General features: G+C 40.8%; 5 protein-coding genes across 5 annotated transcripts; 2 read left to right on the plus strand and 3 right to left on the minus strand.

Moving 5' to 3' along the window:
- The first annotated feature begins 3,256 nt into the window (after positions 1-3,256).
- hspb1 (heat shock protein, alpha-crystallin-related, 1) lies at positions 3,257-7,212 on the plus strand. The gene is made up of 3 exons (XM_054626041.1): positions 3,257-3,753; positions 5,781-5,844; positions 6,508-7,212. The coding sequence occupies exons 1-3, from the start codon at positions 3,348-3,350 to the stop codon at positions 6,662-6,664; spliced, it is 627 nt and encodes a 208-aa protein (XP_054482016.1). The 5' UTR covers positions 3,257-3,347; the 3' UTR covers positions 6,665-7,212.
- Positions 7,213-16,764: 9,552 nt separating this feature from the next.
- Positions 16,765-27,848, minus strand: ywhag1 (3-monooxygenase/tryptophan 5-monooxygenase activation protein, gamma polypeptide 1). The gene is made up of 2 exons (XM_054625598.1): positions 27,762-27,848; positions 16,765-17,421 (listed from the first exon to the last, which is right to left on the minus strand). Exons 1-2 carry the CDS (start codon positions 27,846-27,848, stop codon positions 16,765-16,767), a joined length of 744 nt encoding a protein of 247 aa, XP_054481573.1.
- A 4,843-nt stretch (positions 27,849-32,691) lies between these two features.
- Positions 32,692-42,214, minus strand: LOC129113094 (scavenger receptor cysteine-rich domain-containing group B protein). Its single transcript, XM_054625233.1, is given in 11 exon segments — positions 32,692-33,094; positions 33,192-33,278; positions 33,803-34,117; positions 34,252-34,320; positions 34,652-34,720; positions 35,650-35,964; positions 38,225-38,617; positions 39,106-39,144; positions 40,890-40,922; positions 41,678-41,817; positions 42,162-42,214. Coding segments are annotated over 10 exon segments (1,773 nt in total). The 5' UTR covers positions 41,814-41,817; positions 42,162-42,214; the 3' UTR covers positions 32,692-32,777.
- A 10,538-nt stretch (positions 42,215-52,752) lies between these two features.
- On the plus strand, positions 52,753-114,667 carry LOC129113357 (peripheral-type benzodiazepine receptor-associated protein 1). Its single transcript, XM_054625594.1, is given in 34 exon segments — positions 52,753-52,891; positions 54,236-55,265; positions 77,290-77,397; positions 77,757-77,885; positions 79,631-79,807; positions 80,606-80,797; positions 83,990-83,995; positions 87,642-87,809; positions 90,451-90,534; positions 90,688-90,777; positions 90,988-91,110; positions 91,214-91,318; positions 91,590-91,640; positions 92,341-92,373; positions 94,986-95,166; positions 95,756-95,845; positions 96,244-96,449; positions 97,926-98,032; positions 98,116-98,225; positions 98,312-98,566; positions 98,569-99,186; positions 100,986-101,137; positions 101,284-101,760; positions 102,342-102,722; positions 104,292-104,447; positions 106,163-106,250; positions 107,743-107,885; positions 108,138-108,306; positions 109,178-109,246; positions 110,259-110,306; positions 111,601-111,719; positions 111,815-111,886; positions 112,904-113,023; positions 113,581-114,667. Coding segments are annotated over 33 exon segments (6,093 nt in total). The 5' UTR covers positions 52,753-52,891; positions 54,236-54,350; the 3' UTR covers positions 113,932-114,667.
- A 12,316-nt stretch (positions 114,668-126,983) lies between these two features.
- On the minus strand, positions 126,984-129,069 carry supt4h1 (SPT4 homolog, DSIF elongation factor subunit). The gene is made up of 5 exons (XM_054626249.1): positions 128,881-129,069; positions 127,827-127,933; positions 127,668-127,723; positions 127,406-127,459; positions 126,984-127,284 (listed from the first exon to the last, which is right to left on the minus strand). Exons 1-5 carry the CDS (start codon positions 128,947-128,949, stop codon positions 127,217-127,219), a joined length of 354 nt encoding a protein of 117 aa, XP_054482224.1. The 5' UTR covers positions 128,950-129,069; the 3' UTR covers positions 126,984-127,216.
- Between the last annotated feature and the right edge of the window lie 4,375 nt (positions 129,070-133,444).

Here is a 133,444-nt window from a genome sequence, read left to right on the forward strand (position 1 = left end):
GTCCATTATTCTACTCTACTGTACGTCTCCTGCCACCACATATTCTAATCCCTTGTATAATGGGCCGCAAAATGGTAATGTCCCCTGGTGACCAGCTTCAGGAGGGAGATATATGTGATGTAACCTAGCATAGAAGAGACACCTGCAGGCTCTGTAATGCCTCCTCTGTCTACAGCTTCAGTAGTGCGGTAAACTAACTGGTTATACAATCAGGGATCACCCTAAGTCTTCCTTTCCATTCGTCTGGCCTCATGTCACTCACACATTGCATTCCCAGTGTAACCAGACTTAACCCAACTATGATACTCTTCAAACCTCTTAATTTATTCCAAGTATAGCATTTGCCCCTTTGGTTCCACAAGTAATTTCTTTGTAATGTAAAAGTTATTATACCTGACAATAAACGGAAACAAAGGGGGAAGTAATTATACTTTCAAGTTGTTCTTTTTCTTTCTAACGTCAGGTGCTGTGGTATGATGTCATGTAGACGTTGTGCGTATGTTTCCCTACAGATGGCGCTGGTGAGAAGCTTCTAGTACTTGATACTCATGACTGACGACATGAAACGTCAATATGGGCCAGAATGTTCTCCAGCTTTACCGAACTCATACCAGTATTCAGGGAGGGCGTGGTGTATTTTGGGGACTGTGCACATATCAACACCATGATGACATCTGCACAGTATATCACTGCAGAAGTATGTGGTGTTGACACCACGTACTTCTGCAGTGATACAGTATAGGCTCCTGTAACCATATGGGATCATAATCTACTGTGGAAGCTTACCCGCTGACATGGGTGATGCAGGAGGTACCACACTGATGAACCCCAGTCCCTCTGTGCTGTCCGCATTTATAAATACTTGTATACATGCCGTAAAGTAAGGTAAATGGCTGTTGTTGTGGTTACACGTCTTCTATTATTTATTACAGAGATAGGACGATTAATAGAGTTAGCGTTACACGGTTGGACTTACTGGCCAAAAACTGTAGCTGCAAGGCCCATAGACTTTATGGCCCAACCCCTAAGGCCAGACCAGAACCGTCACAGACCTAATTAACGTCACCTGTTAAGTATTTGAGTGTTTGGTTAGGTTTACGTGTGAGGCAGACGACGCAAAAAAACATGCTACGTTCAATGGCGTACTTTTTATATTACTTTGTTTACTTTCTTCACTGCAAAGCACTTCAGGGACTGACTACCTGAAAACATATTAAGGAGGAACAATAGTTGTGGCTATGAGACCTTGGTCAGCTGTGCGTTTATACTTTATTTATGTTGAGTTAAACTGACCATTGGGCCCATCATTGAGCCGGGCCTAACTGGAGAAGAGCACGAGGAAAACATCAGGGTCTGTCAGCATCGAGAGGTGAGAAATATAATGTCCTTTTCTGCCACGAAAGTATAAAAGCAAGAGAATATGTTTGCACTGCGAAGATAACACCACTGTAACTTCTTAATACAAAAACAATGAGTGCATTACAACCCAGGAAAGCCACACAGAGTGCAATGTTAACGTTTTACAGGGCACATATAGATTCATTGCAAAAAAACAGAGAAGGATCCAATTTCATGCTAACATTTAACATCAGGCAGCTAATATGATAAAGATTAGCTAATGTTGTCTTTGTTTATTATGCAAATGAACCGTTAGCTAAATCTTGAACCTGAGCAAGGAGGAGTTAGAAATACTGCAAAATATGTAGGTTTTTTTATGTAGCCTAAAGTTCAGACATAATTCACTAATATCTAACACTGCCACAGCAGAGGAGATGTTTATGTATTTAGTTAGATTTTAGAGGTTACATTATAATTATTTTATAATTTATAACTAGATAAAGTGAGCTGCACTTTAAGTAATAGCTAGGTTGTGTTTTTTTAAGGTGATTTAGCATATTTCTTTCAAACATAATACACAATAAGAAAGAATAAAAACATGACAAAAGACATTAAATAACTATTATTGCTATTCAAAGTAAAACCTGTATTTAATGTACACAATAAAAAAATAAAAACATGTATTTAAATAACTATTATTGCTGTATACAGTACCTGTCAAAAGTTTGGACACACCTTCTCATTCAATGTTTTTTCTTTATTTTATTTTTTATTTTTTTCTACATTGTAGATTAATATTGAGGCCATCCAAACTATGAAGGAACACATATGGAATTATGTGGTAAACAAACAAATGCTCAACACACCAGAATATGTTTTATATTTTAGATTCTTCAAAGTAGTTGAATGAGAAGGTGATTCCAAACTTTTGACTGGTACTGTAGTTTCAATGTTTGTTTTGCTTTTGGAGTATTTTTTAATTTTTGTTTTGATTTCTTCTGAAATTTTGTTCAATATGACAGAAATTTTACACTGACCGAGGACTGTGAACCCTCAGACACGCATCATGGCTAGATCCTATAAGCCCATGGTGACAGGGTTTCTATGCAGGGGCGGTTCCCAAAAGCAGAACATCTCATGAGAGTGCCAGTGTGTCGCTGGTATAGGAACACATCTGTGACATACAATCATGCCACGTAGCAGCGATAAATGGGCTGTCAGCGGCTTTGACAAACAAGTGCTTATTAAGTTTATGACATTAATAACACGAGGGGTTGCCGCAAAAGGTCACAGACACTTAACTGACAAAAGCCAATTGTGGAACTGAAATTGAGCTGAATACATGTAGACCAAATAGTCTCCTTAGTTCCTACACTGCATCCTCCCTTCCTTAGTGTCGTTATATATCAGGATGAATCTGGAATCTTGGTGAAGTAATAACACACCAAAATTGTTTGGCTTTTAAACCTTTTAATGGTGTGTTTTTGTGTGTTTCTGTGTGTGTGCAGTGTTCACTTTCACCCATGTCACACACTGACATTCCACTGTGTATTTAATACGAGGCTGATAATAGCATGGCACTGCCTGTACACATCATGGCCTATAAAGAGACATGTTGGACATAGCATGTTAACTAATCTAAGGGGTTGTATTTGTTCAGCAGGCCCAGTTGTCTCCCACAGAAAGGGGGGGATTATTCACAGCAGGTTCAACAGTGCACTGGGCGGCTGTTACTGGGGCGGGCCTTCCTGTTGGATTCCAATGCAGTGCAACGTCTGCCACAAATAGACATTCTAGTGCTTTCCTAAAAATGTGTAGGGGGTGTGAGCTGGGGGGGCTTGAGTCAGAAGGGAGGGGTCTTTTGGGGCGGTGTCAAGCGGGTGTATAAATGCTCTCAGCTGAGCATGTTGGGAAAACATTCTCAGAGAGGCCAAAGTGGTTCTTCATTTGCAGCCAGCAGCTCTCCTTTACAGCAACACTCCTCTGCCGCCATAGAAACGACAGCAGCCATGACCGAGAGACGTATTCCGTTCACCCTGCTCCGCACCCCCAGCTGGGACCCATTCCGCGACTGGCAGCACAGCCGCATCTTCGATCAGACCTTCGGCATGCCGGCCCTGGCCGAGGATTTCGCCACATTCCCCAGCACCCACTGGCCGGGGTACATGCGGCCCTCCGTCATGGCCGCGGACATGGGCGCCATGATGCCACACGCCCCCATGATGCCACACGCCCCCATGATGTACCCGGCCCCCGTGATGGCCCAGCAGGCTCGTGCCCTGTCCCGCCAGATGAGCACCGGCATGTCAGAGATCAAGCAGACCCAAGACAGCTGGAAGGTGTCCCTGGATGTCAACCACTTCTCACCTGAGGAGTTGGTGGTGAAGACCAAGGACGGCGTGGTGGAAATCACTGGTGAGCACTCCCCCCCCATCACTGATCAGCTGTTTGTACTGTCACCTAGTGCATACTGATTCAAGTAGCCCAGTATATTTATAACCTCATAGACTTAAAACCCGAGGTGTTGGAGGTAATTTCCTGTCAGGGAAGGCCAGTCTTTAATTGGACCGCTCAATCTAACAGCAAAGTTAACATCTAAAGCTCTGCTTGTATACAGGACAGATGCGTAGATACAGAATGCCTCACTTGGTGGATTTAGGTGTGTCTCTTTCCTGTATAGGAGAAGTACAGTTCTGGGGAGTAAGACTCAAGATAAAAGGCAGGTCAAGCACAAGGCAGATGCTTTGCTGCAGAGTTACATAATACTTTGAAACAATATACTGAGTTCCAGCACACTGGAGGGCGGGGGGCTTTTGGCTGCACACCTACTAGATGCATAACAACAAACAATTCAACATGTGGGAGTCGACTTCTACAGCAGCTCTCAGATGAACACTGTGCTATTATTAAATAGCTGCTTTCACTTCTTTCCATGGAACCTTTCCATTGTCCGTCTTTGCTTTCGAAGGACCAAAGCTAAACGTGCAAAACGGAGGAAATGTGTGGTGAATGGATCGTATACTGTTATAGCTCATAGCTCTCTGAGGCCTTGAGCTCCTCTTTTCTCTTAGACGGTCTCAGCCTCTCTGTCTGCCATTTCACTAAGAATTATGCTCTTACAGTTGGGGATTTAGCCGTGACTCACCCAGTGTGTCTGCTACTTTAAAAGGGCTGCTGGATCTCGTCCAGGTCCAGGGTCCTAGGCCAGACTATGGCCAATACCTCACTGCTGAGAGAATGGGCACTGTCAGGAACAGATAAACAAAGCAGAGGATCTAGTCCAAGTGGAATTTGCCACCTCATGTTTCTCATATATCGCCTGAGAACAAGGATGTCTCCGATGTTTAAAGACGATATAACCGGCTTTAGTGAAGCGTTTTGTGTACAAACCAAAGTGCAACCTGTAGTTGAAAAAAACAGACTTGGCCCAGCCACACTCACACTAGCCGTGTCGTCCTGTTGAAAGGGGGACAGCTCCCTGAGGACGGCAACCTTTATCGGCCCGTTGTCATAACAAACATATTAATATGTTCAGAGCCAGAATGAAGGGCCATGTTTCATTGTCCTGGTGAAGATGGGTATGGTTGTGACTACATGGGGGATGATAAAAATACCACCACAGATTCTCCACAAACTAAAAATAGCAAAGTAATTGTACTGTTTGCGTGTGTCACTAATACACACACAGTATAGTGGTAGATAAATTAGCAAGTCATGATATTTTGAGATATATTCTTATTCACTTTATTAGTGAGAAGATTGATACTGCTCGTGTGCAGTAAATAAGAAGCTAGCATGCCGCCAGGAGACAGTAAGCTTAACTTGGCAAAAAGACTAGAGGGGCCTGACTAGTTCTTGGCAAGGCACTGTGACTTCCTGGAGTCATCGTGAGGTTGCCTTACATGTCTTAAGAGAAGAAATTGTCTGGTACAAAACCCCACATAAGATACAAAATAATAATAGATATTAAACTAGAGTCAGCAGCTGGGTTAGCTTCGCATAAAGGCTGGAGACCAGGGAAAACAGCTAGCTTGGCTCTGTCCAATGCTAACAAAATCTGCCTACTAGCACCACTATTTGTAGTTTTTACAATTCACTTCAAACAAAATATAACGTGTCAGTTAATAACTTACTAACTAAAATACAAGACAAATACGATACATCAAAAGCACAGCTGTAATCAATCATTAATTATATTTGTGTGTACCAGTACTGGGGTCCTGGTAATGTACATGCTGACTGTATGGATGTCTGGCTTTTTGTGACATACTTGAATTGAGCCATAATTGATGATATTAATTTTATAGAAAGTTATAGAAAGTCAATAGTAATTGTACAAGATGTCTTATTACAGAATTGCTCCACCATAATATATTATTTTAGGTATAACTCCTTAAAGTGAATGTATCTTTCAGATAAACATATGTAGTCTGTGTCCTTAGGCAAGCATGAAGAGAGGAAGGACGAGCACGGTTTTGTGTCCAGGACCTTCACCAGGAAATACACGTAAGTAGCTCAGTGTTTTAAAGATCATGATCAAAGAATATGCCAGTAGAATAATGTTAAATTAAAATGTCACCCAATTAGTTATCTTTCTGATCACTTTTTACACATTTGTAGTCCAGTTGATGAAAGGAAGCTGCTGACCATGCAATATGTCAACAGCTCTCCTCAAAAGCGACAGATTTCTTATTAAAAAGGGTTTGTTGTGGCTGTTTGGTGGCGGCTTTGGATTTAATTTTCATGGAGGAAATGCATTTCTCAGGCTGGATTCAGATCCCTGTGATTCTCTCATTGTAGTTTTGCTGCGGTGAGTCTCTTTAGTTTTGGTCAAGCCTGTAGAGGGCTGGCTGCTGCTGATAGCTAAATTTCATGCTCTGAAAAGCAGCAGCAGCAGCAGCAGCAGCCTCCACCTCCCCTAGTGTTCATCCCTCGTCTGGCTGGAGGTTTTTTATTAGCTTCATAGGGCTCTGCTGCCATCCAGGGGCCACAACGCACACTGAGCTGGTCTTTGGATCAGATTTTACCCAATGGTGACTCAGGCATTAATGTTTCAGTCAGTCTGTGTTTAAGTGGTGGCTTTTTTCCCCTAAGACTGGGGCACTTTGTAGTTTTTCAAAGTGATTTCTTAGACTTAAAAACTAACTGTGTTCTTTTGCTCCCCTCCAGCCTGCCCTCCTCAGCTAACGTTGAGAAGGTGTCCTCCTCCCTGTCTCCCGAGGGGTTGCTGACCGTGGAGGCTCCTCTGATCCGACCGGCCATCGAGTGCTCAGAGACCACCATACCTGTCAACGTGGAAAACAAAGGTGGCGTGGTGAAGAAGTAGAATCAGCGTGTCTTCCCACTCACATATTCAAATACTCGCTTTACGACTACAAACTGCTTCTGGAAAGGTGAAGAAGCGGCTTAGCCCTCCTCCAAAAGCACTCTTTCACATGCCAGAGAGAAAAGCAAGGGATTACCTTTACTCTTCTCTCTCTCTCTCCTCCGTCTCTGGTAATGAGCCAACCTCATCTGAGTGCAGCGTGTAAAACACATCTGCAGAAGCGCCATATGCCTGCTCTTTCTGCCGTAATTACACTCTTCATTTGAATGTAGAAAACCTTGGCTAAGCCCCCCTCAAAGCTTTGTCTCTCCCTCATTTGCACACCTTTCTCATTTCTATGGAGTTCATGCTGCCCCCACAGACACACTTAAAGACAGTCAAGCGCATTGTAATAGCAGTGATCATGTGAATTAAAGAACCAAGGTCCCAGGAGAGAATGCACACAACCACTTTGAGTTTAGAACAATACCTGTTCGTGTACACGATGTGGGACTTTACTGGAAATACACTGGTTTTATCTTGAAACTATTCAGGCATGCAAACACAGAATAAAGGAAAAAACTGAATTTTTTACGTCTCGTCTTTTTTTTAAGTTGCGAACTGTTTATGTGCACGCTGGAGACATGACATCATGGAAGTGGATCCGAGCTGTGTGTGTTCTGTAGTCTGGAAAAAGGAAGATAATATGTAACTAAATGGAAATGCTTGGCTTTTCAATGTCGTGGTATCTTATGCTAAATTATTCATCTGATGGTCGGCCATGCAAAAGAGAGCAAGGGAAACATGTCAGCCCCCAAGAGTGATGCAGGCAGCCCAAGACAAATAAGATTCAGCATCACTTGCAACTGTTGTAGGTTGATATTTTAGAGTGTAGCGCCCCCATCAATCCATGTGACCCCTACACAGGGCCATAATGAACAAACTCTCATTCAAATTAGCAACAGTGTTTGAGCCATGACTTAAACATTCTGACCTTTTATTGTAATAACAACGCCATGGTCAGGCCAATCACTTAAAATGAGCACTTACATTACATATATATTCAGGATCTGTCTTTTAACTCTTATATAAAACAGATCTCAAGGATAGCCTTTTTTCATTTACGTAACATTGCGAAAATCAGGCAAATCCTGTCTCAAAGCGATGCAGAAAAACTAGTTCATGCATTTGTTACCTCTAGACTAGATTACTGTAACTCCTTATTATCAGGCTGCTCTAATAGGTCTCTTAGATCTTTACAGTTGATCCAGAATGCTGCAGCACGTGTTCTAACAAAAACTAAGAAAAGAGATCATATTACTCCAGTATTAGCTTCTCTGCACTGGCTCCCTGTTAAATCAAGAATAGAATTTAAAATTATTTTACTTACCTACAAAGCTCTAACTGGTCAGGCACCGTCTTATCTTAAGGAACTTATAGTTCCATATTACCCAACTAGAGAGCTGCGCTCCATCAATGCAGGGTTACTTGTGGTTCCTAGAGTATATAAAAGTAGGATGGGAGCCAGAGCCTTCAGTTATCAGGCTCCTCTTCTGTGGAACCAGGTTCCAGTTTCAGTCCGGGGGGCAGACACACTCACCACTTTCAAGAGCAGGCTTAAGACCTTCCTTTTTGATAGCGCTTATAGTTAGGGCTGGTTCAGGTTGGCCTTGGTCCAGCCCCTAGATATGCTGCTATATGCCTAGACAGCCGGGGGACTACCTAGCGGGGTTATATTTGGACTGTCATCGTGCCACCTACTGAGGCCCTGCTGACACCCACTACTACTACCACTATCATTATTAGTCACATTACTATTATTATTGCCTGTACTATTACGCTTATTGACTTGCTTGTACCCTGGAGTCTTTGTGCTTTCTCGCTGCGCAGGCTTCTATAAATCGTGGCTGTACCTGGACCGTGGTCGTGCATCCTGCTACGGCCCTGCTGACACCGACTGCTACCACCATTATTATTACTAGTCACATTACTATTACTATTACCTGTACCATTAAGCATTTTAGCTTTACTTCCACCCTGAAGCCCTTTTGCTTTCTCGTTCTGCAGGTTTCCATGAATCGTTGTGGTACCTGGACCGTAGTCGTGCCTCCTGCTGTGAGCCGACTGACACCCACTGCTACTTCCATTATTATTATTAATCACATTACTATCCCTATTTTCATAATTATAATTCTACTGTAATAATTGCTGCTGTTATTATAAGTAGTCTTATTATATGAATCATTTATGTCATATACATTGAATGTGTTGTATCTCTGTTATGCTGCTCATTCTGTACACATGACATCTATTGCATTCTGTCCATCCTGGGAGAAGGATCCCTCCTCTGTCGTTCTCCCAGAGGTTTCTTCCTTTTTTCTCCCTGTTAAAGGGGTTTTTAGGGGAGTTTTTCCTGTGCCGATGTGAGGGAAGGACAGAGGATGTGAGGGTGTGAGGGAAGGACAGAGGATGTGAGGGAAGGACAGAGGATGTGAGGGTGTAAGGACAGAGGATGTGAGGGTGTAAGGACAGAGGATGTCGCATGTGTACAGATTGTAAAGCCCTCTGAGGCAAATTTGTAATTTGTGATTCTGGGCTATACAAAATAAACTGAATTCAATTGAATTGAATATACTAAAATATTATATGAAATTCAGCAGACTTGGAATCCTGTGCAAAAAGGGATGTGCAGTAAGTTCATCCTGACACTGACGGGATCCCTTATCTGTGGACTACTAGGGCGGGTCTCTTCTTTCTGAAGCAGTTGCTATTGTAGATGGGTGTCATATGTACAGAGATATAGGGGCCATTGCTGCTGCGCATCTGTACCTAAATGTGTCTGAACGGCCAAAATTGCATAATTCCATCATACAGAATGTCTCCTGATGAATTATTCATGCCCATACAGATGCATAATTGATGGGGATTTGCTCTCTACTCTTGACTGAGCAAGGTCATTTAAAACAATTACAGCAGGAATGGATGTTAGAGGAGGAATGAAAATACAAAAGAGTCTGGTTGAGCCAAAACGTGTGTGTATGATACGTGTATGAATTATTTTGTTACTGGTTAATCTTTTGATACTTTTAGCCATACTATCTGCTCTATTATAAGTCAGTCTATCGGTCCATCACTTTGGTCCAGACTTAAATATCTCAGTAATTGTAGGATGGACTGACATTTTGTACAGACATTTATGACCCCCAGAGGTTGAATCCTACTGACTTTGGTAATCCCCTCATTTTTCCTCTTGTGCCACCATTGACATTGGTGCTATTATGTTTTAACAGCGATTAGATGGATTTTTTAGACTCTCGAAAAACCGATTTGTAATTTGTGTGATAATCTGAACTGTGCAGGTATCGAAAGGTTATATTGTGTTATTAAAGGTGACACACTCAAGACTAGGACATATATATGTAGGTAGAAAAGTGCACAATTATTTTTTTTTTAATTAACGCTTATCTCCCTGCAGTTCAACATCGAGCCAATGCAGGATGGAATGAAAGCAACACAACTGGTGTAGTTCTGAATGGCTGGTGGTTTCCATCACCTCTTTCTCTTCCTCCCTGTCAACTTCCAGTCATTTATGTTGCGTGCCATCCCACTAATGCACATACTAACTCCACTCTTGACTCCCAAGCTTCAGGGCAGATCTATTTATAGAGCGCTTTGCTATGCACAGAGCCTCCAGCATGTTGTATAGCTACCCAGGGTAGATAGCAGACATGAACTGGTCTTTTTTCCACCCTGTCAATGGACCCAGACCTGTCGTGACTAATAGGCTGCTTAATAAGCTAAAATTAGATTTAATACAGTAAGAGTTTTACACATCTGCCATTACAAACGTCCATTACCTGAACATTTTACTCAAAATATATGCATTTATACTGTATGTACTGTATGCATTGTTATATGTATGATACACCATGAGCTCAGTGGAAGCCATTCATGGCAGACACTGCCTTGAGAAGAGGCAGCACTCTCTAAACCACTCAGCATTTCAACTTTTCCTCTTCCATGAGTCACTGTTTCCGTCCAGTTTAATGCAGGCCTAAATTATTCATGCCAGTCCCCATCAATCCAGGAGCCAGCCAGTCCTTTAAACCGGGGAAGTGCCTGGCGTGGAGCGCCGTTAGCTACCGGGCTGCTGATTGGACACCCCTCAGATGTCGACAATCCTCCCTGCACTCAGACTGAAGAGGGCAAGATTTTCTCAAAGAGGTTCTCAAGTGATCTTGAAGTGTAAGCGGGGACGGGTCATTACAGAGAAAAAAATCAACAAATGTGAAAATGAATGAATAAACTCAGTTCAATGTGGTTGAGAGTAAAATTAATGCAGGTGGGTATGTGTGGAATATGTGTGTGTGCTCGTGTCCTCTAATGTATGTGGTGAGTAAGGGGTATTGAAAAAAAAAAAGAAATCATATTCATACATGCATACACATTCACACAAATACCTTAAAAATGGGGCGAGAGACTAGAGGGGAAGCAAGAAGAGAGAGAGAAAAAAATAAAATAAAAAAGGGTTAGAATAAATTAATTCCAATTAAAGTACACATAAATATAAGATAATTAATAACCAAAATAAACAAGAGAATTAAAACATTTAAATTAATAAATTAAAATGTAAAAAAACATTTAATGCCTATTATCATGTATAAGCTTGTGTGTGTTGTCATTTTGGTGGCGTAACTATGCATTCAATTCAGTAGGAGATGATCATCTAAGGTTGCTTCTTTTGAACAGGCATATGCATTTTTCCCAGCGGACATTTTGACTTGCCGTATTAGGACCAGCACAGGTGTTCCTAATAACATTAACCATTTGTCACAGTGAGTTGGGATGCACGATACCAGGGCCCTGAAACCAAAGCAGACACCATTAAAGGTAGTATTTACACATATGCCTCTCCCACTATGACATCGTAAACTGTCCTGTGAAGAAGTGGACATCCCCTTTAACGACAAAACTCTTACAGTCTTAAAGAGATTATATGATATGGCCATATTACAACAGTTTCCATAGCTTTAATAATGATGGCAACTTCAATGCTTGACTATGACTTCTAATACTACTAAATAGGGACATCCTCGTGTATTCAGCTCATCCTGTTTGTACTTAGGTGGAATTTTTTTGTTTGTTTGTGAGTCAGCTCTGTTGACATAAATTATCATGTAAAATCTGTGAGGTTCAGGTTGGGCAAATGTTCTAGTCCTTTTACCGCCAAAACAAACAAACTGCAAGCTTTGACAGATATAAAGAATATTAGGTAAATTTATGTTAAAGCTTAATTCTGGGATTACACAAAGAGCCCCACTGTTAGAACAGCATCACTGCTGGCTTTGTTTATATGAATGTGATTTATTGGCCTGATATCTCAATCTGTCAACTGTAAATCTAAACAAAGAGGAAGCCTGGTCAACACTGATGTTGATTACTGGTAGTGATGGCAGTTTAATAAAAGACAAGTAAGAGAGGTATTTTGACAAAGTTATACTCTTGTTTGTAAGCTAAATACTTTTTTATTAATGGTAAAAAACTAAATCATGTTCTCATCAACTACACCACTGATTTTGCTACATATACTGTGTTTATTAATAAGGCCTGCTGCTATGATGTCACCACAGTACGGATATGGAGCAAAGTCCAACACTGATATAAGGGAAACAACAGTAACAGGCGTGGATCAGAGCGGGTTACTCTCTGAGGTGTGGCAGCAATAAATCATCCTCACAGATATGAATTTCAACATTAGCACAACACAAATCAGTCTAACCAATGACTGAAGGGCATTAACAAGGCTTTTAACTAAAACACACACACACACACACACACATATACACACACACACACACACATATATATATATATATATATATATATATATATATATATATATATATATATTAAAACTTAAAATTTTACTAGCTGTAAAAGCATCGATTACATATGTAATCAGCATACACAAAAGGAATGATATCTGCAGTAAACGTGTGGACTGAAGACCTCTGAGCAGAGCAGTTGGTGTGCTTCTTTCTCCTTAGCAACAGCTCAGGATTGGCTGGTGGCAACACCTTAGACATGGGGTGTCGTCCAATCATATGCCAGAGCGTTGATTGCCCTGCAGCCAATTAGCATTCCCCAGCTGTTCACTAATTCGTTTTCCCTCAGTGATTTAAGAGGTTCATTAGTCCAATTGTAGCTCTTGATTGACATCAATTTCCAGCATTTCAGCAAAGTCATTCCTGGTTTAATGAAATGTATTCTTTGTGCACAAAGACGGCATTAGTTTCATTACTTAAGTTGACTTACCTGCATGGAAAGGTTTATGATTGAGGCCAAAATGGGCTGACAATGTTGAGAACAGTATAACTGTGGTCACCTGTTCTTGGTGCAGATTGATGGTCGTAAGGATGACCTAACGCTACCTGCTAGCGTTGTGTTTATGTCAAAATGTTACCGTTAGCAAATGTTAGCATGCTAACACACGAAACCGAGATGTTGAACATGTTGACCTCTTATCACTTAGTGAACAGGACATAACATGAACGACAAATTAAACAAATAAAGTTCCACCTCATTACTGAACGTGGTAAGGGTTATCAGTATTGTGTCTTTGCAGAGTTAAAAAAGGTCGCATTTACCTTAATGTTCACTAATTGAACCCACCCGGCGAACACACACAGTGACCCAAATCAAACACACCCACGTCGCTCTGTGCCGAGTTTCTATTGTTCACACAGCCCCGCCTCGTCTGCCTTGGTGATATGTTATTCTGCTGTTGATTCTTGAAGAAGTGTAATGTTATTTCATTTATCAGGCTTGTTGCTTGTCACTTTTGTTTAATTGTCTGAATTGTGTCTTTTTTGGTTAATATTTGTGAAAAGGTTGTATGAACAGGATGCAGTGCAGTGCTATAAAATGGAAATACTTGTTGGTTTGGACATGAGGCTGTTGCTGATGTTGTACCACTATGTAGCTTATACGTTGACATTTGCTGCCATTTTATTTTTTCTTTCATTTTAAATGAGCATCACATTTTCACCTAGTACTCATTCCACCTCTGCTAATTACAGTCTACAGCATGTTTGTTGACTATAAATGTATATTGTAGACTAAAAACATAAATAAGGGCAGTATATTTTGAAATAATATATTTGGGACCACAACCCTGCTTCTGTTATGCACCCCACAAAATAGCGATTGTGTTTTAGATATCAATTTTCTCTGGAGAAATAATCAGGATGTGGAAGGCAAGAGAAGGGCGGACAGATATCAAATCAGCTGTATTGAATATTTCAGTTATATTGATGAACCAACAATATCCTTTGCACCTGACTTGCATGTCACATTAATGCAAAATAATGTGAGCAACACAAAATGTGACCTAATTTTGCAAAATATTTTTGCAATACCACTTTTCTGTGTATTTCTAGGTCACAGTTGTGTCTTATAAAATGCATTATTTTTTTTATGTATTACACTTCAACCACGTCTAGTCATATCATCTCTCGCTCTTAAAAGAGAGCAATAGTTCTCTCAGGCTTCTACTTGCAGGTTCTATTTTTCTTTTAAGGAACTCCTGAACTTCCAGCTGTTATCTGCTGTTTTAAGAGTCATTAGCTGGAGCCGGGTGACTCTTGAATGCACTTGTCCTCGAGGGGTTAATGAGCTACAAATGCTTCCTTACAGTGTTGGAAGGATTGTCCTACGAGTGCATGCTGTTACTTTGGGATAGCATTAGCTAAGTGGTGCTTTTGGAACCAAGTTGACCAGCATCAGTGATTGAAACTAAGTAGCCTACTGTATATACGTACAATCCAGAGGTACTTGTAGTTTACATCAATTTTTTTCCAAATTTGGAAAACATTTTTAACAATACCTGTAAGACACCATGGAGCCTTGAACTACCCAAAGGTTCACATAAAACAAATTCACAATTTATTGTTTAGATTTTTTAACTTAATGATAATGGTTAAACTATTTTATAGACAGGATAAAAAGTGTAATTGTTTCCTTCTGAGAGGGGTCGTTCTGCATAATGAAAAGCCTACTTTTACTTTTGATACTTGCTATACATTTAGCCAATAACACTTCAGTGCATCTACTTAAGGAGACATTTTAATGCTGGACTTATAACAGACTGTTTTTGACATTGTTGTATTTCTACCTTTTACTAGAGCAAAGGATTAGTACTCACTAGTGGACGTGTTTTGTTTAAATTCAGTTGAATTAATGACAGCACGTTAAAGAGGAGTACCATCTCGCAGACATACCTTACATATAGCTTAATATAAAATATGACATGAAAATATATGTTCATATATATATATATATATATATATATGGCTGTAGTCTAAAAACTTGGGCAATCATGATTGTCCCCAGAGACTGTATTTCACTAACTTTGATGTGCATCGACTGTAGGGAAGAGACTGTTGCAGTGTTTTACTATTTGATTGGATCTACAGTATTTTAATTACCATTGTTGCGTTACTGTCAATGGACTAAAGGTCAACTGTGAACACACTCACTACCGCTGTGAAATATAATAAGCCAATATGATGTTCTATACTATTTGCCACCCTTACCAAGAATTGCATGGGACCATAGCGATGTCCGTAACAGATCAATTTATTGTCAACAATCACTGTTTTGGTATAGCGTACTTCAGCAAATGGAGTAAAGAAAACACAGATTAAAGTAAGGTCTAGCTAACAATCGCAATAAAAAGAAATAAATAGAAAATAATCCGATTAAGGTCTAGTAATTTCCATGTTCATATGAATACATAACATCTACAGTATAAGTTAATAAATTGAAGCTACTGTATAAATACATCACCAGCATGCACAATATTGTATTATGGAGAATATTGGAGCAGTTATCATCTTACACTGACGAGACAGTATAATAGGCAAGTGCATCTCTTGACCAAGAAGAAACTGAAGACAAAGTAAGTCCACAGACCTCAGATCTGCTTTTAGAGCTTCCACTTAACATTGCATGTGCTCTGTCCACAAACTGTACTGAGTTCACGAATCAAGTCCGTGGTTCCAGGGGCCGTTTCAGAGATCCTACTGGTTGTTATGAAGACCTGGAGAATAAGGGTGGACTCGTGATATTGTGGACAATCACCACATTTTTTTGTTTTTTCGATTTCCATTTATCTAATTTTGCAATCTGGATTTCTGCGAATCGAATTGTTTTTTTCTTAAAGGAGCCAATAGAAGTTGTTATAGCAACGACAATACTGACAATAAGAATTAGGTGTCCAAAAACAGTTAATTTATTTAATAAAGCACATCAGCACATGAGAGGGACAAGCTGCACTAAGTTTACTTTATGAATTTGTATTTTTAGTTACAGTATGACTGTGTGACTGAGCCGTACACATACCTGACAAGCAAAACAAAAACAATTTATTTTTATTTATTTTTTATGTCATCCTCAATAACAGAGACACCGTGCTTGTCACCCGACGACCATAGCGTGGTGCGACTAAAGGTGCCACGATGACACTCCCTATGAAAGCCCTTCTCCATCTCTGCATCCCGTCCGCTCTCTCCCTCTCGCTCACTCTCACTTAGCAAGGCCGCGACATTCAAGGTTACTCCGATTTTCTGGTCGCTCAAGCACCGAAACTCGATTTCCGAATGCTCTGCCCCTCACCAAATACAATAAGACAGCTCAGCTTCATTTGCGCGATAAGACCAGTCTCTGCCAGTGTGAAGGCGTGGTTACTCAATCGTCACACTGTGATGAATGACATACCTCTTGCTTCTAAAAGTGGTATTTTGGCAAACGCTGCAGAGGCTACCAAGGAGGGGGTTTCATTCTTTTATTATTGTAATTTTTTTAATTAATCCTAGGTTATTTCTTAAACTAAAATTGTCTCCCCTTCGTCAACTTTTTTTTTTCTTTTCACTTTTAATTTGTTGAAAAATAAAGAACAGCAGCCACGTTAGTACCATCGGCTGAATTGGCCGCCTCCCCCCACCCTCCCTCCCTCTTTTTTTTTTATTTCTAAGAACTTTTTAACTAGTATTATTAATATTTTGTCATCATTTGTGAGCGCGCGTGATGTTTTTTTTGGCAGAATGAGGTTTTGGACCCTTTTAATTGTTGGCCTCTCCTCCCTCGTCGTCCTGCTGGTCGCTCGTCCACAGCGTCAAGTTGTCTCGTAGCAGCTGCATGATCAGAGTGGAGTCTTTGTAGGAGTCCTCGTTCAGGGTGTCCAGCTCGGCGATGGCGTCGTCGAAGGCGGTCTTGGCCAGGTGGCACGCCTGCTCCGGGGCGTTCTGGATCTCGTAGTAGAAGACGGAGTAGTTGAGAGCCAGGCCCAGGCGGATGGGATGGGTGGGCTGCATGTGCTCCTTGCTGATCTCGTGGGCCTCGCTGTAGGACTTCTCGGAGGACTCTACCACGGCGGCTCTCTTCTCGCCCGTGGCCACCTCGGCCAGGTAGCGGTAGTAGTCGCCCTTCATCTTCAGGTAGAACACTTTGCTCTCGTGCTGCGTCTCGTTGCAGTTCTTGATCAGGAAGTTGTCGAGGAGGTTGAGCACGTCCTGGCAGACGGCCTCCAGCTCCTTCTCGATCTTTTCCCGGTAGGCACGCACCATCTCGATCTTCTTCTCGTTACCATCGGCCGACGTCTTCTGCTCAATGCTGGAAATGACGCGCCAGGACGAACGCCTCGCCCCGACCACGTTCTTATAGGCCACGGAGAGCAGGTTCCTCTCTTCATTGGATAGTGTTTCGTTCAGCTCTGTCACCTAGGGAGAAAGAAAAATATGCAGGTGTTAGCATGTCTTTTTGTAATCTCAGTTATCTTATCTATGCGAGGAGTTATGTAACAGTTGACAATGGGACAGTAAAACCTGTTACATGCTACAACGTATGACTAATCCTCTGTGCACATGTCAAACTAAAGTCATTCAAAGTTGTTGGACAGCATTAGCTAAAAAAATGCAAAGCTACAATTCTGAAAACTGTCCCAGAAGCCTCTAGACAAACTGTACAACTCCCAAAGCAACTGTCTCTGCAGGGTAAACCACGCCTCCATCCTCTGAGGTGACTCCTGATTGGCTGGGCGCCGCTCTGAAAGCTGGTTTTGTTTGGTTTGGACAGGCCTGTGTCTGGCTGGAGGATTTAATCCTTTATACCCCACTGGGACTGTGCAGCAGAGGCATCTTTATAGACCTTTTCCGAGTGTTAAGCCTGTTATTACTTTCTTTTTCTGTTCCATGAGCATAGCAGAGCAGGGGGCCCTGGCGGATCACGTGGAACGGCTCTTCACAATAGCCACACTGGACGCTATATCGGTCACTATCAAATTACATATAAAACTGAGGGGATTGTGCGGATGTTCCTTATGTATTTAAATAGGAAAACATATAAGCGTGCGTCATAAAAGCCCCAGAAATGAAATACAAAAATAAAAAACTGTTTGAAACAGCTAAAAGTCTTACTGTGTGTAGGGATCACTCTTATATTCATTCGGTATTTACAAATTATTTAATAGTATTTCAGTTTCTTAAATAAATTGGAGCACTGTGCCTTAACAGCAAAAAAATGCTACCGTTTTATGATTAACAAGTACTTCTTAATAGTTGTGCATTGAGAATTTTAACTTCAGCATGCTGACATGTTAATAATGACAATGTAAACTTGCTCATGTTTAGTCAGTGTAATGATTTCAATGTTCGCCGTCATTGTTCAGTGTGTAAGCATACTAACAATTGCTAATTGGCAGTTTACACAAAGACTCAGGTGTTTGGTTATAAAAGAAAGCATGGGGTAGACTGAAAGTTTGGCCTGAGAGCAATAGTCAGAAATTAATCCAAGTCATTAGGATACATCCTCTGGGAACCACGAATGTCTACTGGTCCAAATTTTTGGTGCCAATCCGTTCTGTATATTGAAATATTTCACAGGATAAGTGAACCCTTTGACTCGCTGGAGGCACTAGATGAAGTCATGGGAAAACCAAAGTTATTAGGATTCAACCTCTGGGGAACAAGAATTTCATGCTCAAAATGTAATAGCAATCCGTCTAATAGGTCTTTCTTTTGGGACCAAAGTGGACTGTCAAACAGACTGATATTAACATCCATAGAGACATGGTGGTGTGGAATTATACAATTTTCTTATTCTGTTACATTTAGGATAAATTTGTTTGCCGTTTTTGTCATTTTATGTGTCTTCTCCAAACCACCGAGGTGGGGTAGCATTCTGCTGCTGCAGTGTTAGAAAGACATTAACAGGTCCCTTGGAACTCTTTAATCACACTGTAAGACAGTTATTCCCCAGAGGTTGTGCTGCATGATAGTGTGTGTGCAGCATCCTTGACACATGGCAGAACCGTACGTTTCACTCAAGGACAGGATAGCTTAAACCTGTGACCTTTGAGGTACAGCCCAGTCACGATGAGCTAACAGCTGTGTCACTCTGCTTTGGTTAGACTCCAATAACCCACAGTAGCTGCTAATCCCTGTTCCTGTTGTTACTGCAGTCTATTAATACAAACGTATGACTACTCATCTGATTAACTAATTCTCCGCATACATAAATCCTTGTAACTACACCCATTTCAGGGATACATCAGGTAGAGATCAAAGGCACAGTTATATTCAACAGAGCTGACCATCTTTAATGAGATTACTGTAAAAGGGAGGAAGGGGAGGCCAAAGACCAATCAGTGATGAAATCTCCTGTTTCCATGGCGACGGCAAAATCTGCTTTGTTTGTGAGAGCCATTTCTATCTCTGTTGGAGACGCTGGCCACAAGCTGCTAATGACAAGGATGCTGACATGGCTGATGGTATGGAGAACGCTGTGGCTGGGGATACGTGCAAACGAGCCATTTCATATCTCACACCTTTTTTTAGCCAACTCTTACACTGGTGGACAGCTATAGCCATGTCTTTTTTTAATGGCTTCAGACAAAAATGTTTCAAAAGCTCACAGCCTGTGCATGAAACATGGGAGGTCTCCAAAAACCACAAGCAATCTTTTCACTTTAATCATGCTTTGACCGATTGGCACGGAGGGCCTGAGGATGGAAATGTAAGTCGTTTGGTGTCCCCCAAATTCATGCTGCCAAGAGGATGGACCATTTCCATTTTGAACAGTCCATGAGCTTTCCTCACCTCCATTGAACACAAAATGTCTACTCCATAGCTTAGAATATGAAAAACAGTATTGTACAGACATTCATGGTCCCCAGAGGATAAACCATATTAAGCTTGGGGGTTGCCCTGACTTTTCCTCTATCGCAACCATGAGGTTCATGTTTGTGAAATATCTTGTCATCTACCGGGTGGGTTGACCCAAGATTTGGTGCACATATTCAAGGGTAAGTTCCTTTAGCGGCACGATACATCTTATTAACTATTTCGTAAATTGCCGTTAAATTTGGAAGATATTTATGGTTCCCACAAATTACTTTGGTTATCTCTTTACCTTTCCTCTGGCACATTCGCAAGGTTTTGTTTTGAGTGAAATATCTTGACATCTTTTGAATGGATTGCCATGAAATCAACTACAGATATTTGAGGTCTCAAGAGGTGAATTTCTACTGAATCTGGCTCCATCATCAGGACAAAATTAATTAATTAGTCCAAAACTTATGTTTCATGACCAAATACCTGCAACACTACATTCAATCAGCCTTAACTTCACTTTGTGTTAGGTGCTAATTAGCTAGTAATGGCATGCTGAACAAAGATTGTGAACCTAGTCAGTATTACCTGCTAAACATCAAAGTTAGTATCGTCACTGTGAGCATAAAATGAATAAATGTTTACATTTAGCTCAAAACACATTGCCAAAGTACAACCTCTCAGAGCTTCCTGCATGGCTTTAAACTCTGGAATACTCTTAATTATGGGATTTGTTTTAAAAGCTAATATTAGGCCAAAAGTTGTACATGTACTTTTTCACTAAAAACCACGCCCTACAGCCCAAACCAAAGTTTCAACTTGGTCGAAAAGGTCACTAGAGGAATGATTACCAGGGATTCTTTTTGGTAAACTTTCATGTTCCCTACAAGAAACACCCCTTTGCATTTGGATATTCCATGACTTGTTTTATAATGTTTTCCCAACAACTAAACATACTTCTGGTTCCTTACTTTGTGTTGTAATAAACAGTGCAGCCTCTGGAGGGCCACTAGCAGTACTGTTGTCTTTTGTGCTTGCTCACTAAGGAGTGTTTCTACAGAAGACATTGTAAAAAATTTACAACTGTCATAAACAAAATGACCTCTGTACTGAACGGGTAGAACAAAGGCAAACAATGAATGGCATCCGTTGCGTAATGATCCCACTTAAAAGCACAGTAAAAGTTCACCCTGCCTCCCCTATTAGTCATTGCCTAAGCACAGCCTCTGCTTTATACCGCTCTATGCCTTAGCCCATTAAATAACAAGTAGCGTAAACGAGTATCTGACCTACAGCAAATGCAACCAGCAGAGTAGGTCAGCGCTGGAGCAATGGAGAGGTCAGAAAAACAAGGCCTAAACAACATGTCTGTAAAAACATGGATGCCTTTGTTTCAGAAGGCTGCAGGGCGAGCAGAAAGCCCTGACGGAAGCTGCAGTGCGGGCGATGACAATGGTGCTCTGTCCACCCATAAAGCTCATCAATCGCGTCGGCTCTCTCGTGACTCATCCTCGCACAAGGCAGTCAAACTTCCAAACAGCTGAGTGTTAACACGAACAATAGGGCCAGGGAAGGACAATCAATAACTTCCTCTTTGACAGATTTCTGCATGACCGTTAATAACCACAGGAGAGACGCCGTGAGAGCTGCAGGGCTGTGAGAGTAAGAGGATATGTCGGGCCTAAGTAGAGGCTGGGTTAGACCTCAACGCCAAGCGCCTTACACATCCATTTAATGGATTACAATTCCCATTATGAAGGCTTGCCACAGTCCCACAGCTCCCCGTTTCATGCTTTCCTTCTGTCTTTTCCTTGCTCATTTGCCCTCGCTCCCCTTTCTCTCCTAACCTGATGTGACAACCCCCCTCCCCGGCGACCCTCTCTTAGGCGGCAGAGCACAAAGGGTGCCGTGGACTACCTGACGTCACTGGCAGTGTGAATAGTATCGGCGCCTCGGTGCTGACAAAAAGGGGGATGCAATGCCGTACATGCATGTGTCTTCAGTCATGGATGGGTGGTGGAGAGGGAGCTCCAAGTAGTGCTTCGTTGCTACGCTACCACATATGACCGTAGCTTTTGTGTGTGTCCGATAATAAGACAGTTAAAGGGTTGATCACTGAAGAGGAACGAGGAAGATGTGCAGACCTAATAAGGTTATGAGAGAGGTCAAATACTAGTTAATGCTAGCCTAGTTAGGACTCTACTGTCATTAAAAAAGACGGAGAAACATGCCATATACAATTTGACCAAAAGGTAGCCCTATGCGTGCTGGTACATGTGTCAATAATGAATGAATAAGCAACTGCTTATTTAAAATAAAAATAAAAGACAGTAAGTTGTGTTCTGCCCACATTTTGTCCTGCTCAGAGGTCAGATGAGGGTTAAACTAACACTTCCAATTTCACATCTGTGACACCACAATAATTAGTAATGGTTACATGTTGCAAATTCACCACTAAGTCACATTAAAGAATACAAACTTCCAGATCACAGTTTAGAGGCCCTGCAGACTCATCACCTATTGACTGGTAGTGTTACCAACGATGACAGCACTGAGATCATTGTGTAATTGCATTACTAAGACTTGGTCATGGACTGGCTCAGGGGCTCAGGATGACGTTTCACACTGGTGTTTTTAGGGGCTGGTCCATCACCCAGCCATTCCCATCCTATTAAAATCATTCTTTTCGCACTTTCCTGGTCTGTAATAATCCTGTAAACTCGTTCAGGGGCATGAAATCCCAAACAAATAACCCTTATCGTGGTGGCAAAGCAATAAGGGCAACAGCTTCCAAGCATTCTACTACAAACATGAAATGTGGCGTCGAGTCACATTTCACTCCATGAACTAAGAAGAGGAAACACAAGAACTTATCCAAAATTAAAAAGGGCAGATACGTTTTAACGTTGTTTTTTATGCGAGTGAGAAAGGGCGACATATCTTGTGTTCAAAAAATGTTATTCTTAAAAGCCACTCTAAGGATGGTAAACAAAGACATCTGTGGGTACTGGATAATGGCAGTAACCGCTGGTGTTTCATCTAATCTGCAACACAACACCTTTCTTTTGTTTGAACTGTATTGCAACTGCAAGTCAGGGTAGATGTGTCAATATAATGCCTTCAGATGCCTGCAGCAATTACGTCCTTCCCTGCATTCGTCGACAGTGACTAAGCAAAAGGAAAAGAGCAGACATCATGGCAACTGAATGATGCTGAGAGGTAATAAAGTACTGCTGTGGGGAATATCGCTTGGTTCAATTCCACACCACCTGCTGCAAATTTAAGTAAGATGTTGTGAAGCGAACTTGATAATGGTGTGTGTAGGCTGGTGAGGTTGCTCTCTCTCGTAGTGCCTCTGTGACTCACCGCTGATTCAAGACTCACTTCGGGACATGTTGAAGTGTCCTGACATGACATTGGCTGCATCCATAATTGGACTGAGGTTTAGGGGAAGTAAGACGTTTGATGCTTCCTACGGCCCGCTGGACAAAACTCCAAATATGAGGATGATGAGGACGAACTGGTTAACAGAAAAATGGTGATTGAGAGGATAAATGGGGTTATAAACCCTATTTCCTAGTCCAGCACACTGCTTGTAGCAATCTGTATTCAAAATTAAGCTAATCAAAGGCTAATCAAAAACAAAAAAAAGTCTTCCAATCAAATAAGGGGTACATTTTGAGACAATAAATCTGATTTGATGTTGAAGATATCTCCCACCAGATGCATCCTCCGACTCACACCCACTCCTATTGAGATTCAGATCACTCCCACATCACGCAGCACTGTTTTCTACTAAAAATGTGTCCGCCAGCAAAAACAAGACACTGGAAGCCCGTGGAGTTTGCTTTAAGCAGTGAGGATTAAAAGCGGGTGCAAAAATATTTTGGATCAAGTCCCTGTTTCCCTTCCAGCTTATGTTGTTTCCCATAGCGACAGACGAATCAGATGCTGAAGTGTCAGACTTCGGAGTGGCAGTGATGGCGTTCAGTCTACACGGGAAACTGAAATGTAATTTGGGTTATTTCATTATTTGGTACCACACAGTTACTGCATTTACAGTATGTGGATAGTTAAGCCCAACAACAGTTATATTTTCATGTATTAAGATTTTTTGCACTCCCACTCAGTCCCACCTGCAATAGAGCAGGTATATTATGCAGCTGCAACATTCGTGTTGGGTCCCTCCCTACTGGTGCAGATACAGAGCATATGGCCTGCACTGTATCTGTAATAAATGTGTGGTAAACCCAACACTTTACCACAAAAATGTCTCAAATTAATTATTAATCTGTTTGTACAGCTTGTCTTTAAATTAATCATAATATAGCCAATCGAATAAACAGCTACTCTGTTGCACCCTGAGATTTATTTTCATCCAATGCAGTAAACACTATTTAGTCAGTACATTTTAAACATACATTCAGTGTACATCCAGCAGCTGCAGCACAATGCATCTGTTAATGTATTGCACAGACTTTCCTGAGAGAATAATGCATCTTGTTCATTAAGTGAGACGGAAGCCATGTCTCTCTGTGCCTTGCTCTTCTTAAGACGCTCTCGAACAGGATGTGTGAGAGAATGTGTGCACATGAATACGTATAACGTTACTTTGAATATCTATGTATGACCTGGCTAGTTTAATGAAGCTGAATGTTAATAAAATGAGGGGGAGAGAGAAAATTAACTTCAAACTTAAGCCCTGTTCTGTAGTTACTCGATGTCATCTCAGTCTGTCATTTGTATTGAGCTACAGTTGCAGACTTAAGTCTCTGTTAACAGTGACTCTCAGAGATTAACTTGTGAAAAGGCTCTAAAACAAATCGGGTCAAACATTTATTAAAGCACATCTTACCCAATCTGTATGGAAAGGAGTTTGAGGGTTGCGTGGCTTGCAAACATGCAGTGTTGAAAGAATGCTTGAAAGAATACTGTTACTTGATATTTAGAGATTTCTTGGTGATAGATTTAAAATTAAGAGCATTAAAATAGCAGAAAGAAACTATTAGCTATGTAAAGATATATATTAAAGTACTGTCAACCTGCTAGTGGGTGCATGCACATGCACATGCACCCACTAGCTAGCTAATGGCCGCTGCTCTGCTCTGCACTGCGGTTACAGCTGATAACACCGTCCTGACCGACGACATTGTTGCAGAACGCAGCACCAACCCTCCTGCCCCTCCCCCACGGTAAACACCGTTAGTTCTGCCAGCACTGTTGCTGTTTTTGCACTGTTAGCGCTTTTATCAGCGTTAGCTGCGAGCCACGGGCTAAGGCGTTGGTCTTTCAAGAGATACCAGTGTAAATGAAATCCCTAACACCCTAAATGCATTTATTACATTAAAACTGGTGTATTCATTTAGATGTACTGCTGTAGGCCAGACTCTGAGAATGATTCTCTACTGAATCACAGGGCTGAGGCATTGTGCACATGTGGCTACTGTGATGTGATAGCTTCATTAGCTATGCAGACTGCAATAATGACATCATTGTATATGAATATTTAACATTCACAGTCACTCTCAAAAATTACTCAAAAATATAGATTCCTCATCAGGGGTCAACTGCATGTACTTTAATAAGTGCAGGCTTTTTGTAATATATACAGTATTACTATAAAACACAGTAGCACAGTACTGCTATATACTGTACAGTACAGTACAGTTTATCAAATCATAGGGGCACAAAACACACATGAATTCCTTTGGCTTGTAACGCGCCCTTTGAGTAATTTATAGTTCATTGAACAGTTAAAAACATCGTTTTCAGCTCATGTGGCTTTTTTGTCGGGAAGTCCAGGATCCTAACTTCGTATTCTTACTCTTGGTCCAAGGCTAATAAGCTCACTAGAGACACACACCTCGCCAACTCTGTACTCTTTAGATTTAAGGATTATTCATCGAAGAACAACACTAGGTCTGACAGAAAGAGGACGAGCTAAATTTAAGGCCGCTCCTAAATCTGTGACATAGGGAGGCCCGATTTCGACTCCCTGCTGGGACATTTCTGTTGGAGATGAGAATTCAGCAAATTAAATAAGAAAACCTGTTTCTCATTTACAGCTGGTATAAAATCACAGACTCCTTTTGAAAAATCAGCGCTAACAGCAGTTCCTCGACATCATCGTTCATTTTGGTCGGGCCTGGTTCCTGATTCTACACTCGTCCAAATGATGGGTGCAGCATCGTGTTCTGCAAAGCCTGGTTACTTGGCTCCGTTGCAACCCGGGGGCGGATTGCCATGTCTGCAGTGGCAAGGGATTCCCCCCTCGAATGATGGGCGAGGCAGCAGACACACCCCGCTGCCTGGTGCTGCAGAGAGAGAGACTGGGTGAGGGGCAGCTCTCTCTGTCTCTCTCTCTGACTCGGCATAAATCTGAAATGGGTGGAGCCGTGGCCCCCTCTGGCATTAACACCACAGCCTAGTCCCAGAGAGTGGGCACGCGGCGTGGCCTTCAGACACGCCAGCAGCTTACTTTTTGACTCATGGGAGTAGAAGCTGATGTGGTTAAAAAAAAAAAGTTCCACTAATCTTGCTTCGTCTACTATTAAACACAACCACTGGCATGTACAGCTTGGGCTCACATGTGAGGCTACTGCTTGTAGGACTGGCAAAATGATACAAAAAGAATTATATGGTCATTTATGGAGGACAATTATAGAAATATGACACCAAAAGTACTAGCCTCTGATAAATAAAGTATTTTATTATCACTTATAAATCACCATCAGTAACCACAGACACAAGATGAAGTCCTGCACAGACAATACGCCCATTCTTCTAACACACCACAGCATCCCTTGCCTTTCCCTGCCAATGTGTCCCTTCCTCTGTGATCTCATTGTCCGACAGTTACTGACACACAGAGATGCAGCCTTTGTGAAGCTGCCTGTATGAATGGTGCACTGGGGTGGGCCCGTGATGCGGCACGCCTCAGTGTGGAGGAGAAGCTGCCGCAAAGCAGAGGTGGAGCAGCCCGGCACTGAGGCCCGTTTACTGCAATACGACATCCACAGACACCCACCGACACCACCGACACCACCGACACAGACACCCACCGACACCCACGTCTGTAACGGAGGAGCTTCGCAGTGTTTTTTCTTCTGTGCGCCACTTCTGCGCAAATCGATTGCGATCAACCTTCAGCCAGCACTGCTCTCCCCAATGCACCAAACACGAATACACACACACACACGGTGCTCCTCCACATCCAGCTAAATACATGTGGAACCCGACCGTCCAGCAGAGTCTACCGTGTCCTCCTCATCCTCATCCTCATCCTCCTCATCCTCATCCTCATCCTCATCCTCCTCCTCATCCATCCTCCTCCTCCTCCATCATCCTCCTCCTCCTCCTCCTCCTCATCCTCCGGGTACCACCTAGCTCGTCCTCTGCTCCCCCGGTATGCGCATCTTCCGACGGGCTGTTTTCATCCTCTTTCCCTACCAAGCCCACATTTGACCCAGACGTCTCATCCTCATTAATGTGCTTTTATTTCTTTCTTCTCTTCTTCTTCTTCTTCTTCTTCTTCTTCTTCTTCTTCTTCTTCTTCTTCTTCTTCTTCTTCTCCCAGCCTGGTGAAAGGCACCGCCCCAAGATCACACAGTCCTTTTTCTGGTCTCTAAACCTCTCAGGACCTTAATACATGTGAGCAGAGGCCTCGCTGTCCTACATGATGTTTGCAGAACATCACTACAGCAGAACAGCAGAACATCACTACAGCAGAACAGCAGAACATCACTACAGCAGAGCTTCATCCTGCTCACAGACATGTATCTCTCATAAACGCATCCTTTAATCACAACTTTCATACACCAATTAAGCCAAAGACTGTGACACAGACACACAGTCCTCTTAATGCTGGGTCAGCAGGCATTCCTCACAAAGACACATATGGATGAAGCTAGTTATATATATATATATTTATAATAAAAAGTCATTCTACTCACCGCTTTCATGGCTGCTGCCATATCATCATACCTCTCCGCCTGCTCGGCCAGCCGGGCTTTCTGCACCAGTTGCTCACGATCAACCATGTTTGTGTTTGTGGTGTGTGTGGTTCTGTCTGCTTGTCTGCTGTGTGTTCTGAGCTGGAGGTTGTGTGTGTTGGTTAGTGCAGAGCTCCAGCCGGGTGCTTCTCGCTGCAGCTGCTGCCTGCTGTCTGCGGCTGCCGGCCGGACAGCCCTCCTCACAGCTCCCCCAGGAAGGCGTGGCCTGGCAGTCCACAGCCTATTGCCTCCACACAGACCTGCAATGTACACTTTTAAATAAAATGTTAGCATATAATAATAATAATAATCAAGCCTTTATTAGTCCCACAATGGGGAAATTACAATTCTCTGCATTTAACCATCCCGGAGGAGCAGTGGGCTAAGAAGCACCCGGGGAGCAACTTGGGGTTATGTGTCTTGCTCAAGGACACATTACATTACATTACATTACATTACATTACATTATATTACATTACATTACATTACATTACATTACATTACATACATTACATTACATTACACTACATTACATTACACTACATTACATTACATTACATTACATTACATTACATTACATTACATTACATTACATTATATTACATTACAGTACATTACATTACATTACATTATATTATATTACATTATGTTACATTACATTACATTACATTACATTATATTATATTATATTATATTACATTACATTACAATACATTACATTACATTACATTATATTACATTACATTACATTACATTACATTATATTATATTATATTACATTATATTACATTACATTACATTACATTACATTATATTATATTATATTACATTACATTATATTATATTATATTACATTATATTATATTACATTACATTACACTACATTACATTACATTACATTACACTACATTACATTACACTACATTACATTACATTACATTACATTACATTACACTACATTACATTATTACATTACATTACATTACATTACATTATATTACATTACATTACATTACATTACATTATTTACATTACATTACATTATATTACATTACATTACATTACATTACATTATTATTACATTACATTACATTACATTACATTATTATTACATTACATTACATTACATTACATTACATTACAGTCATTTAGCAGACGCTTTTATCCAAAGCGACTTACAGGAAGTGTATTCAACATAGGTATTCAAGAGAACTACTAGTCACCAGAAGTCATCAGTGCATCTCCTTTCTTAAACAAGCATCTTAAAGCATAAACCAGAGCAAAAGTATAGTGCAGAGGCAAATTACTACGAAAACAATAATTGCAACAGACTAATACGAATATAATAAGTGCAACAAACTACTACGAATAGGATAAGTGCAATAAACAAATACAAATTCAATAAGTGCAGCGAACTGATACGAATACAGTAAGTGCAACAAACTAATACGAATGCAATAAGTGCTACGAGGAAGGACACCTCGGCATGTTGCCGGTAGAGGGGTTATATATTGGTTATATATTGGTTATATATTGATTATATATTGGTTATATATTGGAGTGGATTGTTCTATCACACTCACGTGCCAAGTGAGTGGATGTGGGCCACTCCAAAGGCCTGGCTATGACTTCAGGATGCCATGCGCGAGCTACAAAAGTCCCTTTGGTCGCTGAAAAGCCTCTAAAAGAACCCATATCCTAAAACTGCATCAGCATTTCACGCTGCAATAATAGTCTTTGTTCCATCAAACAACACAGAACATATTAAGTACCCAGATGCCTTGTTGTTCTCCTTAACTTCTCCACACAAAATTGTAAATGTCGTCCAGTTCGAGCCAAACAAAGGTGCCATTGGAAAGGCGTATAAGAAGGACGCTAAGATAGCCATGGAGTATTTATTTATATTATATATTATATTTATATTATCACTACTAAAGCACCAGCAAACATGCTAATGGTCCCGTCTTGAAGAGGGGCCCATGTCAAAATCTGGCCTTCTTTATTTCAGCTGGTAACAATGTTAACATAGTGGATATTTCTCGATCAATTTGAATTTCATTACATCCACACACGAGGCTTGTAATATCACAGCATTGGATTAATGGAGGGGTCAACAGGAGCCCAGTGGCTAGTTTTTACCCAGGGCCTCCCCCATGTATGCCTACCGAAATAAAAAAATAGACAATATGGCACAAGATCATATTCTCACAATATCTTGCTCCAAGGAGAAAGGAACCCAAATGTATTTTTCCTTTTTATAGAATGTGAAACTTGAAGCTCAAGCGCAAGTTGCGTAGCTTATCGTTTGGAATGTAAGTAGTAATGGGTAATATTTAAATCATGTTTGACATATATTATTTATATGACAATGATTATAGTGAATGAGACAGATTTGCTGTCCTCAGTTCTGATTGGCTGAGTCACCTTCAAAGCCTTTGTAGCTGATAAGAAAAAGACACACCCCTGACCACAGAGCAGTTATTATCTGGTGTTTGACATGACTGCAATCTTGTTGCTTGGCAGAGGAGAAGCATAACAGCGAGCCTTAATAACATTTAAAAGTAAAAGATGAAGAATTCAGTTGCACTTTTTTTATTTTTAAATCATGGAGTGTTGTTGCTGAATTTGTTTTTTATGAATATAAAATAACTTTTTTAAGCGTTTGTTGTTATGAAATATAAGCTGTTTGTGAAACCGTCTTTGTTACCATGGATATGCCATTACTGGTGATTTGTAGTGACTGTCGGTATGAAGCGAGTTCATAACGCTGACGTGCTGAGTCATTTTATCATGAGTCATCAAACACGCCCTCTTGTACAGGCCATTCTGTCTCCCTGTCCACAGAGACCATGGATGTTTCTGAAATGGATAATTTAGCTCTGACTTTGCTCTTGAGCCAGCCAGAATATAGAAAACCATTTTAGCTTTTTTATGACATTACTACATTCATACTAGGCTCACAAATATTTTTTTCAGTCAAAATTCCAACTTAAAAATGTGTATTTCTATTGTGTTTTACTCTTCAAAATACTCATTTAAGATGCTGATTTAATTTCTATAATGCAATATATTTCTGTATGTATCCTTTTTATTTATTCTATTAATTTGTCAAAACTAAAATCAAGAAAATGTTGTCTACTTACAGTATCTACAAAAGCTTGATGGGTATTTCAATTTTTATTTTTTTATTTTACAAGTTTTGACCTATCTAAAATTCTATATGATCATCCAGACTATTGTGAGTACTTAGAGATTAAATACCTACTAAACTCACAGCATAAGAAAATTAAAAATATATTAATGGCATTGCAGCAAAGTCTTCTAACTGCTTCTCAATTCTCACATGTTCTCTCAAAGATTTCCATACATTGCCACCATTAAGATGTTTTATTATAGAGCATTTACAGTTGAAAGTTTGAAATAGCATGTTCTTCCCAATTTAATTGTTGAATTTATTCTCAGTAAAACGCTTACTACAATACACTCAGTGTTGCAGCCAGCACAGTAGCGTGTAGCTACTAGGTCAGGTATGACCATAAGCTTCCTGTGGCTAATGTTAGCAAACTTTAAATTGATACTGCTGTTTAACTGACATCCCTTAGTTAGTTTGCAGACTTTATTCTTTACTTTCTTACTATTAGACTACATTTCAGCATTAATCATTGTCCTGTAATTTATCACATGTGGTCACATGGCCTACGTTAGCTACCTAGTGTGAGTATGCTATTCCCAAAATAAGGTGCTGTAGATTCGTTTTTTAAAATCTAACATAGTATGCCAATTTGTTTATTTCAATTGAGAATTTCATATAAACTAATTTGCTATTTTTCTTGGTTACATGGGTTGACTAGGCAGCCGTGTATTAGCTTAACAATTAGCATCTTTCTATTAGCTACAAATAGTTAAAGACAGGAAGGAAATGGGCTGGCTTAAAAAGTAAAAAGGTTTAAAACCTCCTTAAAGCCTTCCTCGTAGCACTTATTGTATTCGTATCAGTTCGTTGCACTTATTGTATTCGTATTAGTCTGTTGCAATTATTGTTTTCGTAGTAATTTGCCTCTGCACTGTACTTTTGCTCTGGTTTATGCTTTGAGATGCTTGTTTAAGAAAGGAGATGCACTGATGACTTCTGGTGACTAGTAGTTCTCTTGAATACCTATGTTGAATACACTTCCTGTAAGTCGCTTTGGATAAAAGCGTCTGCTAAATGACTGTAATGTAATGTAATGTAAAACACATCCAACTCTAAATTTCATACGCTCCCACTGTAAATTAAGAAATTGTGTGTTGCTGACTGTGTATTCCCAAGAATCCTCAAATGAAATGCTGGAGTCAAAATTAAAGCTTATGTTTAGGACAATGACCAATAAAGATACTGATTTAAACACAATTGTTTACTTTGTCATATGAAAATTATTATTAGTAAAATGTTATATGGTGGTTTACAGAACACAAGTAACACAGTATGTATTTGTGGATAGAGAGATGCTGTACATGCCTCTAAATATCACACGTTTTTGTGGATGTTCATGTTATCTATTATAATTTGTTTGTATGTAGTTCATTGTTTGCTTTATCATACATATTTGCAAAATTTTAGAGCTGAAGTTCACAAACTTGTCTCCTTTTATCCAAATAATTAATAACTGAGGAACTTCCTCAAGTGTTCTTTACTTAAACATTACAGAATCACATGAAATGTTTTTGGGCAAAAATTTGTGAGTCAGACAGTTAAAAGCTTTGTGTTTTTCCTTGTTTATCAAATAAAAAAAAGTGTACATTGTATTTTTATATCATATTTATTTATAAAGTGCTTAATAGGCATAGATAGTTTATAGTATGTAATCATATATTGTCACATTAGTTATTTAGCATGTTGTTGGTGGTGCAGTATTCCTTCAGCAATGTTGAAGCTGTTATGTACATAATAATATACAAGTCCCAGGTTGGTACGATGGGCGTGTGGTTCTGCTGAAATCACGACAGCGAGCAGGTGACGCCAGCATCTTCAGAGTGGTCACAGTTGTGCACATTCCAGGTTATATGGGAGCACTTCTGCAGGGAGGCCTCCGCGCCGCTGCACTTGAGATTGTCCAGCAGGATTGTCCCTGATCCGGGCCCGAAGAACGCCTCCCCCCAAGCCGCCGTGGCCTCCCCACAGCCCAGTTGGCGACATACAACCCGAGCGTCGGGGAGGTCCCAAGCGTCGTCGCAGACTGTGCCCCATCCGGAATTTGAGTACATCTCCACCCGACCCTCGCATCGGTGCTGTCCACCCACCAGTCTCACCATTCCTGCGAAAAGTGATAAAGAGTCAAGTGAGACCCAGCCCTGAGGAAATAGGTTGATTCTTTTTTTTGTTTTTGCTGGTTGGAGATGTATTTAACCTACCTTCAGAGGGTCGCGGGGTGGTGGTGGTGGCAGGTATGCTTTCTGTTACTTTGAAGTCACGTCCATTTGCAATCAAGAATTCAAAAGCTGAGGGAAGCAGAGGAAAGCAGAAAGATTCCACAATCAAAGACACACTTTGCAGCAACAGTGTTTAGCAATATCAGCATTAACTGTTTGTAAAATATGTCCCCTTTGGCAATAACTGCAAAAGACAGCTGATTAAAAATCAACTTAAAACCAAAGGATCTCAGTAAAGGGGAGTCTGTATGTGCTTTTGATTCAGCCTTGAAGAAGTGGAATTTAGCCTGCAGGCAGGCAGTGACGCTGATGTGTTTTGACTCATCCGCTGTATTTTTTATGCTCTCTGGGCCGTCTCCTCCTCAGAGTACTACAGTCATGCATTGCAACTGGACAGCTCAGCAGGGCGAGCACAGACAACCGAAAAAAGAGGAAGTATGAACTTTCACTGGGATCGATTACCTAAGATAGCGATTTGCAATGCAGACATTTCCCAACGTTCAAGGGCGGTATATGGGCTTGGTCATGAATGTTTGTCTAATGGGGCCTGCTTTGGCCCCACATGGTGATAGAGAGGTCTAGTCAGGTCTTACGTGCACAGATAACTCCAGCATCCTCATGATGGCCGCAGTTGTGCTGACCCCAGCCCAGGTTGGCGCAGTCGGACAGCTGCTGTTCAAAGCCAGTACACTCCACATTGTCCAGCAGGATCGGGCCCGACCCGTACCCGAAGTAGGCCTGGGTCTTGGCCATGATTGCTCTGCCACAGCCAAGCTGCTGGCACACCACATTGGCGTTGAAGATGTCCCAGTCATCGTCGCACACAGTCCCCCAAACATTTCTGTAGAGGACCTCTACACGACCCTGGCAGCTACTGTTACCGTTCATCACACGAATTGCTGGTTTGCCTGCACGGGAATATATAGGCAGTTATATCATCGCAGTGTCTTTTTCCCATAATTGCATAGAAGTGCTGTAATATTCCCTGTACAGTCCAATATTAAAACATACTGTACTTGTGTTTAAAGTTTAAAATTGTAACCTTTTGTCTGGGCAGTTGTTGTAACAGTTGTGGTAGTTGGTCTTGTGGTGACTGGAACGCTATCTGTTGCTGGAGGGAAGATGAGATGCATGATAAGATAACTTGGTGGCTCCATACCCTAGAGTGACGAATCTGTACTTGGTGACCATGGTGAGGTTAGTCTGTTACACACTTTCACCACCATGATTCATGGCACTGTGGCGTAACACATCTGAAGTCAATGGGGGAGAAATAGCTCTCCCTGTTGGTCATTTAGCAAAGATGCACGTTTCCTTTTTGACTGAGGGGAAGAAAAGAATCTAGCAAAAGCAAATTGGACATGCTGCTGCAAAAGGAGTAGCAATCTATGTGTGTGTGCTTGCTGACAGATAAATGTCTGGTGTGTACTATGGATGTTTACCTTGAGTCTTATATGTTACCAAGAGCCCTCTCTGGTTTTCTGTTGCCAAAGGAGGTACAGTGGTTGAACCTGAAGTGGGTAGAAATGAAAAGGAAATAGTTTTTATATGTAAACTAACTACTAAAATTACCATCTCTACTACTACTGCTTGTTACTAGCACAGACACCACTACAATAGTACTGCCATTATAAACTCCTTCATCCTCCTTATTCAATATTTCCAGATAATCAATAAATTACCATTTAAGAGTTTAGCTGATCATAATTATACCTCAACAATACTAACTGACCTATTCTCTACATGTGGTCAAGCTTATCATCTCCACCACTATTATTTACATTACCACTGGTACATCCACTGCTATAACCACAACTACTAAAAACTACTAACATTATCATCATCTGTAGTACTGAAAATAGACAGAAGAAATGTCACATTAAATAGTCAGTACAAACAAATGGTTATCATGCAGCTTTTATCCATGCTAGCAGCTATTGGATGGGTTGCCTTGGTACAGATTTATGGTCCTCAGAGGATGAATCCTACTGACTTTAGTGATCCCCTGCATTTTCCTGTAGCTCTACAATGAGGTTCACATTTGTGCTTTTTTAGTAAAATTTCTATATTTTGATACAAAAGTGTCCCCCTCAAACTTTGGTGAGGTCAAAATTTCACTTTGTCCTGTACTTAGTTTATGACCAAATACTAACGGCATTCCCATGAGCCTCAGCTGTACTTTGTGTTTAGCGTGCTAACACGCTAAACTATGATTCTGAACTTGGTAAACCATATAGGCCACCTGCTTAACATCTTCATCTTAGAATCATTCATGTGAGCATGTTAGCATGCTGACATTAGCATTTAGCTCTAAAGAGCTCCTAGCATGGCTGTAGATCCTTAGTATTGTTTGGTTACTTGTTTGAATAATGATAATGATTCCTAGTTTACATCTGCACGACTTGTGTTAATGCATATTCCATGACTGAGAGCAGTGTACCAGTGCAGGTGACCCCAGCGTCTTCATGGTGGCCACAGTTGTGTTTGCCCCAGTCCAGGCTTTTGCATTTGGACAGTTCCTGCTCAGTGCCCTGGCAGTTGACATTGTCCAGGAGAATCCGTCCGGTTCCGTAGCCAAAGAAGGAGTTGGTGTGTGCATAGACGGCACTGCCACAGCCTATCTGTTGGCACACAACCCGGGCATTGTTGAGGGCCCAGTCATCGTCACACACTGTCCCCCAGCCTCCCTGGTAGTAGATCTCTACCCGACCCTGGCAGGCGTTCTGTCCATTCACCAGACGGATGGTTCCATCTCCTAAACCAAGATTGAGAGGGAGGGTGTTAAATACAAGCTATTTAACATATTTTTTGACTTGGTTTTTATTTTAATCTATATAAATGTCAAATTCAATATGTGGATAACTGCTAGGAATGGTGTGCGTGTGTTGAATAGGGAGGAAATGACAAACAGACATAATACAGGGGAAGGAGAAGGGTGTGGATCTCTGTGGCTCCTGAAGCGGGGAAGTTAAGGTGAACATCTGATATAGCACTAAGCACAGATGTTGTCATTATGCCCCAGCCCATACAAAAACACACCTTCAAACCAAGACAATAGACATTCTCATGTGTCCATCATTTAAAAAAATTGCCACTGGAGAGTTTGCTACGTTCGTCACTTGTTAACAAAATTCTGTTCTTGTTTCTTGGGAATTAAGAGTAAAAAACAAACCCAACAAAGGCAAACTCAGCAAACAATAAGGATGGCCTGGAATTCAAGAGGCCTTTGAGGTGTATTGTACAGTTTCCCAAAAGATACTTTCCACTGAGCTGAAAAGCTTTTGATCTTGTGTAAAATATCATGACAGTTTCACAAAACTGATATAATATATCCCTCAATTCAATTTATGTTTTTTGGATGGACCTATTTTCTAAATGATTTCTGCAATTTGGACCCACACAATGACAAAATAAGCCATCATTCATTATTTAATGAAACCTGCCTTGCATTTTGTATTAACATATGGCATGCCACCTGTCTGCCAGATTTATGTGTGTGTTAGTTTCTAAATTTCATCCTAGAGCATAAAAAACATCTAAACGAACACTGAAAAACTGGTCTGAAGTTTTTTTTCCTTTGAATATTTTCTAAAAAGTCCCTATACCGTATCACATTTTTTTTAAAAGTTACATTGGAATCAGCACATGAAAAATGGTCTGATCTACTTATTTCAACAGATAATGCAACATCTGTCCTAAAACCTTCATGCAAATCAGCCTGGCGTGATTCCATTTTTAGAGGTGGGCCAGTAATTTCATCAGTCGTGTTTGCTGAAGATTAACGCCACATACAGGCGGGGTTTGTGTTTTTCAAGGTCAAATGCTTAGAGCCGACATGTAAGAAACCATTTGCCTATTTACAAATCAAGCAGACATGGAGCAACATTAGCATTCATTTTGAAGCATATATCTGGCCCCTTGATGAATGAAGTCTAATATGCTCTACATTTATTTCTGTAGTCCGGCTAGTCATTAACTTTGCCTGTCTCCCATTTGGTGATGAGGTTCAAAGATAATGTACAAGCCCCCTTTCGCGGTCTGCACAAGTAGTTATGTGAAACATTGTTATGAAAAAATACCTATTAGTGCAGCTTTAAATTCATACAGACAAAAGGTTTCAGAAGTCAAGTTTGTTATAGTAATTTCCTAGTTGTACTGTTGTTTCAATACCTGGGGTCGTAGTTAAAAACATCTTGCTTACAAGTATTCATTTTTCAAATAGACTTGTAGAGTATTACCAATTTTATCAAAATGACCATATTTGTTTATGGCTTTGTCTTTGTGCTTAATAAAAAAAAAGAATCTCATGTTTTCAGGTTGGCAGAAAACCAGCCTCATTTATATAAGAGCAGACAGCACTTACGTAAACCGATGTTCCCCGACGGCGGTGTGGTGCGATCCTCAAAACCTTTTGCCCCAACAACTGCTGGTTCTAGCAGCAAAATGAAAAGAAGGCAGGGATTTAAGTCACACTGTCCTCCTCTCTTTCCAGCGTTATAGATAAAGAGATGACTTACCACAACCTCAGCCAAGTCACATAGTCAGAGAGGCACAGTTTAAATGTTTGCCAATTCTGAGCTTATTCGTTCAGTCAGTTTGTGCTGTACATCATATGATTCAAGGGGACCTATCCTTTCTTACCTTTTCCTAAGTGAGTTACAGCCATTGATTGTAAATTCTCCTGGACCAGCCCAAGACCCAAAGGAAGAGCGCCAGGATTTAAAGTTAATTTTACATAGGGGCCATATGGTTTAATTACAATTTCCTGATCCGTCACGTAATACCATGGGGCCCAAAAATACTTTTTCCCATAGACTTACAATGGAAAAGTGACGTGACGGATAGTTTTATCTTTTTTAACGTGAATCAACTTCCCGAGCAAAAACACTTCATCTTTATCATTTCCCTAATGTCCTTTATCATTAGGTCATAAAGTTGTAAAATTAGTTATTTTCCTTTCTAGTCTTCCAACCACTCAAATTACTTCATATCACATGCCATTCATCCATTATAACTAATTTAAACACTGCTGGCAGGGGTAACCATGCAGGGGGCCACCAGCATGGATGCTACACTACTCTTTAGAAGTTGTGTAAAGACTTTACCTCTGCAAGAAACACCCACGTCCTCGTAGTGGTAACAGTTGTGGACGCCCCAGCCCAGACTGCGGCACTGGCTGAGGTCTGCTTCACTCCCTCTGCAGTCCACATTATCCAGCAGGATGAGCCCCGAGCCCTGTCCGAACTGAGAGCTGCTGCCCACCGCCGCCGCCACTCCGCAGCTCAGCTGCCGGCACACCACGTTGGCATCCACCATGTCCCAGTCGTCGTCACACACTGTGCCCCATGAGTTGTTGTAGAACACCTCCACTCTACCCTCACACCTGTTACGTCCATTCACCAGTTGAACTTTGGAGAGATAAGCGTACAGTATTTGTCAGATGCATTTTGCCAAAATCTTAGGCCTAAAAAAGCTCTATCGTCTTAGGGACAATTTAACAACACGATTCTGTTTGGGGGAAAAAAAAGATGTGAAGACAGACCAACATGGCTCTAATGTAATGATAGTTAATAGCAAAAAAGTCTAATCCTACCAAGTTAAGGCACACAATAAGCCACATGACTCCTTGGAAGAGAGTGAGGTGGATGCAGGAGAGTTGGAGGTTACATAGCCAATAAGTGGGGATTAGGGAAATTGAGAGCTGGGAAAGTGACCTTGTTTAAAAAGCCACAGGCACTGATCTACCTTCTGTACTCTCTTTCACTGACACACAGCCAGCCACTGATATGTTCTCATTTCATGGTCTGGATGTAGACATGTTTTTCCTTAACATGAGTGTCTGGATGGGTGTTGAGGTGGAGGTGGAGGTGGAGGTGGCCGTCTCGCTAATGCTTACCTTGGTACTGCGTCCTTAAGGGGGTTTGCACGCCATTGGCTGAAAAAGGAGGGAGGAGGGGATATGGAGAGAGACAGGAGGAGAGTACGGTCAAATTATTTGTTGAAAGGAGGCTCTTGGCCTTCCATAGTTACTGTACTCTATATCTACTATATCCATTTTCCTGTAACACTAGACACAGACTGAAACCACAACAGGAGGCCTGTTCAGACCACATAGGGCACCAGCCACAACAGAAATATGTAAGCCTATTCCTTTAATTTAGTTTTTTAGCCACACTAGTGGCATGGGCAGGGAGGGAAAGTTAACAACTATGGGATGGATTGGCATTCAATTGTATACAGACATTCATTGTACTCAGAGGATGCATCCTTCTAAAATTGGTGACTTTTCATCTAGCGCCACCCATAGACAGTAAATTAGAGATGGACGTAGTCATCAGGACTTCACCGATTGGTTTGTGGACTGCCATTTTGAAGTCTTGTGTTAGGCATTTTTGAAGTCGCCATCTTGGTTTTTGAAACCAGAAGCGACAGGAGAGGGTAAAGCTATGTGCAACAAAATGCTGAGTAAGGCATTGGTTGGTGACCAAAATGTTACAGTTTACATTCATGAACTGAAAACACACTTTGAAAGGGTTAAATATGCAAAACATGGACAACTCACACACAACGTTGTGGTACCAACCAATTTATCAAAAGGTAGCCATGCCCTAAAGCATACCCTGCTTTATCGTCCATTTTCCTCTAAATGGGACCATCATTTACTAAACCTGCATTATGCGGCATTGAAGGCGAAATTAAACTTGTGATTGAAACCATAAACTCATGTTTACAATGTCTACTGAGGAAATAAATCAAGTGAAAACTATGGTCATTTTCTCAGAGATTTCTATACAATCTGACTTATTTTTGCAATCAGAGGAGTCGCCCCTGATGGCCATAAGAGAACATGCAAGTTTAAGGTTCTTCATTTTTCAGACCATTCGTATTCACAGTCCACATTTGTGGAGTGAGTGAAGTTTCTCCACAATTATTGTGTTCCCCTCAGGTCAAAATTTTAATTTCTCTGTATTTTGTGCTAATTAGAAAATGTTAGCATGCTTCCAATGCTAAACTAATATGGTGAACATCTTAAACATCAACATGTTGTCATTGTTAGCATATTAGCACGTTTGAATCACCATTTGGCTACTGCCAACTCTTATTTTGAAGTGAGGGACAATTATGATAAACTCTTATCTGTGAGTATGGGGAATACAAAATCGAATCACATTGCTCTCTCTATCACAGCCCATTTATTTAATGTTTGCTTTTAATGTTAGCCAAATGAATCATTCAAAACAATCAATAGATATTTTGTAGGCAAAACACAGAGGGTCCAAGAAGATGTGTGTGTGATGTACATTTCCGATGACATGTTTGTTTAGACACGTGCAGATTTAGATTTAGAAGAGTCTCACAGGAAGAAGTTTCTTGACCTGTATAGAGGACATTTCGGCGCCTGAAGACTAATATCTCCGGTTTCAACAACTCACAATGACACCAGAGGGATTTTTCTATCCATCACACCCAATGTAGGTCAATTCACAGGCTTCTCCCATTTGTTTGTGGTATTGAAACGTGTACAATGTATGCAGTAAAATTGCCTATTTTAGCTTCAGGGTCTGGTAACACATCTGTTTTTCGCACCACATGCAGGTTACATTCTGGTTAATATTCCAGGGAGTTCTTATTCTAAGGAAGATCAGAGAAGAAAATGTTTTAAACTTAAATATTACTTACTGTTTACAGCCCGTCTGTTTATTTTCAAGTCTCCTGAAATTTGAACACACACAAAGAAATTCTTAGTAAGGCATTCATTTGGATTTCTTTTGTCTCTATCAAGAGACAAAGGCAACATGCTGGTGTCAGCACATTTAAATAAATTGCTCTCTCTTGATATGTGTTGATCCATAAAGTCCAGTGAGTGGAATTGATCTCTCAAAATACCTTCGGCTTTTAGCCAGCTATAACTGGTAAACACAGGGCAGACAGAAACTGTGGACACAAAAGCACTGCTCTACAGGGAGCTCACTTGCAGGCACACCCGGTTCCTGAGCATTATGAACGCCCAGAACTTGTGGTTTTAGAGCTGACACACAAGAAACCAACTCATGTGTCGCGTTCTGTTTTGAGTTCATGGAATAGTAACATTTTCCCTCTCAACTATTAAAATGTGAAGCATCTCAAAAGGAACTCAGGTTTAAGAGTTTAAAAATCGAGGACATTTGAGTTTGTTTACTGATGCAGTAGAATATAATAGATTTACATAAAGCTTGGGAATCAGTTTCAATCTTTATGCAACCAAACTCTGATCATGAGCCAGTTAATGAAAAATTACCCTTTAAGGAAATGATCTACTTTAATAATCCGACCCTTGCTGTTGAGAACTGGAAACAGGTGCACCAAACTTTAAGGCCTATTACTTTTCCATATTTGTTTCACATTGTTCCATTTAACAATGATATTTCACCACACTTGTAATTAAAGAGCAGTCCTTTAAAAAACATGTCACACACACACACACTCACCGAGTCGCAGCAGCACACTGACGGCCACCAAGACGAGGGTCCCCAGCAGGGACACCAGCAGCCAGACGGCCGGGTTCCAGCACCTGCACTCGCTCTCCACCACACGCTGGCCTCGCATGGCTGCCTGACTGACCATCCGCCTGCAACACACACATTCACACACTGGTCAGTGTCTCTCGCCAAGTTTCCAGAAAGTCCTGGGTTGCATGTGAACACACCCCTTAATGTAGTAGACTATTGTTTGGTAGACACGATCACTATACACTCTGTACTGGTTCAGGGTAGCCTAGTTATGGTATTGGATTGTTTTCTCTGGTGGAGCCTGCAGCTCTTGTCATCATGGTGCTGTAGTAGGTATCGATGGTTGTCTGGCTGAGGTCAGGGTTGGGAAATGTGCAGCTAAAAAATAAATTGCATCCACGTGATGCACATCGCTCCCCGCGGACATTAGGTAAATGTAAGGAAGTCGTTGTGGCACACTCACACTTATCAGAGCAAACCTGGAACACCGGCATCCCAGACATTGGGTGTGTGCCATCGAAAAGTGCCGCTGTTGCCAGTAAAACACCAGTAACAGGGAGTAGAGCTACTTGCTGTTTTGTACAGTCAGTACAAAATGGCCGCCGTGCACCTGCACTGGCAGCGGGTAACGCTACAACAGTATCGGGCAAGCTCTTGTTAGAGCTGAGGATGTTTTTTTTGTAAGCTTCCCAGCATCATCAACAGCTGGTGAGGGCTTGTGTTACAGACAGAGACAGTGTCCTGTGTCGTATATTTTGATAATCAAGGGGACTTTCCCTCAGACGGAAAATATTGGGATTCACCGTCAATCACTCAATAATCAAAGTTAGATAGCACTACGGTCAGACGCTGAATAGCTTTCATTCTTCTCAAGTGAGAAACTGGGAAGATTCATATACATGAATTCTGCAGGAGGATTTACACTTTAATAAAATGCTATGATCTGTAGTGTGAGGAAAAACGTGAAAAGTTACAGTTTAAACATTAAAAAAATACATTATTTAATGAAATGGGGTTGTTGGAATGAGTTAATTTTACGTGTACTTTTAGAGCAAATATCCCAGGGATCAATTGAAGAGTGTTATCAGGAGCATGTTGTCATTAGGAGATGCACAGTGTGTGGCTTAGCCTTGGGTTGTTTGTCTCTTCGCTCATGCAGAATTCCCCCTGACCTTACACAGGAATGCGTATTAGGGGATGATGAGGGGAGAATTTGATATTGGCCCCTCGAGATAGTGGACATTCCGGGCCCAGGGGGCACAAAAAGACATTTCTGCTTTCTGCGGTCCCCATCGTCAGGCATAAACGCTGCTTCCTGCAATCTGTCACTAGAACCCTCCAAAACGCTTAGGCACCCGATGACACTGCGGGGGCGCCTCTCGTCTCCTTGGAGAGCAGGAGATAGGGGGAGAATGGTGGGGGGGGAGGGGGGTGTTCAAATCTTTAGCTTCTTTTCTCTATATTCATAGTTATCTTCAGCTTGTGGAGGTAAATTTAACACACATGCTTTGCAGGGCCATTAGCGGCAAAAAAGCACTTGACGGCTGACACAGACACAACTATGGGCCGAGTCTTCATCCAGGTCCAGTCCTTTTTCACCGGACCGTCGTATTGTCTGGAGAGGTCTAGCACAGAAGGCCGGAGGCCCACAAGAGAGAGCATTGTGCATCCAATTGGGAGGTGGGGAGTTTAACACCAGCACAGCACCCGAGAACCACCACTGTCTCATTGGCAGACCGTACCAACAAACCACTCGAAACTCCGGGACAAATGGCTCAGTTATGAGGGATGAAAAATAATCTAGTCCCCAATGTTATGTTTTTCAATACTCCATTCATACTAGGATGTAGCGCAGATCCGCTGGGGAATAATGTTGCCTTTTGTGTCGGCTCCGCTTCCCCTCCCTTCTCACTTCACCGTGCTGAGAAATAGCTGAAAGATCTCGGGCCCCACAAAAATACCCATTAATGTCTGAGATGAACCGCAGAATAACGCTGTCAGTCTCTTTAACTGGGGGACTTTAACGACACTTAAACAGAAAATCAAAGCTTTTACCCGCAGGTGTGTCTGACTTTAGCCTTTTTTATGAGCAATATCCTTTTTTTCCCATCAAGCCTATTTAGTTTTTTCTACAATGTGACAAAAAATGACATCTTTTTTAAAATATAGAAAAGTCCTTGTCAATAATAGATACATTTGAAAGTAATAATTCATAGAATCTGAACATGTTTGACATTAAGTAATCTTAATTCAAATATCTTCTTTTCAATAACAATGTATAACATAATAATAACAACATCTTTGTCAACTATCTCTGTCCCCTCACGTTATAATGGACTTCCAGTTATAGCAAAAACAACTTGAATGACAGAAAATAGCTAGATTTAATCCATTGATATGTTACAAAACCAGGGTCAACATGTTCACAAAATACATACCTGTTGTGAAAGTAGTTATGTTGATAATAATTTAAAAAAATAGGATTCCTTCAACCCAAAAAAAAGAACTAAAAGATGTCCTCAGAGCTCAGACAGATGGCAACTTAATCCCACAGGTCACACAGAAAGTTTTTGTAGAGATGGAAGCAGTAAACTCCAGAGTATCCAGCGCAACTTGTTCAAGGTCTTTCATCTCCTTAACCCTGCTTGACTATAAGTACCTGACTCCAGTGACAGAGATTACGTAAAAAACAATAAATACCAGAGCATTGTATGATAATACTCTTAACGCCCCGTACCTGTCTATGATTAAAAGAAGCAAGGAGGAGCAAAAAAAAAAAAAAAAGGACAATGCAGTGAAAGCTAACCCTTCACTGGTACCCCTGCATCTCCAGTTTCAGGTAGCGCTCACAGAAGGTGCGGTCCTGCTCATCTCTGCACACACTCGCAGAGCCAGACGAGGCTGTGGATCAGGTCCTGTGTCTCTCACTGTGTGTGTGTGTGTGTGTGTGTGTGTGTGTGTGTGTGTGTGTGTGTGTGTGTGTGTGTGTGTGTGTGTGTGTGTGTGTGTGTGTGTGTGTGTGTGTGTGTGTGTGTGTGTGTGTGTGTGTGAATGTGAATGTGGAACTACTCCAAAGCAAGACTTTGCGATTATGAGGCAGTGAAAATCAGAAAGTTGTACTCAAGAGTTCCTCCAGAGTTTTGAAGGTTTTAAAAATCTTCCAGTCCTCATTTAGTTATGCAGAAAAAGTGATGACTGACTAATAATACTGACTCTACCACAGTGGAATGAAGTAAGCTGCGTTTGACCTTTTTATAGAGCGATACCCTGTCTTAAAGATTGGTATAATCTTCATGTGTTACCAACATGATCTCCCCCTCAGCATTCACTTCCCAAGACAGACATATTACTCCACAAACCCTTTATTTCCATGAATTCCTGCAATCCGTCTTACTTATTTGTTCTCACCAAAGTCACTCCTTTGGGCTAGAAAGAGGCTTAATGTGTCTCATTGTGGTTATATTGCACACACACACACACAAGATATTCTGTTGTCCTTTCAATTGCATGTGTCCTTACAAGGAAAAGCCAGAGGCCTCTCGGCATTGTGCAGCAATCTAATGGCAATTGCTTCCCAACACTAATCCTTCCTGAGCCGCGGAGAAACGTGCAGGCTGTCCACAGCCATTGACAGGCTTTTCATGGACCAACTCTCGGCCTGTTCCTGGGGTGTTGCCCGAATCAGTGGTTGAAAAAATATGTGGATCCTGTTCCACTGAGCTCATTTTCTGAACCTCCAGGATAGGATTGAGAAAACAAAGCCCCACGCACCCAAAGTTACAGATTAACTAACAGCCTTGTCCTGCCTTGGAAATATGTTTTGCTTTTTGTGTGTCTCCAGCTTTTTTTTTTTTACCAAAGAACGAGTGAAATTGCCAACTACTCAACGGTGAACACGCTTAGTTCTGAAGTGGGAGGCTAACAAATATGTTAAGTTTGAATAAATGTGTTGCCCAAACAAACATGAATATGTTTAGTTTGAATAAATGTGTTGCCCAAACAAACTTGGAAATGGTTAAGTATGTAGCACTGAGTACAAAGCCACACTGTAACAAGTTTCTGTAGTTTTCACAGCATTATTACTGTATACTGGACAAATGCTTACTGTAGAACCTATATACAGCATGTTGCTGTAGATCTGCAAAGCATCATGGTCAAAATTAATTCCCGGGTTAATCCTACAGTAAATTCATTCTATTGTGTATCACATTACAGTAATTTTGTGCTGGATATTTTTTCAGCAATTTAAACAATAAGCAAAAATGATAGCTTTTGTTCACGCAGACATAAGGGGACACATCATCTTTAACACGATACCCTCCGTTGCGTTACACAAATGAGTAGCGTAGACCATAAATTAATATGCTGATGGACACTTGCTTCTCTCAGCACAATTTTGTTGCAAGAGCTACAAAATTTCTGATCGGATTCCACACTTCGACTTCAGCAACCGCAAGGTAACGAAACTCATTGTTATTCCTTTGTATTTCCTTGTTGCGAGACATTTTGCACCTTTAGGTTAGCTAACCACAGTCTTCTCATGTAAAGTAATCGTTAACGTTACCTGTGTACGTGACTTTAACGTTAGTGTTACTAATATTACCAAAATAGAGTATTTGCACTTAGATTTTTTATAGAAATCATTTGGCGTCAATTGATAAATTGGAAATGAATTGGAAATGAATTGGAATTGTTGTGCCTGACGCGACACTGTTTATGTGTGTGTTGGTGCGCTGGCTAGCTTACGCTAGCTCCATTTGGATAAGTGTTGTCAATCTTTTTTTTTCTAACCGTATGTTAATAATAACCTGTAAATAATGATTACATTTAAAATAATCATGAGCCTGTCAGTGATGAAGGTCACATGTTTTTTTTATAAGAATATATATATATATATATATATATATATATATATATATTTTCTTTATTTATTTATTTTATTTATTTATTTTTTTATTTATTTTTATTGTATAATATCTTTTATTTATTATCTTAATCTGTTTACCCTGTACTTGAGCTGCTGCAACACCCGAATTTCCCCCATGGGGATCAATAAAGGAATATCTCATATTGATTGGCCTCAGTGTTGTTTATACTATACATTTAAAAGATACCAGTACCTATAGGTCATAGCCACCATTATGTCATATAGTTGTATTCATAATGTATATATATATTCTTTACAAGGCAGACAAATTTAATTTTTATTTGAATGTTTATTTGATTCTAAAGATGTTCTTTTCATTTTTAAAGATTTTGAATGTTTATTTGAGTTTTGGAAGATTTAATGATTTTCTGTTTTAGTTTATTTATTCATTTTTGGGGGGTCCTGATTTGACTACTGTTGTCCTACCTGAGCAGAACAACCAGCAGCTTCCTCCACCTTTTTGTCACTTTCACACTTCTTGTTCTTGAGCATCCAGCTCCAGAAACCCGTCTTCTTCTTCTCTGTCTTCTCCTCCTTTGCTTTTTCCGCCTTCTCCTTCTATTCTTTCTTTTTCAGCTCCTTCTTTTGGAATTTGCTTTTCATTTTCTGCAACTCTGTCTCTCTGTCAAACAAACAAGAAGCCTCTCCTCTTCTTCTTCATTTTCAGACAGAGGTCCTCCAGTTCGTTGTTCTCGTCCTTTATCTGTTTTTCTTTCGTCTCCCAGCCCTGTTCTTTCTGGGCCAGGTCCTCTGTGAACTTCTCCTCCAGAGCTTCGCATTCAGCCTGCCATGCTTTCGCTCTCTGGAAGAGTTCAGCGTCTTTACTGTTCAGCTGGTTCATGGTCTCTGTAAGCTTTTGAGAGAGACCGTCCTTCTCCTTGCAGAGATCCAGGATCTCAGTGTCCCTCTGGTGGATTTGTTCCTCCATCTGGTTCACTTTTTTCTTGTATTCAATCTGCATTGTCTTCAGGCTCTGTTCTTTCTATCGTGTGTGAACTTGTCATCCAGAGCTTTGTGTTTAGCCTGCCAGGCTTCCTCGCTCTGGAGGAGTTCAGCATCTTTGCTGAACAGCTGGCTTTTGGTGTCTGTGAGAACCTGGGAGAGACTGTCCAGCTTTGTCCTGAGATCCAAGATTCCAGTGTCCCTCTGGTGGATTAGTTCCTCATCTGGTTCACCTTCCTCTGGTACTGGTTCACCTTCCTCTGGTACTCAATGGTTGTGAGTGTGAATGGTTGTCTGTCTCTATATGTCTGCCCTGTGACAGACTGGAGACCTGTCCAGGTTGTACCCTGCCTTCGCCCATTGACAGCTGAGATCGGCTCCAGCACCCCTGCGACCCTTAACTGGATAAGCAGGTTACAGAAAATGAATGAATGAATGAATGAATTACCAGAATGAGCTCAGCTGTTTGTGCTGGTCTTTGTTACAGTTCATAGGGCGAGAAGAGGAGACAAAGCTACTGCCAACAAGAATAAGAAAAAAGGCTTGAGGGAGACCTGCCTTCTCATTTCCCAGTTGAATTCCCAAGCAGACACACACAATGTCAGCATCAGACCATTAAGAAGTTTCTGGAATACATGTCTTGTTAGTGTGTTGACAACTTTGGAGAGGTCAGCTATTGTGTATCTTCTTGGAGTCTACTTTACATTCATACATCACCTTGAGTTGTATATCATGGGTTAACTAGACACTTTTTTTCCCAAAATAAATGGGGGGCCTTGAATTTGAACTTGACACACTTTTTGCAACATGACATACTGTTACCTTTGTCTTGGACAATCACGTAAAGTCGGTCATGAAGACAGGTAGTGTTCTGTGTCGCAGGCGGGGAAAAAGACAAAATCAAAGACTTTGATTGAAGTCCTTCACTGACTGTAATTCCTACATACATTAATTAGAAATGAATGATGGCAGTGAGTTGTATGTTTATTACAATATGGGCTCAATAAATAAACTTGATCTGACATGTTTGTTTTAAAGATTTTAGTGAAAAAAATGCTGCCGCTATATTACATAACATTAAAGGTATTTTGTTTAAGGTAAGGAAATACCGGTGACATATTACAGACAGTAATACATACATGTAGATTGTCAGAAAAGATAAAGGGCCTCAAAATACACTTTAATCTTGCAGAAAGTCATATACATTTAGACGAAACTTCAGATAATAAGAAAAGAAAACATCAGAGTCCAAAATATTACAAGAACACATATGATCCAAATAGGCAAATATATTGTCTCTACATTGTCTTTACATGGCTCATCATGTTCTTCATCCAGTTGGAGAAAACGAAGTGGAACCTCAAAAGTCCGACAGAATCATTCTATAATAGGCGGCAACCATTTGTTATTTTTAGAACTTGTCAGTAACCCCATCAGATTAGAATTCATAAGATTTAAACTGTGTTTTATCTGTTACGACCACATGCCTGGACTTCTGGTAATCCTAACAGATGTCCGATCAGATGGTCAATCTATTTTATACATATATTTTTTTATCTTCATGTACTTATTTTAATTAATCTATTTCTTTTGTTTTATAAATGTATTGTCATTGCTATTATTATTTTATTAGGGAGTTAACAGTCATGGTTTTGGGGTTGCTTTATTGGACTATTATGGTTTGTCTTTCTTTGTCATCATTAAAATCCCTTGGTCGTTCCCTCTTTGCATTATACACACATGATTAAAGTGTTGAAACTAATAAAAAATTGTAGGTAGGTTATATATAAATGCCACATTATAAAATATATAGACACTCAAATGGGAGTTGTTGGTATTCACACATGCTATCAGCATACATACTGACATGTGTCCAAAACTACAGAAGCCATATGTGCCAGAACATGATGTACATGAAAATATAGATACAGAAATATGCTCACAGGACTAATGCAAGAAGTGTTCAGACAGAAATGTGTATCAGTTCAACAGGTAAATACTGCTTGTACAAGTCAAGAGCAGCCCAGATAGTCCTCTATTAGGAGCATCATTACTGTAGATGTAAACGATGATGATGATGCAGCAGTCATCTAGATTTTTGCTTTTCTTCTCTCTCTCTATTTCTCTGCCTCTTCCCAGCAGTCAGCCACACGTGAGCAGACAGAGATGGAAATGAGAGAGGGATCGGCCCAAGGACACCCTGATAACACAGAGTGGTATGCCACATCTCTCTCTTTCTGTCTCTTTCAACTTCACAGAGAACGCAAACCATTAGAGATGCTTTCAACTTATGCAAGTGCATTAGTTCATCAGCTTACTAAAAAATTATAGACTAGAAGAACTACAGAAATATAGACTGATTGCCCAATACTCTGCATATACAAAGCTGTCCAGTGGTCAGACATGGTTTGCTTTGCCTCTTTGATGGATTTTGGCAACATGATATTGAAAAGGTATGTACATACCTTTGAGGATTTATACATTTCAATATCACTGCCTTTGCCAAATAATAAAATCTCAGGAAGCATTTTATCAAGGACCCAGGGATCATATTAAATAGTGCATTCCTGTTGATTATATCCTCACATGACGAAAAAAAACAGTGAGACATCACATTGGGATGAGAGTAATAGTAGCAAAAACACATTATATAACATGAAATGCATACCGTGACACACACGGACTGACTAATAAGCCACTGTAATAAAATATTGCTGCGACCAGAGTGTAAGCATAAAAGCATAAAGGATCTGATTCCTGGTTAAAGGCAAAGTAAGATGGTACCTCATCCACAGCCATTTGATGAGGCGGTAATAAGATAAGATAAGATAAGATAAGATAATCCTTTATTAGTCCCGCAGCGGGGAAATTTGCAGGATTATAATTAATTAATATAAGGTGATGAGAGACAAACATGGTGTCATGGTGATATTCTTCTTCCTTTGCCACCACCTACAAACGTTCTGCGCGTTCCAATACCCAAACTACCAATCTATTTAGTATGCCAGAAAAATATTTAGTATGTCCCAATACATGATATGTCCAATGCAGAATGCCAAACATACCAGGACGTCCTAATGCATCCAGTTGCATTTTGCAGTATGCAAGCCAGCCTGCTTTTCAAGTTCATAGTCAATGTCATGAGGAAGTTGTATGTCCCAAAGGAAATTACGTACTGTTGCATGCAGTATGCATTCAGTTGGGACATACTACCTTCTCATAATATGGCACGATGAACTTTGACCCTCTTGCTCTTATATCTGCTGCACAAAGGATTGTGGGTCAGAATAGGCAGAAAAGTATTTTTGGCATACTGCATTTGCATACTATGTAGTGGGACATACTAAATCTATTTTCTGGCATACTAAATACTATGGTAGTATGGGTATTGGAAAGCACAGTTTGTAAGGACAGCTTCAGTATGTACTAAAAGTAAAAAGAAAAAGTATGCGATTTGGAACGCAGCTACATTGCTCTGTTCAGCGTATATATGAGCCAGAGGGTCAAAGTTCATGGGGCAATGTTACGATGAAATCTTATGTCCCAATTGAATGAGCTTAAAGTAAAAAGAAAAACTATGCAATTTGGAACACAGTGTTTCTTTTCCTACCCAGTCCCTGCTTGTGGTGGAACGGGGCGGCTGTGGCGTAGTGGAGAGCAAGGTAGTTCTCCATTCAGAGGGTCGGTGGTTCGATACCCGGCTTCGGCAGTCGATGTGTCCTTGGACTTAACCCTAAGTTGCTCCTGAAGGCCATCGGTGTGGACTGGATGATGAATGTTAGTTAGAGTCTGATGGTGGCACCTTGATGGTAGCCTGTCATCAGTGTGTGAATGGGTGAATGATATGTAACATACTACTGACTGTAAGTCGCTTTGGATGAAAGCGTCTGCTAAATGACTGTAATGTAATTTACAGACCATGCTGTCCACTAGTCACCTCTCTTGAGAGTTCCTTCCTTCCTTCCTTCCCTGCCTCCTCATTAGCAACTTGTTTCTTTTTTTCTTTGTTTCCTTATTATCTTTGCTCTGTATATTTAAACCCTCTGCTTGGTTCCACTCTCTTTTTGACTGCATATCTTTACTGTCATCATTTTCAGGCATTCCTAAATCCTGTTTCCTGTCTTACTACTAAAGATTTCTTCTTTTTCTTTTCTTTTTTTACATGAACTGTAACACTGTTCCCACAACTTTGACACAAGGGGCGTTTTGTCAGTGCTTTGAAACACATGTACACACACACAACACATATATTGGTGCTTCCTTAAACACTGTGCATTATAGGTAAGAGATGACAAATGTAAACAACTGATAGGAGAAGGTTTACTTTACAAGGACTGTGTTTTTTATTTCAGAAGATACAAGTGTCAAAAAATCTAGTTCTTCCTCACATATTTATGAGACACAATTACTGTAAACTTGTTTCATAAAATTGAATTCTTCTCCAGAGCTCATTTTGACTCTCAAAGCATACTCTCTCTAGCATACATTTTAATGACAAAATAAGAAAAATAATGCAGGTTTTGTGGTTGTGCGTTAGTGGTTTTGTACCTAAGGAGCATTGGGGGAACTTCATGTTTAAAACAAAAACACTTAACTACCTTTATTTTGATGAATCAGAATTCATGTAATACATGATCCCTCTGGACATATTGTCAAACCTTCACTACTCTGCACTAGCAGCCTGTAGCCACTAGTGGTCATCCAGCTCACACCAGTCGGTTGGATGTAAGAAGGTCGGACCCAATGATTCTGTTGCATTCAGGGAGAGTTGGCAATACTGCGATTATTGTAAAAAAAACAAAAAAAACGCACTACAAACAACTCAACAAATCTGTAAATACAGCTACTAAGGGCAGAACTTTCTATTTTAACTATGAATTTTAAGAGTCAATATATTTATGAGAAAGAAGGATATGGTAATGTTGTAGAGAATAACTTCTGAGAGATAAATTACTGAAAACTTTGATTACGGGGCCGATACGATTGACTCTCTTTGTCATGTTGTTGCAAGGCAGTGCAAATCCATCGCCGTGGATTTTCAAAATTCACATACAAATTGTATATGTTATTCATAACGACTGTCACTTAAACGCGACCAGGTATTCCGGGCACATAGCGGAGCACCTGAAGGCAGCACGGTGACGCTGGAGCCTCACCGGTAAACAGACGTTCTGCACGGCTCCGTGGACCTGTGACCACCGGAACACCGGAACACCGGGAACACCGTGGGCTGACACACGGCGTGTTTATGAACACAAGTATCAGTATGAAGGAGGATGACTCCGGTAAAGAAAAGTTAAAATGACACTTGAGTCCGCTGAGAGGTGAGTTTTATACAAGTTGTGGCTGATAAACTTAACGGTGAGCTAACACTGGCTAACAGGACGTAACGGTGGTACCGGTGGTCAGGACCTGGGTCAGGACCTGGGTCAGGACCTGGGTCAGGACCTGGGTCAGGACCCGGGTCAGCTTCAATACACTACAGACTGTTATACAACTTATTAACTAAATTAGCACCAGCTAATGCTACACGAGTTTATATCAGCTTGTTAATTATGCTAATTAATGAGCCATTGGCCGGAGTCCCGATCCTCTGTGATAAGAACCCGTCGAGCTGCGGGTATCACTGTCTGACGTCACTGTCTGACGTCACTCTGCTGTCTGACGTCACTGTAACTCCAGCTCACTTGTTGCATCCTCAACCGACTGTAGCTCCTGCTCCCCAGTATAATGTGTTGTTTTATTATTATATTCCTTTATTGATCCCCATGGGGGAAATTCAAGTGTTGCAGCAGCTCAACTACACAGACACAGACAATAAATACACATATTATACAATAAAATAAAAATAAAAATAGAATAGGGGGGCTGGTCAGCATGGTGACAGACTGTGGTCTCTGCTGTTGTTGTACAGTCTGATGGCAGTGGGCACAAATGAGCGTCTGAAGCTCCGTCCTGCTCTTTGGTAGAATCAGCCGATGGCTGAAAGAGCTGCCCAGCTGCCACAGCTCCTCATGGAGAGGGTGAGAGGGATTGTCCAGGATGGCTCCGAGTTTGGCCTTCATCCTCCTCTCACCCACTGACTCCAGACTGTCCAGCTCCAGACCACCACAGAGCTGGCTCTCCTCACCAGCTTGTTGAGCTTGTTGGCATCTCCAGTCCTGATGCCACCACCCCAGCACACCACAGCAGAGAAGAGGGCGCTGGCTACCACAGACTGGTAGAATGCCTCCGTTCTCATCTGTTAAAAGGTTGTTTAGATAGAACACATTAACAAAATGTCAGCTATAAATACAGTCATAACCATTCCGTCATGTATGTATCCACACAAAGTTTTTGATACTATACCCTCGCATTATGTATTCTTAGGAATTTGCATAGCCAAAGCTAGCAGCTATTGCCACATATCTCTTTCCTCACTGCTGAATAGAGACAGTTTTTCAGAAAAATCCCAAGTTTATCAGTGTGTTCATGGTGCTTTCTTTCCTAAAGCTCCTTAGAGTTTTCTTTTCTTTTTTCTGAATCCTGATGACCAATAATCAAATCATTGCCTGCTTTCACCATGCTGGAAACCTTTAATTTCTTGCTACTACATTCATCTAAAATATGTAAATATACCTGACCATTTCTCCTATTCTCTCACACCCTCCACTGTCTCATCTCTCCAGTGATGTGATAACTGCATGCTGCATGTCTGATAACCACCCGTCACCCACCTGCACTCCCTCTCATTTCCGATGCATGGCCCCTCTTTAGAAATGCATACGTCTCGCCGCTCCTCGCATGTTGTGCTGTGAGAGTGTCACAATGAGGGAAGACAGGGATAACCCTCTGCCGCTGTCATCCAAGACACCATGCCAGGGCCAGACGGACTACAGGCGGGAGCTAGAGAGGCTGCGGGCTGACTGGGAAGCAGAGAAGAAGCGTACACAGCGGGCCTGTGGACACCTCTCTGTGGATCTCAGGCACCTGCGAGAAGAGGCAGAGAGGGAACAGCAGAAGGCTGTGAGGGAACTGGCAGCCAGGCGAAGGTGCCAAAAGGACAGGCACTCTCACCGACACCGGCGTCTGCTGGGTGAGGAGGTGAACATTAAAGACAGAGGACGATGGGCAGAAATTAAGTCATCAGAGAAAAAGGCTTTCTGTTTGTGCAGTGGGGAAACGTATAAAAAGCTGGAGCATTTGCTGCGGACGCTGTATGAGAAGATAAACGGTGAGCAGGCAGTCTATAAACTGCATCACAGGCAGGAATTGGAAGTAGAAAAGGCCGTCTTCCTCTGCCACCTACTAGAGGCCCATGGGAGATTGTTGCAGGGGAAGCAGAAAGCGGGACACCCCAGCTACATTTTTAACAGTTTCTCAAGAAAGCCAAATCAGGAAGATGGCAGTAACTCCAGTCAGACGAAGCCTCTCCTAACATACTCCAGGGCCTTGCCACATGGACCCCACAGTGCCTCCCATTCACCTAAGCAGAAAACCAAACCAGCTCGTAGAGAGCAGCCCTTAGGGAGGGCCGTCTGTGCAGCTGACCCCTGCACCAGCGCTGCAGTCGCAGACACCTGTTGGAGCGGCTCTCTGAGAATTTGTCACCCTCGCGACGCTCCCCATGCCGGCTGGGACGAGCAGCCCCCCTGCTGCGCCGAGTCCTCCGGGTCAGACAAGTCATCGCCCCCCAAAGGCATGGACAGAAACATGGAGGTGAGCTATTTCAGATTTTCAAATTCCCCACATGGTTCCTAAATGAAGCTAGTGAGTAACGTATTTAGCCTTCCCTCTTATACTTGTAACTAAGAAACCGCATCAGTGTGAACTTACATACAGTATGTTGGTAGCTGTCTTGGGATACAGACGTGTCTTTGCACCTTTCTGTGGTGGCCTTGCTTTATACTCATAGGGAATACGAAGCCCCAATGGATTTGCGGCAATAAAATAGTTTTGACTGTATTTTTTGTAAACAATCCTATCCATTTTTAATGAGATTATATATAAATGTAGACCTAGGCTTATGATGATCTAAATATACACTGATCACCCCAGTAATCATACAGGAAGGAAACATCACAGAAGCTGAAATGCTTACTAACACCATGATCATCAAATCAAGACAAAGAAAAACCTATATATTAGTATTGATTTAGTAGCACAGCACATAACAGAACATGGCCTCTTTTAAGTTTTTTTTTTATTCATTGCAAATCAATGAACACTTTTGCTAATGGGTGAAATCCTGACCTGTACCAAGATATGTTATGGCCACTGAGTCCACGTTATTTACAAAAAACTGAGTCATGAATCATTTAGGTTATAAGTAGTTTTTGCAGGGCTGACCCCTCTTGACCTATCAGTTGTTTTGGTCTTAGTTGACAAAGATTTATTTTTAGGCTTTTCTCATGCTAATTACTTATTTCCTAGAAACATATGAGCACAGATCTGGTGGACACAAGAGTTAAAGTGGTGCTTTTGCATGAATCTTCCTCGAAAAACTCAGTTTTACTTTCAACTAAATTAACTAATCCATCGTTTGCGGTCTAAAAAAAATCTTCTGACGAGGACAATTCTATTCCTTTGCATATTAGTTAGCCTCAATCAAGTGAAGACGGTGTGTAACTATCTACTAATTCCCTCCTATTTGAGCCAAGCTTAGTGTGTGGTCTTATTCTCAGGCACCAGAGTATTTGTAAAGGCAGCAAATGATGCGTAGCCAGCAGCAGTAAGATGGAGAACTAAACAACAACCTGTAACATTTCTATGAGGAGTTTATTTTACTTTTTGTAGCAATCACACAACACTCTAGTACAACCAAACAGAGAACCAAACAGTAGTTAATATTGCAGCCTTTTATTTGCCACTATGATATGTTAAGATCATTTTAATACCACTGGTGTGAAATGCATGTTAATGTTGTCAGTGCTGCGGCTGTCAGAGGAGAAGAACCGTGCAGGATGTGAGCAGAGAGGAGGGGTCAGCACATGTGGGAGAATCTGTTTATGCCTCTTGTTGGAGTGGCAGAAGTGGGTCAATGTGTTTCCATCTCTTAAAATTTTGAATTCATGTTTTCATAGAGAGGAAATTGAATAATTAATCAAAGCTCCCGACTGTGTCTAAACAGCAATGCCCTCTTGCCGAGCCTCATATTTCTTGCATGGTTCTGCTAAGGCATCGCCTTTGTTATCACAGCTACTGGCATCAAGGAGAAGTCAATATTTTAAAGGTGTTCAAATGGGAATCGCCTTTAAAACAAGAATGGACTCATACCTCTTTCAATTATTCATGTCCTAATTTAGATTTTCTGTCAACTGTTATTCACTCAAACATGATATTTTTTCATTCCAGTCCGCCACCTTTATTGGGATTATCTAAGTAACCTGCGTTTGTGTTATGACATTTTTATTTATTTAAATGGGATACTGTATTTGTATATGAAAAATCACCCTATGCAACTCACTAAAATAAATATTCTTATCATAAAACAGTTTAAAGTGCGGCTTATGAAGGAAAATATGACAGTGACAATAAAGTCCTACATTGGTATTTAGGCTATAATATTCTTGGTATGTTTGGTATGTTTGGTATAATAGGCTTTTGTGATTTTCTTAACGACTATTTGATACAATGCTAGTTTGCTTAAATCTGAAATAACAACAAAATCCAAACACAGTAGGGAAAGAAACTAAGAAAAGCACTGTTTTATATTGTTTGATATAATACAACATAGTCAGGCGATAAAGAAATTAAGAAGAGCTCGGTGCATCATCACTTCATTGTGATTGCAGTCAGAAAGTTTGCGAGATGTATTTAACCAGCAGCCGGCTCTTCAGTCTCACTAAAGGCAGACGTAGAGACATTGTCAAAACATGTCAGTGTGATGATATGATGTCAATACCACTGAGCCATAATGGACCTGACTGCAGCTCTCTTCTGTGCAGAGCATAAAGCTGTTCCTATTTACTGTATGTCTGCTGTATTCAAAATGGGATAATCCCACTACAGTAATCTCGAAAATGTTGTTCTCTGTTTGTTGTTTTCGTGTCAGCACCTTTGTTTGAAATCAGAGTTTTTTGTTTTTGTGTTGTCAGAGAAGCTGAAGCAGAATAGAAGTAGTGTTCAGCAGGGTTGGATCCAGTCTTTGGGCTTCTAAAGTCATGGTCTTGTGAGCCCACTATAATTAATATGGGAATAGACTGAAGCAGTAAAATGCAGCCTAAGAAGCTCATTTCCCTGGGCGTGATCTGTCTGGCCGAGGCTCTTCATTGTTAAATTTGTTCTGTCTGTGAAAATGAACCCCTTCTCCTTGTGTTACTGAGTGCACAAACTGTATGCGTATCAGTATGGAGATGATAGACAGCTAAAGGAAAATGGATGTCACTTTAACTTTCAGAGTGAGCCATTGTAAACAATTTTAGTGTTGACAGCGCTGGCAGTGTACCAGAAAAATGCCACTTGCAAAAAATGAAGGCACAATGTCTATTTTTAACTTTGCTGCACCCAGCCGTGGGTTTTCTAACAGTGACCTTTAGAGGAACACAAGGTAGACCTTCGCCTTTCATCAAAGCAGCCACACTCTAAAGCTTCAGTAAGCCTGTTTCTGCAACGAAGCATTCACAAAGTGTTCAAGTACATTATGACCCGCTGTAGAGGAGATGAGAATAGGCCTATGTGTAGTTTGTATGTAAGTAGGGGGCGATAAAAATAACACCTTAGACTTAAGTGATTTTATATTTTGAAAGTGCAATAGTTGCGTCACATACATTTTCCAGCAAAAAAATCTGAAAATGTAATTGCAACATGCCCGCAGTGGTCTAAAAGAACCATATATATATATATAGTATCCAGTTTAAGCAGTATAGTAAAATATTGCCTTATAGTAAATATTGTGTCCAATTCTTAGTGTGTAAACAATAATAATCCTAAAGGTACTCTAAAATAGCGAGCGACTGCCGCCGCCTCCTCCATTGTTTTTAAATGCGTACACGACAGCAGCTATGCCACTCTTGTGAACATGACATAGCTATTTTCCGCCCGAGTTGATGATTGATGGTTGAATTTGTTTTCAACTTGTCACCAGGGATGCACTGATCCAGTATGCCAGAGCAGTATCTGCACCAATACTGACCTAATTAAGTGGATTGGGTTATTGTCCATAGAGCAACGGTCCACATTAAGGAACAGTTTATTTTTAAATGTCATTAAACTTTAGTGTTTCTGCCACCAGCTGCATTTCTTCTGTCACAGCCGGCATGCATTTTTAAGTGCCACGGCAATGCCTGGCCTCATGTGACCTTACATAGAAGTGATCCCAACAAGTAGTTATAGTAAGAGAAATACAGATTTTAAACGTGGGTACATGCATTTCCTCTAATTTAAGCTACAGCATGCTCTGTTGAGTTTATTAATGTTGATTATTTTAATTTTATTTCATTCTATTTCTTTAATTTGTTGTTCTGCTTACATGCCTGTTGTAAAATAAGCAACTGCCACAGTGATATTGGGATCTTAAAGTGGTATTCCCGAAAAGAATAGTGAGGCTTTGTGCTTTCATACTGAGTAAGGATTTAACCAGACGCCATCCCAAATAACTTAACTTTATTAAACTGCTTCGCTCCTTTAATAGACAATTAGATGGAGTACTTTATAGTACCTTTTCTAGAGGAGAGTTGGGCAGTACAGCTAAATGACAAGATCATTTGTTAACCGGCTTTGGGTTGTAACAGAGTTTTTCTTTGGGGGCATTAGACCTACTGCTTTACATGTCTTTTAATGGCCGCGTCCAAAGCTTAATTACTAACACATGAGTAGCATTTATTACCTTGTTGGCATCTTATTTGTTTCTCTAGTGCACAACTGCAGTAAAACATCTGAATTAGTCTGGACAGGACACACTTGTTCCCCTGCCTCTCTCCTGCAGTCTCCCCATGTTGCAGTGTGTTCTGCCTATTGATCGTTCAAGAGGCAGCCAACATCATTCCAGCGTCATCTCCATGGAAACGAGCTCTCGCCGTGGTAATGATTGGGCCCCGTCTCAAAGCCTGCCTTTTTGTGATAGGACGACGGGAGCAGTCCTCCCCACCCCCCTCCTCTCAGCGACACTCGCCGTCTTACACACACACACACACACACACACACACACACACACACACACACACACACACACACACACACACACACACACATTTTTCCCCTTCGTCCTCTTTCTTCACCTATATGCCGCGTTAGCCAAGATGGGATTAAACAGCCTGTCGAGCCGTATTGCATCCGGATGAAATGCTTTTTGACACAGCGGCGTCAACGAGGACGGACTCGCAGCTGGAGAGTCAACATGCCACCCACATCTCAGCCTCACTGACAGAACGGGGACTGGAGTGGAGACCTGTTAGATAGATTATTCTCTTGTTGTTTTTTTTACCCCTCCTTCATCGCACATCTTCTTGTTTGCTTTCTCAGTTGGGCCTCCATGCGCTGTTTCAGCGTTACCTAGGTTAAGTGGACTGGTGTGTCTTTTTCGTTTTTCTGGACAAGTATTTATGACAAACCCCCCCGTCAGACGACAGAGCGGTACGGCATGAAGAATCGGGTTTTGTCATTGCAGCGAACAGGGCTCTGGATCTGAATGCTACACTGTGATGAATACTAACCCCAGGATGCTCAAGAATGCTAGCAGGATGATGACACTCATTGAAGCCAGGGCCGAAAATATGTGAGATCCCTCTGGAGCTGGTTGTCCTCATTTTGGAAAAACGTCACAGCACAGAAAAGGAGGAGGTTCTTTACAACTCCTGATTTAACTGTAACTGCTTTTGTCTCGGATATGGCACACAGACTCTTGCTCAAACTGATTAGAAGCAAGTAACTTCACCAGTGTTGTTTTTGTCAGCTTAAACTCATCACTTTATAGTGCAGATTTGAGGCTTGGTGTTGAGTTACCATCAAGTATGGCAATAACAGTCCTTTGCTTGGTTTCAGACACTTCACCACAGCTGTTATTAAAACCCTCCTGCTTATGAACTGCTGGAGAAAAGCGAGGACGGTGACATCTTTTATCATTTTTGAAGTCGACCTGCCACATTCCGTGTGATTCCCCTCCAGCAAATGAAAAGCCTGCCATGGCTCGGTCTTGGCTGGTCTCGTCGTTTACTCACATTGATCCCACCTGCGCCGTTTGACTCTGACAGAGAGTGATGTATGACCTGTGCACCCGGCCTGAGCAGCCCGAGCCTGCACCGGCACACGCAGAGATGGAGAGCAGTGAGGTGGCCGAAGCTCTCGGGCCACAACAGCAGGAGTTGAGGGAGTCGGAAGAGCAGGATGATAAGCAACATGGGCTCGTGGACAAGGCAGTCCCAACCATGGCTAATATCACTTCTACGTCACTGTTGGGGAAGAGGCACCACTCGCTTTATGCAAACCTCAACGGTTTTGAAGTGGAAGGCATTCGCAAGGTGAGTGTGGAACTTTCCTGATGGTTGGCACGAAAAAGGTTTGGGGCCTGGAGACATGAGAGAGGTGTCCCACTTTTTATTATTAGATTATGGTTAGAGAAAAGGAAACGGTAGATTTTAAACCCATTACTCAAACCATGGTTTTTGGTTCTCACATTGTAGACTTTAATATCTTGTCTGGTTAAAATATAAAAAGCAGAAGAATCATAAAGTTACAGGATGTGTCTTACACTGTTACATGTTAGAACAGGTAGTTGGATTATCGTTTGTGTTGGATCCCATTGATGTTACACTGAACTTGTGTGTGCAGCACATTCTCTCGACACTGAATCTGGGACAGTGCTGTATCTGCTGTCATAGAAACAGAGGGCTGGCAGGTATTATGCTGACCTGTTGTGACCTTGTCCATCATTTCACACCTCTGCACATCCTGTTAGCAAAGAAGATCCAATTAAAGGCAGCCAATTGAAAATCAATAGGAAACCCATCAGATTTTTATGTATCTGATGGAGTATAGCCTCAGAGTATAGCCTGTACAAAGAGAGACATCACTGCATCAACTAGCAGGATAACTTACATTACTCCATCTAACTAACAAAGAAGATATTTTTAATGTACCAGTAAATAAAAAAAGAAGGTAGTATTGTTTTTAACCTCTCGAATATATGATTGCGAGCGGTTTAACATTCAGGCTACGACGTATTGTAGGATATATGGACATGACCTCAATTATGTCTACGTTATCAACTTGTCTTACCATATATGGACATGACCTCGATACTTTTTACGTTATCGACCTATCGTACGATATATATGGACTTGACCTCGATCATTTTTACATTATAGACTTATCGTACGATATATATGGGCAAGACTGTGATCATTTTTACGTTATCTACTTATCGTACGATATATATGGACACTACCACAATCATGCTCAATTTTGCCCCCTGTGTTTGACAAAAGAATATCACTAAAATTTTAGCTAAGATGATGCCATTTACCAGCAGGGTTTACCTACCAGTATCAGACTTAAGGTGATTTTTCACTGTGCCTAACCGCATAACCAGAAAAAGCTACACCGAGACACGTTTCCTTGTCATTTCTGGTTGAGCTGCACCTATGACCTCGTCTGTACTTGCATTATTATGCTATTATATTATCATTATATCAATAGCATAAAATTGTCTGGCAATTGATTCTGTGACAATATATCGTCCAGCAAAAGTAGTTATTGTGACAGGTCTACTTATATGTAAGAGTATAGACTTTTGCTTGGAAAGGAATGCTAGCTAATAGTTATCATAATTTTTCATCCATTTTCCCTTGACAAGCACTGAAGTGCTTTCCATGAGCAATTGTTTCATTAAAACCTCATTTATTTCCCTTTTGTTTGATGGATTGAATGTATCCTTGGTTGAAGCAGAATTTCATCATTCAACCAAGGTACTTTCCTGTGTGCAACATTGCCTGCTGTCTTCCCCACCCCCTCCACTTCATTGCCCAATCCTTAAACAATGGCAGCGTAGTAAAAACCCCTAATGAACTGTCAACACACAACCAGGGAGAAGATCCTTGGCCACTGAAGCTGAGAGGGAGCATCAAATGATGCATTAGAATAGATTATTTTGCCATTTCAGACCAGTGGGGGTTGGCAGGGACCTGTCACTCTAAGATTATTGTTCATAATTACGCCATTATTTGCACTGGGGGTACCTTTGTCTTCCTTTAGTTTTATATTCCACCCACAATGGATGACTGTGTGTGGTATTTGTGTACGGCAGGATGCATTTTCATTCTCTGTAGTTCTTAGAGAATAAAACATTGATGCAAGACACAGAGCAGGTGTTTTACAGCAGAAGGAAAGTGGGTGAAACTTTAGCTGGAAAATGGCATCATGATAAGCAACCCCCTTATATATGGAGTGTATATATGGAGTGTATATATGGAGTGTATATATAGAAAGATGGCTACTTTTACAGTGTAGGTTGACGTTACTCATCAGATCTCCATGATCCAGAACGGCTCAGCCCACACAGCAGAAAGTTAATCCATGCATTGTATTCCACATAAAGCTGTCAAAGTTTTGGTTTTGTGGATTGATTAAACGTTTGTTGGGGAAAAACATATATTTATCCTTATATATTCCAATAAGAATTACTAAAGATATCCTAAATCATTGTCCCCTGTAAAAACTGATTTGGAATTTGGAAGATGTAGTGATTCTTAATTTACTGTTAAAGTATGATGACTGTCGCTGTGTTCATGGATCTTCCACAAAGGCAGATACGTTCATAACTGATTTGTTTACCAAAGGCAAACTCTGTAATCATGTTGGCAGACATTTTAAGTAGATGCTCGCCCTACTTATCTTATTTTAGGTAATCATTTAATGCATGTATCTACTGACATGAAAGGATGATATATTAAAGATCAAATTTACATGCCTTTTTATTTGCTCTCATCTTTATCCTCATTCATTCAGTCAACTTTCTTTTGCTGTGGCTCATGTTTTCTAATAGACCTACTGTATATTAGTCTGTGAGCGCAAATGACACAAAGCAGTTGTCAGTCTGTCTACATCCTGGCAGAAAGAAGCATGATTCCTCTGGAGGCTAATGAGCTTGTTGTCTGTGTGGTCCTCTGTGATCCCCTCCTTACACACCTGTCTGGATACCATATGGCTGCCTCACTGATGATTGACAGGTTTACACTGTTCAAAATGGAGCTACCAAGAGATGAAGTACAAATAAAACCCTGTCTCTCCTCAATAGCTCCTCTAAAGACGCTTATTTTTCCTGATTGACCTTTTATTTTGCTATGATCCCTCCCTGTGATTGTGAAGCTAAAGCCAGGCTGGCACCTTTTTAAATTGGTCTTTTAAAAGTGTACCTCTATTTCTCAACACCGCAGCGGTACTGTGATGATGCCAAAGTGCTGAAGCCACTTTTCCTTTATATTTGGGGTCCTTCTGGTCACACAAGAATACCTTTACCAAAGGACACTGGAATTCAGTCAGAGTTTGGGGTGCTGAGAGGATGTCATTCTAAATAAGGACGCCATACTTGTGAAATGTTTTTTGCATCATTTGAATGGCCAAGATCATATATATTTAAAAGTTATTACAACATTGACACCGATTTTCAGGTCCCACTCTGGATCTTTGGAGAGCCAAAAAATGTTAGGTTCTGACTAAAACTATGCAATTATTTATATATATATATATATATATATATATATATATATATATATATATATATATATATATATATACCTAACCTTAGTAAGTTCACTTATAACCCAAAACCTAAGAGTACGAAATAAATGTGATGGTGTCAGCTGTGGTTCTATTGCCTGTAAATATACTGTAGGCTGTGTTTCCTTGTCAACATGTCATTCCAACTGCTGTGGATACAATGACATAACTGATGCTCAGCAAAAATCCTGCAGCGGGTCGAGTGTTAGACTGTGACGTTAGACTGTGATGCCAGCCATACAGGTCACCACCGACCTAGTTGGCGCCTGTGGGAGAACTGTTGGTCTGTATAGAAGACCTGATTTCATCATTAGCTTTCCTGTCATCTTCTGAAATTATTCACTAACCTCAAAGAGGATGTATTCATGGCGTTTTGGCGGAGTCTTTGAATTGTGATTCATCCCCTTATTGTTCTGCTTTTGTTCTGATGAAGTATGTGATGGTGAGCCTAGCAGCCACTGTGTAAGACAGGCGCGTATCAGGTTGATCAAAGGGTTTAATGTATTTTAAAATGACATACTATAATAGTACTATACTGCAAACCATTTATTCACCAATATGATTACAGAAAAATATTGTTGTGGTGTTTCCTTTCATATCCCCATTGAATATCTAGTTGTTTCTGGTAAGGCCTTTTTCCATGAGTAGCGCTGGAAATGGTCCACAAAACGAAAAACCCCATACAACCTGGAAACAGTGGATTTTTTACCTGGTTTGCCATCATTGTTACACACTCTGTTAAAAATAGGGACTTGTTGCGAATCACGTTGGTGAAATATATCAAAGAAACGGCAACGTTTATTACTTTTGGTCCACTCCTTTTTAAAGTTAAAGGGAAAAATGTTCAACCTGTAGCCTATGTTTGCTGTGACTGATTCGTAATTGACCTGCTGTAACAAAGGTGTTAAAGTTGTACAGCCACACACAGTGGGTGCGTGTGTCAGTTTCAAGCGTGTGTGTCAGGTTAGAGAGACAGAGAGGGTGCTGTGTGGTTTCTGTTGCAGGGCATAGTTGTTTCATGTTTGCCTTATTGTAAACAATATTAGCCTTGTTGATGTGTTTCCAAAGCGTGTATAGCCAAGTTGATCGCCTTCCTTGCTTCCATGAAATCTTTTTGTGTGGATTTTTCAATTTTTCACTTTCAATTTATTGGCAAATCAATACACTTAGATTTAATAACAATGCTAAACAGTTGCAACTTAATTTGGGCACAGTATTGATTAATTGAATACAGTAATGTCACATGTCAGAATTCTCTATGGCTCCCTTTTTCCTCAAGGTCCTATTTGTGTGTGTGTTTGTGTGCACACATATGAATGTATCTTATTGGCCAGCCACGATGTATGACCTGTGAATAATTGATGGAGCAGTGAGAGGGGAATCTCTGGAGTATTGGTCTCACACTACCCCAGCCCAAACATTGCTGTCTGTCTGTCTGCTGTCTGGCTGTTCTCTCTACCGATCAAGGGTCAGACACTGTGTTCGCTGTCACATCCACTCACAGCTGTGAAGCCAGGACTGTGGGGAATCACACTGCACTGTGTGTGGGACTGACAGAATACATACTGTTGATCAGTAAGCATGTACTCCACAAAGTATTGCTCACTGGTGCAAGATATTCTGTTGAAAGATTGCTCACTGTTAAAAATGGAAATATATGCCAAACTTCTCCCCCATGATTTATTGCAGTATTGGAATTGTTCTTTACCACTACAGCTTGTAGTATATACCCTCCGAAACCTGAGAAAATCTTTTACCTATTTTTCACATGGAAAAAACATGCATAGTCCTTATTATGAACAACTCAAACCTAGCAACTTTAATATTTTGTTTCTCATCCCATCTTTCACCAAATGAGTACCTTTTATTGGCCCATTTGGTGCTTTCCAGCCCCTGTCATCGCCCCACCTCCTGTTAATAATCTCATAAACCTAAACTATGACACCTCGTTCATTGTGAGAACAATAGCACACAAGCAATTAGGGCTTTTTAAAGGTAGGAAATAGTTTGTGTCACAGCTATGTCATCAGCTGTTGCTATTTCTTTATCTAATGTATTTTCAGCTGCAGTGTTTGCTTCTTTTAAGCCTAACATTCACATTCACTAGCCGCCATCCAGACAGCAACAGATTTGGCGTCCACCAGGGGCTGTCTGCTGTCTGTGGCATTTCTGCATCATTTGGTCCTGTTCCCAAGCTGCTGGCAGGATTAAACCCCCCTGATTACCCGTGTTCCCCCCCTCACAATGGGAAACGCTTTTAGCCCGAGGAGGAAAGGGAGACTCATTTTGTAGACCCACTGAATGTCAAGAAAGGTCGCCAAGGCCTTTCATTACTGGAGTGCTTCTGCCAGATGTGCATTTATTGAATGTGACTCGTAAAGGCTTGTTGTGGAACCCTGTAATAGCGTCTAGACATTTAAATGGTCCGACATTGTTGTCAGAGACTAATTGACAGTGTGTGTTGTATTAATAGCTCTGTCGTCTGGAAACTGACTTTCAAGCCTGGTCTGCCCCATGTTCTTCTGAATATGTTAAATATACAGTGTCTTCCTCATATCTTATCCTACCTCTAGATCAGGATATCACATGATTTGTATTGGAGGTCAACTGATAGTGGATTTTTAAAGGCCGCTATAATAACGATAGTTTGGAGCAGGATAAAGGCCAATATCCGATTGATCAGCTGATAGTGTTGTGTTAGATATTTGAGAGATAACTTTTGTGGGGAGAATTTAAAACAGGTCATATATTTCTTGTCAGCTTCCTTTAAATAGCTAAGTTTCAGCCCCCATTTCCTAACCCTGTCGCAAGAATAATGCATTGAATATTTTTTCATGGAGTGGAGTATTGCTTTCTGAAAAGAATCTCTCAAATGATCAAAATAATAAATATCTAAAGCGTAATTAAAGTCTGCCGTGCCTTTATGTATTATAGAATAATGGAGTTTAAAGTGAGTTATAACTCCTACTGTCAAGAACACTCTAATCAATATATTGGACCATCGCCAAAGGGGGGACAAATACTGAACTAAATACTTCAATAACTGAGCACCAGTATGATTGCGTTCAGTCATCTAGTTACATTAAAATCATTATATCAGTAACGTGTTGGCACAGTACTGTACTGGATACAGGAACGGACCAGGGTTCATAAGAATTTGAGAATCTCTCAACTAGAAACATCCGGGGGAATTTTGAGCTTGTGTTGAAAAGATGCTGGCTGGGTAAAACTTCAAGGCAAACATTGAGTAAGAGTGTCATTTTTTTTGGTGACACGGTCCTTGCGGGGCTGGTTAGATTAGTTTTTTTAATTAATTTGATGCACTTACCTTGCTCACTGCATTGTAGCTAGTGAAGGTTAGCCCTATCTGGGGAATGAAATAATTTGCTCACTTTGATGTTTTTATCAACGCTCTGGTTAACAAAGGCATTTAGACCTCACTCACACAACTGCAGCGGGCTTGTATGCATATGCAATTTACTTTGGCAAGATTAAGGGCTATATTCTTTTGAAGCTCTTGCGGTTCTGAACCCTTGGAGGGTCGGGGACGAAACAAATCATCCCCACCACATTCTGTCTCCCCTCCATCTACTTTTATGCTGACACTGCACTAAACGGGATAATCCGGCGACCCCTCCTTCTGTTCATCTTTTGACTTTTTAAAACACCAGATGTTCCCTGCATGTCTGACACCTTATTAAGCCCTCGCAGTCTCGGTGGGATCGTGACATTTTTATTTGCAGACTGTGAAATGATGAGGCGACCGTGACCGTATGGATGCTAATTACTGTGTCGGTACGTCAGTGTTGTAAATGTTTATAAAAATAAAGCTCTGAGTCATAATGGAGACAAGATCTGATTATAATTAATGTTACATCCAACATGCATAGCGGATGCTTAAACATAGTAACCATGGCTTTCATGTTGATGTCTTGGATTAAGCGTGAAATCAGTACTGGCATAAGAGATGAATTAGCCCATCACCACATGAGAATACACAATGACATGAGCCTAATGGTTGGTGAAACCCATCCCGAGGTTTAAACTAGAACTCTAGACCACATAAAGGTTATGTGCTGAAATGTATGCACATCTTATATTCTAAACATATGGACGGGAAAAGGCACTAACAAGCATTTCCAGACAGGGCATTCAATTTTTTTGCACAACCTCCTCCAGAGGACGTTTGTATGAGAGGTGGTAGAGGTAGATTGCTGGACGCCTGGGGGGAGTAAAGGGGTGTCTCTGGTGTTTCTTCTTTGTTCTCAAACGCAGTCAGAGAGACCCCCTAATCTGTCACCGTCAGGTACCCCGGAGGGGGAAGAGTCATGATAAATACAGGAGGGGATTTGAGGGGACACTTAAGAGGGCTTCTTCATGACTTATATATGAGTATAGGGAGAGAGAGCTGCTGTTAATGAAAATACCTCAGGCCAAAAACAGCACAGTGGCTCTTTTCATTTGTAGTCTTTTTTTATTATTATTCCTCTACTTTGTACAGAAGGTTTCCTAACCTTAAGACATTTTTGCAACACCACAAATCTCTATGAGTTTAAGCCTAGTTTATTGTCCTATGAAGATAGTGAACATTGTTTCATTAATCATAGTAAATAGAACAAAACGCATGCTTGGAAAGCCTGTATAAAATACAGGTAGTTAATAAAGTAGTTGAAAATTGGAGACAAACATGTCTATACTGTAAAATTCTTGGAGTGTTAAACCACAACACATGTAGGTGGCAATTAAGTGACGCAAAAAAAGACTACAAAATATATAAGCTACTGTAGAAGATAAGGTGTAGGAGATCAAAACAGATTCATCCTCAAACTTCTTTCTTGTCTTGAGAGGATGTTTGACAGCGGAGCAGTTCAGGGAACCTCATTAGAAATCCACTGATGTTGTCCTGCAGGAGACAGAGATAAAGAGTCATTGATTTGGCTCTAAATTGTAACGCCTCACTGATATTGTGAAGTCCATTAGTATCCACTTGAGTGGTCGGGCGACCATTCACTGTCTTCGCTGGTTAGAGGTTTTTCAGTTACTCGCCTCTGCTGGCAATTAAAACAGTGCTCAAGAGTCAGTTCTCCGACCATGTGCCGTCTTAGGGATGACTTTGTGGGCGGAGGCCTTTCCCCTCCAATTATTACCGGGAGCGGACAAGGCCTGGATTAATTAAGGCACATTTCCAGATTCAGCAGACTGCCTCCTTGATGCCAATCTTCTGAGCGAACACTGCTGAATATAACTCAGGAGCAAATACTTGCAGCTTGTGCTTTTCTAATTTTAAAAAATCAATCAGTAGTGTTCTGAAATCCCCAATAAAAAATGTAGTATGATAATAACTACAAATGATTAAGGTACTGTCTCCAGGACTAGTTATACTTAGACAAATTGTAATTAAACAGTAATTATCATGTTGTGTTACTGCTTGCTTTGAGTATGGAGACAGCAGACCTACTGAATTGTATTTAAGTCTTGTTTTCTAGTTGCTGCTGTGTGTTACCCTTTTCTTTTCATCCAGTCCTTTCCAAAAGTAAGCTTTGTGTTGTTTCTGTCCCAAGCCCCAATCTACACTTGGTATAATTAGTGATATGCTGATTTATTGCTTCAAAAGTCGACCCTGGGATTTCATGGGTTGCGGTTGGAATATAAACCGCACATGATGCTTCTTTTATACTGCCATTTGCAATATCATGTCCAACATAGGGTTAACAATGGCCCAACGTGTGTCCGTGTGTGCGTGTGCCCATGTGCATGTCTGTGTCTTTGTCTTGCCGGCTCCGTAGAGGCTTACAGTGGGGGGATTTCTAGCTGTCAGCTAAAAATGCTGATGTTAGCGATTCTGTAAAACCAGACTAGACATTTCCATACGCCTTACAAAAGCTTCCCCTTGGATCCCAGACAAAAGGATAATGTGGTTGCGGAGCCTTATGAATATGTAATGCTAAATCGAACATTTAATGATCTATTCAGATCTTTGTTGATGGGTAACTAAAGTCCCCAATCGTGTTTCCTCTTTGTTCCTTAAAGCCTTTAGATTCTACCTGCCTTTATTGCAAACATTTTCTGCATTTGCATATTTTTCAACTTCTCTTTCTGCCAAATACAATTTATGTTCATTAATACCGAAAGATGTTTACCTACTATTGCAGTGTTTTTATATTTTCATTCATCAGGAACAAACCTCCCATTTGTACATTTTAGCGGTTTACCCTTTATGATACAGAAAATCACATAAAACCCAGTGGAGAGAGGGGGTTCCTAGTAGGTCAGGAAAAATGAAACAGAACGATGTATGGTGGCCCAGAAAGCTCAACGTGCTGTGACTAAAGGAAACACGAAACACAAGCAAATGGAGAAAACATTGTAACCAATTAACAAAACCAAATACAGAAATGCTGCAAATCGCACAGAACAGAAAGACAGAATTTTCCAGGAGACACTTAAAAGTGATGCACATGCATGGGACACTTTTGTTGCCTTGGTTTGTGGCTCATGAAGTTACTGAATGTGGCCAGTTTTTTTTTTTTCTTTTAACATTCTGGTTGCATGATTCTAATATTATTTCAGATATTTGCTGTTAATATAGGTTAAACCTTTCGCTTATTATCCGCTTATTATGTTTTTTTCATCAAGTTTACATTGTGTTCTGGGTGACTTGCAGCATTTCTGTATTTAGTTGTGTTTTTTTTCAATGCAGCATTATTTTGCAAGTGTTGTAAAATCAGTGAGTGTTCTGTCTCTTCACATGTGTTTTCTCGCAGTGCGTTTAGCTCTCAGGGTCACTGCTAGAATGTCTAAATAAGGTTCATTCGACGCACAGTGAAGTTTTATTTGCTGGTACTGCTAATAAAAGGTGCGAGATTTGAACAGTTTTGCCTCAATTTGGAAGTTGCCGCATTAGCGCTGTTGCATGCTTTGGTAGAACTATTAGAGCTATTAAACATACTTTTTGTTTTGAATGATTTTTTATTTGACTCAGTAACTCTGTTTGTCTCTCTTTGTATGCATTTTCCACATATGGCTATTCTCTGTACTATCAGTTTCCTTAGCTCCAAATAAGACTCAGCAAGGGTGGCCAATTTGATATGAAGATTTGTGATAAAGAATGATTTCTATTTTCTATTTCCCTTTTATTCTATCCACGGTGTCATGGTTGCCTCTCTACTTCAGAGCTAGCAATAAAATGCCCAAGCAAGGGGATGAATTCCAGAAAACCCTGATCCGTTTTCATTTAGCCTTAGAGGCACATAAAACAGCAACTGACCCAGATAATCAAGAGGAAACTCAGCCTGCTCTCTCTCTCTCTTTACGAAGCTCAGTCTCGTCAGTGTCAGTTTTTTATAAGAAATAAAAGTAATGAATGTCGGGATAACTAGTTAGATAATAATTAGAAATACGTCACCTGTGAAGTTTATCTTTAGTGTTACTCTTTAATAGGTGCTTAACTCAACTTAAGTTGTTTTGATTGACCTTTTGAAACACTTGATTTTATGAATAATGGGATTACAGTTACTCTGTATTGCTCCAGTAGCATTTACTAACAAGGCCAGTAACATATGTCGGTGCTGGAGCCGCCTGCTGTGTGGTCAAATTGTGACAGACGTTATGGTAGTTTGTCCTTCAGTGGGTGTATTCAGCATGGTCCCTTTCACAAGTGGAACCTGCAACAATGTCGGGATTCATTGTCTGGATTTGTCTTTCACGCACACAAAAATCTCCTATACAGAAAAGGTGTAAGTGTAACTGTAGGTCAAGGTTTTAATGTGAAGGGGGCTTTTCTCTGAGAAGCGGTTTTACAGACTTGAAAGTACAGCATTCTTTGTGTTAATAATCTGAAAACCCCAAAGTGATTCAACTACTCTTCTTAGGTAGAAAAAGTACCAGATAATGGTTTTATGAAGAACGGCTAACCCAAAGGCCATCAAGATTTTTCACAGTGCGGAATATATCACACTTTAGCAATCAGTTAAGGCTCTTCCACCCCTGCTTTTATCAGCTGCAGTCGCACAAGAGCTCCCACAGCAAAATCAGTCGAGCAGGACTTGGATAGGAATGAGAAATTTTGGCTTACTGTGCAGTTCATTTTAGGTGACATTTGCATAATCTAGTCTTAGTTTGAATAGCAGATGAATTCAACCTCAATCAGTTCTTGATAACTCTTCCGATCTTCACAATCAAATAGAATAATCAACCTTCCCATATTGATAGCTATTGATACCATAATAGATTAAAAATGCTTAACAAAGTGAGGTATGTGATGATGTGTTTAAGGCCCTGCAGGCTGTAGACAGTACCATTATGGTTAGCAGTGTCAGTGCAGTGTGTATGGTGTGTTTTATTTCAGTTATCTGCTTGCATTCACGCTGATTGCACACAGATTCAAACGGAGCAGAGGGACGTGGCTCCATTAGGCCCAGACTCTCCTGACAGACGTTTGTGTAGACCCCCCCTTGCCCTCCTGCTACTGCGTTACGTCTGCCTCACTTACTGAGCCAGGACTATGTTAAAACAGCACTGCCGCGAGAGAGGAGTGCTGGCTGAATGCTAATACCCTGGCCTTGAGTGGACCTCACCACCTGCGGCCCTTTTTGTGTGGCAGCAAGGGAAGCAAGGAAGCGGGGTCGGGGTTTTTTTATTCCGCAAGAAGCCGGCATTACCTCATGGCTAAAGAAAATTCTCTGGTGTATCTCAGTGCGATTCCCAGGGAACAATTACAAGACATGGACGAACTCCAAGATCATTAGAATCAGAATGGAGGAGTTCACTCTGGCTGGCCTTCCTCTGAGGTGATTGATTGGGCTTTAGCATCGTCATCCTGAGAGGAAGACCGGGACACTGAGACCGGCTCCTCTGACTGATGGCAAAATAACTCTCAAGGACACAAGGGTTCACCCGAGAGCTGAGGCCAACTCTGTCTGTGCCGTTAAGGAGTATTTGCTGTGGAGAAAAGACAACATATATTTCTTCTAGATATAGTTTAATGACATTTAGTGGTGTTGTGTGTCCTTTTGCCATTGACTATACAAGTGTATACTTGTATAGTAGCATCCTGTGGTTAATAACAGGCTATATAGTACGCTAAAATAGTATGTGAGATGTTTTAGTATGTCTAAAACTTAAGCATGAAGCTAATATACCTGAATTGCATCCTATTCCCGGTGAAATATTGCAGTAAGCAAAAACTGCACGCTATACTGGCATAAAGATCCCACAATGCAATGCAATAGTGACGTCAAAGTTCATAACAGACAATGGCTCTGTAACGTCAATAATGCTTCAATGTAATCAAGGAGTAATGTATTTTTTTAAATGTGTTCAGCTCACAGATCATCGTTTGGTCACATTTGCAATTCCAGATTTAGTATCATTTCTTTCTTAATTTTCTTCTTCCTATGTTACATACAGTAGGTCTTGTTGTAGTTTGGAGGATTGTTTCAGTTCTTCCTTGCTGTTCTTACCATCATCTTACAGATAACAGCCCCACTGTTTTATGATCCACTATCTTTTCCGTACATTAAAGCTGTCGTGAAGTCTGCTGCTAATTCAAACCGAACACCTTCCTGTTTCCTTCACTTTTCACATGCCATAGGATTAATCAAGACAATCTCTGTCTTGTTTTATTATTTTTATTGAGAACTCTGTCCTATTTTGTAACTTTACATGCTTGAATTTGTTTTCACATATTACTGCTACACTGTAATTTTTATTTATTTATGGAAATATTTGTTATTGCAGCGCTGCAAACCAAATCTCCCATGTAGGACAATAAAGACTGAACTTTTAAACCTCTTGAAGGCCTTTATTGTCAAGCAGCTACAACAACTATTGACGTAACCACTGAGGTTAGAGACCTCTCGCCTTGATTGACTAACAATCAAGATTTGGATATTGTCAGCAGATCAGTCTTAAATGGTTTCAAGAGAGTATGGACAGAGAACTCGGGAGATGATGATGTGCAGGCAACACTCCTTTATACGTTATACCACTTCATATCAATTCAATATCGTAATTCAATATCGAATGGAAAATCTTCAAGAAACTTCTGGCCTTTTTTTGTCATATTTCAGCTGGTTACTTACTATTCCCACTTTGTGGTATAAACCTGTCCAAACCTTGACATTTTTTTGATGCCAAGTTGCCAAAAAAAGACCATATTCACATTAAAAGCAAGAAAAATCACATTTCAACAGATTTTAAGAATATTTTTTTACTTCGAGCTCTTATTCCTCACAGTGTGGTACAAGAGATAAATCAAACCGAGACTGTTGAATAAGCAGCGTCCCGAAAAATCCATGCATCATCAACAAAGCGAGTGGTCTGGTCATGAAGTGCTGTTCAATGGTTTTTATGACGAGCTATACACTTTTGTGTGCAGCTTATCTGTGTACCCTAATATATCATCTAAGGAAGGTGAGGAGAGAGATTCTCACACATTTATTATCGGGTTAGGATGTTAGTCTCTGTGTGTGTGTTTGTGTGTTAGCCCTCTGCTAAACTTGCAATCTGACTACAATGTGTTGCTTGCGTTAAGGTTCCTGCATCTGATCTGACTAGGAAAAAGAGTGTATAGAGAATGGAATAACAGATTAGTTACAGTTTCTCCTTGTTCATGTTGAAAAATCAAAAGACCAAAAATGTCTTTAAATACTCTGATCAACCCTATTAGTTCTTATATTGTTTCTGTAACCTTTGTAAAGGGGAAATAATGCATCATTTTCTCATTTTAATCTTATATTCTGTTTTTAGGGTGACTTTAAAAAACATCTGTCTAAGGACTACAGATGAAAAATAGCCTCTTGGCTAACTCTGGTGCATTTACAGAAATGTTTTATTAATGTGCACTGTCCCTACCAAATAAAGCAAAAAAATAAAAGTTACCAGTTTATACACAGCATCAAGAATAAGACCCCTAAAACAAAAATACATTTTTCTTCAGGAAGCTTTCTTTAAGTGCTAACAATGTATTTTTACTTTGTAATAACGACAAGATTGCAAAGGAAAAAATGCTGAAAATCTTGTTCTTCATGTATGTTTCCCTATAAATGCCACCCTGTTTTTGAATGTTCGATTTTAAATAGATTGAAATGTCCACGATAAAAATTGTATCGAAAGTGGGGTTTGATCTCAAGGAAATCTAAAGGCTATAACCTAAATGTGAAATGGTGTTAGAACTTCCGTAGTTTTCAGTTCAAATACTTGAGGCGCAGTCATTCTAAACCAGCATAATGCGATGACACTGTGTCCTACAGGATCTTAGCTGGAGTCAAGATGTGCCCAAAGAGAGCATTCAAGTTTAAGGAGGATGAACTTGCTGAGTCACTGCCTTTATTCATTGTAAATGTCGTCCATGAAGCATCTTTTTTTTTTGCCTACAGTGTCAGATAGTGATCCCATTGTTGCTTTGACTGCAAGGTTTTCTACTACTAATTTAAACAGTACTGGAAATTTACTACATGCACTTATTTTAGGAAACAGACGTTGGTCTGGCCATGACCTCGAGATTTTTGCATTTATAGCTGCTTTGTGTCACTGGACTATGGTCAAATTTGGAATTTGTGCAAATATTGTATTTCCCTTGCTTTAACTGCTACAGTTTTAATTTATTTTTACGTAAATTATTTTCCTCACCACATCATGTGTTAATCATCTCAGTCAAAATATTGTGTCTGCTAGTCTGTGTGGTCTGAAAACATATGGTCTTTTCTGGCACTACTTTGTAACCCACCAACTAGATATTCAGACAGGGTGTCCAATGTTACCGTCACAATAGCACCACAGGATGAACACACTGGAGCCTCAGCTGCTGCTTCAGTAAACAGCTGGTCATTAGTGTTGACTTAAGTAACAGGTACAGTAGCATCAAAAACTCACCGGGGAGCTGCCAGATCGCAGTTACCAAGACAACATAATTTGGCAAAATGATGGCCACGTGATTTTTATATCCATCTCATCAGGATGTGTAATGTAACATTAGTTATTTTGTGCTGTTAAAAAGGTGTGATTGTGGCGGAGCGCTATTTCATGTTAGAAATGAGATCCCCAGTGTATTATGGAGAAAGGTTTACTAGTTTTTCACATGTGGAGCCATTCGTGTGCCTGATCCATGCTGGGATATGGGGTCTACCACATGTGCCAGGTCGACTCTCACCCCTCCGCTCTGAGCCTTGGGGCTCGTGTTAGAGCATCCCTGTCACAGAGGCAGGGTGCCATCATTGCCAGCAGAAAGACCAATCTAAGGTTTCTGTTGCTTCCAGGTTTCCTGCACGTAGATGACAAACACCAATGGCGGTCTTGATCACCGCTTTGACAGTCTGCCACATTGTCTGTCTGCCACATCTATGCTGCTTTGTTGAGTTTGGCCCTTAGGGTTCACAAGATAACAAGCTAATTTGGGTAACACCCGGGATTATTACACTGTATTAAACCTCATGTGTATTTATTTCATTACATGACAACTGACTGCAGTCATTATATATACACCTGGTTTGAAAAATAACTATTTTTTTCTAACCTAACAGCTACTATTAGTCCATCATGATCATGAGGTGCATACCTGAAACCTGAGACATCTGCAAAGAAGAGCATGTCCCAATGGGGTGCAGAGTGTAGATTGATTACAAAAAATAATAATTCTAAACTAAATTAAGAAACGGAGTAAAGACTGAAAGTGTGTAAATTTTCTCTGAATCCTCTTGATTGCATTTCTTTTACTTTCTCTCCTTCCCTTCTCTTCATAGTTCAATATGAGAGCAGAGCCCTCCTTCCTCTTACACTGTGGTGTAATAGATGTTCAATGCTGCTAGTAGGCTAATTGAGTTGGCCTAATGAAAAGCCTTTTTATTGGACTGTCATCTGTCGGCCATCATTAGATAGAACCACGTAAAAGCTGGCAAGGGAGGCGCTTGAGAAATTAAACTTGAGCCCTGTTTTTATAAAACACACCGTGTTTTATAAAGAAAAAAAAGTCAGTAAAGTAGTTGGTAACCTCTGCATCTGTCTGTGCTGTGCTTCTGTTGTTTTTTTTTAGAATGGCACTGACTACGGTTTCCTGGTGCGTCAGAACTCTGAGCTCTTGCGAGCCCTTGATGAGCTGGAGAAGACTTGTACCACACTGAGGGAGGAGAACGGCCTGCTGGTAAGACTAAAAATAACAGAGTGTGTAGTCTTGACTGAAGGCTTCCTAGAAAGTAGGCCAGGTGCACAAAAGCAGCGAGTATCACATTTTAAACGTGCATTGTTTCCGTAAGATGCTGATTCTTGTCATTTATTCAGTTTATAATTAGAAGAATATCTGGTCAGTGTGTTGGCCTTTCCCCATGTAGCTTCTGAATTTCCACTGGTAACAGATGACACAAAGCTGCCACTCTTCGAACCATTAACGAGCCTTCCTGGATAATTGTTTTTGTAACTTTCTTGTTTGGCACTGCTGCGTTTGTGTTCCTATTTGCCGGAGGCGTTTTGTCAGCTGATGATATTTGTCTCCCATGTGTTTAGCGGAAGAGCAGCGCCCCGGAGACCGAGGAGAAGGTCAGGCGGCTGAGGAGAAAGAACACCGAGCTGTCTGTTCTTGCGAAGAGGCTGGAGGAGAGAGCTCGGAAACTGCAGGAGGCCAATCTCAGAGTGGTATACTGCACAAATAAAATAACCTCAAACACTTTCACAGCCAACTGCTTCTTCCCACGTTTGTCCTCGCTGTGACCCAAATGCTGTGGAGCGACTCATTATCAGTCACCGCCACCCCTGATTCACCATATTGTCCGGTAACGAGTTGAATGGAATAGTTCAGCGTGTGATGAATGGGAGCCTTGTTGAAAAATACCGTAGCCCTATTGAATAATTGAATGCATCAGTTTTCAGTTGGAAGTCTCTTGAGATGTAATTTGTCTACAGAAAAGATGCAACTGATTGCAGAGTTTAAAGCATATAATATTATAATAATATCGTGAATAGAATTTGTTTTGGCCAAGATAATAGTGACTTGACTTGTTCATATAGTCCCATGCCTACTTGCCAGTTAGGTATCATCTGTACCTCTAAATATACATAAATATCAACTTCTATTTGTCAGATCTAGTATGAAACACGAAATCATAGGTTTAAAATGAGCTAATACGCTGATTGAATTCCTCAGCGTTTGCAGAAGCTTTGCCAGACAGCTAACTGAAAAAGAAGAAGGCTGAGGAGACCACAAAAATAAGATAAAAAAGCGCAAAAAATATACAGTAGCTTCAGCAAAATTTGTTTCTATAGTCCCTGACTACTTTTTGATATAGTATGCATAAATGCTTACGCAGTGGGCATCCTTTAATTTGACAGAACACAGATAATCACATCCAGGTCCCATTTAATGGAAACATCTGCACATAAAAAATACCACTAACCACAACTCACAAATTATTGGTTTTTAGTTGTTTTTAAATTTCATAAATATTCTCTTAAAACATGATCTGTAGCCATAATAAAATCTGAAAACTGGAGTACTATTCTTATGAAAAGCGGCATGAGGGGTCGTGAGAGGGAAAGAGCATCCGGCACAAGTCTGTCCTGAAGACCAGTAGTGAAGAACACTGAAGTGTAGAAAAACAATTAAAGGACCCGCTATCTCGGCCCTCGGCTGCAGTGAACACACTGGAGCCTCAGCTGCCTCAGCTGCTGGTTGAGGAAACAGCTGGTCATTAGTGTTGACTTAAGTAACAGGTACAGTAGCATCGAAAAGCCACCAGGGAGCCGCCAGATCACAGTTACCAAGACGACATAATCTAAAAAGATGAGGGCCACGTGATTTTTATTTCCATGTCATCAGGATTTGTAATGTAATATTAGTTTTTTTTGTGCTGTTAAAAAGGTGTGATTGCGGCGGAGGGCTATTTCACGTTAGTAATGAGATCCAGCCATTTACGTTCACGTATGCCAGGTCGACCTTCACACCTTCGATCTGAGTATTACTCTCAGTGCACCTGTTCCCCTCCCCCTCACCTCCCGCTGCTCACTGCAGAGCAAAGCAATGCAGCTTTTTGATTTTACAAGTTTAAGGACGTGTGAGAGTTTGGCCACATGTATACAAAGTCCTGTTAATGGACCTTATCATGTATTTTAGAAACTCTGTTGCTTAAGTGAGAGCAATGCATTTCCAACAAACCTTTAGTATCTCCATGGTCAGTAGCTGGACAGTAGTGTTTGTCTGCCTTACTGGGCCGTTTATAATGCTAGTCTGTGTGTTGTTGTATGATTTTATAGCTGTTCTTTGCCGATGTTAAAGAGCCTAGTTTGTGTAAAAGTTCGAAAATATTCTGTCTTAGTAAAAGCTGTGTTCCACTTTGAAATCCTTTCCGGTGATGAATACAAATTTCTTTCTTGCCCTTGTGCAGGTGAACTCCCCGTCACTGATGAGACCCGGGTCGGTGGAACAGTACAAGAGGGCGTTCGCCCGTCAGCGAGCTCGCGACCTTGCCCAGCACGCCGACCTGCTGCTGTCTAAGGACAAAGAGATTGCCGCCCTACAGCAAGAGTGCCGAGAGCTGGAGGCTCGGCAGGGCACCACGAAGGTACTTTTAACACAACTCCTCAGTAACCAGTTTGAACTGTGGACCCCTGATTTGAACTTGGGCTCATAGTGTAGACCACTTATCTCTGATCTCCTCATCATCCCTGCCACAAGCTCGCTCTCTGCTGGACTACGTGGGTACTACTCATCCTAAACTCCCTCTTAAGCCTGTATTACAAAGGCTGCGTCACTGCTGATGACTAGATGACAGTGCAGGAATAGGCTGCCTTTCTAAGTGCCTGTTTTGAATTACCGCTCCAGTGATTAAGAGCATGTTCTCCTGAATGTGAACGTCTGCTGGATTTAATAATGAAGGGTTTTATAGAGTGAGCTGGCTATGGATCTAGTGAGTGTCTGCACCTGATCCCACGTTCAACCTCAACCCATTTCTCACCATGTGATAATTCAAGTTTTCTCAACTCAAATGGGAACATTAAGATATAAAGCCCAAATGAGAGGACTTTGATATATTTGGTGTCCATGACCAAGAATTAGTTTTACTGCATGATTATTTGTTGTTGAGGTTTTGCAGTGTCTCCTCTGCTCCTCTGATATTTACTTCTGTTTTCATTTAAACAGTATTTGTGTTTTTAAGTTATTTATTGCAAGATAAATTCCTCTTATGTGACAATGCACATGGTAAGATATGTATTTTAGATTGGATGTGAATCAGTTTAATACTCAGGATCAAGTTTGAAAATAGAACAGCCATAATGTGCTGACTTGATGAGGTGCCTGTCTTACTGCGGTCTTTGATGCATGTGTGTTTCTGTGTGTGTGTGTGTGTGTGTGTGTGTAGGGCTCCCCTGTTCCATCTGGCAGAGTGGAATTTGAGAGGCTTCTCAGGGAGTCTCAGCGGGAGGTGCTGCGACTCCAGAGGCAGCTGTCGGTCACATCATCCAGGCAGCAGCACAACCACAGTCCTGACCCTGGTGGACCAGAGAAGTTTGGGGAAATCAAGGAGGAGGACGAGGAGGAGGGGGAAGAAGAGGTAAAGTCCCCTTATACTGGAGCACGTCTTTGCTGACCCCTGTAGGGGCACAAGTCAACTGTAAATAATTTTGAAATGGAAACAGCTAAGTTAATTCTATTGTAGTTTCTGTGTAGTGTGGATCTTTTTTTGTAAATAATAAGAATTTAAAATTACCCAGATACTGTAATCTAAATCAGTGTAAAGGCAGAAAAACTGAAACTCTTTCTAAAAAACTGGTATGCTGATGCTGTTCATCTTTTTTTAAGTTAAGTATGTGAAAACGAATGAACACCAGATCATGTTTTCACCCCCTAAATAGTTTGGATTACAGTAAGCGTTGTTCGGTAATGTAAAATCCAGCCGGCTGAGTTTTTTTTCCTGAAACCTAGTGTATGTTAATGTTCTCAGGGATGCTGTTCAGCAGTGTTATGTAATGGCTTGTCGTTGGACCCGATACTAATCTGCCACGAGCCATAATGAGATGATTCCCTCCTTGAACTTGGGCCTGAGCAAAGATACCGAAGTCACACACTCCTGATCCTCTCTTCATTTAATACTCCTCTCTGCTCAGTTCTTAGAAACAGATTTTCACCCGCAGAACCGATGTGAAGATATATCACTGGCCAAATATGGGAAAAATGCACAAATCGTATATCATAGATAAAGATTCATGTGCCTCTGCGTGAGTCCTCTAATCCGTAGATCCCAGTTCCATCCCCGTCATCCATGGGAAAAATACTGACTGTAATTTCAGTCACATCAGTGTATAAACATGAGTCTGAATGAGTGTTCAGCACTTTGAGTGGTCGAAAGACTAGAAAGGTCCTGTAAGTCCATTTACCATATATGAATAAGATGAATGAATGCAGAAAAGACATTATTTGTAAATGTGAAATGAAGTTGTTCACATCACCGAACATCTGTTATATGGGTGTTTAAATGGTGCATTGGTTTATATCAAGGAGTTCTTCTGATGTATGGTTTGTTCTTGTAAAATACTCCACTGCCTGTGAAGTAGAGCAAATTCTCTGCCTGCGAAGCTCAAATGAGAATGCCGATTGTGGTAATCTCCCATTTGTGGGACGCACACACGCACTCCCAGTGGCACGCGCACACCCAGAGAGGGGCCATGTTGTGTGAACTCTAATCCCCTCTAACAACAGAATGGTACAGTCCAGTAATCCGCTCTCTGTTGCTGTGGCAGCGGTGAGAGGGTTTTGGGTGGTAGGTAAGACTCTGGCCGCACTAGAGACTTCTCTATCTCGCCCTGCTCTGGATACCTAGCAGGCCAGGGGAAGCCTTGACGTTGCCACAGATCACACCAAAGGGGTAGGTAACCTTACGAGTTTTGTTGCCTCCGTGTGTCAGTCGCAGTGTCCCAATGTAGTTCTCCTCGGCCAGCCTCATATGTGTCCACTTGGATGTGAGCCTGGAGCCGTGCAGGACTCAAAGTTGAGACTTAACACTGAAAACTAATCGGTGTCGTGGCGTATCGGGAGTGTGAGAGCATTGGCTCAAGGCAGCGAGTGTTTGTGTTAGATATTAAAATCACAAGCTTATTCTGAAAGATTATCAGCATGTTGCATGTCCCATGTTGGTATAACTATATGGCTCGCAGATAAGGGGATTTTTCTTTTAGGTCTCATAGCTGTAGTTTCTTAATATTAATTTCAGCAAATCCCGTGCTAAATCCTACACGTCTGTGGTGGACTGCCACTTTTCTAACAAATCAGAAAGACGGGACATGCACGGGGCCTAGTCAAGGGCAGCCTGTCAGAAAGCTGCTTTTATAACTGTCGTATTTTGGAGCTTCCAGATGTAGAATTTAGACGGGGCCGATTTAGTGACAGGGTGGGCGGAGAGTGTTATTGGTGGACATCGATATGCTCCGTATTAAAAAGAAAATCAACGGCCAGGCCAATCCATTAAGGTGCTTTTAAAAGAAGTGATCCAGTTACCCGTTTCAGTAGTCTGCAGGGATTACACCAATGTGCTTATGGCATTCAGGGCCTGCTGAATGGGATCTGACCCTGCGTTAGTACACATGGGCCCAAGGTGTACTTGATCCTGTAGTATATATGGAGCACATCAGTGCGAAGCGTACACAGTGGCACCTCACCGTGTGAAGCAATGTGCAAGAAGAGGCTGGCCTCTTAAGATGAGAACTCATCTACAAAACACATTCTGAGGCACCTGCTGTGGTCTCAACACAAGGATAGAACTAAGACATGGATGCATCCTTCATCAGGCATCTATTGATAATGATTAGATAATAATTCAGCATGATTGGAGAAATCATTTATAATTAATTGTGTTTTAGTGCATGCACTATGTTTTGTCACACCTCCTCGGTCCCATTTACCTTCAGAAGACACACAGAGTTGTTTTTTTTTACTGTGACTGAAAAGCTAACAAACACTTTATGCAAACGTTTCAATATCTACAACAAGTTCAGTTTATCATGTCATATTATTTAACATGTACCTTTGAAAAGAGCATGGGAGATGGTAGACAGAAAAATCTGTTTCTGATTGCTGTATTTTCAAAGTTTAAAAGACCGTCATTCCTCTCTGCTGACACTTTAGGACAGATTTTCTGTCTGTCGTGACCCGGTCAAGCCAAAAGACAAAGCTAGATGCCTCCATTAGGTACAGTTTGTAAATTCAACAAACAAATCTATACTGAAATAAAACAGCAAAATGAATGCAGAAATTGAGCAATAAATTAAATCAAGCTGTAACTGTTCTAACATTTACTTAGAACTCAGTGCTTGAATGCTTAGCAAACAAGTATACGCACGTAAACTGTTAAAGCTCATGTAAAGTTTGCATATCAGGAAATATTGTATTTATATTTGATTGTAGCATCCGAGACTCTCATTTAGCACTGATCTGTAGAATCGGAATGCATGTTAGATATAAATGATGATAAAATTGATTGTAGTGTTATTAAGTATGGAGCAAGCATCTTTTCACTCAGAGCTGCAACCAGCTTTTGTCCCATCAGAACATTCTCCTTGACTCCAGCAGCCTCAGCAATGCTGCGTATTTGTCTGCAGAGTGGGTTTGATTGCCCTGTGCTGTAGATATGGCATTAATAATACTTATGAAATGATAATAAAAGCTGGATGATTTATCTTTTCATCTTACCTATACTCTATAGTCACCCTCATTAAAATATCATTACATGTTCTTGAAATGATAAAAGTAGTTAAAGGTAATAGGCGTGTCCTCCGTTTGGTGCTAGGATTGAAACGGCTGGTGAATCATTTCCTCAGTGGTTCAAGTATATGTGAGGCTCTGAAGGATGAATTTGTCCTTTTTTTTTGCAGGATGAATTTAAACAATCAACCTAAAATTCTCACTAAAACCACCTGAACACCTGTTTATGTGCTATTCAAATCTTGCCAGAAAGGGATTATACTCCTGCCTAGACGTGACATAAATTTGGCACTCTAAAGTGGGTAAAGGAATGCTGACCCTTGTTTGAACTCCTTTAACACCTGATGTTTCAGTTCATTTATTTTAAACTATGCAATAACCCAAAATAAAATATTCCTTTTCTTATAGTTGAGCAATAACAGACATAATATGCTGTTGAATGCTATTTGAATAAGTTGGAAAACTAACACCAACTCAGTTGATCTTTTCTCTTAAGAATAGAGAATAGAACCATGACCAAGTAAAATCACTAAAACATGCCCCGCTTGTTAGGTCACACTTGGTTTTGTTAGGTTAGTGTGTTGGCACATAAACCATTGAAATTATTCATAAAAGCCTAAGCCTCGGTGTAATGCTCTCTATGATGGTCCTTTTATTTCTCATAACATTGCGGGCATTATATAATATTCCCCCTCTGCGCTCATCCGTCAAAACCATGTCGGCATTATATCACACGTATCCTGAACCCTGATTATATTTGCTTTGAACAAATCATTGTGAGCTCTCGCATCCCCCTTTGCTCTTTTTAAATGGATCTCACCTGTAGACTGATAGCAATGTGTAACACCGATTATAATGTGTTGTCACTGTGAGGCTAAATATAAAGTTTAGAATTCTCCTTAAAGTCACCTGTGATAGAAGTAGGTAAGATGAATCAGGTTTACTTAGTGCAAAGATGTTGAGAATAAAAAAAGGACTGGAATAATAATTAAAAAGGATGGGAGTTTGTTCAAAGTCTTATTCACTCCCACTTTGGCAATGGCTGCCAGATTATAGCAGCAAACTCCATACACTTATCAAGCTCACTAAACTGGTATGAAGTGCCATGCTGGGATCACCTGGCTCATCTGCACTTGTGATGGATGTGATGTGACCTTTAATGATCACCAAAAAGAAATAAGAATATCAGAAGAGCGCTTGTTTAAAGCCCTCATTCCTGTTTACTGTTTTTTGTATGGGGGCCAATGGATTTAGTGCCTCCTGCTGGCCTTTCATCACCACTACTGACACCATCTGGTCCTATATCCAAAAGATAAACCAGGGATAGCCTCACTTAACTTCACAGACATGACACTGATGTGGTGCTAAACCGCTCCAGTGGGTCATCAGCTCCGTATTGAGTTTGTCCGTATTCGCCATGATGCTTCAACTAAGGACAATAAACCGCAACCTTCCCTGATGCGAGCTGATTCGCATGTGAAATGGAGAAGAAGTTAACGTCATCTGCATGTTTAACAAACAGGCGTTTAAACAGATGTTTGACAGTGTGGATCCAGAAAAAACGTTCACTTGATTGTCGTGCTGCAAGTAGTAGCAATACAGAGAAGAGAAGCCAAGGATTCTAGGAATGGGCATCCGGGGATATATAGTTTAAGTCATACCAATGAGAATCAGCTGAATTCCTTATGAAGTGGCATTATGAAGTTGCTTTTAGTGACTGTTTTTTTCAAAATAACAATGAGCCAATCAAGTCAGAACTCTTGTGACGTTTTAGTTCTTTCACTGGAACTACAATGTAACTGTAACTCACTCTTAACCTTCAGCCTGATAGAATTATATGTTTATGGGTGAATTGGCTGGTAGTTTTTTGCTGTAAAGATAAGATATATTTTTTGGTCCCCAAGATAGACATTTTGCTTTGGCAATATTGCTGCACACAGATGCAGTCAGCTTCAATACATAGCCAACAGACATTACAGTTATACAGCAAAGACGAGGTACAAAACATGTCAAATGTTGCCCATGCCCTGAGAGATAAAAAAAAATGCATATGTAAGTGTGTTGATGCTTGTATCTTCTGCATCATTTGTGTGAAGGAGCAACATTCTTGTTATAAGAATAGAGAAATGTAAAACAAAAATACTTAATACTTGTAAAAATATGTCTGTGATTACCCAGAATCCAAGTCTTTCTGTTTCATGACAATATCATCATACATAAGACTTATTAACAGAACAATTTTTAACAGAATTTGCTAATTTTGATAAAATATTAGAGATGCATTGCAGGAAATTTCTACTAGATCATAGACATAGAAAATTTGTTTTGTTGCATTTGCCAGACTTGGTAGTTGATTTTATTGTGAAAAAATCCTAAAAATTCAAAACTAATGGAATCTTTTGACACAGATCAGGAGGAAAAAAATGATTAGTATGCATACTGTATCTTTTTGCAGACACCGTAGTTGATATGTATTATTTTTATGACTTGTTTAACAGTGCTCATTATTTCTGTCCCAAGTGCAAACTGTTCCTGAAGTCTGGAGTGATCGTGACTTACAATGTAAAAGAAAAAAAGGGTGTGAAGGAGTGATCCCACTTTGCAGCACGCGGTAGAGCGCCTTTGATCCTGTTATTGGGTCGTGGCTTTGGCTGCACTAGCACAGTTCTACTTTGAGCATAAGTAGGTTTGCTCTAAAATTAGATACTGATTCCCGACTCTTAACCCTCAACCAATGTCAGCATGCTTCCACCTGGATCCCATTCAGACAAATCATACAAATTATAAAAATGAATAGCTGAAAAAAGCAACCTATTGTGTGAAACATTGAAGTCACAGCACCCGGCCCTAATTAGAAAGAACAGGCTTTCTGCTAATGTGTTGTAGTCCTGTTGCAGGCTGGAGGGGATTCCCCCCTGGATTATTCTTTGATTGTAGTTGGACCACTGGGAAGGAGGCTTGCTGCTAATCCCTCACTCACAGTGGGGGGTGTAGCATTAAGTGTGACCAAACAGTATAAAAATCCACATTTGCTACATTCTCAGTATTTGGTCATGTTTTTTAAAGGGACAGTCTGCATATGTTTCCTCTTACCTGTAGTGCTATTTAACAATCTAGATTGTATTGATGTGATTCACCTTATTTTGGAGATATCTGCCCTAGAGATGTGTGCATTCTCTTTAATATAACAAATCTATATGGCACTTGGCTTGTGGTGTTCAAAGACCCGAGAAAAGGCATTTGAAGAACTCAACAGTAATGTCCCCTTTCTGAAATCATGACCTGGTTACTCAAGATAATCCACAGACCTTGTCGTGACAGCTTCATGTAGGGACTTATTTTCTTTCTACCCAACTAGTCTCGACAACCGCATCATAGTGCAGGAGGCGTGCACCTACACAGGTACGAGAGGTCCGTGCTTGTGACAGCGTGAAATGTAAACATTAATGGCGTCCTCCTCGGCTGATCCGTAACATTAGCTAGCTCAGTGGTGCTAGGTGAACTAGCAGTATCGGTTCGCAATAAACCACACCAGCCTCTTGTCCATGAGTAAATTCACGATATTCAGCTCCAAAACCCCAAAAATATAGTTTGATAAATAGCACTACTGGAGCTTTTTAGTACAATACCGTGGATCTTGACAGAGATTACCTCTGTACATACGAAGTGACTGAATGAGTGATTATCCCCGCCCCTTTCAGGTTGTGGGAGAGACCCCGTGTGTGGTAATAGATGAAGCTCCATCCAGGTGTGAGGAGACTCCCGGAGAGGAGGAGGAGTCGGGGCTGCGAGTAACGCCCCAACCGGGCCTTAGCCCGACCCCCTCCCGTCAGGAGGAACACACAGAGGAGCAGCACCTACAGTTTCTGGTGAGAGCATCTAACACTATACTCAGCTGATATTTCATAAAGACACTGTCATGGAACATTAAATGCAAAAATACATCAATGTATCAGTTTCCAGCACTAATGTGCTACCTTTATCTGTTTGAATTTCAGTATGAAATCCAGTTTCATGTTGCTTTCATTAGTGCAAAATCACTCGAGAAATAATATTATTCAACATAATAGAATAGAATGCACCAATTATGGTTGTTGTGTTTTGCTGTGATTACAGGGTTAGTAATGTAGGGGCCAGAGTGGCTTTCAAATCAATGCTTTCCTCCAAACAGTTGTTCATGAGAGTCGTTCACTCCTCTTAGCAGTAATAAATGGGGCGGCTGTGGCACATGAGGTAGAGCGCTTGTCCCGTAACCACAAGGTTGGTGGTTCAACCCCAAGTTGCTCCCCGGGCGCTTCATTGCAGCCCACTGCTCCTCCGGGATGGGCCAAATGCAGATAAATAATTTCCCCATTGTGGGACTAATAAAGGATTGATTATTATTATTATTATTATTATTAAATGCATACTGTGCCTAATTGCAGCTATCTGGCCATCTGCTTTGCACTTTCATGTGAAGCTGAAGCTTGAATTCAGTGCTGTGACTGAGCTTACTGCCACCGAGGGGAAATCTATGGTCAGATTGGTTATGTAATGCAGCAGGATTATTTTGAGCTTGTCCGCTGGAAACAGAAGAGTGGCACATTGCCCTTGCTGACTCTTCAAGAGGGTCTCATGGCTTAAATAGACCATATTCCCTCTCGGCTCTGTGTTGTTGACTTTATTGGTCAGGATGGAAAATAGACATGAACTGATGATGTGCAGAGAACTGTAGCATTAGTATCACTAACAGGCTGCATGTCTCAGCCTTGTATGTGCGGATCTGCACCACAGTGCTCTCACTGATGGTGTCAGTACATTTTGAAAAGCTGGCTGTGCAGATTTCTGATAAAGAGAGGAAGTCATAATTAATGTGCCAATACTATACTACTGCCATTTTCTCCAAAGATCACATTTACATGATTTGCTCAAATGCATATTGGCACACACAGATTTTTTTATTTTTTACTAAGGTCCAAATTAAATCTGCATAATTATAAAGGAAATGAGCTATTATACGATTTTAGTTAGTAAGTGTAATGCTGTGCATCTTTACATTTGAAACTGAGGAGTACACTGTCTGGCTGCACAAGCAGCTTGTAGCTTGAATTTTTGCTTTTTTCTTTGCTGGATCTTAACCTTACATCATAGCCTAACTGGAAATTATCCCTCCTAGATATACTATGTTAGCCCAGATATCATGTAAGTGATAGTTAATCCACTACTTTGGTCCAGACTGAATTATGATAGATGGCCGTGAAATTTGGTTTAAACATTCACAGTACCCAGTGGATAAATTAACAATCATTTTTTCCATATTGCGCCATCATCTGGTCAAATGTTATTTTTGTCCCAGACTTTGGGTTTAAAGACTAAATACCTGCAAACCTACTGATATTCCCATCAGCATCAACTGTACTACATGTGTTTAGTGCTAATTAGCAAATATTTTACCATGCTGACACGCTAAATAAACTAAGACCTTCAACACGGTGAACTTTCATACCTGCTAAACATTAACTCGTTAGCAATGTCGGCGTTGAGAGCATGCTAGCACTCTGACTTTAACATTTAGTTTGGGCTCACAGAGCTACTTGCGTGGCTGAAGACTATGAAAAATATCACCTGCATGTTGATGGCACCAGCTTAAACTAGGCTCTTTTAAAGGTCCCATAACAAAACCCGCATTGCATGGATAGACTACAATAAAGGAAACAAGGTTTGAAAGGTGCAGAAGAGAAGAAAGAGAAGAAATAAAGCGATTGGTGTCTCCATAGTGTCAGAGGGGACATGTGGAAGTCTCAACTATCATCTAGCCAAATGAAGGATTTAGTTCATGGGAAGCTGAAGTGTCCAAACTGATAGAAAAATCGGAAAAAAACAAAGTTAAGTCGGACCCGCAGCAAACAAACAGTTGCGTGAGAAGTGTCCTCGTTGATTGTGAAACAGCTGACAGTACATTTAAGATGCAATCATCTTTGCATGATGCCAGTTATTCAGGCTGTGAAAGCAGTGGCCGATACACAATCATGCAAATCAGACCACAGATTTCGGTTCAATTATCAGTATTGTCTCACTGTGTCACCACTGGTTAAGTATCTTCTCCAGTCAGCTGCTGGTGGTATGCAATTAGCTGTCTGTTCTGTAGCTTCCCCCCACACAGTCACAGCCGCGATTGAGGTCCTGTGGCTGTGCTGAAATAAGCTGATTTCTCCTATGCTGGTCCTGCATGTAAGCTGCATTTAAAATAATTAAAGGATGCTAAGCTTTGTAATACCTCATTGTTATTGTGTCAGAGGTCAATATGAAATTTAAAGCCAACGTATTTTGCATTGCGAAATGTAAATGCAAATCATCTGTCATTATATTACATGTTGTTGTATTTTTTTATTGTCTTTGCAATTATACGGTATATCTTGCTCTCTGTTTGAGAGCATGTGCACTTTAAAACCATGTTTTAGAGCCGTATTACATTTCAGATATAGGGATTTAATGTTACTCTTCTTTGCTTTGTTATCACTGTCGGTCCAGGAAAGTGAGCTGAGCAAGAAGAGAAAAGAATGTGAAAACCTTGAGCATGAAGTAAAGAAGCGACAGAAGAGATGTCTGGATTTGGTAAGCATTCTTCTTGCTCCAGTGTTTCCTTCCCGCATGCTCTGTGGCGCGACCCGGTCTGGTTTAAGCATTACCGTAGTGGACAGGAGGATGGTGGGGAAGGCATGGATTTCCTCAGCTTGATCTGAACTTTGCCCTGTGGTTTCGTAACAGGAGAGCCAGCTTGAGGATGAGCGAGGCAAAAATGAGCAACTAAAGGAGGAGGCAGATCTCCTCAGGAGGAAGGCACAGCTGCTCGACCAGGTCAGTGTCGAGCTCTATGAAGGAAAAATATGTTTTCATAGCTGTCAGTTGATATAATATCTTACTCAACAACTTAATGCCCAGTAGGTCCAGCAATACTCTCAAAGAGTCCGTAAAGCTGTGAAGTAAAAGCTCAAAATAACAGAGAGGAATGAAGACCAATGGTTGCAAAGAAATAATGATCTCCTCTCTCCTCCTGTTGTCCGTCAGACTCGGGTTGAGAATGAGGAGCTGAGGGAAGATCTCTCTGAAGTGACCGCTCAACACAATTCAGTTCTCGAGGAGAACCAGAGACTCCGTGCCAAACTGGAGAACCTAGAGCAGGTCCTAAAGGTACGGCTGAGGCTCAGATACTCTATGTATTATTTTAAAATTTCATCCCTTACCCTCCTACTGGGAAAAAGAAAAGTCTGATATTTCTTTTCTTTCTGAACAGCATATGCGAGAGGTCGCCGAGCGAAGGCAGCAGCTGGAATTGGAACATGAGCAGGCACTGGCTATCCTTAAGTTCAAACAGGATGAAATCAAACGGTTACAGCGGGTAAGAAGCTTGGCCTCTTATTACGTATTATGTACTACCTCTACACTTTATGTATTTGACTAATATATTTTTGCTGAATTAAAACCCTCATGTCCCCCTGGCTGCTTTTACCCCAAATGATGATTGGAATGGGTGTCTTTGTCCAGCAGGAGGCAACCTTCAGGCACCAATAAAGCAAAGTTTTGTCAACGCAGCTCGCTGTGTTGTGAATTTTATGAGCAAACAACCAACTTTACACTGAATTAATCTCTTTTTTTTTTTTTATCCTCAGGCTCAGTTATATGCCAAGAGGGAGCATGAAGGAGTGGTACAGATGCTGGAGGTGAGTTTGTGATGCACCACTGTGACTAGCAGAGACATTATTTATACTCCATGCAGTGCTTTTATTGCCACACAGTCAGGCCCTGAGTTGCTTTCAAGAACTTTACAATGATTTACCAAGACAAAAATGTAAGGCGCGAGTGTTTATTACAGTCACAACAGAAACTGGAAGTTATTTCACCCAGCCCCGACATTAAAGAGAGGAAGAGTGTGTTTCAGACTTCCTCAGTGTTTCTCTCATGCTCTAGCATATTTCTGTCTGACAAGATAAAATCTAATTCATCATTAAAGAAGATGTTTCTTAGCTCTCTAACACCAAGCAAAAATAATATGAATATTCTAATCTAAACACCTGGCAGAGAAGCGGTGGCAGAAAATACTTGTACTGGTATTTTTGTAGCACTCATGGGCCTAGAAAACCGTTTGAACAGATGGCTTCTCTGCTGCCCTATGACGTTTGAACGTCTTTGAAGCTCTCGGTGTGAGTGTTACACACTTTGAATTCAAAATGAATCCAGACAGTAGATGACAGTTGGAAGTCCCGTCTGTCTGATTGGCTGCTGATCTTGAATGAAGACACAAAATAAAAAAGGGAGCCTCAAAAAGTCCTCCACAGTTGATGGCTATATATGTCTGGTGTCTGTGCTCCATTTTTTCACACAGTGCATTTTTGCTAAAATGAAGTGTATACTTTATTTTAGGAGTTGACTCAGCTTGTGTTGCGGAGGGAGCTGGTAGAGTATAGTTGCTACTGTTTTTTTTCCCTTTTCTTTAAAAGCTTGTTTCCTTCCTCTTAATGTGTTTCTCTCACTTGCTGTGTCTACTTAAACCCGGAGCATCACAGGAGAAAGTGTCTTTCCCTCTCGAGAACCTGAGCTTTGTTCCCAAGTCAATGCACTGCCTTTTCTGAGAATAAGCAGAATATTTGCACTCATTAAAAAAGGCAGGTGTTGGCTGCTGAGGACCAAAGACACATTCTAGTGCTACTGGGTTCCTGGACAGGATTTTCTTGCAGACCTGGACTCAGACCGCTTTGTTTCTGCTTTATTAATAAGATTTGTCTTTCCCAGATTCATCGTTTCACAAGCATGTGTTTCCTTTTTCTTCTGTCCTTTGTGTTACCTTTTTGCTAACCAGAGTACACTGGACTGCATGCAGGTACTGTTAAACTTTAGCCAGCTTGGCCAAATGATTCCCCTTCCTGCCACTAAACCTTCCCCCCCAGCCCCCCTGTAGATAGAACCACCAAACCCCTATTACTTTTATTGAAATCCTTCGAGTTTACCATTTAGTTCATAAACTTAAATTAAAAGCAGGAGTAACAGCCCCTTGATTATTATTATAAAACAGTCTTTCATAGATGCTTCATGTGACCACAGAGGCCCATTGAATGCTGGTGCTATTTTTATTTAGGTTTGCAAATAGTGTGTAAATCAGGTCATTCACATGAGACCAGATAACAGTGAATCTGTGTCACGGTCTCCAGCTGCACTGAGCACACTTATCTTGCTGGCTTGTTATTTCTTATTATATTGAGGTAGTGTATACCCAACACATCGCTGAGTCTGGTTGCTTTTTGTAACTCAGTATTCATTCGAGGGTTCTAAGTGATTTCTCTCGGTGTTTCAGTCCTCATTTCTACTTCAGCTCAGTGTAGCCAGATAAGGACCGACTGCAGGCGAGGCTTTTTGCGTAGGTGAGAGAGCTAACAGGAAATGTTGTTCAGACAGTTTCGTGCAGAGGCTTTTTTGTCAGATCAGCCTGCCAGGAAACTCCCGCCGCAACCTGAAGTGAAATCAGCCACATGTAGAAAGTTAGTGGAGCTAAGACAAACTTCTGTAGTCTTCTGGCAAATAACCCTTCTGTCTAGTGGCTTCTTTAAAGTGTAAAACAGGTGCAGAAAGTGTAACTCCTCTTAACCTTCTGTATGCTACCCCTCCCACTCTGGTTTTTACCCCTGTTTCCCATCTTACCAGAAATCTACCGGCCTTTGTTTCCCTCCCTTTTTCTTTCAACTGAACTTGTTATTTGTGATCAAACTTATAGCAAATGTTTCACTAACTAAAGTTTATATCGTTTGTCTTTCAGAAACCTAACCGTATATTTGCAGCACTTTGTTTTATAATGTATTACCCTACACGAGCAGCAATGTATGTTGTATGCTGTCTTGAACTGTTGTTCCAACTGTTCATACACCAACATAATCTTAACTGTGTCAGATCAGATGTCAAATTTGATTTGTCCAAAAGGTTTTTATATTGTATAGTAACCAAGTGTCTGTATAGGCATCAAAGGTTTCTGCAGGACACTGACAGTTAATAAAGCAGGTTACTTTTACATACAGGGCGCCGTATTAATTATGAAAGCGCAACGACAAACACAAAGCAGTTGTTCCATGGTGCACAGACTGTCTGGGCTTCTCCAGGCGCATTTTTAGGTCATGTGTGTGCTGCAGCGCAGAGTGCAAAAGGGCTATGTGAAGGTGAATATAGATTGGAGGGTGTGGTGATTATTAAATACACTCTCAGCTGGTCACATCTCTGATCCCATTGCAGTGAAACAGATCAGCCAATCAGTAATGAAAGGCGACTGCAAAGCTTCACAATGTGAACACAGCAGCAAAATATCTGCAGCCTGAGGCAGTTTTCAACAATGAATTAGTACAAATTATAGTAATAATGAACAGTAAACAAATTGTTTGGTGAAGCTGTTCATATGATCGCATCAGTCCGATTCTATTGTAGTTACATTTTAAATGGTTACATCATATCTTATAACATGCCACAGCAGTGTCTACTTTGTGATGCATTTCAAGAATAAAACATGAACAGATGATTTTATTTATTTATTTAAGTTAGAGGGGAGGCTGTGCTACAGAGGATTAATGAGTCACAGTAATCTGAGGTTTCTCTAATAAAATGCAGAGTTATAGCTGACCCGTCTGAGCTGTGTGTGATTACTGTGAAACCATCCGGTGTCGTCTGCATACGATTTAATGAAGGTTAACCCGCCCGTGCATAATGGCCCTGCACTCCCACCTGTGCCCCGTTGGCTAACCACCAAAATACCACACAGGCTGTCAAAAATGGATTTCTAGGTCAGGAAATTACCAAGCGTTCAAAGCACTGCTTGCGCTGGTCGTTGCGCCTCCATGAAAATATGGCCCACAGGGTTAGATCCCTAAAAATCACTGAGGTGTTACAATACAACACTCACATAAATCCCCTGTGTTCAAACTCTACCTCACCTACCTATTGAGAACAGCTGTGCTTACTTGCTTGTATATTTGGTGTCACTGGTGAATAACTGTGTTTTATGGCTGTTTTCTGTTGCGCCATTTGTGCAGTCAAAGGTACGAGACCTGGAGGACAAGTGTCGCAGCCAGAGCGAACAGTTTGGCTTGCTGTCCCAAGAGTTGGAGAAGTTTCGACTGCAGGCCTCCAAGGTGGACCTGGCCGGCGCTAGCCTCCTTAACAATCCCAGCCTCTCTGTTCTGACAAACGGAGTGGGCCTGACTACAGAGCGAGGTGAGCCACATCACCATGACTCATGTTCTCACACCCGAAAGTACAACCAATGCACAGATAGTGTTAGTTGTTGAGGGCTTTTGCTCATGATAGTTGATGATTGCTAACTGCCATTAGCTGCACATCGGAGGATTCTTTGTGCTTTTTCTGGCATATTAAGTGCTTTAAAGGGAATTTACAAATAGCTTATATCATAACATCCCCCCTAAAAAACTTACCTGCATATAACTGCTTATTAGCAAAATGTTAATAATCCATAATTCAACTTTCATGGTATATAATCTTTCTTGGTGTACTCGGATTCTTTAATTTCCCAAGAAAATGAATGGCTTGGGAGATGTAGACCAACAACATCAGTCCACTCTTGGACAGAATGCCTTCCAAACATTCTCTTTTGTGGATCAGAAATTACATCTCTTCAACACAGGCTGTGAATTAAAGGCACAGGCATATGTTTTTAGAATATCCATTATGATGTAATCCCAGCCACAACTCCCTTAACCGCAACAACATTGCAAACTAGTCCAAATCGTTCCTACTGTATATATCCACCCAACCACTCTCTCCTTGCACTGTTCATGTGTTTTAGACTGTACTGGTGGCTCATGGGACATGGTTTCTCTGGGCGAAATAGCCTTCTGGAGTCTCGAGGGAGGTGACACTCTCTCCTGCCCTGAGGGTAATGATCCGCTCGGTACTCTCTCCGTCTCTGTCACTCATGATTTGTGTTGGGCACTGTCACAAAAGCACGGCATGTTTCTAACCCGTCATCTCACCCTCATTGTCGCAGTCCGGCACTGCCTGTAACGCTCGCCATCACATGAGGGTCAGTGTTGTGGGCCGAGGTGAAAAAATGAGCCAGTTAAGCCCCTTAACAGTGCTGGTGTGACACACCTCTGACCTCAGACAGATGGAGACTGGATTTTTTCCTCCACCGTTTAATCAGCCAGGTTCAACCTTGAGCCTCCTGCATGTCAACCGGTGACCTCAGCCCACCTAGTTTAACCAGAGAGAGGGCCAGGTTTGTCTATTAAAGTCACAGATTATGTCATCCTCTTCCTCCCTCTCTTCTGCTAGATGTGGCCGCTGCACTGCGGCTGGGGGCCACACCCCACGCTGCGGGGCTCTCCAGGGTGGAGCGCTCGCCCGTCACCAAACATCGAGAGCTGCCCACCATCAGTGTCAGCAAGTCAGGCTCGTCCTCCAGCAAGTCAGAGACCACGCACCTCACCCCCAAGTCTGACACGCACCTCAGTCCGCACAAATCAAGCCCAACACATGAGGTACAAGCCTGACCAATGTGCAGCGCATCACTTCTTACTCATTTCAGAATACTCTATTTATCAGGAGCAACGCACATTAATTATGGGCTTAATAGTCAGTGATATACAATTTGCATGTAAAGCAAAGCCATCTCTCACAATATGATACTGTTTGTAGGCATGGCTTATAAGTATCTCTTTGAAACCTTAGTCAAATGGTTACCTAGTTTGAAAGTTGGCAGCCACTCTTAATATCTGCTAGCCAAAATTAGTTTTCTTTTTGCCAGCATTTGACGGGTGGGTTATAGTTTATTTCAAGCCCTAGTTATGGGTTTGTGATAATCGGTCGGCAACCCCTCAGTTTGGAGGAACAGACAGCAAAGCAATGTTCTGCTGTTGACAGGGGCAGAAGCAAAACGTTTTTTAACTTTTAAAGGACCAACCAGGTGGCAACCTGAACGGCTGTTGTCTGCGTGGTAGTCACTGGGAGGCTCCACCAGCCCTCCTCTGTAGCTCTGCAATAAAATACGTCAAAATACTGAAACAAACTATCCAATTCATCTGACAAATATTGACTAAAATAAATGAGGCTGCAAGTTCAACGCTAGCATGTTGATGATACAAATGCACACTTGAAACAAAGCTGTGTTAATAATATATACGTGCCAACGGCCTGTGAATGTGAGTTTATGGTTTCAAGTCTTTTTCAATACAAAATGATGTTAATTTAGTTAAATATGGTCCACTTAAGTATAAAATTGACTTTAAAGCGGAGTATGCTTTAGGGCAGGCGTACTGTGATTGACATGTTGCTGCCGCTACCAGAAACGTATACAGTGTCCCCATGTCACGTGGCGATAGCTGTAATCCAAGATGGCGATGTTTCGCCGAACTTGAGGCTTCATAATGGCAGTCCACGAACCAATGGGTGATTTCACAGCGACTATGTCTACTTCGTATATACACTCTATGGGCCCACCTAAAAAATATTTAGTCAGTTTAAGTGTATTTCATATCTTATGCCACCATATAGTATTTTTGTTGTCAGCCACAGAGCCAGTGTCTGGTCTCGCATGGCAGACAGGTTGGTGGTCTTCTCATCTGGTCACTCGTCTGCCCACATTTCATTAAGCTCATATTTAGTGAGATAATACATTTGCCACTGTGGATTATGAAGGTTATATGGTAGTAGTTGTAAGTGATTATCCTTAAAAAGGTTTTTCCCATGGAGCTATAAATAAACAACCCCTCTTATTGTACTGAGTGAAACAGCTATGAATGGAAATCCAACTCAGGTATCAAGGTGATTCTCTGCTAACCACAGTGACTCATTGATATTAAATCACCATATAACTAAATATTTTCACACACTTTCTTGACGTGACCATTCATCTATAGTAGCTCTTACAGTAAATTCTTCTTTTTTTTATAGAAATCTGTAAATAAATTGCACTTAAAAAAAAAAGCCAGTTCACCCTCTGTTCATGGTGTTCTCAGGTGGACACCGCCAGTGAAGTGGAGGAGCTGGACATTGACGTAGCTCCTGCACCTTACACAGCCAGCAGAGGAGCAGCAAAGCTTCAGGTTTTCATTGCAAGATACAGGTGAGTATTAAATTAAGGCAAGAGCTGACTCACAATGTGTTAATAAGGGATAAAGACATAACTTCCTGGTGAATTTCCCACAGCTACAACCCATACGATGGCCCCAATGACAACCCTGAGGTGGAGCTTCCACTCACAGCTGGAGAATACATCTATGTGTATGGAGACATGGATGATGACGGCTTCTATGAAGGTAAATCTAGGAGTATATGTTGTATCCTCAATTTCATATTTCAGTCTTGACTGGGTGCTCAGTGTTTAATGTGGCTTTCCTAACAGGTGAGCTGATGGACGGGCGGAGAGGGCTGGTCCCCTCTAACTTTGTGGAACGTGTGTCGGACGACGATGTCATGAGCAGTCACCATCCAGAGACGGGGGACGTGTCCCACAACTCCCTGCTAGACAGCAGCCTACACAGTGCCAGCCACCAGCATCACCTCCACGTGGGCCTCAGAGCCTCAGAAAGGACAGAGGCCTCTGCCACCTCTGGACCTGCCTCAGCCCACTCGGACCCAGCATCGGCCTTGGCTGTCCCAGCCCCCTCACCAACGGCCTGGACTTGGATTTGGAGGAGGTGGGAGTGGACATTGTGCCTTACCCGCGTAGGCTCACCCTCATCAAGCAGCTTGCAAAGAGCATCATCATTGGCTGGGACCCTCCGCTGGTGCCGGCCGGGTGGGGCAATGTGTGGAGCTACAATGTGTTCGTGGACCAGGAGCTGCGGCTCAATGTGCCCTTCGGTGCCCAGACCAAAGCGGTGCTGGAGCGGTTGGACATAAACCTCAAGGCCTACCGTGTGTCAGTGCAAAGCCTGACAGAGAAGGGCCCCTCGGACCAGCTGCGCTGCAGCATGCTGGTCGGTCGGGATGTTTGTGTGGCGCCCACGCAGCTGCGCGTGGAGAGGATCACCGCCACCTCTGCCAACCTGACCTGGCTGCCCAGCAACAGTAACTATGTGCACATTGTGTCCTTGAATGAGGAGGAGTGTGAGCTGGTGAAGGCTGGCTGCAGCTCGCTGTGCCTCAATAACCTCTTGCCCAGCATGCAGTACACGGTTAAAGTGGAGGCACGGCCGCACCGCACGCCATGGGAGTTACCCGTGGAGCGACGCGAACACAGGAGCGCTACTATCCCCTTCACCACACTGATGGCAGGTCAGGATTAAGTATTTTGTTTTATATCAAATATCTATCTGTTATCTTAATATCCACTTACAGATACACATAATCAATGGATCATGAACTAATCAAGACTAATTCTCCCCGTTCGAAATTAAATCATATAAAAATGTAAATTGGACAAAAGTAAGCCGCCTTGAGAATCCTCAAAACAATAAACATCCAATACTGTAAAATCTACAGAAAACAGCTGATTGCGATTGAGATGCACATATGTATTTTTTCCACCCAGGACATCAGTGTTAAAATTTGGAAGTACAATATTTGTAAAGGATTTGTGATTTTGTCACAGAATTAAGAATGTCTGGGCCTAATATAAGACTAAATTAGATGAGAAACACAAATTCACACATAACAATTTGGCAAATGTGAATCTTTTGGAGCAATATGGAGTGTAGAATGTACTGCATAAGTAATCCCCTAACCCTCGGACCTACTTGCTTTATAACATAAGCGACTTTTCAGTATAAAAAAAAAACCTCACAGACTTCCCAGTTAGATGATTATTTGAACTTGTATTAGCAACAAACAATCCACAAAGAAGTCACTTTATGTTTGTGTATTAGCTTTGGTGTTTGTGTTTATGTATGGGTATGAAAGAGACCTGCCGTCCCATGCACAAACTTACCAAACCTTTGTTTAGGCAATTCCTTTAGAAGACTTTTAATTGTTACCATATACACATGTTTGTGGAATATATTTTATAGACAAAAGGACTTCTGGTCTCTGCTGCATATTGGGGATTTTTGAGGCGATCACGTCCACCATTAATGTTAGGTACTGTCTCTCCCAAAGGCAAACTGTTCCTCCATTTGAGTTCTGTCCAGCTCTCCTTATAAGATCACTGAACTGTCCCTTAATAAGAACAACACAGTGAACAGAGCTACATATTAGCCAATGTGTTCTATTCAGAGGATGTCTTTTAAGATAAGATAAGATAAGATAATCCTTTATTAGTCCCGCAGTGGGGAAATTTGCAATTCTATTATTCAGTGGTGGTGGTTCTGTACCTCCTACACAAGGACATTAGTTTATTCATGACAGCTGCTCTGACTCGCCTCCCCCTTATTAATTAGCCATAGCACCTTGGCACAGAATGTATTACTTCAAAGGGAAGGGTAATAGGTGACTTGATTGGTCATGACAAATGGCGTCCTCTACCACACCTACTGATCAAGTATTCCTGCATGAGGTAGTGTTTTATTCTGATAGCAAGATTGTATTTTCTTGATCTTGAGGTGCCCTAATGCCTTTTCATGTTCCTGGCTTTCCAACAAAGCTTTTTCCCAGACTAAAAGGGGATGCTCAAAGAATCAGAATTTCATCGAAACGGATGTTGCTAATTGCAGAAAAACATTTGATGTCAGTTTGTGGTACCATATTGCCTCTCTGCTCCTTCTAATCTACTGTGCAATATTTAGTTTGTCATGAATAAGTCTATATTTGTGATCAGTGTCATGCTAGATTTGAGTTGTACTTCTCTAAATAATTGTTCAAATTTGCTTAAGTTTCAAGCCCACAGTCTTGGAACGCAGGTATATGGTTTCTAAATTTCTTAATGTCCCTCTAGAGTGTTAGATTGCGCCCTTTTAAATCCGTAGAATTATATTCCCATTGTGATAATCATTTCTCATCCCAAGTACCTTATTTTCAACATTTACCTTATTTTCAACACAATAACTTTATCCTATATTATATATTATATATTTATATGAAAATAATTCTCTATCTTTTGCTTGCCACTGGCTGTGGTGTGATGCCCCCATTTCCTTCAGGACCCCCTGATGCTCCTCTGGATGTACAGCTGGAGCATGGCCCCTCCCCGGGCATCGCCCTCATCAGCTGGCTGCCAGTCACTATAGATGCTGCTGGGACCTCCAACGGAGTCCGTGTCACTGGATACACCATATATGCTGACAAGAAAAAGGCAAGAACTTGGCGTTTCTTTTCTCTGTGGCACCAAGCAGTGCATTGCGGTTTAATTTCAGTATAAACTCTGTCTGTCTGTGGCATTTTGGAAGCTGCTGTACAGTTTGAAAAAAAAAAACTGTCCCTGTCATTCTCCCATCCAAGGTGCTGGAGGTGTCTTCCCCAACGGCCGGCAGTGCCCTGCTGGGCCCGTCTCAGATGCAGTCCCTGCTGGCAGCTCAAGAGCTCACCCTCCGCACCATGTCCGCCCACGGGGAGTCCTGCGACTCTCTGCCAGTCAATGTGCCCTCCAAGCTGACCGCCATCTTGGCAGGTCCGGCTGCCACCGCCCCAGTTGTGCCACCCCAAAACCGCACCCCTACAGGCTGCAGTCACCTGCCCTCGCCGCCGTCCTACGGGAACTCTGCTGCCAAAGTCTCCATGCTGCCCGGCACTTTGCCGTCAGACACAAACATCACCGGCCTCACGGTGGGGGCTGCTGCCAACCCTCCTCAAGCTCTCCACCCAGATGACCTTCTCTTATCGGCTTCATACGTGAATGCCTGGGCAAACCCCAACTCTGCTGCCGCCTTGGGTGTGTGTGAGGCCACATTACCAGTAGCCTCCACCATTACTCTAGAGGTAATCCTCACTCTTCCATCCTCCTTTATATAAGAGGCCTACACTTGTTTATTTTTCTAGACAAAAGGTTTACAATTGTGAGGGGGGTTGAAGGGGGTTCAAGAGGGAGACGCGACTAAGATACTCTATGAGCTGAAGGGACAGGTGCATTCTAAAAAACTGGAAGTTAGTTATTTGTAGTAGGCAGTTAAGGTTCTTTAAAACCCTAACAGCCGATTATTGCATTATAACTCGACTCTGAACACAGACATTCTTTTTTTTAGATTGGATATCATTATCTGCTTTCTCCATCACGGATAAAATTCTGCTAAGAAATCATAGAAATATTTCCCGGGAACATCCCTGAGAGTCATCTCATGTTTAAGTTTTTATTCAGTGACAACTGTCTGGTCATCTAAGGGTTCAGTGCAAACAGGCACTGCTAATTCCTCAGATTGTTAATGCTGCCAATTTTCCAAAATGTAAAACAATATAGGCTAAGTGGTGTTGCCCATGACTATCAAACTATTCAACATTTATATCTAGAATAGTTGGAATAGAAAGTTAATTAGTGTTGTATTGACTGTTTCTCTCGGCTTCAGGTAAAAGTGACCTCTCCCACCACCTCACCACCTCAACCATCACCAGTAGCAGCAACTGCACAGGCACCAGTTACAGCAGCAGCAGCAGTGTTGGAGCAGCGCAGAGACACCAACAGCCCCGGAATGATACGTCCTTTCCCATCTATGGTAGAGTTCATCGAGGATCCCGGTGCCCACCTCGGGACCCCCGAGCGCATCCCTACACCACCAAAAGCCCCGATCACAGACTTCCTTAATCCTCAGGACATTAACCTACACCGACCCCCCAGCAGCTCACCGCTGGAGTCGGAAGCAGATGAGGAGCAAGAGAATTCCCGCTTGGTGTCCATCGACGAGTTCTTGAGACAGGACCAAGAGCCAGAGTACTCTAGGACGCAGCAGGTCAGCACTGATTTGTTGACACCGCCTTCTAGCAATAGTTTACTTGTTACTACAAAAAGGTATATGGCATATAGCGCCACCCTGAACTGAAAGGGTTAAGCTAAATTTACAGCACTCCAGAGGTGTTTTTTAATTCGATTCTAATAGTCTAATTCACAAATAAAAGGGATAATTTGTATTTTTGAAGTGGGGTTGTATGAGTAACTTATTCATAGTCAGTGTATTACCTCAAAGAAAAACAGACAGGAGTACCATCATCGGAGCAAAGCAGTGTACTGTGGACAGGGGCAGCAGCAAAACGTATATTAGACACCTTAAAGAAAGGCTCACCTAAAATAGATTAATATCAGTTTATGTATAGATAGATAGATAGATAGATAGATAGATAGATAGATAGATAGATAGATAGATAGATAGATAGATAGATAGATAGATAGATAGATAGATAGATAGATAGATAGATAGATAGATAGCCCAACCCTCATGGGTTTACAAGACACCAACAATACAGCTGCAGTGGATCCACATCTCATCAGGTCACATTTGATTACAAAATGACATGTTGCTTCACCGCTCCATCTTAAACAAAACATTCTGCCTTCTCTCCCAGGCCTGGCAAATAAAATCTGCTACAAAGAAGGTTCCTTTCCTAAAACACAACTCGAGTTTTTCATAGTCATCCAGCCAAAAGAAATCAACATAAATGGAAGTCATTTTACTGAAGAGGACATCCCTTATGTCCTTGTAAACAGGACAGTAAAACAAAAAGTGCACCTCATTTTCAATTTCCCCGAGCTCACACAACAAACAGATTCTGTCCTCCTCTGGAGTGGAATGAAACCTACCGGTCTCTAGGGCTAATGCTAATGTTCCTGAGCTAGCTGTGCACATAGTTATACGTTCTATTTCGATTATTTTCACAGCTTTAACTTCCCAAAGATTGTTATCTATGCTCTCTTTAAAGCTACAAGACTCCATTGACAAAAACTAATTTTTACCTCAGTTGGTGAATTTGGTGGTTTAAAGTGTTAGTTTGAATTCACCGAACTCACCAAAATAAATGCTACTAGGAAGTACTGGATAAATGTGACATAATAATAAAATAATTCTAGCCCACACTTTTAGTCTAGATAAAGATAATGATATATGGTAGTGAAACATGTTAAATCGCATTTGATGTGGCAGTAAGACTTCTAAAATGTAACTTGATTAAGTATTTGTTGTTTGTAAAGCAAGTTATCCTGATGGATTAACAGAGACAGTGCAAGTTTAGACCATGTATTTCTCAACATCTGCTCTCGCATTTAGAAAGCCTAAATCATTAGAAAATAGATTTGTATCATAGTTTAGTCAAGTAAGCTCTTACCAATGCTGTTTCTCTAAGGTAAAAGCATTGGGCCGATGCCAGGAGGCCGTTGGCACGTATATATTATTAACACAGCTTTGTTTCAAGTGTGCATTTGTATCGTCAACATGCTAGCGTTGAACTTGCAGCCTCATTTATTTTAGTCAATATTTGTCAGATGAATTGGATAGTTTGTTTCAGTATTTTGACGTATTTTATTGCAGAGCTACAGAGGAGGGCTGGTGGAGCCTCCCAGTGACTACCACGCAGACAACAGCCGTTCAGATCTATCCGACATCCTGGAGGAGGAGGAGGAGGACCTCTTCTCTGACCAGTTTGGAGAAGCACAGGCCCGGGGCTACATATTCAGAGCGAACAGGGTAAAGGAAAGAGTGCACTGCATATTTTGTACATTTGCACAGGCACTTTGTGAATTCTGCTTTTTGAATGACATATGCTTCTTTCATTCTGTCATATTTTTGATCGTGCTTGATTGAGATTCTTTATTTTTTTCTTCCTTTTTCTTTCCTCTTTCCTTTGCATGATTGGCTTGTCCTCTGTTTTGTCTGTACTTCCTTTATTTTCACTGAATGACATGATTTCCCATCCCACCTTCACCAATCACCTCTTGTTCGCTTTGACCTGTGGCCGCGTAGTCACGCAATGTAGAGGCTTCAGACAGTGATGAGGACGTTCTAGAGAGGATCCTTAAGTTGCCTGCTCAGGGCCAACAGCACACGCAGCTGTTCAGCATCCCCGAGGTGACAGAAGAGGAAGATAGCAGTCAAGAAGAGCATTTAACCCATGGCGGTCAGCCTCGGCCCAGGCCCGGCCAACTTCGCCCCAGAGACTCAGAAAACCTCCAGCATGCCCCCCAGCATCACCCCAACCCACACCCACAATTCCCCCCTCACCATCACCACTACAACAGGGATCCCAGATCCCTAACCAAAGAGCCTTTACTCAGGCAGGTCAGGCCTAAGACGCAGCACAGGGTGCACTACGCAGACACAGTTGACGCCATCAGTTATCCTGAAGAACAAGACCCGACTTTATATGAAGGTCCCACAAGCAGGCGGGCCCGCTGTCCTCCCCAGCTGACCAGCGGCAGCAGAGAAAGAGCCCTGCTTAAAGGGCTAGGGGACCGCCTTAGGAGGGAAGCCATGCTCAGGAGTCAGATGGCTGCTGCCGCGGCGGCCGACCCCAGCCATGGGCCCAACCCACCAAGGCCCTACTTGGTCAGCAAAACGGCACAGTCTCTAAGGTCGCCTATGGGTCAAGGGGAAGAGATTGACGTGGAGTACGGCACCGATGACAACGACAGCCCGGGGGAGGTGGGGATGGAGCCGATGAGATCCGAGTGGTGGGTAGAGGGGGCTCAAATGGAGCACAACAGACCTGCTCACCGCCGAGGGCTGCAGGCTGAGACGCTGGTAAATGTGGCTGCAGGCCAACTGCAATGTTGTCCCAGCCCCCTCCTCTCCCCTGTACACTAGCATCGTAGATCTGACCCTCTGAGTCCTTTAGTGGATATCACTTATCTCCATCGATCGGTAGACAGCTACGCTTTCCATCATCACCGCTGCATTGGACAGAGGGACGTTCTGTAGCACAATTTGTGGTAGATTTTGCTGTTATAAAAGCAGGCAAAATACAGTTTATTAAGTCCATCATCACCCAGTTGCCTCAGACTTTTAATATTTGTAAGATTTTGTGTCAGCCCAAGTGTAGCTGACTCTGTTCTCCCTCTGCTTGACTGCACTACTTCCTGTTGCATTCATTTTTTTCTACATCTTGAAAGTCACTCAACTCAACTTCTTTTTAAATAGTCTGCCCTGTCCTTATCTGTGCTTTGGTCTGTATTTCCTAACACCACCACAATGCAAAAAAAGGTGTTCATGTTGAAACAGTAGAATGCTGGAAACCTTGGGGTTGAATGAGGTTTTGATTGCTACCGAAATAAGTATCAATTAAAATAGATTATCATCAGATGGAGCATAGATTATTGAATATTGTTCCCTCTCCTCCCCCAGTAGTGAGTGTGTTTCTGTTTTGTTTTCTTAATGTCTTGTTTGTTTTTCTGTATGTGGAGCAGGAGCCCAGCCAAATCCCTCCAGCAGAGGCAGGCCCATCGTGGGGAGGGCAGGCCGAGCTCTCTTCTAAACCAGCCAGGCAACTCAAAGGTCAGAGACTCTTTCCTCTTTTGTCTTCTTGTTTCTTCCGTCTCTTGATTTCAATCCCTCTCTCTCTCTCTTTACTTAAAATGGTAGTCTGATGCTGACACACCTGTGCTTTCTGTTGGCAAGGCTCCCCCTCTCTCACACGATGGCAGTCAGATTAGCACCTTGTGTAGGAGGGGGGTCAGGGTGGAGGAGGTGCTGTAGCTGCAGAGGAGAAGTGGGAGAGAGCCTGCTAAGCTGAGAACCGGCTTAACTCAAAGTGGCTTGTCATGACAGGAGGAAGTGACAGACATTAAAATAGTAACCTCGATTAGCCAGCAAAGAGACGGCCTGCAGTGCGTATGAGTGCCTGCCTTTCTCTGCCTCCCTTTAATGTCTTTCTCCTCAATTGCTATTGCTATGACACAGTCTGCACACTCATTTAATAAACCTAACCTTTTTCGGGTATATGTGTGGCTGCACAGTTGGCTACACACACAAAAGCATAAGTGCACACGTGCACGCAGATAGAGGAAGGGAGCAGGGAGAAGTTCTGTCCTATCAACTGGAAAATCAGTGAGGATGTGAAAGTGTGCAAGTTGTCTGCCCGTGACTTTTGCCACAGATGGGCTGATTCTCCCTAATGAGATCGAGAACACGTCTCTCCAGTGCAGCTTAAAGTCGCACTACAGCTCTTCAAATGTGTCGCTCGCCTTCAACTAGGCTACAGTGGTTAACGTTTTAGCCACACCGGTGTCACACCTCTGATCTGCTACGCTGTAGAACGTGCTGCAAGCCACATTTAAAGGCTTCTTTGCATTAACTTTGATGTTGCATCCTAATATTCGTATTTGCTTTTCTTTTTCTTTTTTGCCTCTGTTTTGCCAGTAAACGTCCTCAGATTCAGATTAGAGAGTGGGTCAAACATACAGATCATGAACGAGTGCACGTTCGTCAAACGGCTCACACAGCTTAGGATCAGTGGTTTAGCTTGATTACCTCTTTTAAGGACATGCATGTGCTCGGCGAGCACTGTTCATAGCAGCGCTGCAGTTGGTGGGAGGTGGGGGAGGGGGAGGGGCGATGTGGCTCTGCTATTTGCTGAGCTCATTTCAAGCTATGCATGGCGTGTGTGCAGGGAATGCTTAGTGTGATAGTAGTGACAATATATTATATTCAGCAAGTTCAGCTCAATGCTGCCTAATGCGCTGTACTGCAACACACGAGGCCAGTGAGTGACAAGGTGTCATGGACATAAGGCACAAAAATAGATATTCCAATTGTTCAAACCCAAGTGTTTTTTAAGAACGATTATTCGAATGTTGTTTTTGGCCAATTTTTCAGCCCTAATAACCGGTGCTTTCAACACTGCACTCCTCTAAACAAAATGCTTGTGAATTGGACACCAGAGAACAAGCACCATTTCATTTTATACATCCGGTGCCAATTACACCTGTAAATGGGTAGCAAATTAAGTATTGTGGCCGTGTCTGTATTTGTGTGTGTGTGCTTGCAGGTGGTGTTGATTCACCAACGATCAAAAGAGAGGGTGACATACGTATCTTTGTGGCCCTCTTCCCTTATGATCCTGCCACTATGTCACCCAATCCTGATGCTGCTGAGGAGGAGCTGCCCTTCACTGAAGGACAAATCATCAAAGTACGTTCCCACACAGCTCAGACACTACTGGAATAACCTCCACAATCATGCATGGGTTTTCTTTCAAAGCCTCCCTCATAAGCTCAAATTAACGCACATGGTTAGATATGTACACTGTATATAATGGTTTTCCCATGAGTCATTTTGGAACCTTTCTGTAACTTTGATGTACTTTATATATAGCATAAAGCCAGCAATTTTACAGGTGTGTGCTCCATTTCAATAGATTCATTTTTACACACCTCTCCCCAGGTTTATGGAGACAAAGATGCAGACGGGTTCTACCAAGGAGAGTGCGGTGGTCACCTGGGCTACGTGCCATGCAACATGGTGTCTGAGATCCAGGTGGAGGATGAGGAGACCCGGCAGCAGCTACTGCGGCAGGGCTTCTTGTCCACAGCGGCCTCCATGGAGAAGATAGGTAGGTGAAACTGTATAAAGACGAACCTGTAGGCAGATTTAGGACCAAACGACAAACAGTGTGTTCTGTGGAAATTTGAATCATGTTGTGTGCTGTTAAATGTGTATTACTGTTGGAATTGAGTACATCCTTTACCTTAGGGGTGCAATATAATGTTTTACTGGTTATATATCACCCCTGTTTGTGTTTAAAGTGGTAAGTGAAAATAGCAGCAAAAATGTTGCAGAATCCACACCTAAAATATCTATTTTTCATTTCCCTAGTCTTCAAATTGGCCAGCTGTGTAAAGAGACACATTGTCATATTTTGTCTGCAATTAATTGGGGAAAAATGAATGCTTTTTTCCAGATGAGAGGAGGAGATGTAAAAAGCTCCTCTGGCCTGTTGACCTGTTGATCCAGCAGAAAGCTTGGTTGAACTAAATTAAAAAGAATCCAAAATGTTCCCCCAGGGCATTTCTTTGTATGTTTTTAGTGCTTTTTGTTCACTATGTTGCTATTACAGAAAGCATAACCATCCATTCTCAGACACTGACTTCATTCTTAAGGAGGTGTCTAAAAAGAGAAAAAACTCAAGTCAAAGTGTTTGCCTGTGGCGGGTCAAGCGAGCCACGCAGCAAAATCAAGCTGACACTTTGCTTCTGTTTCCTGCTTTCTACCCAGAGTGGTATAACTGCAGATGGTTTAACCTTTTCACTTCCACTTGTTCTCAGTGCTGTGTTTGCTGCTCACTGGTTGTCATTTTTAAATTGCTCTTCACTGGCTTTTCATTGTCTACTTTGTCTTGTCTGCTTCTCTCAAAAAAATGCACCTCTGTTTCTTTTTGGTTTCATTTTTTATTTTTTGGTTTTCCTTTCTAAAACTCCATAAAGGCACTCGCACACACGCACAGCTTCCGCGTCGCCCTGTTCCACCGCCGAAACCGAGACGATCCAAGAAAGGTGTGTCTCGCTGCAGATTGCGGCTTCCCCACCTGCCTCCTTTATTCTCTTCTCTGGTTTGCTTCTCTTTCTGTCTCTTTCACTTTAGCTTTTTGCTCCTTCAGTTGCTGCTTCTCACTCAGCGACCAGGGGGGATTTTTAGGTCAGCTACTGTAGTTAAGAAATCAGACAGCTTCCCAGCAGTCTGGTAAAAGTATAACCACTATGAAAGTAGTAGTAGTTTCATATTCTATAATTAAGGCTTAGAGTTCCACTTTCTTTCTAATGGTTATCACAATGAGTGATTTATTCTCTTCACAGGTTAACCTTTTATGATTTTTTCACAAATATTAAAAAGGCACATACATAAGTACTGATTCAGTCCTGTCAGCTTTCATTGATATTCATGTAAAACATTGCAAACATAGCAGCAGAATGTGGCTGTTATGGCTGTACCGAATAGTCCAATAACTCCAGAGTATCAAGTCAAGTTTATTGAAAAAAGATTGATCGGTTCTAAAATTCACAAAATGTTTTTATATCGCTTAATATTCTACTTTAATCCATTAAATAATTGTTGGCATTTAGCCTTTCAGAAACATTTTCACTGTGTTTAAAAACTGTTTTGCAGGAGGCCAGCAAGGGGAGGCATGCACCTGTATTAAAGTCTAGCAACAATCTAACAGCACCATTCATTATATTTATATATCCACAATAACAGGGTGATGACGTCCTTAAATATGCAAAAAAAGAAAGAAAAAGACATTCGGTACAGCCATAGTTGCAGTATTATGCTTATTTTTAAAATATAGTCCTATTTGCCAGTATTCTGCTCCGATGTCACAACTGTATTACATGATCACCTAAAGTTCCCTTGTTGAGACATCCATCCCCTCTGATCTCCATTTCTGACTTTGTGTGATGACTGAGACTTGATACTTTGACTTCAGACAGGATTATTCTTTAGCCTTTGAGGTCTGGTATCATTCTGTGATTGTGCTTATGCTCTCTTTCCATACCTCATCTCTTCCAGTGGAGTCTGTCGCACTCTGGGAGGAGAGCGTAGACTCCTCCAGCCAAGGTTTGTAGATAGCACGTTGACTATTCTGCCTCACTGCTTTCACCTGCATGACGACCCTTTCTATGTCCACTGGAGGACAGCATGTGTTTACTTGCCATTTTATGCATTTACGTGCCATTTGGGACCTTTTCCCCTTTCGTTGGACTGTTGATAACACCACCAGGACTCACCTTCATTCATCCTTAATAGGGACTGTTTGATTATTTAGGGGTTTACTGAAGAATTTCACCTTTTTAAAGATCCTCAATAACAAATAGACTGCTAAAAATAATGCACGTTCTTTGTGTTGGAAAGAATACAAGAAAAAATATATTTTGTATTTTAAAGCAGCATAAATCAAATTGCCATATCTAATGTCTTGGTTTTGAGAAGTAGCATCCTTTTTTCTACTTAGACCCTATTTTCCCATGTTTTTGTGTTTAAGTGACTAATGGTGACAACAATTTTGAACGCTGCAGATGCTAAACGGATCTTAATGTAATCGCTCTGGGAAACACGTCACTGTCAATAAACATCCACTAAAAGTTTCTTCGTTATTGTAACCAAGTCTCGCTCAAGAAGAAGTCTCGTTCTGAAAACTTGCGAGGGTTGACTTGTTGCTGGAAGACAACAGTGGAGTTGGAGAGAGGAGTGCCGGTGTTGTCAGAGTTTGTTTTGTTAAAGTTTCGAAAGTGTAGCTTAGTGTTATCTAAAATGTTGTCAATGTCATTGTTGAATACTTTGATGATTTTGACAATATGGACGTTATGTAAGATTTGCGAACAAGACTTCTCCTTGAGCGAGACTTGTTTTTTTTACGGCTGCAGTGCTCTAACTTAATACTGGACCACTATCAAGAGTTGGTGTCCAAATGAGTTACCCCGACACAAAAAACATGAGAAAATATGGTGCAGGTCTAAAAGTACCTAAGGTTGCCTTTAATTTCTTCATTAACCCCCAGTTATAAATGTCAAGCAGTCCCTTCTCCTAACTCCTCTTTTCATTTCACAGCTCAAAGTGGCATCATTTAATCATTAAATCATTTCTGTTGTCTTCATTTTTACAGCCCGAGGAGCTTTTTCAATGAAAATAAAATGCTAACTCTCATTCCTAATTTCTAATTTCCCTATTTCAATGTGTTTGACTGCTGTGGTGTGACTTTTCCTCAGCTTAGCATGACGCTGAGTGAGTCGAACGTGCAGACACCATGAGCTGCATGCTGATGAGCTGGTTGTGATTGCAGAGACGTGCTACTCCTCTAATTATCAGGATTGATCCGACTGTAATATTCGCCCCCTCTCTGTTTGACTGACAGATCCCAGCCCGACTGCTGCTGCCGCACCAGCTGTGGGGAACCCGGCCCCAGGAGCTCGCAGGATGGTCGCCATCTTTGATTATGATCCACGAGAGAGCTCCCCCAACACTGACATAGAGGTCAGACATGTATAATATATTATTTTCTAGACATGTATATGTGCGGTAGTAGTTTTTGCTCATTATCTGCCTTGTCATTTCATCACTTGATTTAGGCTGAGCTGACCTTCAGTGCCGGAGACATCATCCATGTGTTTGGTGACATGGATGAAGATGGTTTCTTCTACGTAAGTGTTAACATGACTCTAGAATTAAGAGTGGTCTGTTTATTGCTCCATCTAAGTGACAAGCAGTTTTTGTGCTGTCCTTCCTAAAATAGGGTTTTGGCTCTTGCGAGAAGAGTTTTTCCCAAAAACAAATCTACACAAGATTGGATAAAACAAGAATAAATTGATCCTGACTCTTTGAATTAATTAAATTGAAACGAAATAACATTTGAATAAAATTTGAGAGATGACAATATACACTATCTAAGTATTAGAATGAAAAATAAAAAAGATATACATAATATATAAAATATATTTTTTATATATATATATTATATATATATATATATATATATATACAGGGCTTTGTTGAACAATAGCAGGCCGCTGGTATGAATAGCAGACCGTTGCTACGGACATAGTTCTGATCTCCGTACACAGTGAGAGGACTGTTTCTTTATCAGAAGGGATAAAAACATTTTTAAATCAACATTCTATGTCAAATTATTTATTGTTTACTAAATAGCTGTGTAATAATCAGGATAATGTTCAGCGAGCTGGTCATTATATTAGCAAAATTAATAATTGAACACATCAACAATAATTGAATTTACTTACATATAATAAGAACTGCAAATATTACTATGATAAAGCATATGGTATAAAAATACAATGATTACTAAAGTAGTAATATAGCAGGGCTGTAACTAACAATTATTTGCATTACTGAATAATCATTTTGTCTATAAAACATCAGAAACAATGAATAGAGTTCATCATTATTTCTTAAAGCCCAAACAGTCTAAAATCCAAAACAATCAAAATAACTGTAATTTAAGACCCATGACATCAACAAATTCTTACATTAAACAACCTGGACCCGTCAACATTTTTGCTTCAAAAATTACTTTAATGATTAATCAATTATCGAAGTATGTGTTGATTGATTGTCTGTTGATTGACTTATAATAAATGACAGCGTATGGGTTCACAATTGTTAAAAGGCGCACTGATGTCTTTGTTGTATTGTTCCTTCAGGGAGACTTGAATGGACACAGAGGCTTGTGTCCCTCAAACTTCCTGCAGGCGTTACCAGAGGACGCTCCAGCCAAACCTCTCCCTGCTCAGCCCGCACCAGAACCCAGGAGAGACTCACAGGTGGCTTAGCATGTCTGTCTACCTAGCATGAACTTCTGTATATGGAACCGTGGGCAATACCTGCAGGAACACGTTATGTCTCATTTTCACCAATTACTTTTTTTTCATGTATTTACAGCATCTGGTTGCTGTGATTGTATGTTCTGTTTCTTTAATTTTGCCCTGTCGCATTTCTTTTGCCCCACTACTTCCTGCATGGCCTTTTGCAGAAGCAGAAGCGAAGTGTACACTTTGAGACTTGATCGTAAGTGTTCTCAGATCAGACTATAGAGGCTCAGTGATCACCACTAGTATCCCTGTTTATGTCCTCTTCCCTCCACCTTACCTGTAGTCCTGCACTACTTATTTGCGTAGGATCCTGCACCCAACGATGGCTTTAGTTTATCAAAAGACGGCTTCACAACGTTGAGATCTCGGGTTCCACTGCCTCCTCCTCCTGTGTGTGTCCTATCCTTGTATTTCCCTTCTGGTGTTAAACTTTCAAGCATAACTTCGCTTTAGATTTTGTTTAATTTATTTGGCATGTTAGTTCTAAAAGTCTGACTCTCTTCCTGAAGGGTACCCTGACGTCTTCTACAGAGCCACCAGACCCTGGGCCCTCAACCCTAGAAGAGGCTTCCCACCCCCAAACAGAACCTCCTCTCCCAGACCCAGCAGAGCAAACAGACCCGCCACCCAAACTATCACCCTCTCCAAGCCCTGCGTCAGACTTGGACCCTGCTCCAGGCCCTGCTCCTGTTCCGGTTCCTGGTCCAGCAGCAGTGGAGACCTGCTGCTCCCCTCCGGCCCCCCTTCCAACAGACAGCCCGACGCAGACGGACCGCTCTGCGCAAGGCAAGAAGAAGAAAGGCTTTTTCTCCAAAGGCAAGAAGCTGTTCAAAAAGCTGGGATCCAGCAAGAAAGACTGAGTCAGCAGATCTGACTCAGAATACTCGCGTCACATTGAAAGCACTTTTTCTATCTTCAGTGGTAGTCTCAGTTTGTAGCCGGTGCGGTTAGCGGCCATCCGATCTAATAACTGATGCTTCAACCGTCAGTAATTATACATTTGCCTTAGAGCACTGCTAGCAACTGTTAAATATTCAAGTACATCAACGTACCGCTTACAGCATCACACTAGCATGTGGAAGTGCATGTTGAAGTGTGCAAACACAAATATATCCTCTAAATACTACCTAACTAAGCATTTGCAAAATTTCAACTCAGTAGTCTTTGATGCTTGATATAAAACACTAAATGGAGCCGTTATATTTAGAACAACTAGATACAGATTGTGTTGAACAGCAGACTAGACTTCAGCCCAGCTCAGACACAGCTAATTTAACATTAGCTTTAATGTTCTTTATTTATTTGAAGCAAACAAACAGAAGCAGCAGTCTGTCTCTTCCTCTGGGTGACTATAAAGAATGCACTATCCATCCTGATCGGATGTATTTTAAATATATCTGTCTGCTCATCCCCTCTGTTTCTCATCTTTAGGAGTATTTATACCGTACTTTGTACAAAACATGTTATTTATTTCGTATCCAACTCTTGCCCTAACCATCACGACATTGCGTGAAGTGACATCGGGGCGAGAGGTTTAGTCATTTAGAGCTGTCAGAGACAGAGATGATCCACTTTGATACGTGTAGGTTAGATCTAAATAGTTATGGGGTTTTGAGGATTGTTTATTGAAGGTAAAGAATGGGAAGGGTTGCCCTTCTTTTGTGTGTGTGTGTGTGTGTGTGTGTGTGTGTGTGTGTGTGTGTGTGTGTGTGTGTGTGTGTGTGTGTGTGTGTGTGTGTGTGTGTGTGTGTGTGTGTGTGTGTGTGTGTGTGTGTGTGTGTGTGTGTGTCCTCTGGTGAGACTGAAAACAAGATGCCTTTCTCAGACATTAACACAGGAACTCTTTACATTTGTGACAACAGTCACATTTGGCCTAAATGTTTAATACTACATATTTCTGTCTGTGTGAGTGTGAGAGAGACCTGCAAAAGTGATGTAGTATCTAGTGATCAGTAGGCTCCTCTGTTAGCTAATAAGGCTGCAACTAATAAGTATTATTAAGTTATTATCGATTAATCAATTAATCATTTGACCTGTAAAACATGAAAATTGTCATGGAATGTTTGGTTTTGTCCGACCAACATTTCAAAACCCAAAGATAATATATTTATTTTTAATATAATACAAGGGGAAAAAAAGGAGATTTTTACATTTGAGAACCTTAAACCTATCAAATATTTGGTGTTTTTTCTTGAATTATAATCGCTTATCAAAATAATTGTGTGCCCCAACGCCTTGCTCAAATTCAAGACCAACGCCTTGCTCAAATTCTCCCCATGATTTATAAACCCATTTGATCTAACATTCTGAGCTTAAGCACTGTCAAAGAAGTATTGAAATAGTGAATGTTCATGGCTTTTGTCTTATTATTGTTCCGTTTAAGGGGGATAATTGTGCTCTAACATTTGGAACTACATTTCCCATGATCTTAAGGGTCATAAACCTTTCTGTTGGCTACAATTTGAGCCCTATTATGTAGCCTATATTTGTTTACATTTTTTGCAAATTGGCACCAATTAAAAGTATGCCGAATTATCTAATAGCACTTCCTGTTTGCAGTGTACCAACGGAAGTAAACAAAACTATGACTGCATTACTTTGATACTGAAGTAAATTAAACCTAAAAACTAATGATCCCCAGGCATGTTTTGGAGTTCATTTAGGATTTCCAAGTGGAGAGTTTGAAGACCTATGGACTAATTGATTAATCGATTGCAGATCTAGCTTATTAATACTCCGAAATCACAATACTAAAAGTATGTTTGATTAGTTTGATATCCAGATTAGAGTGAAGTAGTGTCCCCAGCACTGGTTACATTTATTAACATTCACTCTGTCAGCTTTTGGGGTTAAATACTGTTTGAACGTAGCATGTAGGAACAACTCTTGCTAGGCTTTATGTCGCTGCTGTACTGTGATAAGTTGTATCTTTTCTTTTGCCTCCATGTTAAAGTATAATGAATTAGTGGTGTGTGTGTGCTAAGCAGCGTCTATCAGCACATGACGCGTAGCACTGAGTTCATTGTGTCACTGAGTTCATTTGCATCAGAAAATTTTAGACTGTTTGGTTAAAGCTAAATAATACAACTTTTTAGCAATATTGCCCATTGTGCTCCGCAAAACTAGAACAGAAATAGCATCATTCTGTATTATGTAATGGTGTGAGACAGCTTTACTTACATTAAGACGTAGTACAAGTATTCAGTGTGGACCAGGCCTTAGTATTGAGCGTATTGGTCCGGTACAACACATTCAGTGGTTCTGATTGGGTCTGTTATCTGTGCGACAGGGGGCTGTTAGGTAACTTCTCAGGTTTTCACTTGTAGTTTCTTATCAATGCTGAGCCACCTGTTGACTCTGGCTGTCAAAAACTGCAGAAATATGCCAAAATCGTAGGTGCTTTGCCTGTTACCATAGCTACGGGAGGCCGAGCATCTGGCAGCGGGGGGGCTGTTCAGTGGGCTAGTCTGGGTCGAAGCGCGGAGCTTTGTTTTTTGAAGGTCAGACCTGATTTCACTCCCGTCGTTGACGGAGTCACACCAAACGACACAAGTCGGAGGCAAACATTTTATTTTTCTTTAATGTCATGAATGTTTTAATTGTTTGTCAGCGTTACATAAAGGGAGCATGACGATGCCAAGAGCAAAAGAGAAGGATCGACAAAGACACTTTAGATGTGAGATAGCCGGGATAGAGGCAAGACTGAGGCTATATATATTATTTTTTTCTTCTTTTTTTTCTTTAAAGGGGGTTGAATGCTCAAAAGTTGCCGAAATGTACAGTGAATATTTGTACTGCTCTTGTATTTGACGGCCTTCAATGCACAAGTATTCCTCTACCTGCTGTGTAGTGAGTAGGCGGCTGTTGACTGGATAGGACCTAGACCCACATAGGTAGTATTTTAGTTGCTCATATTTAGCCTTACAAGAAGACCTTGTTTAGTCTTAATATGTTGTTTACAGGATGTTCATTGACTGCATGCATACCAATGTCGTACCCATGTTCGGCCTTATTTAAGTTACTGTCGTATTGATGTTTCTCCAGGGCGGACTTGTCTACAATATTTGAGTTGTAGATTGTCAAAGCAGTGGAAAATAAGCTGTGTGTATATAATGAACAGTGATGGGACTTGTGGTATATTTTCATACAGCTCGGAAACAACTTCTTTTTTTTTTGTCTTCCCTGACCTGCATTCATTGTTTTTAAGTGGAAGATTCACCTTTTTATATATTAATGTTTTTTTATTACCCTTTTGGAAGATCATGTGTAAATATCTTTGTTAATATATGGTTTTTCAGATTATTATTATTATTTTTTTTTGCATGTCCAGACATTGTCGATGGAGGAACAGTAACTGAAGATGTAGTACACAGAGGACTCGTTGACTTGAAAATTGTGATGGTTTGTTTCAATATGGATCTTTTTACAGGAATAAAGAATGTATATTTTCACAGAAAACAGTGTGATGCATGTGGTGTGCCAGGAAAACAGAAGTGGACACAAGGTACTTTCTTTATTTTCATCTTTATTGCATATCACACAGGTTATATGTACATGGTCATCTATTCTCTGTTGTTTTTATCAGGACAGTTGAAACAGGTGAATTCTAAAATGGAGGAAAGAGTTGCGAGCTTTGCTCTGCGCCACACACCGCCCATGTGAACAGACGGGCAACACTCTGGGCGACGCGTGGCTTCGTGAGACAAAGCAGCTTCCTCTTTTCTGACTTCCTGCGCGGCGCTCCACGCGGCCTTCTCCCCCGTTTCTCCCCTGAAGCCAACAGTACACTCATCCATAAAGTAGGAAACACTACACTGTGGCGATGAGTTTAGTAGTGCTTTCTACTTTATGGATGACTGCACTGTACATCCACTGCTCGTCGTCCGTCTTCTCCCACTTCTCTCTTCTGCTGCACCTGCAGCTGCACACACACATACACACACACACCAACCCCCCCGCCCAGACTCACACTTTTACATCAAACTGAAACCTCTCGGCTCAACGCTCCAACAGCCCTCGCTTTAATGTCAAACCAAAAATATGCACACTTCCTGATTTGTCTTGAAAATTTGCATCCATTTTGTTTTTTTTCACCAACGGCTCGTTCAAATCTAAGTGAGGCCTGTTGACGTTTTTGTACAAGACAAAAGTGATCCAAAAGACCCCACCCGAGCCTCTAGCTGCCCCTCAATGCAGTGTTTGAGGCAAAAGTCAGAACTGAACCTCTTGCTGGAGGAAGCGCTATCTCAAGGAAGCCATTTTGGCTGGCATGAGTAAGCTTTTCTGACAGAGCAACAGATCACTTTGTACATTCAAAAGTATTTTTAAAATGACGGCAGACATTCAATAACAGTTCAGAAACAAATTGGAGCGAATGAAAAGATCCACTAGATATATTAAACAGCTAAACAAATCAATAATGTTACAGTAGCAAAACAATAAAAAAGAGCATTCAGTTCTTTTATTCCAAATGGAAATCTGAATAGAGGTCACTTGAGAAAAGGTTTAAAAGAAATTAGTCAATAATCTTTCATTATCTGACAGAATTAAAAGCTTCTTTTTTTTCACAATGTTGACACAAATAGTTCTAGCATTAAATACACGGTGTCGTCCAGCATACGTTACCTCAACCTCCATTTATTTTCTGTAGTTTTGAGTGCTGGCGGTCCGGGCAGCCTCTCACAGGTGTCTTCTGTCTGTCCAAGGAGCGGATGAAGAAGAAGAAGAAGAAGTTGTCTCCTTTTGAACCCTCCACAACCACGTGATGTAACCACAGGAAGAGGTCTAACAGTCACAGCCGCTCTCCTTCTCTACTTCCGTCTTAGCTCTCTGCCTTCTGCAGACCCTTTTTTTAAAACGAGCATTTTTCGATCACAGTGACACAAACTTAAATGGGAAACGGATACTTTCAACATATAAGATTTCTTCTTTTAAGTACAAACACTAAAAACATTCCAGACTTTATTTTAATAATTTCCTTTTTCTTAATCAACTTTAAATCTTAACCTCTTTAGGCTCAAGCTCACTTTTTTCATCTCGACCATGTCTGTACCGGCGAGTGATGATGTCATGTCTTCTCATGTAGCCATTCTGTAGTTTTGTGCAGTTTTGTCCAAACCACAGTGCAATGTGAAGTTGGCTAATAAACCCATAATGAAGTGCAGAGAAATTACGAAACACACCACTGTGAACATTTCTGTAGCTTTCCCATCAGGTGGATGTGACCTATTTACAGCTTATTTTACGTTTACATTTCTCGTTGAATTAATTTTATTTAGTTTCACTGATAATCTTAACTCACTTCGCTGTAAATGGCAAAGTCCTCCAAGTACATTTCTGTCAGATGATTAAATCATGAATGATACGCATTAGTTCTCTTTGACGGAAGCGAGGTCCACCAGCTCAGATGGTGTCAAATGATAGAAGCCACCAGATGAGCAGCAGCATTGTGAACTTAATTTAGTTTGTTGCTATCTTAACTGAAATCAGTTGTAAAATGTCAAAGTACACCATTAATTAAAGGAGGTTTAGTTGTTTTTTTTGAGTGTATCCTTATACATTGCTCATATGTGCATTAAAGGGTTAATGGCTGCTCTAGTTGTTCTTCCTGTCCATACTGACGGCAAAGAAATCCTTTAAATTTCAGTATAAGTGATGGGGGACAAAATCCACAGTCCTCACTTTAGAATGCATGTTTACTCATAAGGAGGACTGTGTGACATAGCATTAAGAGAGGATCTCTTTGTCCAGAGAGCAGAACAGGACAAACAATTACAGGGAACAAATGCACATGGGGGCATTAGGATGTATTTTTAAGATGGACTTGACAAATTATTTAAAATACATTTTTTGCCTGTTGGGCGCCATTTTTTGTCACTCATTACATTACCTTGTTGGTAATCGGTTGGATTTCAAAAGTGAAAGGCAGCAGGTTTCAGTTCCTTGTAAATGTCCAACTGTAACCGTGGGGTTTCTCATAATGCTAAAGTGAGGAGGGGGTTTAGTGGAGATCCCCGTGCTGCAGGTACAGAACAAATGCAGCTTTTTACAACCTTAAAAATTTATCAATTCCAGAAGAAAACCTCTTCTCTCACTTGAGGCCGAGACTAGCTCATCTTGCTCCTCTTGTAGTTTACAGTCTAATCTAGGTCACCAAAAGCCTGCTGCCTGTGTGCACTGTGACATCTTCTGGTTAACAACCATTACACGCAACAGTTTGGTTTATTCTAAAAGTTCCAAATTAGTCTTTTAGTTTTGCAAATAAGCTACTCATATGTATTCAAAGTGAAGTGTTGGCATAGTGGGATATGGAAGAAAAAAGGGGTTTAGGGCACATTTGTCCCTTAAATACTTTTTTGTCCTCACACCAGCTCCTTCTTGTTTTTATTCTTCCCTTTACAGTCTTTTGAAACAAGGTCTGATAAGCCTTCTATCAGTGTAGTAACCTTAAAGGGAAATCCATTATACATAGCTGTAACATGGATTCATGCAGAACTACTCAGATAATTATAATAATTATCAGCTTTATTGATCTTGAACATAAACATGAAATTTCCCTTCTGCATTAAACCCGTCCCTGAGGAGCAGTGGGCTGCTAAGAAGCATCCGTAAGTTCAAGAAGAACTACAACAAAGTCAAAAATACTCCATTACAATTTAAATTCCTTGGACGGTTGAAGGCAAAAAAAAATGTGCTTTTAAATTACACCATATGTTGGATGTTTTAAACAAGTCAGTATTGTGAGTGATGTGTTTTATCATTGGAGCAGATAAAACATGTCTACTTAAGTAAAACAAAAGGAGTATTATCAAAATGTGCTTATAAAGTACCAAAAGTATAAGTACTTGTTTCACCCTGTAAATTGTATATTATCATATATTACATTTTTATATTGTTAATACTGTTGCATCAATCCGAAATGTCTAAAACTAGACACATATATTAAAATATTATATGGGGTTTTTTAATGTAAAAAAATGTATAAAGAGGCTTTTAACTATAGCTTTCAAATATATGTACTGGAGTAAAAAAGTCCAACATTCCCCTGTGAATTGTGATAGAAGAGAGAAGTATAAAGTAGCAGAAAATGGAAATACTCCAGCAGCGTACCTCAGAATGATACTTAGGCACAATACTTGTGTAAATGTACTAGTTTACTTTCCACCCCTGGATGTAGGCTCATTGTGTGCAGTGTTCGGGCGCGGTCTCACACCTTTAACCATTGAGGATTTGAAACAACATAGGTCCTCTATAACTTTATTCCCATGACGTCTATTCCTATTTGGGAGCTCATGTAGGTTAATGTCTGAGAGGGAAAAGAGCGGATGTCATTCAAACATCACTATCATTGCGGGCAGTGAATCTGGGAGTCCTACAGAATGTAAATGTGTTTTTGTCCACCACACAACAAAGGCATTGGATAAAAGATGACACGGTTGTAATACAAAAATTCATAAAAGACAAGCGAGATGAGACGTCAGCTGGTGCACCAGATAAAAGATAGATACTGAATGTATGAGATTCAATTAGAAGAATCAGAAGCCTGCTGCATGAGGATTCTGGGTATTAACCTTTTGTATTCATATCCAATCCCTAATGTCACTCACAATGCAGACTTGTTCAAAACCTCCAACATATGGTGTCTTTAAAAGCCACACTTTTTCTTTTTTTTTTTTTGCCTTCAACCCTCCAAATCTCCTGACCTCTGCCCTGCATTTCACTCATCCCTGCCCTCATCAACTCATTGAGTCACGGTCCACCCCTGAAGTGCTGCAGCTTCATTGGGCGGACAACCACTGTGTGTGCGTGTGTGTGTGTGTGTGTGTGTGTGTGTGTGTGTGTGTCAGTGAGTGAAGTGATCCCGGCTCCCTCCCTGTGTGAAGAGTAAATGCTCTAAAGCCGGGCCCTGATAGACCTTATCAGGGCCAGCAGCCATTTCCCCTCCCCTGGCTGAGCTCTCCAGGCTCCTCCTGGGCCCACGCTCCGGGTGTCGACACCGCCGAGCCCCCCAGAGGCTTATTTCCCTCCCAGACCTGTGAGCTCCACAGAGGCCTGAGCTGCTTTAAACCGGCTGCTGCTGCAGAGCTCCGGTGTAAAGTAGATTTACTCCAGATTTGTACTTTGTTCAAATTCTGAGGTACTTGCGCTTTACTGGAGTGTATCCATTTTATATATTTAATAGAGAGCTATAGGTCATTTTCAGATCAAGTTTCATTTCATATGAGTTTTGAGCAGTTCCAACAGTTCCGTTTCCCCTCTAAATTTCTCACAAGGTGTCATTTAATCAGAGTCTAGGCTCATTTTGGTTAACTCTGGAGGCATTCATTTTTTATTTTTGTTCAGCATCTTTTAAACTAAGTCTAAACTTTAAATCTGTTTCATCATATTGTCAATTTAACCAACACTAAAGCGGCCAGGAACCAAAAATACATGAATGAATGGATCATTTACAATTTTCTTTCGATAGTAGCTCAAAATATTGGAAAAGTTCACGATTTTTAAATAGTTGTTTCACTATTTATATTGCTAAATACAGCGGGAAAAAAGTATGAAATAAAACTATAATACATTCCATTTAGAACTCGTTTAGGAGCATTATTTCATTTAGAGCCTTTGAATGCCTGTTACTGAAAATATTAGTTATTAAAAGTAAAAAAACCACCTTTTTTTCAACAACAAAATAAATGTATCATGATCTACAGACATAAATGAGTGTGTGAAAGCCCAACAACAGCATTTGCCTTTGTCTCTACATGATATATGAATAAAGGTATGTTACTATAAATAAAACATGCTCAGTGTATTCACCAATGAAAAGATGGACTCAAATTAAAAGTTATTAAATGAAATACCGTTCAAGGCCTAAAGAAAGAAAGAAAGAAAGAAAGAAAGAATTAAAAAGTACATAAATTAATTTGTGTTGCAGAACTTGACTTTGCTCTTTCCAAACTCATCAATCCTCTCACGCTTTTTAGTCTGCAAGAGACAGGAAGTTTTGTCAGCCTGATGAAACACTGACACACACCAGTTTGCGTGTGTGTGGCCTTCAGTTGATAATGTCCATCCCCCATGTAGAATACATCCCCTTTGCTTCCCTATCTCCACTTTATCCCTGTCAGACCGACGCAATCCAAGACTGAGTCAAACAAACCTCAAGTTGCTTTATCTGTTGTTTTTTAACAGAGCTCATCAAACAGCCGATGGCCTACAAACCTCCAGTCAACACCTTATTTTCTAATCTACTACCTTCCCTGCAGCCTAAAGCCTTGACATATCCAAATAAGGGCAAAAGCCAAAGTAGGGGCCGATGGCAGACGGGCCTGTGTCCCTTGTGAGTGTGAAAATGAAGGGCGTGCTTCTTTTCGCTTCTCTCAGGCGCTGGTACGACAAGAGCGCACGGGCGGAGCTGAGAGCCTTCCTGACAACGCCTGTGTGGTTGTGGAAGTCTTGCAGCACTGAGCCCAGTCTGTTCTCGGTTTTGTTTTTAGCTCGCAGCTCTCTCATGAAATGACTTCACCCACATGTAGTTTGAAGAGGGAAAAAAAGGGTTCAAATCACATGTGGGGGGAGGGGAGGACAGAGATAAAAACTGCACTTTGGTGTTGAGTTGTTTGTTTCACGTAGCAGAAAAGGCCACTCATCTTCTCATGCGCTCAGTTTTGCATTCAGTTAAAAACCCACATGGAGGCGTACAGAGTGGCGCTTTTTATTTCTCTCTCATTTGAGTATAAACTGTCTCCAATCACTTGAGGTAGATTCTCTGTTCCCCTTGTGATGGAAAGAATGAGACATATTCTGTACATTTGAATAACGGTGATATTTGGTTTGTAGGTTTTTCACTTGAGCTCTTTTTTTTTTTTAGTAAGGAAAATCCAAGTTCTGTTCAAAACTGCAAAGAGATTTAACCATATTTCATATATTGCCATAAAAGAAGAGATGTAGATCAAATGGACGATAGTGTTACTGAAGTTCTGTATTTAAGACGTATTTTATCATATGTCTTATGAATGTATCATCATGAATGAGTCATTTCACACTGTTAGTCGTTGAACTCTCTGCGGCTGCACATGCGAGAATAGCTCCATACCTGCGTTTTCCTGCTCTGACTCAAAGGGGTATTCCAGCATGCATTGTGTAGAAGATAGAGACACAACCTTGAATAGATTAATCAAACAGCCACTCGCACTTCCTATTTACACTTTCAGTGTCTCTGTCCACCTGAGCTGTAACACAAAAAACTAAGTGAAGCGGGCCGTCCGTATACCATCCACGGAGAAGAAGGGACAATGTGTCCTCTGCTCACTGTCACACAGGACATTCAACATTCAAACTTTATTTATACAGCACTTATAAAGTGCTTTACATGAGCAAGCTCAGATGAGTGATTTGTTGTCAGTAAACAACCAAATGCTGTTAATAATGCTCAGTTAATACATACTGTGAATATGCCATGAAAACATATACATCACACATTAATACCTAAAAGTCAACTCCTGTCCTTTGAGGTCCTTTTGTCCTAAACGTGGCAGCAGTCTGCACAAATGTGAACTGAGAAATTCGAACAATTACCACATGAGATAGAAATACACATGTAACAAGTTCTTTAGTAACACTGCCTCTGCTTGCTGATCTTCCTGTTAAGCTTGATGAGGAAATTATTACAGCCAATTATGAATGATCCATTTAAAGTGTTAAAATGGTTTCTCCGAGCAACTTCACAACTTCAACTCTAATTCAGAGCTCATTTCTTTAACTCGAAGTAGCTGAGTTGCGCTTTTGGAATAAGTCTTCTAGTGGAAACGTGGTTACGGTGTCACGGCCTGCAAAGGGTCGACAAATCTACATGTTCCACTCCTACACATCCTGCAGTGCAAGGAGCCTTCTGAAGTCAGCACTGCTGCAGGACGAGGCTTAACTAATGTATTTAACACCTTGTGTTTGTTTAGCCGCAGTATGCTTGTGGAGAAACATTGAATAAGAAGTTATTAATATATCAACATTAATAAAATATGGATTAAATCCCCTCTTGGTATTTCAACAAAATTGGACAAAGTGAATAAGTACAGTTTTAAAAGAAAAAGTGTTGTGGCGTGTGTTAGTAGTAGTGTGACAAAAAAGTAAAGTGAGAAATGTTCCTACGTACACATGAAACTGGGGCAGCTTTCCTGCATATCATCTTCCAGAACCACTGCATGTCTTTTTACTAAATTTGAACTCTCTCCTCGGGATAAAAATATGAATTTATTTTTGGCGTGGCAATTTCTCATCAGTTAGACTTAAGACGGCCCTTTAAATTCCTTCCATACACATGTTTCCGTGCCCCATATGCTGGACTGATTATAATGAATTTCATTTTCTGACAATATTTAGGGAGTGTGTATTTTGTAATGTGCAGTATGATGCTTTAACTAACTTAACCATAGCCTTAGTTGCCTCACTAACCCTGCCTTGTACTTAAATATCAGCAGCAGGTGCAATAAAACCCTCATCTAATAAGACAAAAGCAAGAGCTCACTGTGTTCACTTTCATAGATTTAAAGAGTCCTCTGTGTGCATGACCCTGATCCCTCAGGTTACAGTAAATCAGACAATGCCCACAGCCTCTAGCAATAAATAACTCTTCCTCAAGAGTAATATAAGCCAACTTTAATAGAGCTATAGCTGTACAGTGATACACAGCAGCACAGGACGACGACCCACAATCCTCAGATGTTATTACAGACTATTGTAAATTGAAACAGTAGCCCCGGCAGTGACGGACTCTGGAAAGCATTTCGAATTTAACCTGAGAAACTATTTATGAGAGACAATAGGTGAGAATAATGCAAAGTCTGGCTGTTGGTTCCCCATACTGGCGATGTTTGGTACTGCCTGTAATTCCAGCAGTCGGTGTAAAGCACCATCTTGTGACCCAAATAAATAAGTACAGGGGTGTTGTATTAGCATTTGTACAAAACAAAAGTGATAAGAATGTTTAGTCCCTCCTCTCTGGTGTTTCAAATCCATCGTTAGGGCAGCAGCCTACAGTGATTATCTGTGAAAACAATGAACCCTCTTGGTTCATGGGAAAATTGAGACAAGGATCTGAACTTGCTTTTGTTGTGATATTAATTCTGCATAGAAGAACAAGAATACAACTCTACAGCAATGCTAGTGGCTCAGTGAGGCAGTACAGCAGGTCTTTGAGCTAAATGCTAACATGCTCACAGTTACGAAGCTAAAATGCTTATGTTTAGCGGTTAGAGTGTTTATCTTGTTCATCATCTCAGTTGAGCATGTTAGCATGCTAGTATTAGTCCCTAAGTGGGGAAACAGCAGCAGAGAGGATAGTGCAAACAAGAGACATAAGTAAAGAAACAAGATCAAAACAAGTATTATAAGTAATAACACAGCATAAAGTAAAGCTGCAACAGATGTATTTAGTTTCGCTAATATTTGGCCAAAGGTATTACAATTCATCCTGCTGGGAACACAAATGTCTCCACCAGATAATAGTTGAGGTATCTCTGTTTGGACTAAAGTGGTGGACTGATTGACTGACATCCCTACAGTTACTAGATGCTTCTGACCCTGCAGTCAGTCTCACTGTGCTCCTCTTCCACAGAAATAAGGGAAAAATCTCTCTCCACTAAGCAATTTGTTGTAGTTATTGATTATTGTGCACATGTGATATGAAAACTGTGTACTTTGATGGGTTTTGTTCGTTACTATCTCTTTTGGGGAATGTATTAAGCTGTTTTTAGCATCATCTTCTGACTACTGTAGATATTAATGTGCAGTATCATCTTTTGGGACACCTTAGAACACATGTGTCACTCATGTCAGTTCACTGTCAAATGAATAACAGAATGTTTGTCTGTGAATCAGCGGATATCACAGTGCTTCCTGTGCTAAAAACAATGACTCCCATCTCTTATAAAAACAGAACTTTATTTTTTCCTCAATTATCCAAAGAAATAAAAAATACCCACTTCTAATATTTCTAATCACAACAACAAACACAAATTGAACAGTTGAAGGGCAGTTCCTTAAGACATCACATACGTGATCAAATGCAGTCCCACTGTTGTTACTTCTCTCTGGAGTTGGTCCTGCAGTCTGATACCGCTCTGGTGTGGCTGAACAGAGAACTGGAGGCAGTCCGGTTTATGTCTTCACTGCTGTGTCTCTGGATTTGTAGATCACTCCTCTGCTTTTCAACTCCCTCACCACACCTTCAGACAAGGGGACAATAAATGCATTACTCAAGAAAAAAGGAATTACAATCAAGAAAAAGCCAAACACTTTTAAATGTATGGCTAAGTATGGAGGCAGATAAGTGTAGATTAGGTGTACCTGGAGGTAGTCTTCCTGTCACTGACACTGCGTATACACCTGGCTTAAAGTTGCCTGTAGGATGGAGCAAAAAATATACACAAATGTTATTTATCTCAACAGCATTTAACTGTAAAACTGCATTTATCCTGTTCAAGAGTAAATAGGGTCCTTATTGACATCATATTGATACTTTCTGTCTCTTGGCTTGCTTTGGGGTTCCTCTACTCCATCATGGTCAAAATGGATTAATGCAGCTTTCAGCATAAGCATATATCCTTACCTATCCTCTGCCATTTAGCAACCCAGCTGTCCTCAGGACTCATCATGGCGATCACACTGTGGACATATAGACAAAAATGGTAAACATTCAGAAAAATCAATCTATGTAAAGGTTACATGGTTGTTTTTTTTGGTTGATCAATGCTAAATCAATGTTTACCCATCGAATGAGGAGCTTGTGCATTCATAGACCATCTCCCGGTTCCCCTTCATCTGGAGGTACGACTCACAGTTGTCACAGCCGTCGTACTCGAACTGGTCGATGGTCTAAAGAGGACAAAGCAGAGAGAGCTGTTGAATCCAGGACAACGATGAGAGTAAAGTCAGACACAAGCAACTTCTCAGGCCAACAGACAGGATTAGACGTACCAAGAATACCTGCTATCAAGGTCCACTTACCAACTGCTTTATATATCAATTCATTACATTACATTCATTACATATATGAATTCGTATTAGTTTACTGCACTTATCCTATTCGTAGTAGTTTGTAGCACTTATTATATTCGTATTAGTCTGTTGCAAATATTGTTTTCGTAGTAATTTGCCTCTGCACTATACTTTTGCTCTGGTTTATGCTTTAAGATGCTTGTTTAAGAAAGGAGATGCACTGATGACTTCTGGTGACTAGTAGTTCTCTTGAATACCTATGTTGAATACACTTCCTGTAAGTCGCTTTGGATAAAAGCGTCTGCTACATGACTGTAATGTAATGTAATGTAATGTAATGTAATGTAATGTAACGCATGTTGGTGTGTGTGTGTAACTTGTGTGTAACTTTAACAGCCTTATATGTTTGACTGGGTTTGTTAACAGATGAACACACTATGTTAAGTGCCTTATTGTAAACACTTGTGGAACAGGTTCATTGTATCTATTGGTGTAATTGCGTAAATAAAGGTCACCGTGAGAGCAATACTTTAAAGTTTAAATTCATTTGTTTGACACTGAGGACAAACACAGGACGCGGCTACACGTTAGCATGGAGGCTAGTTTACCTACACGTTAGCATGGAGGCTAGTTTACCTACACGTTAGCATGGAGGCTAGTTTACCTACACGTTAGCATGGAGGCTAGTTTACCTACACGTTAGCATGGAGGCCTACACGTTAGCATGGAGGCTAGTTTACCTACACGTTAGCATGGAGGCTAGTTTACCTACACGTTAGCATGGAGGCTAGTTTACCTACACGTTAGCATGGAGGCTAGTTTACCTTCACTAACGAACACAGGAGACAGGCCCGCAGATGGCGAAGGTCTTTGGGGACCGTTTCCAAGGCCATTACGTTCAGCTCCTGGACAGAAACACTGGTGTAATACTGCTGTAAAAGCCGGGTTACTGTTTTGAATAATTCCCGTCGCTGGTGAATTACGTCACCAGACGTGAGGACCCCGTTCAGCCAGCGGAGGGTCCGGAGATGCGCCTGATCACATATCACCACATATAACCACATATAACCACATATAATCACATATAATCACATATAATCACATATAATCACATATAACCACATATAACCACATATAATCACATATAATCACATATAATCACATATAACCACATATAACATATAATCACATATAACACATATAACCACATATAACACATATAATCACATATAAATCACATATAACCACATATAACACATATAAACACATATAATCACATATAATCACATATAACCACATATAATCACATATAATCACATATAATCACATATAATCACATATAACCACATATAATCACATATAACCACATATAACCACATATAACCACATATAATCACATATAACCACATATAATCACATATAACCACATATAACCACATATAATCACATATAACCACATATAATCACATATAACCACATATAACCACATATAATCACATATAACCACATATAATATAACCACATATAACCACATATAATCACATATAATCACATATAATCACATATAATCACATATAAACACATATAATCACATATAAACACATATAATCACATATAATACATATAACCACATATAATCACATATAATCACATATAATCACATATAACCACATATAATCACATATAACCACATATAACCACATATAACCACATATAATCACATATAACCACATATAATCACATATAACCACATATAACCACATATAATCACATATAACCACATATAATCACATATAACCACATATAATCACATATAATCACGTATCACCACATATAACCACATATAATCACATATAACCACATATAATCACATATAATCACATATAACCACATATAATCACATATAATCACATATAATCACATATAACCACATATAATCACATATCACCACATATAACCACATATAACCACATATAATCACATATAATCACATATAACACCACATATAACCACATATAACCACATATAAACACATATAACCACATATAACACATATAATATAACCACATATAATCACATATAACCACATATAATCACATATAACCACATATAATCACATATAACCACATATAATCACATATAATCACATATAATCACATATAATCACATATAACCACATATAACCCACATATAACCACATATAACCACATATAACCACATATAATCACATATAACCACATATAATCACATATAACCACATATCACCACATATAACCACATATAATCACATATAACCACATATAACCACATATAACCACATATAATCACATATAATCACATATAACCACATATAATCACATATAATCACATATAACCACATATAATCACATATAACCACATATAATCACATATATAACCACATATAACCACATATAATCACATATAATCACATATAATCACATATAACCACATATAACCACATATAATCACATATAACCACATATAATCATAATCATATAATCACATATAATCACATATAATCACATATCACCACATATAACCACATATAACCACATATCACCACATATAACCACATATAACCACATATAATCACATATAACCACATATAACCACATATAATCACATATAACCACATATAATCACATATAACCACATATAACCACATATAACCACATATAACCACATATAACCACATATAATCACTGCTTTAGCTCCACTATGTCCTGATCACATAGAATCACTGCTTTAGCTCCACTATGTCCTGATCACATATAATCACTGCTTTAGCTCCACTATGTCCTGATCACATAGAATCACTGCTTTAGCTCATTTTAAGATGCATATAATCACATATACTATGTCCTGAAACGGGGTCCAGACCAGTGAAACGTTTTTATTATACTATTATATTAGATGTTTCAATGCAAATGCAAATCATTATTATGGATGGATGGACCGAGAAGTTGACGGATAATGTGTGGGTTGTGTGCATCTCTAAATGAAGACCATTTGGATACTCTTTTTTTTTAAAAATGTATCATATGCCTTACTGTCATCAGAAGAGATTCAAACATTTGGACTCAATAGCTCCCTGTTAGTCGTGGGCTACATTTTAAGATGTGAGTGTGTTTAAACTGGTCTGTGAGTTGTTTAAACACTAATGTTTAAACTGGTCTGTGAGTGTGTTTAAACTGGTCTGTGAGTAGTGTGTTTAAACTGGTCTGTGAGTGAGTGTGTTTAAACTGGTCTGTGAGTGTGTTTAAACTGGTCTGTGAGAGTGTTTAAACTGGTCTGTGAGTGTGTTTAAACTGGTCTGTGAGTGTGTTTAAACTGGTCTGTGAGTGTGTTTAAACTGGTCTGTGAGTGTGTTTAATATAACATATAATCACATGGGTCTGTGAGTGTGTTTAAACTGGTCTGTGAGTGTGTTTAAACTGGTCTGTGAGTGTGTTTAAACTGGTCTGTGAGTGTGTTTAAATGAGGTGTTTAAACTGGTCTGTGAGTGTTTTAAACTGGTCTGTGAGTGTGTTTAAACTGGTCTGTGAGTGTGTTTAAACTGGTCTGTGTTTAAACTGGTGTGTTTAAACTGGTCTGTGAGTGTGTTTAAACTGGTCTGTGAGTGTGTTTAAACTGGTCTGTGAGTGTGTTTAAACTGGTCTGTGAGTGTGTTTAAACTGGTCTGTGAGTGTGTTTAAACTGGTCTGTGAGTGTGTTTAAACTGGTCTGTGAGTGTGTTTAAACTGGTCTGTGAGTGTGTTTAAACTGGTCTGTGAGTGTGTTTAAACTGGTCTGTGAGTGTGTTTAAACTGGTCTGTGAGTGTGTTTAAACTGGTCTGTGAGTGTGTTTAAACTGGTCTGTGAGTGTGTTTAAACTGGTCTGTGAGTGTGTTTAAACTGGTCTATGAGTGTGTTTAAACTGGTCTGTGAGTGTGTTTAAACTGGTCTGTGAGTGTGTGTTTTAAATGGTCTGTGAGTGTGTTTAAACTGGTCTGTGAGTGTGTTTAAACTGGTCTGTGAGTGTGTTTAAACTGGTCTGTGAGTGTGTTTAAACTGGTCTGTGAGTGTGTTTAAACTGGTCTGTGAGTGTGTTTAAACTGGTCTGTGAGTGTGTTTAAACTGGTCTGTGAGTGTGTTTAAACTGGTCTGTGAGTGTTTAAACTGTTTGTTTAAACTGGTCTGTGAGTGTGTTTAAACTGGTCTGTGAGTGTGTTTAAACTGGTCTGTGAGTGTGTTTAAACTGGTCTGTGAGTGTGTTTAAACTGGTCTGTGAGTGTGTTTAAACTGGTCTGTGAAACTGGTGTGAGTTTTTAAACTGGTCTGTGAGTGTGTTTAAACTGGTGGGTCTGTGAGTGTGTTTAAACTGGGTCTGTGAGTGTGTTTAAACTGGTCTGTGAGTGTTTAAACTGTTTAAAAACTGGTCTGTGAGTGTGTTTAAACTGGTCTGTGAGAGTGTGTTTAAACTGGTGTGTTTAAACTGGTCTGTGAGTGTGTTTAAACGGTCTGGTCTGTGAGTGTGTTTAAACTGGTCTGTGAGAGTGTTTAAACTGGTCTGTGAGAGTGTTTAAACTGGTCTGTGAGTGTGTTTAAACTGGTCTGTGAGAAACTGGTCTGTGAGTTAAACTGGTCTGTGAGTGTGTTTAAACTGGTCTGTGAGTGTGTTTAAACTGGTCTGTGAGTGTGTTTAAACTGGTCTGTGAGTGTGTTTAAACTGGTCTGTGAGTGTGTTTAAACTGGTCTGTGAGTGTGTTTAAACTGGTCTGTGAGTGTGTTTAAACTGGTCTGTGAGTGTGTTTAAACTGGTCTGTGAGTGTGTTTAAACCGGTCTGTGAGTGTGTTTAAACGGTCGCAGAACCTTTGCAGTTGGTTCCAGAATCCGTTTGAACTCCAACAGCTTCAACGGTTCTGGAACTTTCAACGGCTCTGAAGGAGAGAGCATGTCTGCAGGTAACGTTCACGTTAACGGCTAATATAATGTTAATTCATTCACCGTTCATTTATTTTTTAATTAACCGTTAATATTAATATTAACGGTTAAAAGTACAGCATTTTCTTTATGTTTAAGTTGACGTTACCGTTAGCAGTGAAGCTGTTAAGAGTCTAGTGAATGTGTTAGTGAGGTTTGTTCAGAGGATGAAGTTAAAGTGAAGTGAGTCCACATTTACCTCATAACCGTTAATAACTGTTAATAACTGTTAATAACTGTTAATAACTGGTGTTAACTGTTCATATCTTTAGTGTCAAACCAGGACATGTAACGTTTAATAAGCTCCCCATTGTTACTTTACTCATGCTAACACTTAAGCTGTTATGTGTTAGTATATATATGATATGATATATATACACTATATATAAACATATATATATATA

The sequence above is a fragment of the Anoplopoma fimbria genome, chromosome 24 (genome assembly GCF_027596085.1).
Source record: "Anoplopoma fimbria isolate UVic2021 breed Golden Eagle Sablefish chromosome 24, Afim_UVic_2022, whole genome shotgun sequence".
Lineage (NCBI taxonomy): Eukaryota > Metazoa > Chordata > Actinopteri > Perciformes > Anoplopomatidae > Anoplopoma > Anoplopoma fimbria.

What these genes read in the sequence shown, in the direction of transcription:
- hspb1 (XM_054626041.1), top strand. Translation starts at nt 3,348, where the DNA reads ATGACCGAGAGACGTATTCCGTTCACCCTGCTCCGCACCCCCAGCTGG. An exon ending in CGGCGTGGTGGAAATCACTG is followed by an intron (nt 3,754 to 5,780) that starts GTGAGCACTCCC and finishes CTGTGTCCTTAG; the next exon opens with GCAAGCATGAAGAGAGGAAG. An exon ending in ACCTTCACCAGGAAATACAC is followed by an intron (nt 5,845 to 6,507) that starts GTAAGTAGCTCA and finishes GCTCCCCTCCAG; the next exon opens with CCTGCCCTCCTCAGCTAACG.
- ywhag1 (XM_054625598.1), bottom strand. Translation starts at nt 27,848, where the DNA reads ATGGTTGATCGTGAGCAACTGGTGCAGAAAGCCCGGCTGGCCGAGCAG. An exon ending in TGGCAGCAGCCATGAAAGCG is followed by an intron (nt 17,422 to 27,761) that starts GTGAGTAGAATG and finishes CTTTCTCCCTAG; the next exon opens with GTGACAGAGCTGAACGAAAC.
- supt4h1 (XM_054626249.1), bottom strand. Translation starts at nt 128,949, where the DNA reads ATGGCCTTGGAAACGGTCCCCAAAGACCTTCGCCATCTGCGGGCCTGT. An exon ending in TCCTGTGTTCGTTAGTGAAG is followed by an intron (nt 127,934 to 128,880) that starts GTAAACTAGCCT and finishes TGTCCTCTTTAG; the next exon opens with ACCATCGACCAGTTCGAGTA. An exon ending in TGCTAAATGGCAGAGGATAG is followed by an intron (nt 127,460 to 127,667) that starts GTAAGGATATAT and finishes TCCATCCTACAG; the next exon opens with GCAACTTTAAGCCAGGTGTA.